This window comes from Lepus europaeus, chromosome 10, assembly GCF_033115175.1.
Source record: "Lepus europaeus isolate LE1 chromosome 10, mLepTim1.pri, whole genome shotgun sequence".
Classification (NCBI taxonomy): Eukaryota; Metazoa; Chordata; class Mammalia; order Lagomorpha; family Leporidae; genus Lepus; species Lepus europaeus.
The window spans coordinates 9031708-9168062 of NC_084836.1; the positions used below are offsets into that span (position 1 = coordinate 9031708).

Sequence of the window (136355 nt, forward strand, 5' to 3'; positions counted from 1 at the left end):
CTCGCTCTCGCTGCCCTCCTCACATGAGCGCAGGGTCCATTCCCAGTGAATGCTGAATGAGCGCCTGGAGGAAGGCCCTCACCACGGGATGGGCAGCCATGGCCGGTGACCATGGCCACTCTGACCCCACAAACAATCCCAGGTCCCTGGGGGCAGGTGCACAGCCACCAGCACACCTGCCCCCAGCCTCGGCGGCCAGCCGGCAGCCATCTAGACCAGCGCCTCGCCAGCCCACTGTGCTGAAAGGCCGATCCCTGATGGAGCAGGACTTTCTCGTAACCTATGACCGAAAGCTTGGGAAGCACAGCTGTGCCCAGCTGTGCCGCAGGTTCCCAAGCTGCACCGGCTGCTGCACACGTCTCTGACCTCACTGGCGACCAGCGCCCAATGTCCAAGGCCCCCACCAGGAAAGTGCGGATCTAGCTTCCATCATCTCAGGCAACAGCATCACCCTCCACCCCCACTCTGCCTGCCAGCCCTCACCCTGCCACCCACACAGACCAATCCACCACCAACTTCCTTCCACCGGGGTCTGGCTGACGGGACCTCTCTTATCCAGCACCTGGATCAGGACCTTGCTCTCCCGCCTCCCCTCCTCACCCCCTGCCTGGCCAAGGTGAGCTGCTTAAGGCTTATGGTGAGGCTCCAGTCAGCCCTGGGCCAAACCCTTCATGGTTCCCCATTAGGGCTCCAAACTCTGGAACCTGGCCTTGCAGTCACCCCAGCCTCCCCTCCCCCTTTAGGCTCCCTGCAAGCCTGGGGTTGGCCCCGGGGCCCCTGCATCCCCCATCCACCAGTGCACCAGATTCCAGGGCTGCTCCTGCACAGTGTTCTGACCTCACCTCCTCCTCAGCCAGCCGGGTCCCCTCCATTCTCCCTGTCTCAGCTCCAGCGGCCGCTCTGCCAGCCTGCACCACCCTCTGTTCCCCAGGTTCTCCAGTTCTCCTCAGCCTCCAACCTCGACCCAGCAAGGTGCTGTTCCAACGGCCTCCAGTTCTCCATGCCACAGGGCCCCGCCGACAGCAGGTGCACATCTAGGGTGATTTTACATTTTTATTTACTTATGTATTTATTTGAGAAGCAGAAAGAGACAGAGAGAGAGAGCAGTCAGGTTTACTCCACAAATGCCCACTACAGCTGGGGCTGGGCCAGGCCAAAGACTGGAGCCAGGAGCTCCATCCAGGTCTCCCAGGTGGGTGGAGGGGGCTCGATTCCATGGGCCTCCCAGGGTCTGCACAGCGGAAATGTGGAGCAGAGCCAAGCACTGAACTCAGCACGCTGATATGGGACATGGGTGTCACAACCCCTAGGCCAAACGCCCTCTCCCACAGAGAAATTTTCCATGTGGGACTTGTCTCCTATAACCACAACAACCCTATGAAGTTAGTATCCTCTTATAGGAAATAGAGGATTTGAAGTATGAAGGGATTTGCCCAAGGTCACACGCCCAGCGAGTGTCAACATGAGGATTCCGACTCGGTTTGGGCAGCCTCTGGGGTTCAAAGTTTTACATATGTACGTGCATATTAAATGTCTGCTGGTGGTAAAGCCACAGCCGCCAAACACAGGCAGCCAAGGGATAGAACCTGACGACCCGACCAGGATCAACCCAGGCCACAAAGCATTGAATGGGATGAACAACATGAACCTGACAAAGCTAAAAGCTAACCATAATGAAGATACAAAAATGGAAATATTGGAGGCCAGTGTTGCGGCGTAATGAGTTAAGCTGCCCCCTCGGATGCCAGCATCCCATATCGGTATGGGTTCAAGACCCGGATGCTCTACTTCTAGTCCAGCTCTCAGCTAATAACCTGGGAAAACAACAGAAGATGGCCCAAGTGCTTGGGCCCCTGCCACCTACATGGGAGACCTGGAAGAAACTCTGGGCTCCTGGCTTGTAGCCATCTGGGGAGTGAACTAGCGGATGGAAGCACTCTCTCTGTCTCTCTCTGTAACTCTGCCTTTCAAATAGATAGATCTTTAAAATGTAGATATTAGGGGCCGGCGCCGCGGCTCACTAGGCTAATCCTCCGCCTTGCGGCGCCGGCACACCGGGTTCTAGTCCCGGTCGGGGCACCGATCCTGTCCCGGTTGCCCCTCTTCCAGGCCAGCTCTCTGCCTGTGACCAGGGAGTGCAGTGGAGGATGGCCCAAGTGCTTGGGCCCTGCACCCCATGGGAGACCAGGATAAGAACCTGGCTCCTGCCATTGGATCAGCGCGGTGCGCTGGCCACAGCGCGCCTACCGCGGCGGCCATTAGAGGGTGAACCAACGGCAAAAAGGAAGACCTTTCTCTCTGTCTCTCTCTCACTGTCCACTCTGCCTGTCAAAAAAAAAAAATGTAGATATTAGGGCAGGTGTTTAGCCTACTGGTCAAGATACTGGTTAAAATGCCTCAGTCATATCCGAGTACCTGGATTTGCCTGTGTGCCCCATTCCTGCCAATGCACACCCTGGAAGGCAGTGTGATGGCTCAGGTTATGGGAACCCTGCCATGCACGTGGGAGACCTGGATCGAATTCCTAGCTCCCAGCTTCGGCCAAGTCCAGCAGCCCCAGATGGGAGCGTCTGGACTTCTCCCTCTCACTCTAATAAATAAATACGTAAACATTTATGCGCTGAATAACAAAGCATCAACACCCATAAAGCAGAGCTACAGGAGACTCAAGGAGAAATTAAAGCACATTGCAAATAGGAGACTGTACTCCACTCTCTCAGTCCCTGACAGGTCAGGTAACCAAAAGGAAGAATCTAGAAGGTTTAGGCATTTAGGTTTCGCAGTTAAGATGCCGGTTAAGGGGGCCAGTGCTGCGGTGTAGCAGGTAGAGCTGCCGCCTGCAGTGCCGGCATCCCATATGGGTGCCGGTTCGAGTCCTGGCTGCTCCATTTCCCATCCAGCTCTCTGCTGTGGCCTGGGAAAGCAGTGAAAGATGGCCCAAGTGCTTGAGCCCCTGTACCCACATGGGAGGCCCAGAAGAGGCTCCCGGCTTCAGACTGGCCTAGCTCCGGCCGTTGCAGCCGTTTAGGGAGTGAACCAGCAGATGAAGGACTTCTCTCTCTGCCTTTCAAATAAATAAATAAATCTTTAAAAAAAAAATGCCAGATAAGACACTCACATTCCAGGGCCGGCGTTATGGCACAGAAGGTTAAACTCCTGCCCATGACGCCTGCATCCCAGATCAGCAAGTCCGCCAGAGTCTCCAGCTGCCCTGGATCCCAGCTTTTGCCTGGCCCAGACCCAGCCTGGCCCGTTGCAGCCTTTTGGGGAGTGAACCAGCATAGTGGAAGATCTCTCTCTCTCTCTTCATTCTCTCTCTCTGTCTGTCTTTCAAATAAATAACTCTTTAAAAACAAAAAAGACACATCCATGTCAGAGTACCTGGGTTCAACGCCCAGCTCCACCTTCTGAGTCCAGCTTCCTGGGAGGTAATGGTGATGCTCACACAACAGGGCTCCTGTCACCCAGGCCGGAGCCCCAGGCCAGAGCCCCACGCCGGAGCCCCACGCCGGAGCCCCAGACCGACACCAGCTCCCGCTCAGCTTCAGCCCAGGTCCATGCTGCTGCAGGTGTCTTTCTCCCTCTCTCTCTCTCCCTCCATCCCTCCCTCTCTCTCTCCCTCCTTCCCTCCCTCTCTCTTTCCCTCCCTCCCCCCCCTCCATGCACCTGTGCAGATTCAGCCAGGAGATACTCTGTATCTTACAGGTCCCGCCTTGTACACAATGTCTAGGGAGAAAGTGCCAGACCTAACACTCAGGGAACAGCAGATGTGTGTAGGTTTTTATTTATTTTTTTATTTTTTATTTATTTCAAAAGCACAGTTACAGAAAGAAACAGAGGCCAGCGCCGTGGCTTAACAGGCTAATCCTCCGCCTTGCGGTGCCGGCACACCGGGTTCTAGTCCCGGTTGGGGCGCCAGATTCTATCCCGGTTGCCCCTCTTCCAGGCCAGCACTCTGCTATGGCCCGGGAGTGCAGTGGAGGATGGCCCAAGTCCTTGGGCCCTGCACCCACATGGGAGACCAGGAGAAGCACCTGGCTCCTGGCTTCGGATCAGCGAGATGCGCCGGCCGCAGCGGCCATTGGAGGGTGAACCAGCGGCAAAAAGGAAGACCTTTCTCTCCGTCTCTCTCTCTCTCACTATCCACTCTGCCTGTCAAAAAAAAAAAAAAAAACAGAAAGAAACAGAGACAGAGAGATCTTCTGTAAACTGGTTCACTCCCCAAATGGTTGCAATGGCCCAGGCTGGGCCACACCAAAGTCAGGAGTAAGGAGCTTCATCTGGGTCTCCCACATGGGTGCAGGGGCCCAAGCACTTGAGCCATCTTCCATTACTTTCCCAGGCACATTAGCAGGGAGCTGGAGTGGAAGTGGAGCAACCAGGACTTGAACTGGTGCCCAGATGGAATTACTGGCACTACAGGTGGTGGCTTTACCCTCTACGCCACAGCGCAGGCTCCGCAGTGTGGTGGTTATCACCACCTGTTCCCAACCTCTTTCACTGCGGCCATGGCCTGATTACTTCTCAGATCTGTTCTCTCTTCCCTTCCCACTCTGGCCCCAGCCCAGTACACGTCGTGGCCATGTTCCACCAGGATTCACAACCCAGGCTTCTACTCGGTCTCCTGGCGACCACTGTGCCCAGCCTCTCCTCTCCCCTCCGACCATGCAGAAGTAAAAAAAAAAAAAAGCTGACCACCTCTCCCCCTTAAAACATCTCCAAGGGGGTAAAGTTGTGTAGGGCAGGGGTTAGGTGGCTACTTGGGATGCCCTCGTCCCATATCGGAGTCCTAGTTGCTCCACTTCTGATCCAGCTCCCTGCTAATGCACTTAGGAAAGCAGCAGAGGGTGGTCCAAGTGACTGGATCCCACCACCCTAGGGACCAGGATGCAGTCCCAGCTCCTGGCTTCAGCCTGGCCCAGCGATAGCAGTTGCAGCCCTTTGAGGAGTGAACCAGCAGATGGAAGAATTCTCTCTCTCTCTCTCTCTCTCTCTCATTCTGTCTTTAAAATAAAGCAAACCTTTAAAAGAAAGAGGGGCAGGGCCAGCATTGTGGCATAGCAGGTAAAGCCACCGCTTTCAATGGGGGCATCCTATATGGGCACCGGTTCAAGTCTCGGCTGCTCCACTTCCGATCCAGCTCCCTGCTTATGGCCTGGGAAAGCAACAGAAGATGGCCCAAGTGCTTGGGCCCCTGCACCCAAGTGACAGACGTGGAAGAAGCTCCTGGCTCCTGGTTTCAGTCTGGCTGAGCCCTGGCTATTGTGGCCATTTGTGGAGTGAACCAGCAAATGGAAGATCTCCCTGTCTCCCTCTCTCTGTAACTCTGCCTTTTAAATAAATAAGTAAATCTTTAAAAAAGAGAGAGAGAGAGAGAGAGAGAAAGAGAAAGCTAGGAGCCAGGAGCTTCATCCGGACTCCCACACGGGCACAGGGGCCCAAGCACTGGGGCCATCCTCTACTGCTTTCCCAGACACATCAGCAGGGAGCTGGATTGCAAGTGGAGCAGCCGAGACTGGAACAGCATCCAATACGGGCTGCCGGTGCATAACCTGCTGCACCACAACACCCACCCAGGAGGAAGATGCCCTCTAAAGAGGGAGAAGGGAGGAGGAAGGGAGAAAGAAAGAGGAAAGAGGAAGGAAGGAAGGTTAGGTAAGGTTGTCGGCAGGTCTGGACCACCTGCTACCCCTTCCTGGGTTCTCTAGGCCACAGCATTAGCACCTCAGGAGGGGTCCCAAAGCGACCCTCCTACAACCCCCAACGCTTACACTCTGCAAAAGCCTCCACCCCCTTCCTGCATTTGCGCCTCTCCCCACCCTGCTACGGGTAAGGAATTCTCCAAGCCCACTCAGCTCCTTGCAGCCTCCCGGCCCAGCCTCAGCTGCCCCTCTGCACAATGAGTGGGCACAGCCAGACAGCCTCCAAGGTCCCTTCAGGCTTGGCCATGCCCTGAGTCTCCCATGGCAAGGGAGCCTGCCCATTGCACAGAGCAGGAAACTGAGGCCAGAGTCTCAGAGCTGCCACCGTGGCTGCACACCCTGACCCAGCAGCACGCCTCTGGGATGAGTCACCAGATCTGGAAGCAACCCCGGCGCAAGGGAGGTTGGGTGCCAGGAAACTCACCTGCACCGAAACCACAGCCGAGGAGGAGCCGTGATGGCATTCCGAGGATGTGCCAGGGGGGCACGGCTGCCAGGTGCGGATGCCGGCACCCAGTGGTGTGCGCCGTGCCTTTCAGCCAAGCGCAGTGGAAGCTGCCGGGCCCTCCAATAATAATAATCACCATACGAATAACAGCAGGCGCAGAGGTCGGCTCTTGTGCCAGGCGCTTTGCACCTGTTTCCTCTTTTGCCTCCAAGAGAGCTCCCAGGTGAGCATGATAGGCCCTGGGCCTGGAGTCTAAGCAGCCAGGTCCCAGGCCAGGGAGTGGGGCCCCTGCCATGACCGCACCAAAGCCCTTTCCCTGGTTTCCTCCGCCCCTGGGCTCCGAGCCGCTGACGAGCTTCCCCAAAGCTTCCTCATGCTGTGCCATTCTAGAAGTGTCTCGAGGGCCCAGGGGCGGACACAGGGGTCTGGGCAGCTGGAGGGGGCTGAGTGTGCTGGTGCCCCACCACTCGGGCAGTCCGAGACGCCTGGAGCCAGGCCACAGTGGAACAGAGGGCCCAGCTCAGGAAGCCGGGCTGGCACCCACAGCACCCCGAAGCAAAGATGGGAGCACGCTGGGGTGCCCAGGGACGCAGGACCAGTGGCCAGCCCTGACAGGCCCACAGCCTGGGCAGGGCTCCAGGCCTCAGGGGAGACAGCCACCTGGGGTGGAGGGCGCAGTCATCTGGGAGGGGAGAAGACAGAAGGCGAGACCCTTGGCGAGGGAGTGACAGAGCGGGTCTCCATCCCGCGTTGGGGCAGGACCCACGGCAGGTGCAGGCCATAGGCCAGGGCGGCTCCTGTTACAAGCCGGACCCTAATGCCCTGCCTCTGACATCCCCACCTCCCCCCACCACGTCCTCTCTCTCTCTCTCTCTCCCTCGCATTCCTCCGGGAGTCGATCAGAGCTTGAATGACACCCCAGATGACTCTTTGCTATTAATTCTCACACACAGAATGGGTCCCTTGTTCTCCTCTCCCGGAGGAATGGCCGTGGCCAAAGCCATCCCAAGAGTCCCTGACTTAACCCTTCTCCCGGCTGCCCGTCTTCAGGTCCTGCCCCCAGGCCGACGGGGCCCGCAGCCGGCGGGGCGCAGAGGGGGCATCTGGGAAGAACAGGGGCTCCTTGCAGCCCAGGACTCCTGGAATGAAGTCCTCAGCGTGGGAGAGCCGGCCCACCCCAGTCTGCTGGGGGAGCCCGACCCCAGCTGTTCTCAGCCAGGCCCCTGAGGCCAGGAGGGGCCTCCAACAGGGGAGCGTGGGAGGCCTGGGCCCGCAGCCTCCCCAGGGCCAGCCTGGCACCTCAGCCGGCAAGGGAGGCCCTTCGAGTGGCAGATGGGAGATACAGGCCCTCAGCCTGGCCCAGCCCTGAGGGGTTAACAGGACCAGAGGCAGGACGCACCTGTCAGGGCAGGTCGCAGAGGACAGCCTGGTGCCCTGGCCTCTTTTGATCCTGGAAGACAGAGGAGGGAGGGCTCCGTTGGGTGAACCCATCACCGCCCCCATTCTCTGCCCCGCCCCCAGGCCGCAGCGGGACAGAAAGGCCAACTCAGATAGTGAACATGGGAAGGGCTCCTGAGGCCACCTTGGCCGGCCCCTTGCTGTTCAGGTGGGGAAACTGAGGCCCAGGGAGGGGAAGAATGCGGCCCCCGAACCCTTGCAAGTCGGCGGCACAGCCCAGTACCCAGGTCCCGGCTTCTGGATGGAAAGGCTTTCCCCTTCCCCAAACCCCTCTGCTCCCACTTGCCACCCTCTCCCTGCTTCGGCCCCAGTCCTGCAGGCCTGGCTGAGCGGCCCAGAGCAGAGTGGCCCGGCCCTCAGGGCACAGGGACGCTCACAGGCCGCAAGCCCTGCTCCCCCGCTAGACCCCACGGCCCTTGCCTCCTGCCAGGAGAAGGCGCAGACCCTCCGCTCCACAGCTAGACGAGGCCCGAGTGCCAGGACGGCCCCTGCCCGCCCTCCTGCCTTATCTCCTGCCTTCAGCACCGGTTCTGTGGGACATGGGGCACTAGACCCAGAGTGAGGGAGCAACATGGGGACCCGTGGCCGCAGGTGGCCTGGGGAGGAGTGAGCTGGGTCTGTGGGCTGCAGCCAGCAGTGGGCTGGGGCCCAGGGTCAGGCCAGCAGGCGCCGGGCCCTCAGCCCCAAGAGCGGCTCAGCTTCCCTGAGCTGTCGCTTGTCCCCATGCCCAGAGCCCAGCACCACCGGAAGGAGACAGGACACATAGGGATGGCGGCTGGGTGGGGGGAGAGAGGACAGAGAAACACAGGGCAGGGAGGTAATGAGGGGGAAACGGCGGGGGTTTCGGGGGGAGATGGAGGCCTTGAGAGCAGAGCCCAGGGAGGCAAAAGGAAGGGGCACACGGACTCACAGGTGGCAGGAGCCAGGGCCAGGGAGGACGTGAAAGAGAGGGGCCTGAGAGCCTGAGCAATCAGCTGTGGGCTCAAAATCAAGAGCCCGCCCCCGCCAAGAGAGGAGGCTGGGGACAGAAAGGGGGAACAATGGGGGGAGAGAGAGAACAGGCACAGACAGAAGTGGAAAGAATAGGAGAAAGAGGCCGGCGCCGCGGCTCCATAGGCTAATCCTCCACCTGCGGCACTGGCACCCCAGGTTCTAGTCCCAGTTGGGGCGCTGGATTCTGTCCCCGTTGCCCCTCTTCCAGTCCAGCTCTCTGCTGTGGCCCGGGAGGGCAGTGGAGGATGGCCCAAGTGCTTGGGCCCTGCACCCGCATGGGAGACCAGGAGAAGGACCTGGCTCCTGGCTTCGGATCAGCGTGCTGCGCCGCCGGCCGCAGCAGCCATTGGAGGGTGAACCAATGGCAAAGGAAGACCTTTCTCTCTGTCTCTCTCTCTGTTCACTGTCCACTCTGCCTGTCAAAAATAAAAATAAAAATAAAAAGAATAGGAGAAAGAAAGGTCAGGAGGAAGAGACTTTTAAAAGATTTATTTATTTGTGAGAGAGAGAGAGAGATCGCCCATCCTCTGGTTCCCTCTCCCAAATAGCAGCAACAGTGAGGGCTGGGCCAGGTCAAAGCTAGCAGCCAGGAGCCAGGAGCTTCATCCGGGACTCCCACACGGGCACAGGGGCCCAAGCACTGGGGCCATCCTCCGCTGCTTTCCCAGATGCATCAGCAGGGAGCTGGATTGCAAGTGGAGCAGCCGAGACTGGAACAGCGTCCAATACGGGCTGCCGGTGCTGCAGGCAGCTCAACCTGCTGCGCCACGACACCCACCCAGGAGGAAGACGCCCTCTAAAGAGGGAGAAGGGAAGAGAAACCAAGACTGGAGGGGAGACCTACCGGGCTCCTCTGTGCAGCACCCTGCTCCCTGGGGCCTGCACACCCACTGTGCACCAGCACCACAGAAGGGTGGCAGTCACAGCAGCCTTGCCACCCTGAGCAGGGACATGGCAGTGAGGAAGGTGCCAGAGAAGCCAAGGAGTGGCCTGCTGAGATTGGGGGAGGGGCTTAAATAGTGCCCCTATCAGGTGCAGCACAATTACAGAAGGGCTCCCTTGGGGCTGGCACTGTGGCGTAGCGGGTACCTGCGACTCCAGCAACCCATATGGGCACTAGTTCATTTCCTAGCGGCTCCACTTCTGATCCAGCTCCCGGCTATGGCCTGGGAAAGCAGTGGAGGATGGCCCGAGTGCTTGAGTCTCTGCACCCACGTGGGAGACCTGGATAAAGCTCCTGGCTCCTGGCTTCAGGCTGGCTCAGCCTTGGCTATTGCAGCCATTTGGGGGAATGAACCAGCAGATGGAAGACCTCTCTCTCTCTCCCTCTCTCTCTCTGTAACTCTGCTTTTCAAATAAATAAATATTTAATTTAAAAAATACCGATTCCCACCCAAATCTGCAACTCCTAATGGGACCTGGGAACCAGCTCTCCAGAAGCTCAGTGCGATGCCAAAGGCCACCGTGGAGGAAGAGGAGGACGAGGAGGACGGTGGCCAGAGAGGGGCCATCCCCCCGCCCCGCCCCGCACAGGGGCACAAAGCAATTCCCAGCAGAGCTCAGCCTTCCAGCGAGGCCTCCCTGGGGCTCCTCTTTCCCTGGGGCAGGGCTGCAGAGTGGCTCTGCCCAGCACCAGGCACTCCGAAGTGGCCAGTGCCCTCTCCCCGTCCCTCTGTCGTGCCAGCCTCTCCAGCAGCTGCCAGGGCAGTCGCCATCCTGTGCCCCAGAAATCAAATGGAGGAGAGGAAGGCATTTGGCCAGAATGGGATTTCTTCCTCCGCTTCCCCACCCCCGTCCCCCGAGTGCCAAGGCCTGCGGCTGCACGTTCTCGCCAGTGATGGGGGCGGAGGGTGGGGCAGGAGGGTTGGGGGGAGGACAGGGTGCTTCCTGTCCCCTCCTGGCCCTGCCTCCCTGGGCTCAGGGCTGGGTCCCCTGGGGCGGTGGTGTCTCAAGCTGACAGATCTGCCCTGTCCCTTCCTGCCTGCTGGGGAAGGGGTGGGGCTGGCCCAGCTCCCCTGCCTCCTCTCCTCCCCTTCCCCAGGTCCTCAGGGGCCTGACCCCTCAGGGGCTCCCAGCCAGAAGGAAGAGCGCTAGATTGGGGATCAGGACCCTGCCCCGTCACACACAAGGCCTTGGACAAGCTCCTCTCTCGAACCCCCAGCCTCCTCCTGGCTCGCATCGGCGCTCCCGTGAAACTACTTTCATTCATTCGTCCATGCACTAGGCCGATGCACAAGGTCGCTGGGAGGAAGGCAGTGGCTGCTTGTACAGAACCCTGACCCCGAAGCAGTGCTGGGAAGGGAGCTGCAGGTGCACACAGGCTCCCACCACCTGGGAGGTGACCGTGGGAGGGGCTCGGTGGTGGGAAGCAGCTTCCTGACTTGGAGGAGGTAGAAGCAGCCACCCTGGCTGGAGGGTGGGGCCAGGCCATGCTGGCCCGCCCCACCCACCCCAAGATTTGGGATTTTTGTCCTAGAGCCAGCAGAGGGGAGTATTTATTTGCTCTGCCACTCAAAGTTTTATTTATTTATTTATTGTTTCCTGTGTGCATGGGTGCCTGCTGCACCTGCTGCTTTAGAAGCAATGCAGAAATGGCTGTGGGGGAGGGGAGGCTAACGCGGGGGGGCGGGGGAAGCCTGCTGGGGAGCAGGGGTTTTGAGTGAGTTGTCGCCCTGGTTGATGAGGTGCCACAAGCACTTATCGAGAACCCGCTGTGTGCTCACAAATCCAGCCCCGAGCAGAACCCTTAGAGCCCACTGCTAAACCTGAGCCAGCCCCTGGAGATGTCGGAGGGCCACTCCCAGATTGTACAGATACAGGGAGGTGACCAGAGAGGGCGGCTGGCTTCCGCAGGGTCACACAGTAAGAGCGGAGACCCTGGCAGAGTTGGGAACTGCTCCTCCCATTGCAATTGCCAAAACCAAGTCACTGACCCTTGATCCCAGCCATCTAGACCCAAACCGAAAACATTCAAGCTCCCTGCTTTCTCAACTTGACACCTGGCAGGGAGGGGGGACAATTGCAAAATACCTGTGCACAGAGGAGCAGACACAGCCGCAGGTGGCCTCAGACCCACCCCCAGGCCTGTGCCCCGGGGCCCTGTTCCTTCACCCCAGTAGGGAAGAGATTTCCCTGGGTCTTGTGATATCTAAGACATTACCAGATCCGAATCACGAGCCATCCTACCTGGAGACGCTGGACACTGACCGGAGCTGAGATGGCGGAGAGGAGGTGGCCCTGGGTGCCCTGTGCTGAGCAGCGGCCGTCCCTCGGCTCTTGTCTTTGCCACGTTCCCGTGAGGCGGGTACTGCTATCCTTGTTTTACAAATGACCAGACTAAGGTGCAGGCAGATGGTGTAACTTGGCTCCATCCTACTGCCGTAAATGGGGCAAGGGCCGGCCTTGAACTCCCGCGTCTGCTCCAGGTCTCACGGTCACTCAGCTCCCCTTTTCGTTACAACGTGACATCACCCAGGAAGGAGAGGGTATCGCCGGGAGGGCTTTGGAGCTCACAGAAAGCCTGGAATCCTACTGGGTCACCCCATTTTTCACTCCTGCAGACACAGCTAAGCCACAGGGGAGCAGGTGTCCCCGGCTCACTCTGGCTCAGCCTGGTGCTGGTGATACCACTCTCTTGGGGCCAGCATTGTGGCGCAGTGGGGTAACTCGCTGCCTGCAGCACCAGCATCCCACAGAAGGAGCCCCAGTTTGAGTCCCAGCTGCTCTGCTTCTGATCCAGCTCCCTGCTCACACACCTGGGAAAGCAGTGGAAGATGGCCCAAGCCCTGACCCTCACATGGGAGACCCGGATGGAGTTCCCGGCTTCTGGCTTGGGCCTGGCCCAGCCCCAGGTGTTGTGGCCATTTGGGGAGTGAACCAGCGAAGGGAAGAGCTCACTCTCTCCCTGTTTCTCCCCCTCTGCCTTTCAAATAACTATGTTGTTTCTTAAGGCCACCTCCCCCTTTCTTTCTTCCCTCTGCCTTCACCAGTCTCTCAGTCTGCGCCCGGGGAACATGTGGGTGGGCACACTCCTGGCTCACGCAGAAACCCCTGGAAGACAAGGCAGCGCTCGCCTGCCTTCCTCTCCCCCACCGACAGCAGAGCCTTGCCTGGGGTGTGTCCCTAGGAAGCCTGGGCCCGAAGTCCAGTGGAGATGTCCAGGCCCATGACTGGGCAGTCACGTGACCATTACTCACTTCCGCTTCTGTTTGGTTCAGCAGGACGGTGCCCGAGCCCCTGCCGGGCCAGCTTCCAGGGTCACCGGGGCAGTGGGGGGGACATCTGGCGACAGCATTCACGAGGAGGATAAGCAGAGCTCACGAGAACTTCAGTCATTGGCCAAGGACACACAGCTAATAAGCAGGGTGCTAGCACCCAAGCTCCCGCTCCACACTGAGCTGCCCCCCCACCTACATGGATCGGCTCGCTCGCTCGTTCACCTCCTGTGCACCTTGCACGCACCACATGTCCCACCGGCAGCCCAGCAGGGACAAGGTGCTGCTGGGAAGGTGGGGCAGGGCCTTTGCCAACAGGGAAGATGTCCTGGGGGCGGGGCCCGCAGGAGCGAGTGGCAGCCGGTCAGGCAGGTGCAGGGTGGGTCATGAGGGTCTCAGAGCTCCGAGCTGGCATCACAGGGGGACCGAGGAACGGAAGACGGCGCCCCACCCCCACTTTCCTCTTTGAACTTTGGGAGGGAGCCAGAAGGAAGTAGAAGGCCCAGGGGTTGGAGGTGAGAGACAGGATGGAACACCATGGGTAGGAGGTGAGGACAAGAGGGACACGGGGCCTGGCCGTGTTCTCTGTGGGCCAGGCCCCTGCCCAGGCCTGACACTGCGTACTTTCCCAGGGAAAGGCAAGCTGGGCTGAGCGGAGCTAGAATCAAGGTAGGACAACCTGGTGCTCGGGACGGGGCCACGGTGCTCTCCGGAATAGGGGAAACCAGAGTCCACCAAAAACTCTGCCAGACGTTACGAAAGGGGAGTGCTATGAAGATACATTAGGATGCCACTTTTAAAAGACTTATTTGAAATGGAGAGAGAATCTTCCATCTGCTGGTCCACTCCCCAAATGGCCGGGGCTGGGCCAAGCTGACTCCATCCAGGTCTCCCACACAGGTGCAGGGACCATCTTCCACAGCTTTCCCAGGTACATTAGCAGAGAGCTGGATCGAAAATGGAGCCGCTGGGCCTTGGACCGGCACTCTGATGTGGGACGCTGCTGTTGCAGGTGGTGGCTTAACCTGCTGTGCCACAGCGGCAGCCCCAGGGATGAGGATTTGAACAAAGTCATTTCTTAACTTAGAGCTTTCAACGAGACAACAGGCCCCATGTCTCCCAGAAGAGGAGGCGCAGGGGCAGGCGTTGGCTGCAGCAGCCGAGTTGCGGCTTGGGACGCCCACATCCTGTGTCAAGTGCACGGTTCGTGTCCCAGCTCCTCCACTTCCCATTCTAGCTTCCTGCGAATGAGCACCCCTGGGACGCAGATGATGGCTGGACACTTGAGTCCCTGCAGCCCACAGGAGAGCCGTGACTGAGCTCTGGGCTGCTGCCTTGGGTCTGACCTGCATGCTGAGCTCCAGCCATTTGGAGAGTGAACCAGCAGTAGATTTCTCTCTTGGGGCTGGCGCTGTGGTGCAGTAGGTTAAGCCTCTGAGAGGCCAGCATCCCATGTGGGCGCCGATTCGAGTCCCACTTCCAACCCAACTCCCTGCTAATGGCCTGGGAAAAGCAGTGGAAGATATCCCAAGTGCTTGGGCCCCTGCACTGACGTGGGAGGCCCAGAAGAAGCTCCTGGCATCGGGCTTTGGATTGGCCCTGTTCTGGCTGTTGTGGCCATTTGGGGAGTGACCCAGCAAATGGAAAACCTCTCTGTCTCTCCCTCTCTCTGTGACTCTGCCTCTAAAATAAATAAATCTTAAAAAAAAAAAAAAAAAAAAGATTTCTCTCCCTCCCTCTCTCTGTGCCTCCAGAAAGCAGGGTTTCCCAAATGTACTTGTCAAGGGTCTGAGGTGCCACCTTGAAGGACAGCTCAGGCACTGGCCTCCTGCTTTGCAATATAACTCACGGGCTATCAAATCGGAAATGAGCTCAGATATAATGTGGCCTGACCCCTTTTACAGATGGGGAAACCAAGGCCTGGAAAGGAAAGAAGGTTGCTAGGGCAACACCGGCTCTGCAGCCACTGGGACCGGGCCCCAGCCCTCAGGGCTTCGGGGTCCCAGCTCCAGCCGCCCACTGGGCTGTGCCAGCCTCTGGCTTTCTTTGCAGGTCTCTCCCATCAGGTCAAAGCAGGGTCTAGGGGGTCAGCGCTGTGGTGTAGCAGGTAAGACTGCCACCTGCCGGCATCCCACAGGGGCACGGGTTCAAGTCCGGGCTGCTCCACTTTCAATCCAGCTCCCTGCTAATGTACCTGGGAAAGCAGCGGAAAATGGTTCAAATGCTTGGGACCCTGCACCCACGTGGGAGACCCAGATGAAGCTCCTGGCTTCAGCCTGGCCCGGCCCCGGCCGTTGCGGCCATTTGGGGAGTGAACCAGAAAATGGAAGACCTCTCTCTCTGTGCCTTTCCCTCTCTCTAACTCTGCCTTTCAAATAAGTAAAAAATGAATCTTAAAAAAAAAAAAAGCCGGGGCCCAGCCAGGATCCCACCCACCCCCTGGCCCCGCCGGGCCAGCTCCTGTCCCGTGCCCTCCACAGAAGCCGCCTTCAGAGCAGTCCCAGCAGCCTGGGAGACACCAGGGGGCCCGGGAGACACCAGGAAGGGCTTCCAGCAGCTGCTGGGCTTGGGAGACAGGAACGAGCGGTCTCTGAAGGCCTCTAAGAAGGGGACAGAGGTCAGGCTGCCCGAGGCAACCCCGGGCACTGGCCCCAGCTTCCTTGTTCCCAGTCGGGCTGGGGTGGGGGCAGGGGGCGGGGAGGGGAGGAAGGCTCGGGCACTCGCAGCTGCCTTCCTGGCCCTGGTCTCGGACCCTCAGCTGGGACCAGAAACAGGGGAGGGTGAGCACCCCTGTTGGGACAGGCCCTGGAATGCCATCGGCCTCCAGGCTTCTGCAGGCTGCCCAGTCTTTTCCTCCGGAGAGCAAAACTCAGGGAGGGTGACCGGAGGTGGCGCCGCTCCCCGGGGGGCCGAGACCCATGAGGGAGGCACGGCCTGCCCGCGGTGGCTCTGCCGGGACCTGGACTATGCAGGGAGTGGGAGGCAGCTACAGAGATGGCCCCTCCTCGGCCTCCCCAGGAAACCAGCAGCAGAGAATTCCAGCGCAGGCGCCCAGGAGCGGGGCCCTGAAGAGGGCTCCTGAGCTGGGCGGAAGCAGTGAGCAGGCCTCCAGCAGGCCCAGGGGCAGGGAGACGCACGCTTAGAGGGACGGCAGAGCAAGAGCAAAGCCCAGAAAGCATGGGGGAACGGCCCACCGGGCTATGCCTGGGGTCCAGACCCAACCACCATTAGCTGAACGAGCTCGGGCCCCGCACGGAACCGCGTTGTGCCTGTTTCCTTCGTAGACCGGCAGCACCTCGGAGGGCTGTTGGGAGGGCCAAGTGCTCAGGGAAGCCCTGGAGGTGCCGCCTGCACAGCGAAGACGGTGGCGCCAGGAAGAGGGGGCCCAGCCAAGCACACCCCCCAGTCTGCCGAGGGTGAGCCGGCACCGGCTGCCGGGAGCACACCTGTGCAGGTGAGACCCCCGTCATGCCTTCCCCTCAGGAGCTGTAGGTGAGTATCACTGACAGCTCTCCCCCACCTGAGGATACAGCAGATGGGTAAAATCATCGACATTTACGATAGCCAAGTCCTGAGATGGTGCCGGGGTAACGGGCCCGAGGCCGCTGGGACATCACGGGTATTCCCACCACATCCCAAGCAGAGACGGCAAAGCCTTGTCCAGAGGTGGGGGCTGCACCCAGCAGACATCCAGGGGAGCGACCCCGCCCCAGGCTGACCGGAAGCCACCAGGCCCTTGGCCTGCCCAGTGCACAGCTCCTCTCCTGCCACGTCTGTGCCCTGCAGCTCTGGCCTCCAGCTCTGGGGTCCGTGGCCCCAGCTCCCTCCCTCTCCCCAGCAGAGGGGCCTTCACAGCCTCAGGGCTCTAGAGAGGACTGGCAGGCCCTGGGGCAAGGGGGTGCACCTCACCCCAAGATTCAGAGCTGACCCACTGGGCCCGGGGTCTGGGCTTCTGCGTTTTTCTAAAACTCCACAAGCAATTCTGAAGGCAGCGATGTCGCTTGAGAACCGGTTAGAAATGCAGAGTCTTAGGCCCCCGGCCCACCCTCTGAGACAGTCCTAGGCCAACCAGCTCCACCAACCAGCTCTTACGAGAGGGAGGGTACGAGGGGACAGCAGGACCCCAGGCCACAGCCACACTGAGCTGACCCCTGCTCCGTCTTCTCAGGGGCTCAGCAGGCACACCTGACGCCTACGTGGAGAAACTGAGGCTGGGACAGGGGCTCAACTCAACCAGACCCTTCCCTCGCCGCGCCCCACAGCGGTCTCCCCACCTTCCCATTGGTGTGTTCTGGGGGCCAGGCGGGGGTGATGGGGACCACCCCTGCCCCGTGTCACAGGCCTTCCACAAAGCGGGACCCTAAGGGAGAGGACTCCGGGGCTAAGGGGTTAAAGGTCCCTGCTGGCCGGAGGCAGCTCTGCCAGGCTGTGTGGGCTTCAGGGCTGTGGGTCGGGGTTTCATCTCCTTGCCCCTTCTCGGGGACTGACTCCTGGGGAGATCTGGGACTAGCCTTGAGCGAACCCAGCCTGGATCCTGGGAAGCTCCTGTTCTCCTGGGAGCACTCCCTCGTCCATGGAAGGCAGCCTGAGCCCCACCACGCGCTTGGCCCTAGTGCCCACCTGCACCCCTCCTCACCATGGGCGGATGTGGTTCGGGGTGGGATACAGGGGTCACTAGTGCCCTGAATGTGAGGTGAAGGGATCCCTCACTCCCTGCCCTGCCAGGGCTGAGGTCCCCGTGACTTCAGGCAGGACCCCTCCCTCTTCCCATCTCCCTGCGGGGCTGGGGGGATGGGAGGTGGTCTTCCTCATCCCCTGCTGGACAGAGCTGGGTTCCCAGGGCGTGGAATGGGAAGGAGGGGGAGCCCAGTCGCCAGCATGGTGGACCGGGATGTGCCCGCAGCGCCCCACACCCCCCCACCCCTGACACGCGCGTGCGGCCCTGGTCTTCCTATGGCCCTTCCCCCGCGCCACCTGCCTCACCCAGCACCTCTCAGCAAACAGCCCGGGCACGGCACTGAGGAGAACGGGTGTCTGTGTGCCCCCCCACCGCCGTCTGCTGTGGCTTCTGGGCAGACAGAGTGCGCCCACTGCCACCCCCACCCCCTTGCTGGCACAGCTGGGCCAAGGAGGGTAAGGGGGGCAGGGAGCTGGAGAAAGACCCCACACCCACTTCCTAACTGCGCCGCCGCTGGCTCCCTGCACAGCCGCCCTCCCTGCCCCAGGGGTCTCGGGCCCAGTCACAGGTGCGGCGGGGCGCAGGGAGAGGCCCTTCCCTGGAAGAGGAGGAAGGGGGGGCACGAACAGGGACCCACCGCAAGAGAGACGCCGAGCAGGCGGACAACGGGCGGGCAGCAGCGGAGTCGGAGGCTGCTGCGGGGCAGCCGGGACAGCGGCCCGGCCGGATGCTCGTCCCTCCGTCCCTCTGTCCATCCAGGGCGGCTCCTCTCCGGGCGCTTCTGAGGCCGGGCGGGCGCTGTTAAAAAGCTTTTTATGTGTGTGTGTGTTCATCACATGATTGCCGTTCACCTGTACTTCGAACAAAGACGGCTCACTGTTTCAAGGCCCCGAACAAGAGTCTGGGCACAGGGAAGAGAAGGGAGGCGGGGGGAGGAGGGTTGGCAGCGCCGGGGGTGGCGTCGAGGAAAACTGGGGGGAGATTGTCCAAGGCCAGCGAGCGAGAGAAAGAGAAAACCCTTATCAAACTCCTAATTCACTGGGCTCCGAGGCCCCGGACACACTGGCCCGATTGTCTGTCGGGTTGTGTGTGCGCAAGCATGTGTGTGTGTGTGTGTTCCAGTGTCCGCCGCCCCCACCCCCAACATGCCTCTGCCTCGTGTGACTACCTCATTGTGTCCCACTCCGCCCCCCACCCCCTTGGCCGTCCCAGACCCCCTTCCCAGCCCGGCTGCAGCCAGGAGCTCCTTGGGGTGGTCAGTGGGACCCAGGCTCCGCCTGCCCCTGCCTGCCTACCTGAGAGGGGAGGGGAGAGGAGCCATGGGGTGATGGTCCCACAGGAAGGACCACAGGGGAGCACAGGAGTACTTGGTGACTCCCCCTCTCAAGGGGAAGGAGCTGCTCCCAGGAAGTGGGGCTCAACGAAGACCCCATGCCAGGGGCCCCTCCTGTGCCTGGGTGGAGCTGGGGCGCCGGCACTGGGCAGGGAGCATCCAGCTGCCCCCACCTCGCCTGGTAGGGACCTGGCATCTCTGTCCCATTGCCGCAGTTTGGGGCAGAGAGAGCGAACTGGGGGAGTGGGAGGCCCAGTGACACAGTGACACGGGCTGGGCCACAAGGCCTGTTACCCGGACAGGACCCTCCCCGCCTCTCTACGTCTCCCACCCGTCCTTTGCCAACTGTGATCTTGCCACCTGAGGCAGAGGTTGAGGGTACCAGCTGGGCGCAACCCCCCACCCCCAGCAACAGGTTCCCGCCCTGCCAGTCTGCACCCCCCGCTCCCTGCCCCTGGCCGCTGAGCTTCCCAGACTAAGTCCGAGCTAAGCCTAGGCGAGCTGGGTCTGGGCAGCAGTGCCCGGGCAGGGTGGGGGGGCCCCTGAGTGTTGGGGACGAAGGAAAGCGCTGGAGGCTCCACCTTCTGCCCTTCCCTCCCTCCCCTCCCCCTCCCCCACTCCCCCCCTTCCTTCCCCAGCCTCTGCAGCCCGCGGCTCAGTCGCTCAGTCAGTCTCAGGCTGTCCGGCCAGGGTGGCTGGTGCTGTGGATTCAGCCTCCGTCCTAAGAGGCCGTGGCCTGAGGCTCGGGGCCCCTCAGCCCCTCCCTCCCGGTCCACCAGCGCCACCCCCCCCAGCCCCGAGCTGGACCGCACACCTTGGGACTCGGTTTTCCACTTCCTGAGGACGAGCCCCAGGCTGGAGGAGAGGTCCGAGGAGGTGAGTGCGCCTGGCGGGCCAGGCCTGGGCCCCTGCCGGGCGGTGGGGAGAGGCGCCCCACACCTGCCCCTCGGGATCCGACCGGGTCTGGTAGAAGGCAAGGTGAGAGAAAAGGTGGGAAATTCCAGGGGCCGGGATTAGAGCCGAATAAAGGGTCCGTTTTTCTTCCTTTCCATCAACAAACCTCCACCCAAAAGGAGGTTTCAAAAGAAAAACCCACCCACACCAAGAGACGGTTGGGGCCAGGTGGTGGGAAGGCGCGGAGGCGGGACGCGCCCACCTGGGGTCTGGCATGTGCGCGGGCCCCTGCGGCCGGCGCGGGCTTAGCGCACGCAGGGAGGCCCGCCACCTCGGGGCTGCGTCCGCGTCCCGGCCCGGCCGCCCTCGGGGCTGCGCGCGCCGCCGCTCCATTGCGCCCTCCTTTCTGACCAGGTGGGCGTTGGGCTCTTTGCGAGGACCCCCGCGGCGGGCCCGGGGGAGGCGGCCGAGGCGGCGGCGGCCGGGGGCGACATGGCGGAGGAGCAGGACCTGTCGGAGGTGGAGCTGAGCCCGGTGGGCTCCGAAGAGCCCCGCTGCCTGTCCCCAGGGAGCGCGCCCTCGCTGGGGCCCGACGGCGGCGGCGGCGGCGGCGGCGGCTCCGGCCTGCGAGCCAGCCCGGGGCCGGGCGAGCTGGGCAAGGTGAAGAAGGAGCAGCAGGCCGGCGAGGCGGACGACGACAAGTTCCCCGTGTGCATCCGCGAGGCCGTCAGCCAGGTGCTCAGCGGCTACGACTGGACGCTGGTGCCCATGCCGGTGCGCGTCAACGGCGCCAGCAAGAGCAAGCCACACGTCAAGCGGCCCATGAACGCCTTCATGGTGTGGGCGCAGGCGGCGCGCCGGAAGCTGGCCGACCAGTACCCGCACCTGCACAACGCCGAGCTCAGCAAGACGCTGGGCAAGCTCTGGAGGTGAGCGCTCCCCGGCCCGACCAGCCAGCTGCGATGCGTTCGCGCCAGGCGGGAGCGCCCCAGCCTCCTGTCCCCGGGGCGGGGGCTGCCGGGGGCCCTTTCCCCAGGGGCAGCCCCCTCCTGGGATGCGCTTGGAGGAGCAGGTGCAAGGACCGTGCCTGCCTGTCCTCCACAAGCGCGCCTTTGGGTTCCGCCCGCTGGCGACCCTGGCGACCCTGGAACTCGGAACTGCAGCCGCCTAGGCCGGGTCTCTTCCCACTGCGGGTGGCGGCCAGGAAAGCGCCCCCTCGCGGTTGGAATTCTGTCGGTGGCACCTAGGGCCTCCGGGGCTGCTCCTAGGGGAGCCCACAACAGCCCCTCACTAACTCCCTTCCCATGTAGGTGCACACCCAAGGGGGCCAAACTGCCACCATCTCATCACTCTGGAGGACATGAGGGGAAAGGCTTGGGCAAGCACCGGGGGTGTAGCTGCAGATTCGGGGAAACCGAGGCAGCCAGCTGAGAAGTCAGGGGAGGTCTGAGACCAAGGTGTGCGGATGAGGGGCAGGGAGTGGGGGTAGGGGTGGAGAGCTGCCAGGGGGTTCTCATCCCGGCCCACCTGTCTCCACTGGGTCCTGGCCCCGCCCTCCCTTGGGCTGGCTGCTGCTTCTCTGGGAGGAGGGGGCACCCAGGACACCTTGCTCTCTCCCACCCTGTTCCAGAGCCACCAAGCTGGCCTCTTTCCCCTCCTTGCTCTCCTGGTTGGGCGCCATCTTTCCTCCCAGGGCCCCACCCAGCATTGAGCAACCTCCTCCCCATAGCCCCAGAGCTGGAGCTGAGCACTCTGGCCTGGAGGACGCCTTGGTCCCCTTTCTGTCCAGGGTCCCTCAGAGTCCCAGGGACAAGCCCACACCTCTGGGGAAAACTTCTGCGTAGGGGGGACGTGTGAAGCAGGGGACCCCTCAGCCCCACCCTCAGAGCCCTCAGCCAGCTCCAAGAGGGAACAGAGGCTCAGGAGATGCGGGCCTTCGGAGGCCACCTGATCTCCATCAGACTGCCCAGGACACAGGCCCAGAGAGGCAGGGCCACTGCAAAGGTCACACACCAGCTGGTGGCACAGCCAGGGCCAGAGGTCTTCCCCCACATTGTGCCCGGCATGGTGGTCACAAGGAGCGAGATGGGGGGTTTCAGAGACTTTGGGCTCTGTCAGCGGAGCCTGCCGCCTGTCCCTCTCCCTTGCTAGGCCAGCAGGGTGGAGGTGAGGGCTAGAGGGCCCGAGGCTTGGACGGAGGGAGGAGCAGGAGGGTCCCCGCACCCAGTCCCCTGGCCTGTCCTTGCCATGTGCTCGCCTAGTGCCCCTTCCCCTCCCCCACCAGCCCCTGCTCATCCTGGGCAGGCCCAGGCTTGGTGACCAGCTGCTGTGTGTCCAGCTCTGCCAGGGGCAGAGGTCGCTGCTAGCTCCCCTCTGCCCAAGGTCCCTCCAGACCTGGGTGGGGCTCGGCCCAGGCTGCTGTGGAACAAAGAGCCAGTGAGAGACACAGCCAAAGGGAGGCACACGGAACAGCGCTGGGGACCTTGGGCAGACCCACGCGTGAGCCCGGCTCTCCCACCACCTCCCATGGCCACGCGTGAGCCCAGCTCTCCCACCACCTCCCATGGCCAGGGGTCTTTGGTTGCCCCTCCATTGCCCCTGTGCTGGGCTGGAGGCCCCTTCAGAGGGACTTGCTCCTGGCCAGCCCTTGAGCTGTGAGCGCAGGGGCCTACCTGGGGCAGGGCCAGCCAGCAGGAGAGCAGGTCCTGCTGGCTGAGGACCCAAGCCCAGCGATAGGAGGGCAGTGGGACAATAGCAAGATCAAAAGCTGTGCCCACAGATGGTGGCAAGGGTCCCAACAAACATCTGGATGTGAGCGGGGATGGCCAGTCACTCGGAGGCTTCTGGAACCCCCAGCTCCCCAGACCCCGCCAAGTTCAGGACTCCCAGGGTGCCGGGAAAGGGGATGGTTAGCTAGGCAGCACAGGGAAACGGGGGTCCCCAAACCAAACAGATGAGGGCTCACAGGCAGACTGTGTGGGGTCGGCCCCAGCGGAGCCCGGGCTCTGACAGTCACGCTGGCCGTGGGTGCCCATCTGGGGGCAGCTGGCGGATGTGGGTCACGAGGTGGTGGTGGTGGTTGTGTGCAGGCTGGCCTGCCTGGAATGAACATCAAAGCCGAGAGAACTGGAAAGGGGGTCGCAGTCCTGTCCCCATCCACAGCCTCTTCCCCAGGTAGTATCCCTGTGCCCTTGGCCATGCAGGACAGCTGCAGACACAGCCAGTACCCATCGGGAGCCCCTAACTGGGATTTCCTGTGTGAGTGGGAAACCGGCTGACCCTCTCCCCTCGCCAGCTCACCTTGCCCTACCATTCCAGACCCTGGACACCAGGAGGACCGTGGGCTGATGTGAAGGTGTATATGAGGACTGACCGGGTTTGCAGTTAGAGCGAGGGTTGACAAGGTGGAGAGTGGGGGCTAGTGCAGGTGTCAAAGTTAGCTCTGAGACTGGGGGGTTTACACAGTGGAGTGCAATGGACCTGGGGTTAGAGGAGAGCCTAAAGACAGTGGGGCTGGTACAGGAGGCGGCGCTACTGTCCACACACAGCTGGTGAGGATGGGGCTGAGGTTAGGGCCAGAGACAGGCGTGGCAGTGGCCCTCGGTTAGGTGACCACTGGAAACTCGCCTGGGAGGCAACAGTGGGACCCAGTGTTGGACTCTCCTGGCCTGTTCACCTGCCATTCCCTTGCTGACCACTGGTTGCCAGCTGTGCAGGGGGCACAGCAAGGATGGGGTGAGAGAGTGAACTCGGTCTCCCCAGCTGTGGGGGCCCTCTATGCTTGGGCCCCCTCTGCCTGGCCTATCTGTTCTCCCTGCCATCCGCTCCCGGGCCAGGGTGCCTGCATCCCACTCTCTGCCCCCAGGGCCCCGCGCTGGGGTGAACGGTCTCTGCCAAGGGACCCTTGGAGAAAGCTGGAGCGGGGCTGGGGCGGCGGGCAGGCTAAGCTGCAGAGGAATGCCGCTGCCGGCTAGCAGGTGCCTGGTGTGACCACCCCCTCCCGGCCCAGCGCTGCTGCTGTCTGGGGGACAGGGCACCCACTGGCGGGGAGGGGTCCTCTGGTCGGAGGGAGGGGCATTCCCACCACCGCTGGCAGGCATACAATACCCTGTCGCCTCCCCATCCTGCCCCCCTTACCCTGGGGCAGCCCCTGTACCCTCCAACCCTGGCCTGAAGGTGGAGTCGGGCGGGCAGGGAAACTACCCCCAGGGCTTGCTCCCTCCGTGAGAGGATCTTAGGGACCGTCCCAGGGTCTGGGAAGAGATCTCTCTGGCCCCCTAGACAAAGATGCAACGTCTCCCGCAGATGCTGGTGCCTGCTCATGGACGGGGGCTCCCACTGGGCCCCTTCACTTCCACCACACTGGAATTCACAAACCCCACTTTGCAGAGGTGGGGGCACACCGGGCCCCCCTGTCCAGTTACCCCCGAGCAGCCCTGGGATACCACTTTCTCAATTGGCCTCTCTGCTCTTCCCAGGCTCCCGTGCATGGCCCTTCACATCTGTGATCTTGGCTGATCCCACATCCCAAACAGAGAGCATCATCCCCGGGTTATAGGTGAAGAAAGTCAGGCCCAGAGAGGTAACTGGCCCAAGGCCACACACACAGCTGGGAAGCAGGAGACACGGGGCTCTTCTCTGCACACCTCAGCCCCAGGGAGCTCAGCACTAAGCAGGCAGCCAACGGCACCTGTGGATAGCTTTGATGCGAAGCCTTTTCCTTCCCTTGACTGGTATCTGCCCCCTTGTAACCTCCATCCCTACTTCTAATTCCTCCTCAGGGGCACACACCCCAGCCCTGAGGCTGCTGCTCCTTGGGCCTTGCATCTTCCAGTCCATATATCACCAGGTAGCCCCCACCTGGGCCCTGCCCTGTGGGCTCCCCAAGGCGGCTCATGCTTTCCGGGGCAGACGTTCAGGGGGAAGCCAGACTGGGGGCCCTGGTACTCACAAGGACCTCTCTGCTGTCCCCCGCCTCAGGCTGCTGAATGAGAGTGACAAGCGCCCCTTCATTGAGGAGGCAGAGAGGCTCCGGATGCAGCACAAGAAAGACCACCCGGACTACAAGTACCAGCCCCGGAGGCGGAAGAACGGGAAGGCAGCACAAGGGGAGGCCGAGTGCCCGGGCGGGGAGGCCGAGCAGGGTGGAGCTGCTGCCATCCAGGCCCATTATAAGAGCGCCCACCTAGACCACCGGCACCCGGGAGAGGGCTCCCCAATGTCGGATGGGAACCCTGAGCACCCTTCAGGTGAGTGCTGGGCTGGGAGCTGCCACGGTGCTGATGCCAGGGCTGAGGTGGGGGGGCCCAGGCAGTGGAGAGAGAATGCTGGATGGCACAAGGCCCTGACACGCCCCAGCAGTCCTGGGCTCCTGGAAGGGGTTGTCAGGCAGTACAGCTGCGCCAGTTGGGCAGCAGGGGCCCAGAGGGGGGCTCAGTGCAGACCCCCGTGCTGAGGGAAGTGGCTGGCCAGGCTGACGAAAGGGACCCAGTTATGGAGGCCGTGGGTGGAGCAACCCCAACAAGGACAGAGGCGAGGAGATGGCTGCCTCTCACGTACCTCTTGCTGAGGGGCGACGTGGCTTGTGACGGCAGCTGCGCCACATGTCGGGGTAGACCAGCCGAGCGGCCTTGTTTTCATTCTCAGTAAAGGGAGCTGCAGCTGACGGTGAGCCGGCGCCTACCGGGTGCCAGCACTGTGCCATCACTTGGTGTGGAATCACTCGTTCAGTCGGCCAAAGTGACTCACCTTATGGGTGGGAAGGGAACACGAGGTGTGTTCCTGACGGACAGAAGGGCTGTGCGGCAATGCTCACTGGGCAGAGCTCTGCCTTCAGAGGCCACGCTCTGAGCCTGCGTTGTGGAGTGGGGCCTGGGAGCGCCAAGGGCAGCCCCCGGTCCCAAACCCCAAGAGCCCACGGTCTAGGAAGAGGAGGGGCGGAGACGGGTGGACTTAACAGAGGAAGAAATCAGGGCACGAGAAACCCCGGACGCTCAGAGACGGCAGGGTCTCTGGGGAGGAGTTGCCCAGCCCTCCAGGCGTCCATGTCTCCAAGTTACCTGACTACCCACAGACTCTGGCCCCGGAGGCCTACCCAAGGATGCGGAATCTGAGCTGCCGCATGTCGTCTGCTTTTGTAGATAAGCAAAGTGGTTAAGACTCGGGATTGGCCAGGGTCACACAGTAAGTGACCAGGATGTCAACCCAGGCAGGTCTCTCCAAGTCCAGAGCTCTTGGCCGACTTGGCCGGGCTCTGCCTCTGGGTCTGCTGGGGGAGGCACGGGCTCCTGACCGCAAAGCCAGGGACATGGCTGTGGCGCGTCTGGTCCAGCCGTTCCTCCCACACACGCATACTCCTCATTCTAGGAGAGTCAGATGCACACACACCCCAGAAGTCTGCGGGACTTGTACAGAACCACCACTTCCGAGTGAACCGTGGACGTAGCTCTCTCACCATTCAAAACCCTGCCTAGGCACACTTCCTCCGTGAGGCTCCCCCGTCCCCGGGGCAGTGCGCGGCTCCACCACTTGCTCAGTCCCCAGCTCCAGGCTTGTGCAGTCCCGGATCCGGCCCAGACTGAGCTTCTGGAGGCAGGGACTTAGCCTGCTTCTGTGTGTCTCCCAGGCACCTGGCACAGTTCCTGGCCCTTAGCAGTGCCCCTAATGTTTGCTGCAGAGTGTGTGGCAGGGAATGTGAACAGGCCAAGGAACAAGGGCCAGTGGTCTAAGTGTCCTCCTGGAGAAGGAGGGAGAGCCCCTCGAGGGACAATGGGCAGCACAGCCCCCAGGGCTGGGCAACAGGCAGACGTGGGAGGAGGAGTGGGTTTTGAGGGGACCCAGCACTGTTTGGGGTGAAGGCAGGGAGCAGGCACAGGCAGGCCAGCAGCAGTGAGAGTAGTCAAGAGTGCGGAGGGTGTGCGAGTCAGGAGAGTGGCCAGAAGGGGCCCCGGCACAGGCACCCCCAGGCCGGACCACACAGGGGTCAGCAGCTGGGGCAGGAGGGCATGCAGCGGAGAAGAACTTGCCAACAGGAAAGGGTCCCAGGCGGAAGCAGGCCTCCCCAGGAGGCACATAACGGAGGCCGGGAGGCAGGACCCATCCCAAGATTGGAGGCTTTTCTAAGCAACTGGAGACTAACCAGAGATCAGTAGATAAATAAATGCCAACTTGCCGCCAAAACACGTCAAACCCGCAAGGCGGGCGCAGGGGTCAGAGCCGGGAGGTATCTGTTGCCTGAGGGGGAGCCTCAGAGCCCACTGTCCCCACCTTGCCTCTGACCTCGCTTTCTCTGTCTCCTTCCCCCCAGGCCAGAGCCATGGCCCACCCACCCCTCCAACCACCCCAAAGACAGAGCTGCAGTCGGGCAAGGCAGACCCCAAGCGGGATGGGCGCTCCATGGGGGAGGGCGGGAAGCCTCACATCGACTTTGGCAACGTGGACATCGGTGAGATCAGCCACGAGGTAATGTCCAACATGGAGACCTTTGACGTGGCTGAGTTGGACCAGTACCTGCCGCCCAATGGGCACCCAGGCCACGTGGGTAGCTACTCAGCAGCTGGCTATGGGCTGGGCAGCGCCCTGGCCGTAGCCAGTGGACACTCCGCCTGGATCTCCAAGCCACCAGGTGTGGCTCTGCCCGCAGTCTCGCCTCCTGGTGTGGATGCCAAAGCCCAGGTGAAGACAGAGACCGCAGGGCCCCCAGGGCCCCCGCACTACAGCGACCAGCCGTCCACCTCGCAGATCGCCTACACCTCCCTCAGCCTGCCCCACTACGGCTCCGCCTTCCCCTCCATCTCCCGCCCCCAGTTTGACTACTCTGACCATCAGCCCTCAGGACCCTACTATGGCCATTCCAGCCAGGCCTCTGGTCTCTACTCGGCCTTCTCCTACATGGGGCCCTCGCAGCGGCCTCTCTACACGGCCATCTCTGACCCCAGCCCCTCAGGGCCCCAGTCCCACAGCCCCACACACTGGGAGCAGCCAGTATATACGACGCTGTCCCGGCCTTAAAGGGGGCTGTCACCACCGGCCCCCGCCCGGCCCTTCCTGGGGCCCACGCCTCCTTCCCTCAGCCCATGCGCCCTGCTCCTTGCCCGGCTCAGGCCTGGTGGCGGCGGTGGAGGAGGGAAGCCTTTCTGTCTGGCTCACTGCCCTGATGACCCACCTGCCCCAGCCAGGCTCCAGCTAACAGGCCCTAGACTGAAAGATGAAGGGCTGTGCCCTGCCCTCAGGAATGACCCTCTATCCAGGACCTGAGAAGGACCCCCTCCCCCTCGCGGGTTGGACGGGCATCGGAGGCCGTGCCTCTCTTGTGCACTCCTGCCTCTCCTGGAGTGAGGGTGGGACAGGCCCCTGTGCCACCTGTGCGTGGCGCCTCATGGCTAAGGCACCCAGGGACCTGCATCAGAGCCTGGAGCTGGCTCTGTCTGCCACTTGGGGCTGAGGACAGCTTTGAGCTCGTGGGGAGTTGGGGTGCAGGGGCTCAGTGGGGGTTCTCATCCCTTCACTGGCCCCTCTCCTCCTGAACGCAGGAAGGAATTGGCACAGAGGCGCCCAGTCCCAATTCTGTGCCAACAACCTCATGCCTTGTCTACTGGTGAGAGCGCCCCCAGTCTTCCGCCACTCGGCCTCCCAGGCCTTGTGCCACACCCCACAGGCGAGGAGGCTGGGGCTCCAGGAACGGACTCGGAGACAATTCACGGAGCCTTCCTCCCTGGGCTCCTTGCCACTGCCCCCTTCCCTCACTAGATTCCGTGACCCCTGTCCTGCCAGTCCCACCTCCCTGGGCTTCCCAGAGAACTCAGAGCTGCTCGGCCCAGCCCTCAACTCCAGGAGGAGGGGCCCAGCACTCAGGCTGCCGGCACAGGCTGAAGACACTAAGATCCTGACTGTACATTCCCCTCTTGCCCTGCCCCCCCCCCCCGCCTCCCAGCCGTATCTGAAGAAAGTGTGTAGCTCTCTCTGCCCCTGTCTTCCACTCCGCAGCCCTCCCAATCCACGTGTAACTCATGACTGTCCCCTTATTTATCTCGGTAGTCCCCTCTCCTAGCTACTCCAGTCCCTATTAACTCTGCATTAAGCATTCCACATAATAAAATTAAAGGTTCCGGTTACCTGCTTGGTGGGCCTGACCTGGACTGTCTTTTTTTTTTTTTTTTTTTTTTTTTTTTTGACAGGCAGAGTGGACAGTGAGAGAGAGACAGAGAGAAAGGTCTTCCTTTTGCCGTTGGTTCACCCTCCAATGGCCGCCGCGGTAGCGCGCTGCGGCCGGCGCACCGCGCTGTTCCGATGGCAGGAGCCAGGTGCTTCTCCTGGTCTCCCATGGGGTGCAGGGCCCAAGCACTTGGGTCATCCTCCACTGCACTCCCTGGCCACAGCAGAGAGCTGGCCTGGAAGAGGGGCAACCGGGACAGGATCGGTGCCCCGACCGGGACTAGAACCCGGTGTGCCGGCGCCGCAAGGCGGAGGATTAGCCTGTTGAGCCACGGTGCCGGCCTGGACTGTCTCTTGATCTCTCACCCCATACCTGTGCTCCCACAGCCTCAGTCTGGCAATAGTTAGGAGCAGAATGCAAAGGACAGACCGTCCACAGGGCTCTGTCCCCTGAGGAAGTGGAGACACGGCGGAGGCCAGGACAGCTGGCCTCTCAGTGGGGTCACTCTGCAGGGGGACAGGGGACTGTAACCTCAGAGGGATCAGCTGGAGCTCACAGCCTTCCCAGTGGTCCCTCTACATCCAGGGGAGGGAGGAGGGAGTGGGGTCTGACATCTTGCTGTCTCGCAGTCAGGGGCTAGGTCCCCCAGGATGTATGGTTGGGCCTTCTGTGGGCACACACACCCCCCCCCCCCCCCCAGCACACAGAGGGCCACCCGAGCCTGCCTACACCAGGGTGTGGCCCAGCTCTCACTCCCCAAGAGCGCCTCAGCAAGCCCCTGGCACACAACCCCAGGGCCGATGGTTGCAAAGTCTTCCTGAGTACTCTCTGGTCAAGGGTTTTCTGTCATTCAGGTCCAATCCTATCCCCATTTCCAGATGGGGACACTGGAGCTTCGGGAGGTGGGCGCCAGACTTGCCCTCTTCCTCACTGCTCGCTCTACCTGCCCATGGCTTGCAGGCCTTACTTCATCCCAATTCTGGAGTGCTCCAGAGCAGACATCTCAAGTCCCTTCCATCCATGGTCTCCAGCCCCCTATCCCAGTCAGGGGTCCTGGGCCTGGGCGCTAGCCCAGCCCACCCGGGGTGGCCAGGCACCTTCCCTGGTAAGCTGCATCACACACGCTCTTCAGACACCCAGCTGAACTGCCAGCCCCCGAGGCCTGGAGGCAGCGGAAGCCCCTGCTCTTCTAGACGGTATCTTTGCAATGTCAGTCATCCAAACTGTGTATGAGCTGTTTTGGTATTTTGGATAAATTTTGGATAAATGCAAGACTTTATACTGATCATTAACAGATTTCATCTTGTTGGGTTACATCTGTTTGCCCACCTGTAATTAAATCTCTCGGAACTTAGCACTCCTTCAGAGCTTTTATTATCTGCAAACTTGAATTATTTTCACTCAGGCCACCAATAAAGGTGGAAATGAAGAGGGACAGGGCCTTGCGTACACATTAAATTCCTCTCTCCATCAGTACCACTGTCTAAACTCTCGGGGTGGGACAGTCTGGTCAGTTCTGAAATGGTCTCACTACATCACTGAAGAACATGACCTCACGGCCGTCCAGGACTGTCCAAGGCCTTGTTAAATCGAGACTTGGGACATTCTTTGGGTCTGCCAGAAGAGGCACCACTAAAGAGATCAGTTCACTTGGCAATATTCTTAGGAACCCCATCCCACTACTGGATCTCTATTAACTAAGTGGTTTCAAGTATGAAAAGCCCCATTCTAGAATTCTGTCAAGGATCAGTCCGTACATACCTTATGCAGTCACATTTCTACAACCCACCCTTCCCCTTATTCAAAGGCAGGACATTTGTCCATTTCCGGCCTGTTCGCTGCTCCCACACTAGTGGGCTGATGGACACAGAGCCGGCAGGGCCGAGGCGAGAGGCCACATTCAGATAAAACCACCACCTCCGGGGCCTGTGTCTCGCGAGGCCGGCTGGGAAGTCACTGGGCGTGAGAGAGGAAGGACGTGGCCCCAGGAAAGGACAGATGACCTCAGAGAAATCAGAAGACCAGAGGTTCCGGGCACGCTTGGGCCTCAGCAGGGTAGCAGCGCCACTAGGAGACGGAGCATGCCCACCTTAGGAAACACCAGCCACCAGCGCTGGCAGGTGGCCTTCCATTCAAGAGAGGTCAGAAAGCAGGCCTGAGTAGCCAGGGACTCCCTGCAAGAAGAGCAGAATGTTCGGGGGAGGGGGACACCCCTTCTTCCACTTCCCTTGCACCCTTATCCCCTAAGGGTTAAGCCCACCCCCTCTCCTCCCGCCCAAACCCATCTCTCTTTAATCACATCTGATACTGAGTGGCCCAGCAGGAAACAAAGAGACCATTTAGAGAAACGGGGCCGAGAAAGTGACCCCCGCACTCCGGGGCCGCTGCCTGGATGCCAGCACAAAGGCGGCATTTCAGAGCTGAAATTTCAGCACCCAACTTGATTAAAGGATTCCACAGGCTCGGAGGAGGGTGGCAGGGGTGCGAAGTCCACTGCTCCCGGAATTAACCCTTCTTCTGAGCAGCACACTGCCCTCCCACTCCTGCGACACTCATCCTCTCCCCACTGAGCAGGGTGCGCCGTCCCAGGGGCCCTGCCTCTTGCTGGGGTCAGCCGGGCCCGGCTCCTCCTCTTCCTGGAAGGAGAGCTGCAGCGGGATGGAGGCCGGGCGGAATACTCAGGGTGTCAATCTTCCCTTCCGTCTCTGCTGGTGTCAGACACACCCTCTCATCCCCCGGGGAGGGAAGAGCCAGTGTGACTGGGCTCACCTGGAGCAGAGGGGACCCATTAGCACCTAAGGCAGAGGAAGGGGAGCTCCAGCGCTGGCCAAGCCCAGGAGCACATTATCCCAGGACCCATCCTGCCCAGGCCCCACACAAGAGGGGCTGGGAAGGAGGGCATGAGGATGGCAGCCCAGAGGTGGCCGGAGGAGGAAGGGGATAGGGTGGGGGCAGGGGTGGGCAGGTGTGCTGTCCTTGCTCCAGCTGCGGACTGCTCAGCAGGGCTCTGCCTGGGGAGGGTGGGGGATCACCACACCCCCACGCTTCCTGCTGGGGCCCTGCTCCTGAAAGGGGATCCGAGCCCACGATAAGAGGCTTGAGGCAGGTCCTCAGGAAACAATGGGTGGCTTGATGAGACCTGCTCTGTGATACTCCTGAGAAGGGAGAAGCCCCTGCAGCCAGTCCCCACTGGAAAGGAAATTGGGGGTTTCCGTGGCAACCAGCTCCCTGGGCACAAAGACATGTCTGTCTACTGGGAAGGCAGCTGAGGTGTCTCCCTGCAGCAGCCTCTGCTCTGGTGAGCGGGAAGATGAGGGAGGGATGCGGGGGACCCGCGGGGTGAAGGGCCCCTGGTGCTTATACAGAGCTGATGGTCATGGACCACTGTGACAGGTGCCTGCTCCAGGCAGCAGGCAGAAACAGGGCTGGCATCACAGACAGCTGGAGGTGGAGGGGCTGAAAGACTAAATCGTTTATTATTTACACGTAGAAAATGGGAACCAAGTGGGCAGGGGCCAGGGCAGCAGACAGCTCGGCTCAGTCGGTGATGATGAGCTCGTCGACCCCCCAGTCCTCATAGCTCCCATCGGGCAGGTAGCGGCGGATGATGATGGGGATCTTCCGGGCCCTGCGGCAGGGGGGTCACAGGTTCATAAGGGCTGCAGACGGCGTGGAGACCCTGCCCCTCCATGCCCCTTCCCTCTCCCCGCTCCCTCCTCCCTCCTGGTGGCTGACTCCTGAATGCAATAAGGATTTAGAGGAACAAGCAGCAACTCTGCCAGCCAAGAAAGTAGGGGCCGGGGGGTACAGCAGAGAGCCCTGAGGGTGCCCCCCAGACTTTGCTGGATGGAGCCAGAATCAGGGTGACTTACTTGAGTTCCTTCATGGCAATGAGCAAAGGATCTGTCTCTCCCTCCAGCTCCACCATCACAGGGGCACACATCCTGTAGGTACAGGACAGGTGATGGACAGACTGCAACACGGGCAGAAGAGCCTGGTCCTCATCTAGAAAGGTCACCTCCTAGGCAGGCAGGTATGGTGCAGAGCGCAATACAGGGGCCTTGCCGGAGACCCGGCTCAGGAAGCATCACAGACAAGTGACTGAATCTCTCCCCAGATCTCAGTAGCCTCATTTGAAACAACAAAAATATCCCCTGCCTTGCCTGACAGTGCTAAATACTAATGGCTAACAAGGAAGGCCTCACCAAGTGACATCACTCTACATGTCACCTCATTTGAGGTGAGTATTACTTTTTTAATTAATTTATTTTTATTTGAGAGTCCGAGTGTTTCCATCTGCAATCAGAGCTAGGCTGGGTCAAAGCCAGGAGCCAGGAACTTAATCCAGGTCTCCACATGGGTGGTAGGAACCTAAGTACTTGAGCCGCCACCCCTGCCACTCAGGGTCTACATCAGCAGGAGCTGGGCTCCGGAGCCAGGTCTTCTGGTAACAGATACAGGCGTCTTACCCAGCATTCTGACTGCTGAGCGGCACAGCCACTCCAGCAGACCAGTCTACATTCTTACTTTTGTGCGCTCGAGAAAACTGAATTAGTCTCCTGTTCCCAATGTATTTTCACTTTTCCTCAAAGATCCTGCAGTTTCTGCCTTATGGATGCTGATGCTGCATTGTTTGGTGCACAGATATTTACAGAGAGCACACGAGAGCGAGCACACACTCCCATCCCAGAGTCTGCATTAGCAGGAGCCAGAGGCAAGCAGTGAACCCAGGGACTCCTCGGTGGGACGCAGGCACCGTAACCACTGGGCTAAACGCCTGCTGCTGAGTAACTATTTTATTTCTATTCGACTGATGAAGAAAACTGGCACAGAGAAGTACCTTGCCCAAGGCCACATAACAGCAAGCACCAGAGCCATGATCTGAGCTCTGCCTGCTCCTAATCTAACTTCCTGTGAAATAAGCTGAAGATCTGCTAACTTAAGAAAAGTATACAGGGGGCTGGTGCTGTGGCAGAGTGGGCTAAGCCTCCACCTGCGGCGCTGGCATCCCATATGGGCACTGGCTCTAGTCCCGGCTGCTCCTCTTCCGATCCAGCTCTCTGCTGTGGCCTGGAAAGGCAGTGGAAGATGGACTAAGTGCTTGGGCCCCTGCACCCACATGGGAGACCTGGAAGAATCCCCTGGCTCCTAGCTTTGGATGGTCTCAGCTCCGGCCATTGTGTCTACCTGGGGAGTGAACCAGTGGATGGAAGACCTCTCTCTCTCTCTCTGTAATTCTACAAATAATTTCAAATAAATAAATAATTGAATCTTTAAAAAAAAAAGTACATGACCATGGCAGTTGAAGTGCGCATCACTAGGCTACCCACACTGGTCATGTCAGCTCCCCTTCCAAGGACCCTCCCAGGAGGCTGAGCCCAGTGGCTGTGGCAGTGTCCCAGCAGAAGGGGCAGCAAGAACAAAGGCCCATCTCCCTGACCACCTCAACCCAACCCCACGAGCCCTGCTCCCCTCATTTTCCTTCTCTGCGGCAGCTCACTTCCAGCCCGGCCCCTCCTGGGCTCCACAAAGGTCATGGCATTCATCTGCTTACAGCCCTTCTACGACTGCCCATAGCCACCAGGCCAGAACCCTGGCCTCACCCCCATTTACCTTTCTAGCACCTTCTGAGGCTACTTCCCTATATGTACCCCCACACTCTAGCCCTGACAAACTACTTATGGTCTCCTGGTGCTACGATTTCAATATATCCCCAAAATTCACGATAGTGGTGTTGGAGGTGGAGCCTTTGGGAGGAAACCAGGATTCGGGAAGGTCATGAGGGAGGCCCTATAACCACGTCAGTGGCTCTGTAAGGGAGCCAACAGCTTGCTGTCTGGTCATGTAGCGCCCTCTGCCATGCTGTGATGCAACACAAGGCCCTCACCAGAAATGGAGCAGCTGCAGCACCATGCTCGTGGACTTGCCACCCTCCAGGACCAGAAGCCAAACAAACTTCTTGTGAAAGACCCGGTCTCAAGTATGTTGTTACAGCAACAGAAGTGGACAAGACACCCGCACACACCGTGCCATTTCCCTCGCAGGCCTCCTAACACGCTCTTTTCTCCCTAGGAGCCTGGGATAGGCTCAAGTGTCTCCCCGCTGAATCTTCAGTACCCAGCTCATTTACATGTTTCTCTTGGCAACGACCTCACTGGGCGGTAACTGCCTGTTTGGAAGTTCTCCACACCAGACCATGAGTTCCTGGTGGCCCAGGACTGCACAGGATTCACCACCTCCTCTAGGAAGCCACCCCGATCATTCCAACTTGAGTTTACACTAACAGATCCAGTTCCCCTCTGATGCTCAGAGCACACTCCAGCGAAGGGGCCTGAGAATCTGCATTCCAAAGCTGCCCAGGTGATTCTGACCTTCTAATTTGTGACTCTCAAAAGCCCAAGAATTTCCCAAGGGCAGAGACCAAGTATTTACTTTTCTCTACACTCTCCCTTAGTAAATATTTATGTTGTCCCCAAATAGGAAGCTTTAAAGAATGTAACAAAGATGCTTTCCTGTTCGTTCAAGATATGACTGCCAGGGCATGCATTCCTCCAGCCTCTCTCAGATACAGGCTCTGTCCTGCACCACGGACTCCACAAACATGTCAACCACCCAGTGAGGAAGCAGGTGTGACACGCAGCAGCAGCCACCAGGTGGTGCCAACGAACCAGACTGACATTTCACCAGAAACAAATCCAAGAAATGTGTTCAGCGCCTAAGTGCAAGGCTGCAAGTCCAGGGCTGGGCAGAACCAGGTAAGGTAACAGCACGGCTGTCTGAGGGCTCACAATGGACAAGGACCTTAAAGCAAAAAGAGTACTACAGACTAGACCAAGGTGGACCACACCTGTTTCCAAGAAAAACAGGACTCCTGGACTTAGTAAGTGAGCTGAACTTGGCCCCAGAACCTTGAAGTGTTCCATGCTATCAAGCAACTAGTCTCCAGTCCTCTGAACTTGTCACTCAAGGCACAAGTGACATCATTCAAACCTGTGACCCAAGCTTCTTGCTGTTTCTGGCACCTGAGATACCCAAAGAGCTATTTCCCTTGACCCATTCCCCATCAGAATTCTAATTCCTTCATGAAGTTTTCCCAGTGGCCCTGCGAATATTCCTATCTCTCACTTTTTCTACCTTTTGTAGAGCATCACTCCTGTTGCACTGAATTCTGGGTACCTGTGCAAGGGCCACCTCCCTGCCAGGGACACCTGAAGACTGCATGGTGTCCTCCCTTAGCACCACAGTGACAGCGCTGACATACGGCTCCACAAGGAGGCTGTGGTTGAAAAGAATTAGTGAATTACTCTTCCTGCTGAGAATGCTCTACAGTGACAGAAATGTCCTGTATCTGTGCTATCCCCGTGGTCACACTAACCACATATGGCTACTGAGTGCTTAGAATGTGGCAAGACAGAACCTGAATTTCCCAGTACACCGCAATGGCCACACGGAACTCACGAGCGCTGTGACTGCTGGTGCAGAAGGCCTGAGTGCGGTGCTACACTCACCCAGGAGAGCAAGCAGCACCCCCAGGCCAAGAGGCCACTGCTGAAGAACAGCTGAGGGCGGGGCTGCCTCCTGGTGAAACCCTTTACTGAGATCTCCACCCGCCAGGGCGAACTGCGGAGACCAGAGGGCATCGCCGCCCCTCCAGCACCCAGGGCTCTCCCTTGCAGCTGAATCCGCACGGTCCCTCCCTGAAGCACCCCCTCCTCCACCTCCCACCAGCTTGTTCGCCATCTCTAGGGGCTCCTTTCCTCAGCCCCGGCTCCCAGCTCCCGGCAGAGGACCTAATGTTAGAGCCCCATCAATGCCGGGCGTCCCCAGGAATGCAGAGCTGACAGGCGAGCCTGGGGGGAGATGGGCCTCTTCAAGAGCCCTGCTTTCTCAAAGCACCTGCTGGCACAGCGGTGCTTTCTGGCTGGCTCCCCATGGCGCCCATGACCTCAGCAGGCGTCTCAGGTCCTCACTGCCTGTGGCTCCCAGGTTTTTCTGCAGTCAGCAGACATTCTGAGCTCCAGCCACCCACTGTCTGTCTCCCAGACCCAGCGATCCTTCCAAACTTGAAGAATAGGAGGGCCACAAATTCCTACTCTTGATCTTAGCAAAAGGCCGAGAAGCGACTAGGCCACAGATTCCTGAGTCCCCCGCACCCACCACCGCTCTGCTCTCCAGTCTTCAGCACACCGTCCTGATGGCCGTTCCCACTCCCCTGGGCCCAATGGGTGCTGCTGCAGCCACCCCTCCCGCCCCATCAACGACTCATCAGCTCGGACGGGCTAGGGGTCCCTGAGCTCGCTTCCTGCTTCACTGACCCTCAGGTGACCGCCCAGTTCTGTACTGCGCTGTCAGTCTCTCCTGTACTGCCATTTGGCGGCAGCTACTTCTCACGTCCTTTTTCTCCGTTAGACCACAGGCTCCCTGAGGGCCAAGGGCAGCACAGTGCCCGGCACACGGGGCCAGCACCACCAGTGTTCTCAGCGGCTCTGGCCGACAGAGGAGACAGTGCAGGGGCCCATTACTCACGCGATCTGGAGGGCGCGGGTGCCCAGCACGCGGGCTCGCTCATACTTGGTCATGTACGGGGTGGTGATTCGTTTCTGGTTGGCCTGTGGTCGCTCCCCAGAGGGCAGGATCTCAACATTCTCCTGGCCCTCCTGGACAGAGAGAGAGAAAAGTACGGGGAAATGTGAGTGAATTTTTCAGATGGGGGAGAGGGAGAGGTCTTCTTCTTCTTCTTTTTTTTTTTTTTTTTGACAGGCAGAGTGGACAGTGCACCGCGCTGATCTGAAGCCAGGAGCCAGGTGCTTCTCCCAGTCTCCCATGCGGGTGCAGGGCCCAAGGACTTGGGCCATCCTCCACTGCACTCCCGGGCCACACCAGAGAGCTGGCCTGGAAGAGGAGCAACCGGGACAGAATCCGGCGCCCTGACCGGGACTAGAACCCGGTGTGCCGGTGCCGCAGGCGGAGGATTAGCCTATGGAGCCGCGGCGCCGGCCGAGAGGTCTTCTATCCACTGGTTTACTCCCCAAATGGCCAGAACAGATGGAGCTGGGCTGATCCGAAGTCAGGCACCAGGAGCTTCTTCTGGGTCTCCCACATGGGGTGCAGGGGCCCAAGCACTTGGGCCATCTTCCACTGCTTTTCCCAGGCCATTAGCAGGGAGCTGGATGGGATGTGGAGCAGCCGGGACTCCAACCAGCTCCCATAGGAGATGCCAGTGCCACAGGTAGAGGCTTACCCTACTACGCCACAGCACTGGCCCCGAAAGACACAATTTAAGATTTTAAAGCCTTATTCTGAATGCTCTGTGGCTGTTGAGGGCAGGGGCAGAAGCAGATATCACTGAAGAAGATCAGAAATCAATCATCCAGGCAGGTAAGAGAGATGACTGGCAGGCTGGCACATAGAGCCACTGCCTGCAACGCTGGCATGCCATATGGGCTCTTGTTCAATTCTCAGCTGTTCCACTTCCACTCTACCTCTCTGCTGTGACCTTGCAAAAGCAATGGAAGGGGGCCAGATCTGTGGCACAGCAGGTTAAGCCACAGCCTGCAGTACTGGCATCCCACATGGGCGCTAGTTCAAGTGCCAGCTACTCCACTTCGGAATCAGCTCCCTGCTAATGTGCCTGAGAAAGCAGCAGAAGATGGCCCCAAGTCCTTAGGCCCCTGCATCCATGTGGGAGACCCAGAAGAAGCTCCTGGCTCCTCGCTTCTGTCTGACCGAGCCTGGGTCATTGCAGTTGTTTGGGGAGTGAGCCAGCAGATGTAAGATCTCTGCCTGTCTTTCTTTCTCTGTGTAACTCTTTCAAATAAGTAAATTAATAAAAAAAAAAAAAAAACAAAAACCATAGCAGTGTAAGATACACAGTGGTTGGACCCCTGCCCTCACCCATGCAGGTAACCTGGAAGAAGCTCCTGGCTTCAGTTTGGCCCAACTCTGGCCATTGCAGCCATCTGGGGAGTGAACCAGCAGATACAAGATATCTCTGTTGCTCTGTCTCTCTCCCTTTCTCTCAGTAACTCTGATTTTCAGATAATAAAATATTAAAAAAATTTTAAAAAAAGATGACTGGCAACAGAAGAGAGAGCAGAATGGGGTGAAACTGACGGCATCCTAGCTCAGGTAATTAGGTCCCTGTCACTCGCACGGACACCTGGATGGAGTTCCCAGTCCCTGGCTCTGGTCCCAGGGCCACTGTAGGCATATGGGGAGTGAACCAGTGAACGGGAGCTTGTGCTCTCTCAGCCTCTCAAATAAATAAATAAATACAATAAAATATAAACTGGATCAGGCCACTGCCTGGCTCAAAACTTGTCAGTAGCTTCCCATTGCCTTTAGGCGACAAAATCCTGCTTGGACTGGGTCCTGCTTACCTCCTGGGCTTTATCCCAGGCCACCACTCCCCCCTGGCTCCCCACAGAACATGTCAGGAGCCATCCTGACGTAGGGCCACCCTTAGCATGCATACTAAACATTCGCCACCATCTGCTGAATGAAACCAAGTCATGGGGCTGGTGCTGTGGCACAGCGATTAGGCTGCCATCAGTGACGCTGGTGCCCCATATGAGCGTCAGTTCAAATCTCGGCCGCTCCACTTCCAACCCAGCTCCCTGCAACGCACCTGGGAAAGCAGAAGGAGATGGCCCAAGTGCTCAGGCCCTTGCCACCTATGTGGGAGACCTGGATAGAGTTCCTGGCTCCTAGCTTCAGTGTGGCCCAGCCCCAGGCATTTGGGGTGTGAACTGATAGATGGAAGATCGCTCTGTCTCTCCCTCTCTCTCTGTAACTCTGCCTTCCAAGTGAATAAACAAAGAAAAGAAGAAAAGCACAAGAAAGAACTAACTGCCCCAGAAGTCATGGGTTATGGATCAGGAGGGCAACAGGCTTCAGATCTACCCAGCAAGGCACAAACAGGAGGAAGACAGTGTCAGGGGCCGGTGTTATGGTGTAGCAGGTAAAGCCACCGCCTGCAGTGCCAGCATCCTGTATGGGCAATGGTTTGAGTCCCGGCTGCTCCAATTCTGATCCAGCTCTCTGCTATGGCTTTGGAAAGCAGTAGAAGATGGCCCAAGTCCTTGGGCCCCTGCACCCACGTAGGAGACCTGGAAGAAGCTCCTGGCTCCTGGCTTTGGATCGGCGCAGCTCCAGCTATTGCAACCATTGGAGGAGTGAACCAGCAGATGGAAGAGCTCTCTCTGTGTCTCTACCTCTCTCTCTCTGCCTCTCTGTAACTCTGTCTTTCAAATAAATAAATCTTTGGGGAAAAAAACCATCCCCTGCCAGGCAGTCCAGCAGCGAGGACTGAAGAGGCGAGACCCGAGGATGAATACTGACCTCCTCGGCATTCTCCAGGTCGTCCAGCCCTTCGTCCTCCTCCACATCGTCGAAGTCATCCCCGTCAAAACTGCACAGGAAGAGACCAGCAGTCAGAGGTCACTCTCCGGAAGCCAGGGGTCATCTCACCCAGGGTGCAGCAGACACGTAATAAATACCCACTTGATGAGCGAACCTAACTGCCCCGCTTCCTCTCAGTCCTACCCCGTCTGCTCCCAGATCCCCCTGCTTCCCTCTCCAATGGGCCACACCCACCAGCATTTAAACACGTGGCTCTTTCTCCAACTTAAAAACTTAACTTCTGGGGCCTGCAGTGCCCACATCCCACATGGGCGCCGGTTCAAGTCCCGGCTGCTCCCTGCTAATGTGCCTGGGAAAGCAGCAGAGAATGGCCAAGTGCTTGGGCCGCTGCACCCACACGGGAGACCCGGAGGAAGCTCCTGCTCCTGGCTTCAGATGGGATCAGCTCCAGCCATTGCGGCCATCTGGGGAGTGAACCAGTGGACGGAAGACCTCTCTCTCTCTAATTCTTTCAAATAAATAAAAAAATAAATTTTTAAAAACAAATTTTTTAAAAAAGTTAATAGAAAAACAAAAAAACTTAACTTCTCCCCGCCCCCCAAGTCCTAATTCCTTGTTTCCCCTTGGAGCAAAATGTGTGAAATGGTCTTCCATACTCGCTGTCTCCCCACTCTGTCATCTTCAACGACCCGCACACACACGGAGCATTCGCGCCCGCGGCTCCATCAAAATCACCCCCTCCAAGTTCCCTAGTGACCTCCAGGCTGCTGCCCCCGTGCAGCTCTCCGGCCGGCCGCGCGTCTGCCCCCGCGGTCCGGCCTCTCTGTCTCGGGGCCCCCAGCACTGCTCGGTCACCGCTCACCGCCGGCCTTCTCAGTTTGGACTACGGCCCCATCCCGAGGGCTCTGTCTTCTCGCTCCCAAGCCTTAAGAAACAGAACAGAGCACCGCTCCTCCCGCGCCCCCAGCTCTCCCTTCCCGCCCCTGGCCGCGCGGCGAGCACCCACCTGGGCTACGCCCAGAACGCCCGCCGCCGCCTAAGCTCACACGACCCCGCGGGAGCAGGGGGTGTGCGGCTCTACCCCTCCTCTATAAGGCGAGCGTCCGGGGGCAGGGGTACGCTTACGTCCCAGCACCCCCGAGTCCAGCCTGCGCGCCCAGCCCCCCGCTCCCCGCGCCCTCCCGCTCCGCCGGCCCCGCAGGACCCCCGCCCCCTCAGACGCCAGCCCCTCAGGACCCCCGGCCCCCCCGCAGGACCCCCGGCCCCTCAGACGCCGGCCCCGCAGGACCCCCGGCCCCGCAGGACCCCCGCCCCCTCAGACGCCGGCCCCGCAGGACCCCCGCCCCGCAGGACCCCCGCCCCCTCAGACGCCGGCCCCTCAGGACCCCCGGCCCCCTCAGGACCCCCGGCCCCCCCGCAGGACCCCCGCCCCCTCAGACGCCGGCCCCGCAGGACCCCCGGCCCCCTCAGACGCCGGCCCCTCAGGACCCCCGGCCCCGCAGGACCCCCGGCCCCCCCGCAGGACCCCCGGCCCCGCAGGACCCCCGCCCCCTCAGACGCCGGCCCCTCAGGACCCCCGGCCCCCTCAGGACCCCCGGCCCCCCCGCAGGACCCCCGCCCCCTCAGACGCCGGCCCCGCAGGACCCCCGGCCCCCTCAGACGCCGGCCCCTCAGGACCCCCGGCCCCGCAGGACCCCCGGCCCCCTCAGACGCCGGCCCCGCAGGACCCCCGCCCCCTCAGACGCCGGCCCCGCAGGACCCCCGCCCCCTCAGACGCCGGCCCCCTCAGGACCCCCGGCCCCCTCAGACGCCGGCCCCGCAGGACCCCCGCCCCCTCAGACGCCGGCCCCGCAGGACCCCCGGCCCCCCCGCAGGACCCCCGCCCCCTCAGACGCCGGCCCCTCAGGACCCCCGGCCCCCTCAGACGCCGGCCCCTCAGGACCCCCGGCCCCCTCAGACGCCGGCCCCGCAGGACCCCCGGCCCCCCCGCAGGACCCCCGCCCCCTCAGACGCCGGCCCCGCAGGACCCCCGGCCCCCCCGCAGGACCCCCGGCCCCCTCAGACGCCGGCCCCGCAGGACCCCCGGCCCCCCCGCAGGACCCCCGGCCCCCCCGCAGGACCCCCGCCCCCTCAGACGCCGGCCCCGCAGGACCCCCGGCCCCCCCGCAGGACCCCCGCCCCCTCAGACGCCGGCCCCGCAGGACCCCCGGCCCCGCAGGACCCCCGCCCCCTCAGACGCCGGCCCCGCAGGACCCCCGGCCCCGCAGGACCCCCGCCCCCTCAGACGCCGGCCCCTCAGGACCCCCGGCCCCCTCAGGACCCCCGGCCCCGCAGGACCCCCGGCCCCCTCAGACGCCGGCCCCGCAGGACCCCCGGCCCCTCAGACGCCGGCCCCCTCAGGACCCCCGGCCCCCTCAGACGCCGGCCCCTCAGGACCCCCGGCCCCTCAGGACCCCCGGCCCCTCAGACGCCGGCCCCTCAGGACCCCCGGCCCCCTCAGGACCCCCGGGCCCCTCAGACGCCGGCCCCTCAGGACCCCCGGGCCCCTCAGACGCCGCCCCCCGAAGCCGGCCCCTCAGCCTCCTCGCTTCACCCAGCCCCTTCCGAGGCTCCCGCACTCACTTGTCCTCGTTGTCTGACATGTCGACTCAACCACCGGTTCCGAAACCCAGACCCACAAGAACACACGCGAACCCCGCGCCTCCGCCTCGCGCGGCGCTACTCCGTATTCCGCGCCTGCGCCGTGACCCAGAGACAAGCCCCTTCCGGCAGGCGGGCCGGAAGGGGAAATATGCGCGAGTGACGTGCGGCGTTGCCATGGTAGCGAGGGCCGCGTTGCCAGAGCGCGTCTCCCGGACCGCGCGGTTTCTGCTGGGCGCTGGCGCGGGTGCCGTCGCGGAGCGTGGTCTCCGTCGCCAGGAGCCCCCTGCCGCTCTCAGCGGGCAGCGGGGCACCGCCCGAGCGGGTCAGGATGAAGCATGAGGATTCGATGTGTACCAGCCCGGGTGTCGGGGTGAGAGGATCGGGCCCCGGTAGGCGCCGGTGACGTCACGATTCCGGGCTGCCCGACCCCTGCTCCCAGGTTTCCGGGGCCTGGGGGCTTGCGGGAGCAGAGGTTGCGGGTCAGGGCCGGGGTGCGACGTGGCGTCTCTCCTTCCCTTAGGGTCCTCCCGTGGCTTCGCGGGAGACGGCGGAGGCAGTGACCAAAGGAGCGGAGCCCTGGCGCTGCCCCAAGCCGGCCACGTACACCCCGGGGACCTGCGAGCTGCTCCGAGGTCAGCGTTAAAGGCAGCGAGAAGGGCGATGGTGACCGCGTTGCTCCCTGACTCAGCTCTCGCAGCCCCTGCTCTCCTTTGCAAACAGGGAGCCCGGGATGCGGCTAGGCGCAGGGCGCTGGGGCCTGCACGGGGCCAAAAGGCAGAGCTGAGGCTGTAGAGTAAGCCCGGGTGCCTCCCACCCGCCCTTTCCCAGGGAGGCCGAAGCTCCCCCCACCGCGGCCAGGCCGGACCCGAGTGGCCCTCCCACTCGAGATAACGTCTTCCTCCGCTGGACTTAGCACAACCTGTGGTCGGGTCGTCAGGGTTCTGCCTGCTCCCCCAGATCCTAAATCCCACCAGGCAGGAGTCTGCCTCAGACCTGTGGCTCCAGCACCTGGCACCTGAATGAGCAAGTATTGACAGCAATGAGGTCGGCGCCGCGGCTCACTAGGCTAATCCTCCGCCTGCAGCGCCGGCACACCGGGTTCTAGTCCCGGTCGGGGCGCCGGATTGTGTCCCGGTTGCCCCTCTTCCAGTCCAGCTCTCTGCTGTGGCCCAGGAAGGCAGTGGAGGATGGCCCAGGTCCTTGGGCCCTGCACCTGCATGGGAGACCAGGAGAAGCACCTGGCTCCTGGCTTCAGATCAGCGGTGCGCGGGCCGCAGCGGCCATTGGAGGGTGAACCAACGGCAAAAAGGAAGACCTTTCTCTCTGTCTCTCTCTCTCACTGTCCACTCTGCCTGTCAATAATAATAATAATAAAATAAAAAAAGTATTGACAGCAACAAAAATGTAAAGCTTTCAACACTGCTAGGTGCTGGGGCTATCACAGCAAAGAAACGGAGAAACCCTTGCTGGGTAAAGCTCATGTCACAGCGAAGTGCGCTACATCATAAGTAGATTAATTAAACAGCGTTAGGTGGTGATGAGTGCTGTGAGAGCATGAACCAGGAGACGGAGAGGGAGCGCCTGGAGGCAGGGAACTCAGTGTCGCCTATCAGGTGCCTGGGTTCGATTCCTGGCTCCTGGCTCCTGGCTCCGGCTTCCTGCTACCAGGGGCTCTGGGAGGGAATGGGTGGCTCAAGTAACTGGGCTCCTGCCACCCACGTGGGCACCTGGGCAGAGTTCCCAGCTTCCAGCTTCAGCCTGGCTCCGGTCTCTCTCTCTCTCTCTCTCCTCTCTCCTCTCTCCTCTCTCCTCTCTCCTCTCTCCTCTCTCCTCTCTCCTCTCTCCTCTCTCCTCTCTCTTCTCTCCCTCTCCCTCTCAAACTTTCTGTAAAGAGAGCGGAGGTAAGGATGATAGAATCTGACATTCCAGCGCACTATGATGGGTTTACCTGACTGGCTAGGAGGCCTCACGGAAGCGTCTTTATCTTGCAGTGATGATGAAAGAATCCAAGCTGACCAACTTCCAGCAGCGCCACCTCAGGGACACCATGAAAAGTAAGGGGCAGTCCACAGTCTTCCTGGGTGGAGGGGTGTGCTTAAGAGGGAAGGGACCCCATTGGGAAAGACCGAAAAAAATGGAAAGTACTTCTGATCCTTGCTCCTGGGGAACTGAGCTTGCGAGGCCTTTGTCTTCCTGGGACGTGGCTCCTGACACAATAAGCCACTTGCAGTGCAGCCTCAGTGACCTTCCCAAGGGAGCGTGGCCCCACTGAGACTCCCTGCACAGTCAGAGGGGCCTCACCACGGCTGCGCCCCTCCCACGCCGCGGGAGCCCTCCCCAGGAAATGTGCCTGTGTCTTCCTCCTGTGTCTCCCACTCCGGGAGCCAGCAGACACAAAGCGATGTCTGAATCCCACACCCGGGAAGGACAGGCAGGGCCTTGCCACAGCGGCAGTGGGTAGCAGGGCGCCCCCCCGGGATCTTGGAAACAACTCTGACGTCCTGTGACCTCACTGAGTGGACCTGAACAGAGCCGTCGACTTCCACCTGAGAGGGAGAGGCCAGACTCGTATTCACTCCATCAAAAGCTGCTGCCTTCTCCAGGGAAGGACTCGAGCCGGTCGGGAGGGCATCGGAGAGGCAGAGGCAGGTCCTGGAGCACCTGTCCAGCACTGGCCGCCGGGGGGAGGCGTGTCAGGCTAGTTCAGAGTCGGAGGACAACTCAGTGGCCAAAGGCCAGTGCCGTGCCCCATGTGACCTGTAGAACTCAGTCCCCACGCTCAGCAGGCTCCTCGTCTGGTGCCCCCACAGCAGAACTGCAAGCAGCATGTCCTGGGGATTCTCAGAATCCCCGCCCCTCCCTGCTTCTCTCCTCGGAACAGAATCCTGCTCATCGTTTGGAAGCGTAACCTACATTCCACTGCAAGCCACAACTCCCCTTCCTTAACCTGATGCCCAGAGTTACCTAGGCCAGAATTATTTGCTGGGAGTGGGCCAAAGGGAGGGGCAAAAGCAGGAGTGGGACGGGGGCGGAGGAAGGCAGACCTGACCCAGCTCCGGTGCCACCTCCGGTTCCTCAGTGCCCTGGAGCCGCCCCGACCCCACCTCCAGCGCACTGGCCTGTCTGCTGACCCTGTGCCTCCTCTGGCTGCCCGGGTCCCCATGGGCCCTCCACAGTACCTGAGTGGCCTTGACCCTGGCACAGCCCAAGGATCACTCCTCCCCTTAAACCTCATCCTGGCATCCCAGCTCACACAAGGTAGAAGCGTCTCTCCCGAGACTGCCGTGACCTCTGACCTCTGCTGCCGTTGGCTTTCTGGCAGCTCCTGTGCGGGCTCTGGGCTTGGCTGCCGCCGTCCCCTCGGCCTAGAGCGCCTTCCCCAGATGCCTACAAAGCTTGGGTCTGCCCTCAAGTGTTGCCTCCCTGAGGCCTCCCCTGACCACCTCCAACACTGAAATCGAGGAGGCACTGGTGCTGAGGACACCACCTGTCGTCACCTGACCCCAGCGTGAGCCCCGGAGGGCGGGACTTGTCTTCCCCCTTGGTGTCCAGGCTGGGCACACAGATGCCCGGTACCTCTGTGCTGACCGGAACCGGAAGTACAAAGGATCGACCGTGAGTGGGGCCTGCCTTTGTGCAGCCAACTGACCAGACAGGAAGTGGCAGGCTTGGCTGGCCTGGGGGAAGGGGCCAGTGGGGAGGGAGCAGACAGCAGGAGGGGCAGGTGTCTATCACCGTCCACGTTGTCCCTCTCTGCCTGTGGCAAGTTTAAGAAGTTATCTACAGAATTAAAAGCGCCAACACAGACTTTGACATACAAAGATGTTTATTGCAGCATCGTTTGAAGTAGTAAAAAAGAAACAAAACAAAACACACACACACCTGGGAAGAACAACCTGAAGTTTCTGAAACTCAAAGGCCAGCGGAATAAATAAGGTGCACACTGAGGACTGGTAAATAGCTATAAAAATAAGTTACACTTGGGATTTCTCTGGAAAGTGTCTGTGATGCGCTGTTAAGTGGGAAGAGCCTGTTACTGAATTGAATAGAGCATAACCCAGTGTTTGGAAACAGACTCCCCCTGCACGGGACCTCTGCACAGTGACACGGCCCGCAGAGGGTGGGCCTGACACAGGACAGGGAGGCCTCCTCTGAGCTGTCGCCACTTTTGTTAAGGAAACACAGACCAGCCAGGGGGCTCCTCCCACCGGACCCTCCCTCCCCCAGGAGGGGACGCTTTGCCTCTGCAGTGTAGCCCGACGTCCAGCCAGAGGGGCTCACCTTGCAGGCAGCCGGCCCCGGCCATCTACCTGCCCCCCATCCTGGCGGCCCGGCCCCACCTGCGGCCCGCCGGCCTCTGCCAAGCCAACGGGGCCTACAGCCGGGAGCAGTTCAAGCCTCGGGCCACGAGTGAGTGCCAGGGCCCCCAGCGAGGGCCTGCCGGGTGTGTGTGTGTGTGCAAGCGGGCGTGGGGGCGGGGGGGGGGCAGACACGGGGCAGGGGAGGCCACATGGAACCAGGTCGCCTTTGTACTAACGCTCTCGTGCCCGCTGCGTGGTGTTCAGAGGTAGTCAGACACAGGGAGCTGGCTGCGGGGGACGGAGGGCCCGTTCCTCTTTTTTTCCCCAAGAACTTTTCAGTTAGCTGGGCCCTGCCGGTCTCTGCCGAGCAGCGCCCTGCTCCAGCCTTGTCCCTTGGTTTCTGTCGCTGCTGGCCCCGCCCCTGCGCTCAGGCTGCCCCTCTGCAGGGCTCAGGCCTCAGTTTCCACAGCCTGGTCTGCGCCAGAGCAGCTGTGGGTTTGTCTCTTCCTGCCCCTCTCACAAGCTCAGGTGCCCCCAGGGGAGAAGGGGCGGGGCCTGAGTGGAAAAGACTGTGAAGGGGGCGCCCCTCGCACCCTCCCTGGCCACTTCTGGGCCCCCCAGGAGACCTGGAGAAGGAGAAGCGGAGACTCCAAGACCTCTTTGCCAAGGGGAAGGACACAGAGGGACGGAGGAGAAAGGCACCTCCGGCGCGGCGGGACCCGAGCCCCAAGCTGGACCGCTTTGAAGAATGTGAGCCCCTGGGGGGCTGCGGGCCGGCCCCACAGGCCCCCCAGCCCGGGCACTGAGGGCCCCCTCCCCTGTGCAGTGGTGAAGGAAATCCAGGAGAGGAAAGAATTCCTGGCCGCCATGGAGGCCCTGGGACAGGGCAAGCAGTACCGAGCCATCATCCTCACCGAGATCTCCCAGGTAGGAGGAAGCATCGGAGGGCTGCGCGGTCGGGCCCAGCCCAAGTGCGGGGCCAGAGACGTGAGGACGGGTGGGCTGGCTGCAGCTGCGGCTCTCGGGGCCACGCTCTGGCTCCCCGAGCTCCAGCCCCGAACACCAGCTCTCCCTGTTGCTCTTTGCAGAAACTGCGGGAGATGGAAGACATTGACCGCAAGCGGAGCGAGGAGCTTCGGAGGGCTCTTGCCATCGCTTAATCAGCCCTGGAGCCCGGCCTTGGCCACTGGGGCCCACCCCTCACCGCGCAGGGTCATCACCCAGTCAGCCCAGCCACTCTGGCCTCCAGCCGTGTTGCCTGGCCACACAGCACTGCCCTGCCTTGGGGAGCCCAGGGCACCCACAGCACCCTGGACGCTGCCCAGGGACACCACGGCCCTGCTCTTGGAGCCGCTGAGACCTGCAGCCTCAGACAGACTGAACGGTTTCTCGGGAAAAGGGCCCCAGTCACAGCAAAAGCCACGCCCACGTCCTGCGACCTTGTCCAAGGTCACCCAGTGGGCTCTCCTCCCTTCCCGCCCCCTCCAGCCTGTGTACCCTGGGAATGAACACAATTTCTTTCATCACACCCATCTTAGGACCAGCAAATTTGACTTCGTACAGCCTTGGGCAAATGTTTGACAACGAACTGGCCAATAGAATACATTTAACTTGGGTCACCGCACACACTGCCTTGTTTTCGGAGGGCTAAGGCTTATTCAGTGAGTGACGCCCCTGATAACCTACTGGGACCTCTGCACAGGTGCGTGTCCAGCGACCTACTGGGATGTTTCAAGTGCCAATGAAGCAACACTCACGAGCACTTGAATTTCTGTAAACTTGAGATAATGGTGGTAGAAAATAAAGCTCTCAAGATCTTACAACCAAGGGCACTGACCTAGCGAGTGGCCACTCAGGGCTAAGTTAGCTTTACAGCCTAGGGAGCCTGCTGGAAGAGCCAGGCTCGGGAGTTCCACTCCCAGCATGCACTCGTGACCTTGAGCAACACCCAGGGCCCCAGCCCCGTCTGCATCTGCGAGCCCCCTCCCCCAGTGCTGCTGGGGGGACTCGGCTGACAAGGAAGGAGCCCCCACCTGGCCTGGGCCCCAGGCTGCCGACACCCACAAGCCCTGGCTGCTGCAGCACCCTCTTCTTTTCCTGTCCCCACAAGTCCCCAAACTACTGTGGGTTTGTCAGCCACCGCTTCCTGGCTGTCCAGGCCACGTGACCTGCACTGCAGCTTGCACAACCAACAGGTTAGTGCTGGCTCAGGGGAAGCCTCTGTCCACACACCCAGAGGAACCTGCAGGCAGGGGTGCAGCGTGACGGGTCAGCCGCCGTCCACCCTGACAGCCCTGCCCCCGGACAACAGCCCGGCCCGACAACCCCCACTTCACAGGCACGTGAGCTGTCAGCACTCGTGCACGCGCACACACACACACACATGCATGTGTGCACACACACATACCGTCTGCGGAGAAAGGCCCGGCCTCCCTGGGCCCACTCCTACCCGCCAGCTCCAGCTCCAGCCGCCAACACGGGGCTCGGCCGCTCCACCACTCACCTCCTGATTCTGAGCCAACCCTCAGGTTACACGCAGCCGGCTTCACCTCTGTTGCCTGCTGTCCCCACAGGCCTTGGAGACGGTTGTCACCCAGCACGTTTGGAAGGAGACGGCTCCCTTCGAGGGCCCTCTTCAGGGGCAGGGGCCCATCGGGGCCGGGGGCTGTAGAAGGCCCACAGAATCATCTGGTCTGGCCCTGCCGAGGCAACCGCGGGTGGGACTGGAAATTCAACACATCCATAGCAGGCTCGGTTTTCAGTTGATCATTTTGTAGGCTCGCGAACGACGGCTCGATATCCAGGTGGCCCTCGGCGCACACAGGTCCCCCGCCCTGCTCTAGGTAAACCGCCCCAGCGTGGCCCAGGTCCTTCAGGGCAGCCCGGGATGCCTGGCCCCGAGGTGCGGCAGGGGCAGGCAGGAAGGCAGGCGTGGCCGTGGCCCGAGTGGTCTCCGGGGATTCCTGGTGAGGGCCAGTGAGAGTTCATCCAGCGTGGTGTCCTCGCAAAAGAGAGGGCAGCTAGGGGCCCTGGGGCATCCCGGCGACAGCGTAGGGCACAGTGCTCAGATCCACAGCTGCGGCTCATGTCCCAGGAAGGCCACGATCCCTCCCCTCCCACGGCCCTCCAGGTGGCTGAGTGGCCTGCAGTCCCTCACCGGGGGAGACAGGCTAGCAATGACCCCACAGGTGCCTCTTGCTGGGCCGGGGGCACGAGAGGAAGCCGAAGTGAGGGCCAGCCGACAGGACAGAACCAGGGTTAGCACCTATGTCAGCACAGTAGCGGCCAGGGCCCACCTCTCCCCGCGGGGTTGTTAACGGGGCAGCCCCTGCCCCAGCACGGCCCTGCAGCCCTGCGCTGCGGGGAGCGGGTTTCCCTGCAGCTGGGGAGAGAAGGGACGTGCGGGCCAGGCTCACTGCTGTCTGCCACAGCGCGGCCCACCCAGCAGCTAACTCAGACCGAACCAGAGCCTTCACAAACCGCTCCCGAGCGAGGGGGTGCGGGGGGCCTGCGCTGGCCAGGGAGACAGGGCCCCGGCGCCCGCCCTGCCTCTGCTCCTGACCAGAGTGGGTGGAGTTCTCAGAATCCAGTGAGGCGGGGCTGAGTCCCGGCTGCCCGCAGCAGAGAAGGGGGACCAGCCGGCGGACCCTGAGGAGGGAGAGGCCGCCCCTGCGGGGCTGCCCACCCTAAGCCATCTCTCCTGCGGCTGACCCGGGAGCGGCTCCCACGCCGCTAGCTCTTGTCGCCGGGGGCCTTGCTCTTGGCGTCACGCTTGTTCCCTAGCAGCTTCAGCACCTTCATGGTCTTGAACTTGCCCTTCTTCTTGCTCTCGGGTTCCGCCTCCCTCTGGAACTCTGAGGAAGAGGAAGGGGGGCAGGCGATGAAGTAAGGAAGGGGAGGGGCTCTTTCTGGGGTAGGCCCCGGATGCCAGCCAGCAGGGCTCGGTGGGTCCCTTCACACCTTTCCCGGCCTCCCATCACTCTGGAGCCTGGGAAACTTCTTCCCTGGCACAGTAGGGACCAGGAGACACACACCAGGCCAGCCTGATTCTCCCGGCCTGGGCTCACAGCTCCTGCGTTCCAACACAAATGCCAACTGCCACGCTAGGGGGAACCTCAGAAAGCACCTCCCCGAGACCGAGCGTCGGCGGAGAACGTCGGTCTCTGGAACAGGCTCGCACCACCTGTGCCGTCTGTGGGCGCCAGGCCCTGGACTGAGACAGTGTGGAGTGCACGGCGGGAGGGGTGGCCGCCACCACCCCGGCGCCTCGGATGTGGAGAGGTTGGCCCCGGCGCCCAGCTCATCCGTGCCAAGAGCTGTGGCTGGAAGCCGCGTGGTCAGACTCCGGCCTGAGTCACAACTTACCCACAAGGCCACAAAGTGAGTCACTGTTGGAACTAAGGAAAACCCCAGGAGCCCTGACTGGCAGCCCAGGACTCCTGTGTCCGATCCAGGCACACTGTCAACCCGCAGCCCCTACTCCAACTCCCCAACGGACCAGTCCTCCCTGTGGCCATCAGGGCACCCCACAGTTATCCTCCAAGCCGGCCACGGCCTTCCCGGCCGAGAGCTGGCCTCCCTTACCATGCACAGCCTTCACAGCAAAATCCAGGCTAAGGCGACGGCGCACAGCCATGCAGCGGTGCCCTGTCCACTCCCCACCCCCCCAGCTGAAAACACACAGGAGTTCTTATGGCCGGAACCAGCCTCCTCCCCCAGGAGGGCCTCACCTTTCTTCCTGATCATGGCTTCCAACATCTTGTCTTCCTCTTCCTCCCTGGAGTGAGAACGGGAAGCTCGAGTGCCCCGAGGAGCAAGGGCCAGACCATCCCCGTGTCCCTTCCAGCTGCCAGGGCCACCAAGGGCTGGGGCGGGCTGTGCTGGCCGGGCCTACAGCTGTGGGACTGGGTCTCAGACTAGGCCCTGCCCATGGGCCCCTCCCCCCGCCAGAGCACCTCTGCCGGTCCTCGTCCAGGCAGTTGACAATGGCGTTGCGCTGCTCGATGAGGGTGACAAGCTCCTGCATCAGCACCTTGTCCCGCACCCGGTCCTCCTCCGTCCAGTCCTTCTCTGCCCAGGGAGGAAAGTCAGGGGCGTGAGCAGTGGGAAAACCCTCTTCCGCCCCAGGATGCCGGAGGCCAGTGCCTGAGTGCGGGGGGCCCAGCTCCGAGCTAGGTACCGGGTGCAGAGAGGCGGGTGGGGCTGCAAGTTCTCCAGGAAACAAAGATCCAAGGACGGGCTGGGCGCCGTGGCTCTGGGTTAAGCCTCTGCCTGTGGCACTGGCATCCCATTTGGGTGCCAGTTCTAGTCCTGACTGCTCTACTTCCGAATGGCCCCTGTGCCCATGTGGGAGAACTGGAAGACACTCCTGGCTCCTGTCTTCAGGTTGGCTCAGCTCTGGCTGTTGTGGCCATTTGGGGAGTGAACCAGTGGATAGAACCTAATATCTCTCTGTCTCTCCCTCTCTCTGTGAATCTACCTCTCTAGTAAATAAATTTTTAAAAAAGAGACAAAGCTACGAGGCTGCTACCCACAAAGCCCCTCAGGGGGCCCAGCACGTGTTTCCAGGGGTCCCGCGAGGCTTCACGGGGCCAGGATGGGGAGACAGCCAGAACCCCAGGTGTCCTCAGCCTTGCGGACAGGCCCACAAGCTTAGGATGTGCGGCTACCACAGGGGGCTGGACAAGCCCAGCTACACCCACTCTGGCCACAGGGTGTCACTGTGGCTCCCTCTGAGCTGCGGCCACGCCCAGCCTCCTGGAGATCAGGGAGGCCTGGGAAGTCCTGGGGCATCCCCCAGCGGGCGCAGGGGCCCGACCGCTGTCCCAGCCGGCCGGCACGGCTTGCCTGTGCTGTCAGAGACGTGGCGGGGCGTGCTGGGCCACAGGAGTGGAAAAAGCCCTGGCCCCCGCTCTGCCCTCTGCAGGGCCCGCGGGTCTCTGCCTGCGTCCCCAGCCCCGGCCCCGTCGCCGGGGCGGCCGTGGCTGCACTCACCCGGCTTGTTGAGGAGGCAGCGGAGCTCATACTCCACGTCGGCCTGGCGCTGCTCTAGGTGCTGCTGCTTGAAGCTGCAGGGGGCGCAGAGGGCGGCCGTTAGCCAGGCTGCGCGGCCCGGTGCCGAGCCAGGAGGACCCTGGGCCGGGGGAGGGGGCACTCACACGTAGATGAGCTCCGACTCTCGCCGCACCAGCAGGTGCTTCTCGTGGATGAGCCTGAACCAGTCCACCAGCATGTCGTCCTCACGGCCCTCTGGAACCAGACACCAGCAAGGCCGGGGCTGCCAGGGGTCCCAGCTCGGCTCCCCGCCACCCCAGCCCACCACAGGCCCTCCCCGGGCCCCTCACCGCTCACGCCACCACGCAGCCTCTCCTCCAGCAGGACCCCACGGTGCTCCAGGGCATCCAGCTGGCGCTCGATGGTGTCCATCTCTCCGTGGATGTCCTCCTCGGGGATGTGCTGGTCAGCCTGCACCTGCGCCAGGGCACACTGTGGTGGTCACGGCAGGCTCCGCGGGCCTGGACCCCAGGCTGGGCAGGCGTGGGCAGGCAGGCAGCCCCGCCCCTCCATGCTCAGCCCCCTGCCCTCCCTGGAAACCCCTCCCCTTCTCTGGTGCTCTGGAACACTCTAACCAGCCATGGGAGCGCCTGACATTTGGGCTATTGTGAGTGACAAGGTGACAGCACCACGCCTGCCCTGCCCTCAGTCCCCGGGCTGGACACTCCGCCTCCCAGGTGGGCCCCCCCAGGGCCCCTCCTGGACATCAGAGGGCAGCGGCCAAGATGGCCCAGCCTCAAGGGAGTCCCACGGGAAGCCTGTAGCTGGGAAGGGAGGGTGTGGGACCCAGGCCGGCTGGCGACCGGGCGCTCCCCACTGGCACCTTGCGTTTGATGAGTGGGAAGCCGTGGCCTGGGGCAGGTGGCCTCACTGGCTTGGATCCTTTGGTGGCCTTCTTGGTGGCTGGGGACGCGGCAGGGGATGGCTTCCGGTTAAAAGGATTCTCCTTGCAGGAAGACTGGAGGCAGGGAGATAAGGCAGGGTGAGTCAGGGGAGCCCCCCACACGCCGCTGATGGCGTGGACCTGCGGAGAGCAGGGAGGGCCGCAGGCCTGGGACGGGGTGGGGGGCAGACAGTGTCCCCGAATGCCGGCTCTGAGGCCCTGAAGAAACGTTTCCACTTCCCGAGCTCTCCCAGGAGCCAGGGCTACACTGATGCCTGTACCCACTGTGTTCCGTCCTGCGTCTCCGGGGGCTCCCGCCGGGCTTTGCACTTGATGAGCCCAGGCTCTGCATCCTTCCAGGCAGACCCCTCCCCTCTCTGAGGCCAGCCCAGCCGGGCGGCACCGCCTCTGGGGCACACGAGGCCCTGACACCACACAGCAGCCATAGCTATCTATGCTCCCCGCTCGTCGGCACCACGGCTGGGAGTGCCCAAGCAACCCAGCCTTCTCCCCGCAGCCGGAGTGGGGGAGACTCTTGCAGGCCGGGGTGGGGGAGACTCTTGCAGGCCGGGGGTGGGCTCCGGGTCTCTGAGGCAGGGACAGTGCTAGGGTAGAGCAGGGCAGGCAGTGTGCTTGCTTCCCAGAGGGCAGCCCCGCCAGATGGCTGGGGCTGGGGCTGGAACCAGGGCCTTTGAGATTCTCTCTGACCCCTGGGGTGCGGGCGGGATGGAGCCCCCCCCCCTCGCCAAGGAAGCTCTGCTGGGGATCTGCCCCTCCCACCACAAACCCCTGGGAGCCCAGCTGGGCCACAAAGCCCAAAGCCTCCCCCTCCAGGGTTTGCAGGCTTTCCTGGCCACAGCTCCTGCAAATCAATGTTGACAACAGCCCCAGGGCCCCGGCCCCACCCTCCCACCACCTAGGAGCCCAGGGGGTCCTCTCAATAGCGAGGGGAAGCTGGGGGTGGGGGGGTCAGGTGCAGGCAGAGCAGGAGTCCGCGCACAGGGGCTGCTGCCCAGGCCAGGGCCGGCTGAGTGATGTTTGCAAGGCGCAGGGTTAGGGCCAGACCATGACGACCAGTGCCCCCCGAGGGCCACCCTGCGCCCTGCACGGCTGGCATCTGCAGATGCCTGTGTGCTACGGGCCTTGGGCACAGGGGAACCTGCGGAGGGTGGGGCAGGAGCGGCCCCTTCACCAAGGGGAGCCCAGGGGGACTCCTGACCCCAGCAACCCCAGGCTGTTGGCATGCAGCAGAGAAAGAAGACAGCCCACCGCGCACAGCCCACGTCCCACCGCCCACAGCGCACAGCCCACCACCCACAGCGCACAGCCCACCGCCCACAGCCCACAGCCCACTGTGCACAGCCCACGTCCCACCACCCACCGCGCACAGCCCACTACCCACAGCGCACAGGCAGCTGCAGAAGGAGCCATCTGAGGCTGGGTGTTAGGCACACACGTAAGCCACAGCTCACGACATCCGCGTCCCGTATGAGAGTGCCTGGTCTGTGTCCCAGCTGCTCTGCTCTGATCTGTGGACGCACATGCTGGGAGGCAGCAGACCCTGGCTCAACTGCCTGGGCCCCGGGCCTGTGTGGGACACCCAGCCTGGCTTCCAGGCTCCTAGCCTGGGCCTGGTGAGGGCTGACCCCTGCCCACACTAACTCCAGCACCTCCCCCTGACCTGGCTGTGAGCACCATGTGGACAGGGACCACCACGTCCCACCACCTCTGGAGTCCAGGCAGCCCACACGGGAGGTGCCCAGTGAGCCCCAGCCGCTGCCCTCCACTCTGTGCGTCACTGACCGCCTTCTAGAACAGTCATGCTGCCTGTCTCCCTGAGCAGACTGAGCAGGAGGGCGAAGACACGGTCTTAGTATAACTCTGGCCAGGGCCTGGCACCAATAGAGCTGGGGTGAATGGGGGTCCGGATGGTGGACCCAGCGGGTGGGGCTGCAGGGGCGGGCTGATGGATCCCCGGTGGGCCAGTGTGCAGGCAAACCATGCCTGGAGGTACAACAGCTGGAGGGCCCGGCCGGGGGACAGGTGAACCGACAGGCGGGAGGCCTGGTAGACAGGTGAAGAGACGGATAGGCAGACCTATGCCTCCCTCAGCAGGGTGCTGAATGAGGGCCATGGCCAAGGCCACTGCAGAAGTCAGAGGCCAGCAGCGGTGGGAAGGCCCGGACGTCCCTGCCCTTGAGAGCAGACCCGGCACTCACCTTGAGCTGCAGCTGGGGGGACGAGGTTCCAGGCGAAGGCGCAGGGCTCCTGTCTCCTGCCACCGAGAGGGGGGTGGGGGTGGCACCACTGCTTGGCTTGGCTGGCTGGGGCCCTGGGCCGCCCCGCGTCCTGGGGGCGAGGCTGGGGCCAGCCTGTGGCGTCTGCTCCATGCTGGGCTGTGCCAGCTCCCCAGAGGAAGACAGGGAGGAGTTGGTGGAGAGGTTGGCGGAGTTGCCAGGGGCGCCGGGGGCATGCACGGCAGGCTCCGAGGAGCTCTTGGGCACAGCCGGAGGCTCTAGCAGCTGGGCCCCGGCACTCTGGCCGCAGCTCTCGGACGACAGGCTCTCCACGCTGAGCGCGGGCGACGGCGTGGCCGACGGGGGCTCCGAGTGCGAGAGGCGGGAGGCATGCAGAGCTGTGAAGGATCAAGTGCGCGTTGCGTGAGGGGCCCAGGCAGGGCTCTCAGCCTCGCCTGACCTGTCCTCTGTCCCCTGTGCCGCACAGGGGCCTGGGGCAAGGGCCCGGGAACAGCAAGGGCGTGGCAGGTGCCTAGCCGCACGGGGCATCCACTCCTCGCCGTCCACCCAGCACCGCCTGTGCTCTGGAGTGCTCTGCCCCTCCACGCCCTCCCTCGCCCAAGTGAGCCCAGAGGCAAAGCTGGTGCAAGGGAGGCCGGGGGATGGGGGGGAGCGAGAGCAGGAGCAGTCTTGCTGTGGCCAGATCTGGGCCATGGATCCTCCTGCAGGGGTCGGAGTCCACGCCCCCAAGCCTGTCACCGGCCTGAGATCTGTTGCTTCAGACGGGAGAAGCCACCTCCCCCAGCCAGGGCTGGGCTGGCAGCCAGATGCGCCCGGCTCCAGAGCTCAGGCCTTCTGCCACGTCCCAAACCTGCCTACACTTCTACCTCTACTCACGCAGACCACGCACGGCTCAGGGGCCCAAGGCTCCAGGGAGACCACCTAAACCCCGACTGCAGCCGTGTCTAACATGCTCTCGGCCCTGGCGAGCTCAGAGGCAGCCAGACCCCAGCCGTGCTGGAAGCTGACCAAGCCCAGGGCATACAGACTGGGAGAGCGGGCATCTGGCACGGTGGCTAAGGCACCACCTGAGATGCCTGCATCCCATGCTGCAGGGCCTGGGTTTGAGTCCGGGCTCCACTTCTGTTTCCGGCTCTCCGCTAATGTGCACCCTGGAGGGAGGCAGCAGGTAATGGCACAAGTACTTGGGTCCCCGCCACCCACAGAAGAGGTTCGGATTGATTTTCCGCCTTTCCAATGTAAGCGAGAGGGCACAGGGAAGCCCAGTGGTTTCCAGTCTGCGGAGGGGCCCCCTACCCCACCCGGCACCAGCAGGGACAGAGCAAGGGCTGCAGGTGTCCGGCCACCAGGGAGCTCCAGCGCACGCACTCACCGAGCGGGGATGCGCTGGGCGCTCGCGGGGCGGGGCGCTTCTTAGTCTTGGGGCTGCTGGTGGGGGTGATGCCATACCAGGGATGCAGGGACTTGGGTGTGGCCTCCGGGTGGGCGGGGCCAGGGCTGGGGGCCACTGGGGACTCCTCCCCCTGCTCCTGCTCCTGCTCTTGCTCCTCGTCCTCCTCAAAGGGGTTGTAGGGCTTGGGCTCCTGGGCGGCCGCAGGGCTCTGCTGGGCCACCTCCTCCACACCTCTGCTCTCCCCCTGTCGGCCGCCGCGCCTTGGTGGTGCAGGGCTGCCGCTTGGGGGCAGGGGTGCTGGCTTCTTCTTGGGCTCCGCCTGTACCAGTGTGATCCAGGGTGGGTCCTTCCTGGGGGCCGGCGTCCTGCAGGGAGGCGGGAGGAGAGGAAACCATTCCCAGAGGCTGAACAGCGGCCTCCTGCTCTCTCCCAAAGGCTCTGAGCCCGTTTCACAGGGGGCAGGTGAGAAACCACCCCTTCCCTTCTCCCACCCCCAGGCCTGTGGGGCAATCCTGGCCAAGGCGGAAAGGGACCGTTACAGTCACATCCCCGCTGGACCCGGGAGGCCCCGAGTCACGGCTGCTGGGGAAAGGAGCCTCCCTGGGCCTGTGTGGCCCCGCGGCATCACCCGGCCTGTCAGTTTCTCCATGTGCCCAATGGGACTAAGAACCCCGGGTGCACAGGGCCACTGAGGGCCCAGGGAGCCACAGTGTCCAGCACCCGAGGGCCTGCCGCAGGCCAGGCCCACTGCAAATGGTACCTGCGGTGCAGCCCTGGCCCACCCACCTCCCCCCAGACAAGCAGGCAGCACAGCGCCCCCTGCAGGGCTGCAAGCACCCGGGCTCAGCTGTGAAGCAGGGTCCTGGGACTGGGGAACGGGGAGCCAGGCGCGCTTTTCCAGGACTTTCCAGTGGGGCCCGCGGAGGGGAAGTGGTTCCAGGGTGGCTGTCCCCCCAGGAGCTGCTGACCACTGCAGCGGCGACGGGAATCCAAGGGAGTGCAGGGGAGGGGATGCACGCACAGCTCTCCCTCCCCGTCCCGAGCCCATGCGAGGCCTCTGTCCCAGAGCAGGAAAGCCCCCCAGGCCCAGCCTACCTCTCCGACAGCTTGGGTGTCCCCCTCGGCCTGGGGACAGGGGGCTCGTGCAGTCTTCCTGGATGGGAAAGGAGAGTGAGCCAGGCCTGTGGGGGCAGCAGGGGGGTGCCTGCCCCGCCCAGGAGTGCCCCCTCTAGATGGTCATGACAGCCTCCCGCACCCTCGCACTCCGGCCCAGGTCAGCAGGAGAGTGGTCAGAGGGCCAAGGCCAGGCCACCTGAGACCCCGCTTGCATGTGCAGTCAGGAAACAGCATCTCAACTCAACCCAGGTGCCACCTCCTCCAGGAAGCTCCCCTGGCTTCCAGGTGTCCCCTAGGAATCCCACGCAGTGCCTGCGCCTGCCCTCCACTGGAACATGGCTTCCACATCCACCTGAGACCCCTGAGACCCCTGCCTCTCTGCCCCACTGGTAGCACCTTGAAGGCACTACCAGGTCTGAACAGTAACTGGGTCCCAGGGTCCAGCTCAGGGCTGGGCCCACTGCCAGCCCCCATGAGTACTGAGCAGCACCGGACACGGGAGGTCCTGGTGCAAGCCCCAGGGAGGCCCAGGGAGGCTCTCCCCCGACTCAGACTCCAGCGTCTTCCCTGACAAGGTAAGGGCTGGCTGCGCAGCGCACGTCGTACAAGCCGCTGCGTGTCCCCCGAGCTCAGGTAAACCCAGGCAGAGCGGGGCCAGGGAGAGTGGGCAGGGTCCCCATGCAGCCCAGGCAAGGCCACCCGCCCTGCCAGTCCCTTGCCCCTCCCCCAGCCCAAGCTCTCGCCAGCCACCAGCTAGGGCACAAGAGGTCGCCTAGGGCGTGCCCGGGACTGCTCAGGACACCAGTATGCACACAGTCCCCAGATGTCCACTCACTACCCACGCTGGACCTGGGGCACACAAGATGGACACCAAAGATCACAAATGTCCCAACCCACGCTGGAGTGGGCGGCGCACGGCGCCGGGAACAGAGCCCGGCACACAGAGGCGCTGGAGAACGCTTTGCCACAGGCAGCTCCAGCTTCAGAAACACAGGACGCCCCAGCACACGCACAGCACACAGCACACAGCACACAGCACATGCCACACGGCACACAGCACACGCCACACAGCACAACAGTGCACCCGACACACACGGATGCAGACCGGCACCCGCTGCCCGCCCCAGCCGGGCCCTCGCTCACCGTTCACAAGGCCACTGCTGCCAGCCTGCTCCGCCGAGCCGTCCTGCTGCAGGCTGGACCGGGGCCGGGGTGTCGGGGGCGTCGGGGCTGGGCTCTCAGGCGCCTTCCTAGGGGCGGGCGTGGGCCGGCCGGCTGGGGGGCTGGTCAGCTCCTGGGATTTGCTGGGAACCCGGGGCTTGGCGGCGATCTGGGGCCGGGCCTCGGGGCTGGCTTTGGAGTCATCTGCTTCAGGCCCTGCACCCACACGAGGGCCGGGGCTGCCTGCCTCCCCGTCCTGGGTCTCTTCGGTGGTCTGCGGCGGCCTTGGGTGTGTGGGTGGCCCGGACCTGGGTCCCGATCGTCCTCCTGGGCCCAGCCTGGCACAGTGTTCTGCGCACACGAAGGTGCCCTCCTCGGGCCCGCTCCTGTAAGCCCCGGGGAGCAGGGTGCTGGAGCACTGCCGACACCTGTGGGGTGACAAGACAGGGCTTCGCTGGGCTGTCCCTCTGCCCCTCCTCCCAACTGCTGGCCAGAGGGGCCCCAGCACAGCGCCCTGCACCTCCCAGAGGAAAAACAGCACCCTCGGGAGCAGAGTGGAACAGTTAAAGTCACATGTAATCGGCCATAGAGATTGTGAAACCTGCCGCTGGCGTGCGTTGCAAGAGGAAGAAGCCGGGGTCCCCGGCAGAGGTGACACACAGTGCGCATGTGGCCACATGGCCGTGGCAGGAAATCCAATCGATGGCGTTCACCCAACCGAGTCTAGAACGCGGCAAAGCCCGGCCGTTCTCCCAGCCCCTGGCTCCAGGCGTGCATCCGCGGACTCGAGCTCCTGTCACGGCTGTGTGTGCCGGGAGCGCCTCTGGGTTCCTTTGCGAGTGCGTTTACTGCAACCCGCGGCTCCTCCCCAGGACACCCCAGTTCTGCGCTGGGTCCCCTCGCGGGCACCGCACTAACCCACGGCTCCTCCCCAGGACACCCCAGTTCTGCGGCTGGGTCCCCTCGCGGGCGCCGCACTAACCCGCGGCTCCTCCCCAGGACACCCCAGTTCTGCGCTGGGTCCCCTCGCGGGCGCCGCACTAACCCGCGGCTCCTCCCCAGGACACCCCAGTTCTGCGCTGGGTCCCCTCGCGGGCGCCGCACTAACCTGCGGCTCCTCCCCAGGACACCCCAGTTCTGCGGCTGGGTCCCCTCGCGGGCACCGCACTAACCCGTGGCTCCTCCCCAGGACACCCCAGTTCTGCGGCTGGGTCCCCTCGCGGGCACCGCACTAACCCGCGGCAGGTGCAGGCTGGAAGCCAGTCATCGGCCTCTCCTGGCCGTTCCGTTTCCTTCTCTGCTGGTTTTGATTGGGTTGTTTTGGTGACGCATTCGATGTTTTCATCGATTTACTAAGTTTCTTATTCTCTTTGCCTCCTGGTGCTTTTTATTAAAGTCTGGCTTCCCCTGGGAGTCACACACTTACAGTTCTCCCTCACTTTTTTTTTTAAGATTTACTTATTTATCTGAAAGGCAGAGTTACAGAGACAGAGGGATCTTCCATCTACAGGTTCACTCCCCTTAAAGCAAGTTCTTATCATGGTTTTAAAAAATTCTTCCCTTTTCTCAGTGGCATTTAAAGTACACACTGCTCCCGTGGCTGGCTCTGTGGCACAGCTAGTTAAGTGGCACCTGCAGTGCCAGCAACCCCTATGAGCACAGGTTCAAGTCCCGGCCGCTCCACTTCCAATCTAGCTCCCTGCTAATGCACCTGGGAAGGCAGCAGAAGACGGCCCGGGTGGTCGGAGACCTAGGTGGAGTTCTGGGCTCCTGGCTTTGGCCTGACCTAGCCCCAGCCTTTGTCCCACTTAGGAGTGAACCAGAAATACTCTGTCGCTCTGCCTTTCAAACAAAGAAAAAAAGAAAAGATTTTTTTAATAAAGTATTTGATGTTCCATCAACAGGTAGCCACCCTCGAAGAGCCTGGGCTGCTGGGAGCTCATGGATGAAGTGGGAATGAGCCACGCGTGGGTGCAGAGTCCCTGGCTCGGGGGCTGGTAGGAGTAGGCTCCTGCCCCCAGCTCTCCCGGCCACTCACCGGAAGCAGTGCCGATGGTAGAGCCTGCCCTCCACCAGGTACCGCTGTACCAGGTGCACGTGCTGCCGGCAGGCCGCGCAGGTGCTGCTGGGAGTCCGGTGGGTGCCCTGCTCCAACAGGCTGCCCGAGGAGAGCTCCTCGACCTGCAGGGGACAGGACAGGCGGAGAGGGGGTGGGGGCCCGGTCACCAGCCACCCTATTCCAGAACATTCCCCCGTCCCCCTTCCTCCCCCGAGCGCCAAGCTTCCTGGTGGTAATGCAGAGGGCAGAGGACAGCAGGCTGCCTCCTGCCCCGACCTGAGGGAGCCAAAGGCAGAAAGGGGGGAGACTCACTCAAGGACTCAAGGTCCGGGGCCAGGATGGAAACCTGTGGTTCCTGGTTCCTGGGGCCCTCCCCTTTGGGGTGGCCCTGCCTGACAGACCACTGGCCTCCTGGGCCCACCTCATCTGTCTTCTCTCCTTCCCAGCTCTGGGACCTTGAGCCAGCTGCCCGAGTCTCTGGGCCTTGGGATCCCCCCTGGGACACTGGACTGGTACAGCCCTGCCAGCCTCCGTCCCAGCCTCCCCGGAGCCCCTCAGGTACAAAGCGCTGCTCTCACTTCCTCTAAGCTTTCTGGAACAGGCAGCGCGGCCCCCGCTTCCCTGCTGAGTGACCTTGGGCAAATGACTAAACCTCCCTGAGCCTAGGTTCTGGGCCTGCAGCACCTACCTCCCCGAGCTGCCTGCAGAACTGAACCGTCACGCTGGAACAGCAGTCGGGAGGGCACCCTGACCCACGGGGACGAGGGCAGAGAACATCCTCTGAGCCAGCAGGACCAGCGTCCCCGCGTGACAGTTGCCGCCATGACAGCTGCCCCCCACCCCCTTCCCACCCCAGTGTCTGCCTACCTGAGTCTCCTCTCCCGGTTCCTCTGTAGGGGGCGCTAGAGCCGGCGGAGAGGAGGCTGCTGGGTCCCTTCTGGGGGGTGACACACCAGCTGCCAAGAGACAGGAGAGGGGCCCTGAGGCACGTGGAGACCGTGGAGGCCCAGGTCTGGCGGAGGACCGCCGAGCACAGGGGTGTGCTGGGAGCTGCATGCCCAGCCCCGCTGAGCCTCAGCAAAGTGGGGCAGGGGAGGGGGAACTCCCACTGCGGGGAGCCGAGGGGAACAAGAAGGCACCAGCACAGGGCACCGCCTCCCACCTTCCTTCCCAGTGGGGGGGGGGGGCAAAGGGAGGGGAAAGAAAGAAAGGGACCGTGTGGGTGCTGCCCGTGTGGGTGCTGCCCGAAGGCTCGGGAAAGGCAGCGCCCGGGGTGACAGGGAGGGCGGGGGCAGGGCCCTCACCCCCCCCACCTCGCCCCAGGCTCCTGTGACTCCCTGGGGTCTGCTGTGCACCGTCCATCACGGTACAACCCCAGGGGTGGACACCCTGCAGGAAGACCCACATCCCACGGGCAGCGCTACTCTGCCTTGCCAATCCAGCTCCCGGCTGAAGTCCACTGGAAGGCCGCAGATGATGGCCCAGGTATCTGGGTCCCTGCCCCCCACGTGGGAGACCAGGATGGAGCTCCTGGCTCCTGGCTTCAGCCTGGCCCAGCCCTGATAGTTGCAGGCAGCTGGGGAGTGAATCAGCAGATGGAAGCTCTCGATCGCTCTCTCCCTCCCTCCCTCCCTCCCTCGCTCCCTCCCTCTGCCTTTCAAATAAAGAAGTTGGGGAACTACCTATGGGAGCGTGGGGGAGTTGGTTTCACTGTGATAACTTTAAAAACCAAACCCGGCCTCACTGTAGTCTAAACTGGCACTGACCAAACTTCGGTGGCAACCCACCAGCGGGCCCTGAAATCGGGCGGTGACGACACACGGCACGTTCAGAAGCCAGAGCGGGAGAGCAAGCATCTGCACGCATCACGTGTTCCCAGGGGAAGCACTGCTTCCTGAAACGCCTTCAGTTATACACGTGTGCGTGAGTGTGGGACCGGGACGCCCAGCCGTCGGCCCAGGTCCCTCAGGACCTGCCCCTGCACCGTCTCCTCCTAACCCTCACTCCCCAACAACACACAGCTTCTGCTGCCCCTGGCCTGGAATGTTCCTCCCCCTACCTGCACAGGGCCTCCTCCTCTGAGGCTGTACTCTAACGTCACCTCCTCAGGGAGGCCCTCCCGGGTCACCCATCTCTCTCCCTTACTGCCTTTTTTTTTTTTTTTTGGAAAGTCAGAGTTACAGGAGACAGAGAGAAGAGACAGACATCTTCTAACAACTGGCTCACTCCCCCAAATGGCTGCCACAGCTGTGGCTGTGCCAGGCCGAAGCCAGGAGCCAGGAGCTTCTTATGGGTCTCCTATGTGGGTGCAGAGCCCCAAGCACTTGGCCCATCCTCTGCTGCTTTTCCCAGACCATTAGCAGGGAGCTGGGTCAGAAGTGGAGCAGCTGAGACACGAACCGGCGCCCATATGAGATGCCGGCGTCACAGGCAGCAGTCTCCCAACTTTGTCTTGATGCCCCGTGGGGCAGGCTCCCCTCCTGATCTCCTACAGCCACAGGGCCTCTCCAGCCAGGCGGGGGCTCCTCACAGGCAGGGTCCCTTGGCAGGGTGCCAAGCCCTTAGCCGGGAGCAGACCCAAGGTTACCAGGGCAGGTCACCGTGGAGTCTGATCAGTCACACCCCACAGCCCCCACGTTCCCAGGACAGCTGGTGGAGCGGCACAGCCAGCGTCACCTCTGGGGCAGGGGCACCGCCCTGCCCCCTGCGCCTCAGCAGCAGGTGCATGTAGGGACCAAGTGCTAGCCAGACAAGCGCCGGGCATCGGCGTGCGGCCCATGCGGCCCTGTCCCAGTGCCTGGGTTTCAGCTCCGGCTCCACTGCCGATCCCAGGCTCCTCCTAACGCTCACCCTGGGAGGCAGCAGTGCTGGCTCCAATACTGGGGCCCTGGATTTAATTCCCGCTTCTAACTCCGGCCTGGCCCAGCCCTGGCTGCGGCGGGCATTTGGGAGCGTATCAGCAGGTGGGAGAGCTATTTCTCTGCCTTTCACATAAATTGTTTACAAAGAAGAAAGAAAAGCACAAGCTACAGTTATCAACAAGAGTCCCCCCAGGGTGGGGGGTGCTCCCACCAGGCACAGCACGGGAGTGGGGCCTACCCTGAGGGTCCCAGGAGGAGACTCCTGCAGGGTTTCCTAGAGAGGTTTGGGTTTGGCCCCAAGGAAGCCCCGGGGAGAAGGCTGAGGGTAACCCTCAGTGCACGCGCCAAATGGGTCCACGCAGAAAAGGAGCGCGGGTGTGCCTCGACTTCCCAGGTGGAGAAGGCACCTGCCGCCCGGAGCCTCCCAGCCTCGCAGCTCCGCAGCCCAGCTCCCTGCAGAGCGCCTGCTGCTTCCCCTCAGGCCCGGGGAACGGTGCTCACTGCCCAGCACCGTGAGGGAGGCTCGGACCAGACCACAGCCAGCCCGTGGCAAATATGATCAGACTCAGGCCCAGCACTGTGGCGTAGCAGGTAAAGCCGCCGCCTGCAGTGCTGGCATCCATATAGGCATCAGTTCGAGTCCCAGCTGCCCCACTTCCCATCCAGCTCTCTGCTGTGGCCTGGGAAAGCAGAAGATGGCCCGAGTCCTTGGGCCCCTGCACCCACGTGGGAGACCCAGAGGGAGCTCCTGGCTCCCGGCTTCGGATCGGCTCAGCTCTGGCTGTTGCGGCCATTTGGGGAGTGAAGCAGCGGATGTTGAGTCCTTTCTGTCTGTAACTCTACCTCTCAAATAAATGAATATAATCTTTATTAAAAAAAAAAAAAAAGAGAGAGAAAGGAAGAAAATATCAGACTCTGAAACCTCAGGTAGGTTCTACTAAATGGGTGCAGCTTTTGCACTGTCACGCGTGGCTGTGCCATTTGTCCGGGACATCTGTCGTAGGAAGGGTGACCGTGGGTCCTAAATAAGGGCCAGACACGGCTCCTCATCGACGCCTCACATCAATCCTGTGAGACAGGCGCTATTTAAAAGAGATTGATTGATTGATCGAGTTGGAAGGCAGAGTTACGAGACAGAGAAGGAGGTACAGAGATCTCCCATTGGCTGGTTCACTCCCCAAGTGGCCAAAACAGCTGGGGCTGGGTCAGGAGCCAGGAACTCCATCCAGGCCTCCCACAGGGGTGCAGGGGCCCAAGCACGTGGGCCATCCTTCTCCGTCTTCCCAGGCGCATTAGCTGGGAGCTGGATTGGAAGTGGAGCAGCCGAGACTCGAACCAGCAACCACGTGGGTTGCCGGCATCTCAGGTGGCAACAATGCCAGCCCTTGATAGGCGCTATTCTAATCCCCGCCACAGAGGGGAAACTGAGGCAGAAAGGCACAGCAACTGGCCCACATGGAATAAATGGCAGAACACCCTGGGAGGCAGCAGGTGGTGGCCCAAGTCCCTGGGTCCCTGCCACCCACGTGGGAGACCCGGATGGAGTTTCCCCAGCAGTTGCAGGCATTCGGGGAGTGAACAGAGGATAGAAGATCTGTCTCTCTGCCTTTCAAAGAAAGAAAGAGAAAAAGAGCAAAACTGGAGTCCCAGCTCTTCTCCCCAAACACCTGTCCAACTAGCATGTTAATTCCACATTCTTTTCATTCTTGTGCTTCTTCTGTATGATATAGTTTCTATAGCAAACGTGTTAGCAAGGAAAGAAACCGTGACTTCATGAAACACTTTTTAAAGGAGAGGGGCTGGGCTGGGACGCGCCAGGGGGAGAGCAGAGGCAGACACAGGGCCCCGGGACAGCGGCGACCTGCGCGGGATTCCCTTGGGACACCCTCCGTCTGCTGTGTGACCTTGAGCCCCTGCTTCCCTGCTGGGCCCAATTCCTCCCTGCAGGAGGCCCCAGAGCTCCAGAGGGGCTCCAGCCTGTGGGTGCTCAGCGCACAGCAGTCCCCTTGGAGTCCGCGCCCAGGCCACCCAGGCCATCTCCCAGCCTCCAGGGCAGGCCTTGGGGGTCACTCCGCACACAGGACAGAGCTGCCGCAGACAGGAACGGTGCAGGCCACAAGCCTGCAGGCAGCGAGCACCCTCAGGGGCCCCAGGGCCTAGCACCAGGCTGAATGAGCACAAGGACTGAATGAGGGATCCAGGGAAGGAGCCTCCTGCTGTCCACCCCCCACGCCCAGGGAGAAAACAAGTAACAGGACCAGGACCAGCCTCTGCCCCCCACCCCCACCCCCCGGGGAAGGGCTGGGCCCCCTCACCTTGGCCAGGGGCAGCAAAGTGGTTGTAATACTGGGACACGTAGGTCATGATGCTAAGGCTGTCGGGGACGCGCATGGAGACCATGTCATTAGGGTCCAGGAGAGCGGGGATCCCCAGCTCCCTCTCAGCCACGTCAAAGGCCTGGCACGGGGCAGAAGGGTGAGAGGGCGGTGTCAGGGGGCCCTTGGCAGGGTGGGGGGACTGTGGGCTCCCCACCCCCACCAGGCCCACAGGATGTGGGGGAGGGGGCAGCCTGAGGCTGCAGGCACAGGGGGTCCACAGAAGAGGGGCTGGGGTCTTCTCTGGGAGCTGCGGCCCACAGACGAGGGCAGCTGAACAGCAAGATCCTTGTCACACATGCGTGCACACTCAGACACACACGTGTGAGCACACACACTCAGCCTCTTGGGCTTCCAGCTGTCTGGGGACTCACCAGACGGTTATTCTCGAAGATGTTGTCTTTGGAAAGTGAGTCGAAATCTCTGCAAAAGGTAAAAAGGGAAGGGTTGATCAAGAGAGGGGTGACAGGGGCCGGCGCGGTGGCGCAGGGGAGCTGTCGCACGCGTCACCGGCATCTCACAGCTGGAGCCCCAGCTACTCCACTTCTGACCCAGCTCCCTGCTAACGCACCTGGGAAAGCAGCTGAACCTTAGGCCCCTGCCACCCGTGTGGGAGACCCGGATAGACTCACAGCTCCTGGCTTCAGCCTGGCCCAGCCCTGGCTATTGCAGCTATTTGGGGAATGAACCAGCGGACGGAAGATCTGTCTGTCTGTCCTACCTTCTCTCTCTCTGGCTCTTCTTTTTAAATTTTATTTAAAAGGCAGAGTGACAGAGAGAGGTATAGAGAAAGAGAGAGAATCCTCTATCTGCTGGTCGGGGGTTGGGCCAGGTCAAAGCCAGGAGCCAGGAACTTCTTCCGGGTCTCCCACGTAGGTGCTGCGGTCCAAGGACTCGGGCCATCTTCTACTGCTTTCCCAGGTGCGTTAGCAGAGAGCTGGATCAGAAGTGGAGCAGCCGGGACTTGAACCAGCGCCCATATGGGATGCTGGTGCTGCAGGACAGGGTTTTAACCCGCCGCGCCACAGCGCCAGCCCCATGGCTCTGTCTTTCAAGTAAATAAAAATCTTATAAAAACAGAGAGAAGATGTGACGGGGGCAGGGGGCAGGGTGTGGAGTGAGCAGTGGTGACGTCACGGTGGCCAGGGTCAGCCTTAGCAGGGTTGGGGGAAGGTATGTGGGTTGCTGAGGAGCAAAGCAAGGCAGCAGGAACTTGCTAACGTGTGGGCTCTTCAAAAATTTCATGGACAATGAATACTATGAAAAAATGTCGCACCAAAACAAACTTATCTCTAAATTCCATTTTGCATGAACTTTTTGAAGGCCCCTAGCAGAGCTGGGGCTGCCAGGTTGCACGGGATGAGCTCACGGTCCCTGGAGGCATCCAAGCAGACAGCGGCCGGGAAGCCAGGCATTGCCGTCTGAGATTCCCCACTTCCCCAGGAAGCTGCCTGCCCGCTGGGTGGCAAAGACACAGCCCAGAGCAGGGCAAATGCTCATAACAGGGCCCAGTGGACCATTTTACAGATGAAAACACTGAGGCCTGGACAGGGGAAGTCACACTGCCAGCCCTCGCCCTGCGCCCCAGGCTCAGAGCGGCTTCTCCGACGTGCTGACTCCGAGCCCAGGCTCAGGACAAATGTTTTTCTTCATGGAGCCAGAACAAGTTGGAACCAGAGAGGAAATGGTATACACTCAGAGCCGCAGCTGAATGGCTGGGGCACCGGGGACTAAGCTGCGACAGGTGAGAGGCTGCCCAGGGACCCTGGCATGGGACAGCTGACCGTCTGCTGGCTTTATTTATCCCTCATCCCCCTCCTGACCCCAGGGCCCTGGAGGCGTTGAAACCAGCCTGAGGCAGCTCAGCTCCCTGCCCCACAGCCTCCTGGGGCCCCGACCCCACAGCCTGCACTTCCTTCTAGGATTGCAAACTGCAGGTGCGAGGGCCTGAGATAGGGGAGGGCTGGAGGCCCAGGCCCTGTTCTCCCAGGCCGGGCTCTGTGACCTCAGGCAGGTCAGCAGCCTTCCGGCCTCCGCCTGCGTCCCTACCTGCAGGCTGGGGAAAGCACGGGTGCCACCTCCCAAGCTGGCGCGGGCACTGGCAGGTGGGGCTCGGTGAAGCGCAGGCCTCCCTGACACGAGGGAGCCGGGCAGGCGCACCCCCCTCCTCCTGCCCCTAACTAACCCCTGTCCAGGGGCGGGCAGGGACCACGCACCCTGGACGGCAGCAGAAGTGGGCAGCTGCAGGACCCTGGGCTCCCGCTGCACCCCTGCATCACCCCCGGCCACGTGCCCGTGTCCCATCGGCTGCTTCACTAACTCCACGGTCTTCCCACACCGGAGAGTGCGGCCCTAAGCAAGCTATCCGCCCCTCTCCATCCAGGCCCCTGCTCCGACGCTGGAGACACGAGTGACCAGGCTCGCCGTGTATCCCCGGCTTCCCAGCAGCGCTCCTGCAAAGGGTCAGGTCGCTATTTCGTCCACCTGGAGCCCCCACCGCTCTCCACTGAGTGGCCGGTGGCTGAATAACCGGTGAAAACCCGAGGGGCAGCCTCCCACAGGCACCTCCTCCACCACCTGCTCCCGCCTCCATCTCTGTCCCTACCCGACATCAGGTCTTGGTGACAGATTTTCTCAGAGTTTTCAGAGGCCTGGGAAGTTCTGTTTGACTCTGGGGAAAACGCAGGACTCACCAATGAAACCCACGTGGTCCCTGGCCTCAGGAACCAGTCCAGGAATGGACCAGCTCCCTGCCACCACAGCCGTACCCAGCAGAGGCACTGCGGAAACCAGAACCACTCTACAGCAGGGCTCTGGCCCTCCCCACCCCCACCCTCAGGGCTCACAGGGATCCGGGCCCCACCACCACCTGTGGCCAAGGCCTCCCCATGCCCTGCAGGGGAGCTGGGCCTCAGTAGGCCGCACAATGGCACGGAATCTCAGCTCCCTCTCCAACCACATCCCTCCCCTGCCTAAAACCCTGTGGTCCATCTCCTTAGTGCCGGTGCTCGCCCAGGAGGTCTTCCCAGCCCAGGCCCTTGCTGGAGCACCTGCGGTTCCCACGGGAGCCCGGTGGCCAGGCAGTGCCAGCACGGAGTAGTAACTGTAAATACGCGCTGGGTAAACGTGGGCATGGAACAGTGCCAGCAGCCCCTGCCGCCCAGTGCCAGAGCTTAGGACGAGGACGGCCACCTGCCCACGCCTGACCGCACGGAGCCCCCCCCGACAGTGCTGCGAGCATGGGAGCTCGGGCCTTGGGCCTCACCATGCAGCCCCCGTTACACACGCCCGCAGAACCCACACCTAGCCGGGCAGCCTGCCCTGAAACAGCTCAGCTCCACCTTCGAGTGCTTTCCCGCGCCAGGCCACCCCTGCCCCTGCCCACAGAAGACCCCCCAGTCCCCAGCTCCAACACGGACCCAGCCACAGCACCTTCCTCTTCTACCTTCCCAGCCCACCCCAGCACCTCCATCAGCAGTGACACAGACCTCTCATCTCCTCCTCTCTCCTCCAAGCCCCCCTCCCCCCAGACATGGGACGGCCTGGTGCAGGGTGAAGCAGGTGTGTGTGTCCCACAAGCCCTGAGGCACTCCTTCCAGGTGGCAGGTGCACGGACACAAACCCTGCCAGGCTGAGGTGCCTGGCTTTGGGCCGGGGGAGGGCGCTGGGGGCGAGGAGGCGGGGTCCAGGGCTCCTGTCCCGGATTTGCAGGTGTGACCTGAGGCCAGAGGTGAGGTGGGCACGGTGAACTCTCATTGTTTCACAATGAATGAACTAACAGAAGGAGGTTGGGGGGGGGACCTGAACTCACTCTCCCCTGAGACCCTCATGGGGCAGCTCCAGGCAGGAAGCGGCCATTTCTCAGCCTAAGCAGCCGGCTGGCGCCTGTCCCTGGGGCCCTGGGTCTCTCCCAGTGCCCCCTCTGCCTCCTCTGAGCTCCAGAGCACAGCAGGGTGCACTCCCACTCATCCAGAAACTTAACGTGGGGTCCCCTCTAACCCTCCGGGTTAGAACTGGGCTGGTGCCTGGAGACAAGATCCCCCCCCCACCATGAGTCAGAGAAGCACTCACAGAGCAAGGAGCCCCCCACCCCAGCCCCACCCTGTGGGGTGTAGGGGGTGAACATGACTACCCTTTGCCCCCCCCAGATCCCCCGCGGGGGGCCCTGAATTACAGTGACATAAAACGGATTAACAGGAGAAAAACCACATTTAATTCCCTTTGTCTGCATGGAAGTCCCACAAATGGGACTGGAAGCCGTGTCTGCCACACGAAGGGGACGAGGGCTGGGGGCTCCCGGGCGGGGAGGAAACGCGGTCCTGCCGCGCCGCGAGCCCCCCGGTCACCCAAGCGCTTTCCTGTCCATGGAAATTTCTGCTACAACAGCACCGCCCCTCGGGAACCGTCCGCAGGTCTCAGACCGACTCCACAGAGCCTAGAGGAGGGCACTTGGGGGTGGGGCAGCCTGACCTCTACAGCCGTATCTGGGGCACTGGGGCGTCCGGCGCAGGAGGGGCGCGGGGTCCCCAAGCAGAGGGCCCAGCGTCCCGGGGCGGGGTCACGGCCCCCGCGAGGGGTAGGACCCCCTGCCCGGCGGGCGGGGTCCCAGCGGCCGAGGGGGGAGGGGTGCCGCCGGGGCCGGGGTCTCCGCGCTCGGGGCCGTCCCCGGGGGCGGCGCCTGCCACCGGCCGGGCTCCGCGTCACCGAGGGGGGCGGTGGCCCCCAGCGCCCGCCGCCGCCGCCCGCCCGCCCGCCCGCCGCGCCCCGGCACTCACAGCAGGTCGGGCCGGTGGCGGTGCAGGATGGCGCAGAAGGCCAGGCCGTCCCGGAAGGAGCTGCTCAGGTCGCGGATCTCCACGCCGCGGTAGCCCTCGCACTGGCGGCGGCACCAGGCCAGGAGCGCGCCCCGCGGCCCCGCCATGGCCGCGCGGGCCCGGCCCGGCCCGGCCCGGCTCGGCTCCGGCTCGGGGGCCGCCGCGCGAGACCGATTTCCGGCTGCGGCTGCGGCGCTCGGAGCTCGGGGCGCCCACCGGCCGGCGCTGGGCGAAGGGCGCGGGGCGGGCGGGCCTCGCTGTCCCCGTCCGACTCCGGCGCGGCCCGGGCTCGGCTCCCGCCGCCCCCGCCCGGCCGGCCGGCCCTGCCCCGACCTGCCCGAGCAGCCGCCGCCCCGCGTGGCCCGGCCGGCCGCCCTTACTCACGGCGGCCCGCTCGCCTCCTAGTGGGCCGGCCGCGGGCGCGGGCCTCCCGCCGCCCCGGTCCCCGCCCGAGGCCCGCCCGCCGCCGCGGGGGAGCGGGGAGGGGGCGGCCTGGCGCCCCACCCATCTGCGGCTCCGCCCCTAGGCGCGGACCCCCAGCCCCCGCCCAGAGGGTCGGACACCCGGTGGCCCGTCTGCCGTAGGCTGCCTATCACTCCTTCCCGGACGTGCGCCTCGGCCAGCCCTTGCCACAGTGACTTCCCACCACCACCACCACGCTGCCCACCGGGACTCCCCCTCCAGAGGCGGGACACCTCTCGCTTGCTCCCCACTCCTGAGGATCGGCAGATTTCCCCACACTAACCTCAACCCGCTCAGTCCTGGCCTGAAACCTTGGGGACATAGTTCCCATGCTGGGCCGCCAAGTTCCCTCCCCGCTGGCGCCCCCTCGGCCGGCTCTGACTCCCGCCATCCCCTCCCCGTGCAGTGCAGGGGGAGGGGCGACTCATGCCCCAGGGTCCACCCGCTGACAGACTGAGTGCCCCAGCCAAACAGCAAGCAGGACCTCTGTCCCCAGGGAAGCTCAGGGAGCTGCCCCGCCCCCGGGCCTGGGTCCCCTGCAGGTCGGGTTAGAGTGACAGGGCCTCAGGCCTATAAGGGACCCAGGGGTAGCAGCCCCCTCCGGGGACCGCGGCCGTTCTGGGCTGGCCTCATTCTCCATCTACTGGCCCTGCCCCAGAGGCCTCCCCTGAACCTCCCGCTGATGAATCAGCCTCCCTCTGCCGCGGCAGTGAGGTCACCCTGACCGAGGCCGGGCTGGGCTGGAGCGGGTCTGCGGGCTCCCGGTGGGCAGGCACAGGGGTCTTAGTCATCCAGAACAGAACGGGCGCGGAGTCACATCCACCAGCCTCGTGACCTGTGCCGCCCTCACCTGCAGTCTACACCTGGGAACTGGGGACGATCCCACTTTAGCTGGTGGCTGAGAGGGTTGGGGTGTAAAGTGGGGACAGCGTTGTGGCTCCAAGGACAGCCGCCGCCTGTGACCCCGGCATCCTGTGTGGGCAACCAGTGCAGCTCCCTGCTAATGCTGCTGGGAAGGCAGGTGACAACGGCCCGAGTGCCTGGGTCCCAAGTGCAGGCCCCCATTAGCCTGCAGTGTGGGAGACCCGGGTGAGTTTCAGGCTCCTGGCTTTGGCCTGGTCCAGCCCTGGCTGTTGCAACAATTTGGGGGAATGAAGCAGCAGACGGAAGATCTCTTGGTGTGTGTGTGTAACTCTGTCTTTCAAACGAATAAATAGGTCTTTTTAAAAAGTGCCTCTGTGACATAGCAGGTGGAGCCACTGCCTGCAGTGCCGGCATCCCACATGGGCGCAGGTTCAAGTCCCAGCTGCTCCACTTCCCATCCAGCTCTCTACTGTGGCCTGGGAAAGCAGTAGAAGATGGTCCAAGTGCTTGGGCCCCTGCACCTGCGTGGAAGACCTGGAGGAAGCTCCTGGCTCCTGGCTTTGGATCGACGCAGCTCCAGCGGTTGCAGCCATCTGGAGAGTGAACCAGCGGATGGAAAACCTCTCCCCCCTCTGCCTCTTTCAAATAAATCAATAAATCTTAAAAAAAAAAAAATAGTGCCTGACATGTGGGTCATCAGTCACAGGTTTTAACTGATATTTGCTATCTGGGAAACTTGTGACCTAGCAATGTCCACTTGTCACATGGGCCTTTTTGGATACATGATCAAGGAGAGAAGCCAGTTTAGGGACTTCCACCTCCTCAATACTTCGAGTCCCAATTCAGAATATAGTTATGGCCCAGGGCCCGGGGACCAAGGTAGGCCAACCTGGGTCAGCCTCATACCCCTGGGTGTGCCCAAAACTGGAAGGCCACCATGTTGGCCCAGAATGTGGCCTCCTAGACCCCCTGGGAAGGCCTTGCCATGGCCTCACTGCCTGGCCTGCCCCTCTTGGCCCTGCACTGCCCCCTCCTTTATGCCCTGTCCCTTAGGGGAAGTGACTCAGGAAGGCAGGGTTCCAGGCGCTTCCTTTAATTAAATCCGAGATTTGGGCTCAGGATCTGAGGCCAGCACCTGCCTTGACAGTCACAGACCATGCAGGACCTGCATTAAAGCCCCGGAGCAGGGCCCGGCGTGGTGGTGCACCGGGTTAAGCTGCAGCTTGCTAGGTACTCGAGTGCCAGTTGGAATCCCAGCTACTCCACTTCAGAGCCAGCCCAGAAGGCTGCAGGAGCCCAGGTACTTAAGTCCCTGACATCCATGTGGGAGACATGGATGGAGTTCCTGGCTCCTAGCTTTGGCCATTTGGGCAGTGAGCCAGCAGATGGAAGGTCTCTATCAGTCTGCCTTCCAAGTAAATCTTTAAAAACAAAAACCTCATGAGCAATTCTATTCCTGTCCACGAGCAGCCTTCAAGGCTCCCCTTGGGTCCCTGAGGACAGCTCCGGATCCAACCCTAACTCCTCCCGATGCCATAATAGTTTACACAGCCCAGCGCTTGGCCCCCATTAGCCATCTATCTGCGGGCCTGTTAAGCCCATTCTCTGAGTCAGCTCACCTCGTCATGATCAGCACCTGCCTGATCATAGCTATGTGACCACAGGCCGGCCAGCTCACCCTTGGGAACCCCAATTTCCTACCCTGTAAACTGGGGATAATCTTTGCCTGGCCCTCGTCTCAGGGTGATGGGTAATCAGGGGAGACAATGGGCGAGATTGTGCTGAGCACACTGTAAACGCAGGACCGGGTGGAAGGTGTGTGTGTGTGCACAGGTGAGGTCAGAAGCCACAGACGGGCAAGTCAGCCACCTGCTGTCGAGCCAGGATTTCAGGATGGGGGCTGAGCGACGTGAACACTTAGTTCGGTGCTTTTCTGTTTGATTTCTAAAGACGGAAGTAGCCTTTCCATGCCAACAATTTAAAGAGGGGCTGGCGTTGTGGCACAGGGGGTTAATTGCTGCTTGCATGCCAGCATCCCTTATCCAAGTACCAGTGTGAGTCCCGGCTGCTCCAGTTTCCACTCAGCTCCCTGCTAACGCACCTAGGAAAGCTGCAGATGATGGCCCAATACTCGGGGGGCCCAGAGGGAGTTCCTGGCTCCTGGCTTCCTCTTGGTCCAGCCCTGACTGTTGCAGCCGTTTGGGGAGTGAACCAGCAGATGGAAGATCTGTCCCCTCCACACAATGCTTTACCCTTCAACTAAACAGATCTTTTACAAAGGTTTTACAAAGAAAATAAAGCTAAAGTTGTGGTTAACCTCACCCTCAGTCGCAGGCACCTCCGAAGCAGCAGGAGCGACCGTGGTCCATTTGGAACAGTCTTCCAGACCCTGCCCCAGCAGGGACACTCACCAAATGCCCACTGAGCACCCGTGAGGGGAGTCAGTGGGGAGCCAGTGCCTGGACACCAGGGCCCACGGCGGCAGGGAGCGAGACAAGGTTCCGGGTCTCATGCTCTGGTGGGCGAGGCAGGCACCCGACCAGGACATGAACCAACTAAGGTCATTTCAGACGGTGACAGGTGGAGGGAAAAAAGCAAAACAAGGGGCTGTTAAGAAGGAATGATGGGGCCACCTGGGTGACACCTGAGCTGGTGACGCCGGAGCTGGAAGACGCCCATCCCACTCTCCAACAGGAGTGCCGTGGAAACTGCAACCAAAGGAAGCCTTCTGCTTCCAGAAAAATTACAAGGCACAGGGCTGCCAGCAACAGTCAAGGCCGTGGGAACAGGCTCTAAGGACGGTGCAGACTCAGCCAGGCAGCGTGGAAGCCGGGGAGCACGGAGGCGCCGGGATCATTCCAGATGTTTATTTCGAGCCGGGGGCGTCCACGGAACATCTGGAGACCGAATGGATGGCCATGGCGTCCCACGAGGCTCTGCAATCCTTCATCATGTGAACAACTCCCGAGTCTCCTCTGTAATAAACTAATGCTGGCTAAGCTGATGCCACCCCTGGTCTGTAAAACTTAGTTTGCCTGCTCAGGTATGAACACATCCAAATAAAAACACATACACAAATGGTTGTTTAGTTAAAAAAAAAAGGAGTGGGGCCACGCACTGTGGCTCGGCTGGTTAAGCCCCTGCCTGCGACGCCAGTGTCCCATGTGAGCCCAGTTCAAGGCCCAGCTGCCCCCTGCTGTAGACTGGGAAGGCAGCGGAAGACGGCCCAGGTGCTTGGGCCCCTGCACCCGCATGGGAGACCTGGAGGAGGCTCCTGGCTTTTGGCTTCAGCCTGGCCCAGCCCAAGCTGTTGAGGCCATCTGGGGAATGGAACAGCAGATGGTAGATCTGTCTCTGTAACTAGCGTTCAAAAGGAGTGAAAAAAGCAAACTGCAGAATAACGGGTACAGTAGGGCCCCATTTTTACAGAATATACACAAAAATAAGTATCTATACTAATACATTTACTATATTATACAAATATTTATGTAACAAAGCTTTTCATTCTATAAGTTATTTGTATCTTCTCTATTTATATGATATATTTACCTACACTTAGATACAGTAGATGAAGAATTTGAAAAATTTAAACATTAAGAAAGGAAGCATGTTCAAATGCGCTCAGTAGTTAACTTTAGGGGTGAGACAAGGGCCAACGCTGTGGCGCAGTGGGTTAATACTCTGCTTGCGGTGCTGGCATCCCATATGGACACCGTCTGTAACTCTACATCTCAATTAAATAAATACAAATCTTTGGGGGAAAAAAAAAAGGAGTGGAGCCGGCGCTGTGGCACAGCGGGTTAACGGCCTGGCCTGAAGTGCCAGCATCCCATATGGGCTCTGGTTCGAGTCCAGCTGCTCCTCTTCTGATCTAGCTCTCTGCTATAGCCTGGGAAAGCAGTAGAAGATGGCCCAAGTTCTTGGGCCCCTGCACCCACATGGGAGACCCGGAAGAAGCTCCTGGCTTTGGATCAGGGCAGCTCTGGCTGTTGTGGCCATCTGCGGAGTGAACCAGCTGATGGAAGACCTCTCTCTATCTCTACCTCTCTCTGTAACTCTTTCAAATAAATCTTAAAAAAAAAAAAAAAAAAGGAGTAAGACAAGGGGGCTGACAGAATGTGTTTTTTTGTTTTTTTTTTTTTTTTTAAGATTTATTTTAGGGGCCGGCGCTGTGGCGTAGCAGGTAAAGCTGCCACTTCAGTGCCAGTATCCCATATGGGCACCGGTTCCAGTCCCAGCTGCTCCTCTTCCGATCCAGCTCTCTGCTATAGCCTGGGAAAGCAGTAGAAGATGGCCCAAGTTCTTGGGCCCCTGCACCTGCATGGGAGACCGGGAAGAAGCTCTTGGCTCCTGGCTTCGGATCAGCTAAGCTCCAGCCGTTGCGGCCATTTGGGGAGTGAACCAGCAAATGGAATACCTCTCTCTCTCTGCCTCTCCTCTCTGTGTGTAACTCTTTCAAATAAAACAAATCTTTAAAAATATTTTATTTTTGGCCAGCGCCGTGGCTCAACAGACTAATCCTCCGCCTAGCGGCGCCGGCACACCGGGTTCTAGTCCCGGTCGGGGCGCCAGATTGTCCCAGTTGCCCCTCTTCCAGGCCAGCTCTCTGCTATGGCCCGGGAGTGCAGTGGAGGATGGCCCAAGTGCTTGGGCCCTGCACCCCATGGGAGACCAGGATAAGCACCTGGCTCCTGCCTTCGGATCTGCGGCGGCCATTGGAGGGTGAACCAATGGCAAAGGAAGACCTTTCTCTCTGTCTCTCTCTCACTATCCACTCTGTCAAATATATATATATATATATAATAAACAAAAAAAAAATTTTATTTTATTTATTTGAAAGGCAGACTTAAGAGGAGAGAGAATTCTTTCCACTGGTTCATTCCTTGAATGGCGTGATGGTCAGGGCTGAGCCAGGCAGAAGCCAGGAACCTGGAGCTCCATCTGGGTCTCCCAGGTGGGTGCAGGGGCCCAAACACCTGGACTGTCTTCCACTACTTTCCAAGGCACATTAGGAGGAAGCTGGATCAGAAATGGAGTGGCTGGGACTTGAACCAGTGCCCATAGAGGATGCTGGCACCACAGGTGGTGTGGCCCCCTGTGCCACAATGCTTGCCCCAGAATGGCTTTCTACAAGTCGCTCTAGCTCAGATTTGTAAGAACTAGTAGTTGTAACTTTGAAAACTATCAGCCTTATTGAGATATAATTCACATACAATAAAACTCCCATTTTAAAAGTGTTCAGTTTGGCCGGTGCCGTGGCTCAACAGGCTAATCCTCCGCCTTGCGGCGCCGGCACACCAGGTTCTAGTCCCGGTCGGGGTACTGGATTCTGTCTCGGCTGCCCCTCTTCCAGGCCAGCTCTCTGCTGTGGCCCGGGAAGGCAGTGGAGGATGGCCCAAGTGCTTGGGCCCTGCACCCCATGGGAGACCAGGAGAAGCACCTGGCTCCTGCCTTCGGATCAGCGCGGTGCTCCAGCCACGGCGGCCACTGGAGGGTGAACCAATGGCAAAGGAAGACCTTTCTCTCTGTCTCTCTCTCTCACTGTCCACTCTGCCTGTCAAAAAAAAAAAAGTGTTCAGTTCAGCGGCTTTCCACAAATTCACCGAGCTGTGCGATAACTACCCCTGTTTAATTTCAGGACATTTTCATCACCCCTAAAGGTACCCGCCAGCGATCACTCCCAGCTCCCCCCACCCCCAGGAAACCCCCAAGCTGCTTCCTGTCTTTGTGGATGCACCTGCTCTGAGCACTTCCCAGAAGTGAAGTCACACACGCGCGTACACACACGCGCACACAGACACACACACAGACACACATGCACACATAGACACACACACAGACCATGGCCTCAGTCTGGCTTTGCCACTTAGCACAGTCAGCTCAGAGCATCTTTGCTAGTGATTGTGCTTTTTTTGATTATGAGAAAGCACACACATCAAACTCGCCACCTCAGGCTTTCGAGCGTGGCAGTGCGTGCAGCCATCACCACCATCTGTCTCCAGAACGTTATCTTCCCAACTGAAACTCCCCAAACACAAACCCCCATTCCCCAGTCACCCCGCTCCCCCGCCAAGCCCTGGCGTCTACCTGCTGCCATGTCTGTGTACCTCCAGGTGCTCTGCCTCGTGCAGACAACATCACACAGTACCTGTCACTGATTTGGGTTTTTAAAAAGATGTATTTATTGGGGCCAGTGCTGTGGCGTAGTAGGCTGATATGGGCACTGATTCATGTCCCAGCGGCTCCTCTTCCCATCCAGCTCCCTGATAATGGCCTGGGAAAGCTGTGGAAGATGGCACAAGTGCTTGGGCCCCTGCATCCACATGGCAGACTTGGATGAAGTTCCTGGCTTTGGTCTGGCCCAGCTCTGACCATTGCAGCCAGTTGGGGAGTGAATCAGTGGATGGAAGAGCTCTCTCTCTGTCTCTGCCTCTCTGTCTATAAATAAATAAAATCTTTTGAAAAATGCATTTAGTTTTATTTGAAAGGCAGAGTGAGAGAGGGAGACACATGCACACACACACACAATCTTCCATCTACCAGTTCACTCTACAAATACCTGCAACAGCCAGGGCAGGGCCAGGCTGAAGCCAGGAGCCTGGAACTCCATCCTGCTCTCCCACCTGGGTGGCAGGGGCCCAGCACTCGGGCCATCTCCACCCCGTTCTCTGGCAGCAGTAGCAGGGAGCTGCATCGGACACAGAGCGGCCAGGACTTGAAGCAAAGCTTGGATACGGGATGCCAACAAGGCCAGCAGCAGCTTCACACGCTACACAACACGGGGCTGGAAGCATTCACTTAAAACGTTTCACTTTCTTACCAACACAACATTGTTTGTAGCTTAATTAAGATCACAAGAAGGAAATCCAGTGCTAATTTTAAAATAAAATCAGCCCCAAGGAAGGAGTGTGCCACAGCCCCAGGGCGACAGATGGCTGGAAGTGAAGTGAGGGCGATGTGGGATAGAGCAACTGCAACTTGTACTACGGAGAGAAAACACGGTGAGCACGCGGCCTGTGTTCCCGAGCGTCTCCACGGTCGGATCCTAGGATTCCTGGGCTAGGGCTCTCCAGCTCCCCGAGCTGTGACCTGTGGGTCTGACCGCTCTGCTTTTCCACGCAGACTACAGCCCGGGACTCGGGCCCTGGCACGCCCTTGACTCTGAGCTGCTCTCTTGGGGGGCAGCCTGGCAGAGCAGTGGACAATGGGAGCATTGTGGGGCCTTAGGAGCTGGGGCCCAGGGGCAGTGGGAGGCGTGTGGGAAGCTGTGGCAGGAGTGGCAGCTGCTCCCCGCGCTCTTCCATCCCTGCTGGGCCAGAGGCACGCCCTGAGCATGCCAGGACAGCTCCGCGAGCCTGGGCCCCTGCGGCTGCCGGGATGCGGCCTGGGTTCCCCGGAACCGCGCCGGAGCACGGAAGGCTGTTCCAAGTCTCTCTGCCCCTACGTGCACACATGCAGAATTCTAATATTTTCTGCCCCTAAATAAACACCTTCCAATTCTGTTTCCAAGAACGTTTTGAAGTGCCCTCATACACCCACGCTGGAGAATCCTCCTAGGAGTGGCAGGTGGGTTTCCTGCTTACCCCAAACCAACCAGCAGCCAGCGCCGCTCTGCGGGACCTACAGAGCTCTGGGCCTGCCACCAGGACGGCGCTGAGCCTGGGAATGCCAGGCTGGGTCACTGGGGAGGCCTCAGGTCAAGGCAGCCACCCTGGAAGCCACCCTCCCATGGCACAGCCCCTGCAGCGCTGACAGCAAAGACAGAGCCAGAGGGGAGGCGTGTGCCCAGCCCCCACCCACCTGGCCCACAGGCTGCTTGTCGGGGTCCCCGCCAGCCAGACCCTCGCCCCACTTCCGGCCGCCTCTGAAATGACCTCTAACTGCTCTTCCACGTCACACCCAGGCTTCCGATGTCACCTCTTCCCTGAAGCCTGCCCTGACTGGCCCCACAGAATCCCACCCTTAGAGTGAGACAGGACTTCAGAGAGGAATTCCCTGGTGCTACCTGAGGGAGGGACCGGCAGCCTTGTGGAGAACAGACACATAAACAATCACAACAAAGAGATGGAGAGATGGGCAAAGGGCTACAGAGCTCCCAGGAGGAGGGGACGGACAGATGACCATCCCTGAAGACTGCCTGGAGGCTGGGGGGTTCTTGAACAGTTGGCAAACATGCCCCTCCCCACTGGGGAGACCCTAAATAACACAGCTGCCTGAACTTCACTGAGCCGCCACCACACTCCTGTGGTCAGTGCCCTTATTACTAACGGCCACTACCTCCTGGACTCGTCACGGCCACTCGATGAGACAGACACAGTCACATTACCCCCATTTACCAATGGGGCTCGGAGAGGTTACGCAGCCAGCTGAGTGACACAGCTGCCAACCAGTGGTCAGGACACAGCCTGGCTCTTTTATTTAAAAAATAAACAAATAAATTTAATTGAAAGGCAGAATTAGAGAGGGTGAGATAGAGACCTTCTACCTGCTGGTTCACTCCCCAAACAGCTGAAACCAGGAGCCTGCAACTCCATCTGGGTCTCCCCCATGAGAGGCAGGGATCCAAGCACTCGGCCATCTGCTGCTGCTCTCCCACGCGCACTGGCAGGGAGCGGGATCAGAAGCAGAGGAGCTGGGAGTGGAACCGGCACTCCGGTATGGGCTATGTCACCTGTGTCACAAGCAGCCAGTTAATCCACTGTGCCACAACACTGGCCCCAGCCTGGCTCTTTCTGACTTCACAAAGAACCTTGTTCACCATAACAGTGCGGGTATATAGAGGAAGGCATCATGCCCCTCACCGCTGCACACCTGGAGCTCACTGAACTCCACTCCGTTATCTTTTTTTTTTTATTTTTTTATTTATTTATTTTTTTGACAGGCAGAGTGGACAGTGAGAGAGAGACAGAGAGAAAGGTCTTCCTTTTGCCGTTGGTTCACCCTCCAATGGCCGCCGCGGTTGGCGCGCTGCGGCCGGCACACCGCGCTGATCCGATGGCAGGAGCCAGGTGCTTCTCCTGGTCTCCCGTGGGGTGCAGGACCCAAGCACTTGGGCCATCCTCCACTGCACTCCCTGGCCACAGCAGAGAGCTGGCCTGGAAGAGGGGTAACCGGGACAGGATCGGTGCCCCGACCGGGACTAGAACCCGGTGTGCCGGCGCTGCAAGGCGGAGGATTAGCCTAGTGAGCCACAGCGCCGGCCATCCACTCCGTTATCTTCCTAGGAATCGGCTGAGCCAAGAGCCCTCCTGGGATCCCCAGTGTCGGGGCCTGGAGGCCAGGATGGCAGTGAGGCCCTGACCCAGCATGGCGAGGCCCACCCTGGCCAGGGAGCCCCAGAGGCTTCCAGCCAGGGCCTTCCCAGAGCTTCCCAGTTTCAACTGCAACAAACATGGCTGGTCCAGGGAGTGCTCCAGCAGGCCTGAGGCCGCCATCCACGGTCTTCTCTGTATGGGGAGGGAGCTCGGAGGCGGGAACGTGGCAGAAGAGGGGGAGAGCATGAGATCTGACTTCAGGTCTGTACCCTTGCCCGTGGAGCACAGAGGCCTCCTCACTCCCCCAGGCGGGCAGAGCGGGAGTTTCCCAAGGGCCAGAGAGAGGAAGGGGCTGTCAAGACACCGGAAAAGGCCGTCTGTCTCTTTACCTGCCCCTGCGTGCTGCCGCCCTTCCTGGCAGAAACAGAAAGTGAGAGCTTGGCCTTTCGGGGAACAGGCAGGGGGCGGCACCACACACAGCAAGCGGGGGCGGGCGCACCTGTCTCATCCGCTCTTCCGTGCTGGGGTTTAGGGGCCTCCCCCGGGTGGGGTGGGGGTGGGGAGGGAGGAAAGGCTGTCTGCATTTGACAGGCAGGAAGCAGAGGCCCAGGGGCAGCCCCAGGATTTGAACCAGAGAGCAGCAGAGGCTGCCCTGAGGGCAGGGGGGAGGCACCTGGAGCTCAGTCCAGAGGCTGGGCAGGGGCAGGGCGAGGCCAGGAAGAAGGAAGTCAGGCTGGACAGGATGTGGAGCCACAGGAACCAGGACTGGAGCTTCCCCGGCCCCTCCTTCCGGAAAAACCTCAGGAAACTGCCTGTCAGGCCTTGGCCTTCCCACTGTCCCATGTCCCCCACCCTCCTCAGTCTCCTCCCAATGCCCTCCCCAAGCCTGGAGGCCACTTCTAACCCCAGGAGGCAGTGCGCGGGTCCTGAGCCCCACCCAGCAGGCTGGGGCAGGCTGGGCGGCCTGTGAGGAAGGGCCAGGCAGGCCCCGCTGGACGCTGAGGCCGGACTGAGAGGACGCCCACGCCTCACCTGCCCGCCTTGTTCCGGAAAGCATTCTCACTCATGAGTTCATCCAGTCCTCCCCCCTCACCCTTCACTCGGTCAACCAGGTCCCTCCACGGCAAGGGCCACTGCGCCGCAGCACCTCTCTCCTCAGCTCCAGGGCTCCTGGCTCATTTTTAAATCATTAAAAAAAAAAAATCATCTACTTGAAAGACAGAACACGGAGACAGCCTGCCCTTCCATCCACTGATTCACTCAGCAAATGGCCCCGACACACAGGGCTGGGCCTGGCTGAACAGAAGACAGGAACCCCACCCGGGTCTCCCGAGCGGGTGGCAGGCCCTCACCCACTTCTCCAGGTGCACTGACAGGCAGCTGGACCGGAAGCAGAGCTCTGGGACCCAGACCAGCGCTCTGATACTCAGAGCCAGCAGCAGTGCAGGCAGTCGCTGCGGGAATAATCAATAATCCTTGATTGATCCTTCTGCTGTGGCATTTCCCCCTTATTTTGTTCATTTCAATCACCTGTGAGGGAGAATCCTGGGCAACTGAGATCTGGGGCTGCAGCCCTAGGACTACGGCTGGGAACACTGCCCCAGGCAGTCAGGAGCCACCAGGCCACAGGAGGTGGCAAGGAGACAGGTGAGGGCCTGCTGCGTGGAACCGCATTGGGCCAAGCCCACAAAGGCTGGTCAGTGTCCACTGAGGAAGTGGCCATCGTCTGGAGCAGGGCTCCGGCTCCAGCCGCTCACAGCCTGTCCAAATTGTCACAGCCGGGCTGGCGCTATGGTGTAGTAGGCTTGGGCCCCTGCACCCTCGTGGGAGACCAGGAAGAAGCTCCTGGCTCCTGGCTTCAGATCAGCCCAGCTCTGGCCACTGTGGCTATGTGGGAAATGAACCAGCAGATGAAGATCTCTGTAACTGCCTCTCAAATAAAAACAAATTGTTACAGCCTGGGCACTTGCACTTGAATGTCCCTCCTACTGGCTCCTAAAACACATACTGGAACCCACCCGCTCCAGACTGTTCCAGCCGCTGGCCCCGTCTCAGCCACAGAAAGCAGACTGGGCGTCTCTCACCTCTGCAGCCTCCACGCGCTCAAAGCCAAGTCCTCTCCTCTGTAAGCCCCGAATCGCTCTTGAACTCCGTTTCCCCCCACACCTGCTGCGGCCACTACTCAAGGCCTACAGCCTGCGTGGCCGCTCCAGCCCAGTGCCCAGCCTCTCGTCGCACACTGCTGCTTCCTGTGGCTCTGAACAACCAGCGGGGCAGAGCCCCTGGGTGGAGTCTGCAGACTGAGCCCAGCTCCACCACCAAGTAGCCGGGGTGTTCCACGCGTGGCCTCTGGCCTCTGTAATCCGACTGCCAGTGTCACAGCTAATAATGGCCTTCATTCCTTAATCACACAGCGCGGCCACTAAGAACCTAGCATGACTCAATCGACAGAACAATCCCAAGGCAGACACAACCCTGACTTCACAGATGGACAAGGTGAGGAGCTGGGAAACAGTAATCGACCACAGCTGCACAGCTGGCAGTGGCAGTCAGGCCCCCAGCCCGGTCCGGACGATCAAGTCCACGTCCATTCTCTGTCTTCTCTTGCAGGTGTAGAAGCTTCTGGCAGCTGCCACCACCCAGACAGCTCCATTCCTGGATGACAAAACCCTTGCACTTGTCTGCGTGGGAAGATTATGAACCTACTTGTTCTGCTCCGGGCAAGATGGACTAAAAATCCTGCAAGCTGGCCACAGCTGCTGACCGCTCCGCATTCCTCGAGCCGTGCCAGGCGCAGTTCAGCGGTGCCTGCCCCCCTCCCCAGGGCTGCTGGCTCCCAGCACTGCCACTGCACTGGGGGATGGCCCCGAGCCAGGCGTTCACACTGGTCTGTGTGGCCCTGGCTCCTGAAATGTCCTATCCACCAGCAAGGAGAAAGGAGACCTTGACATGAACTCTGCTGTTGAATTCAAAGTTACATCGGGTGGCTGCTCAGGTGGGGTCTGAATTCGAGTTTGAGCCCTTGTTGCCAAACACCAGGATCAGGGTAGGTAAACACATGTTCTTTACAGGAATCAACCCACGGCCCCTGCCCCCCAGCCAGGAAACCAGGTGATGGACAGGCTGTGGGGGAGGGGAGCCTGGCTGGCACTGCCTGGCAATCAGATCCTGACCCTGCCACTCCTGGCTCCAAGCAGCTGACTGGGGAAGGAGTGCCTGCAAGCTGCCGGGAACTTGCCCAATGTCTGCACTTGTTACACATTAATGCACGAGCTGCTTTTGCTTTTCTCCCCTGGGACGTGGGGCTGAGCCGTGTGATGGTGTCCCTGAGACAGGACAGGCTCGGGGTTCAAATGCTGCCTCCACCTCCCGCTGTGGGAACTCGGACAACTTCTCTCATCGTCTCCCCACCTCACTCAGACTCAAGGCAGTACTCTCAGTGCCGGACAAGGCCCTGCCTGCAGCCTGCTCTGCCTCCCCCCCCCCCCCCCAGCTGCAGGGGCATTCCTGCTACATTCCCTCAGCACCCTCAGAGCCTGTGCTTGGTCTCCCGGGCCTGGAAGCTCCAGCCCCAGAATCTGCCTTCCTGCCCCTCCACGTCTCTGCCCGTCAGTGCCTCACCTCTCACAACTCTGTTCAGACGCCGACTCCTAGCCTCGGTCTCCTCCATGGCACACGCAGCCTGCAGCACGGTAGGTACCGTTCACACCCGCTGGATTAGAGGTTTATCTGGAAGGCGGTCACCCAGGAGAGGGGCCACTCATCAGAACCCAAGTCCCATGAGGACAGGGAAGTTTCTTTCCACTTCCACTTCCTCCTTGCCTAGCAGTGCCTGGCTGGTTCACGTAAGGGCCCAGCCTCCAGTGCCTTAAGTCCTACAACACGCCTGACACAGAGGGCATGGAGTTAAATTCCCAGGGCTCCCAAAACAAAGGATCACCAACCTGGAGGACTAGAACACAAGAGCTTTATTCTGAAAGCCAAGTCCAAAGCCAAGGTGCCAGCACGTGGGGAGGGGCCTCATTCGCCTTGTCCAGCTTCCAGTGCCCCATGAATCCCCTAGCTCAGGGCCACGTGATGCACACGTCTGCCCGTGTTCCCAGGGCCTGTCCCCTGCCCACAGCAATCAGCACACTGGTCCCTGGGTCTGCTGTCACCTGGAGGCCTGCGGCCTGCATCCACAGAGAGCTCTACTCAAGTCAGCTCACGCTGGCGACTTCCAGGCATCATGAGTGAACTGTCTTCTGGGAACCAGTACTCAGCCGCGACAGCACAGGAAACCAGCGGGACATAAAAAGTTCACGAGCCCTAAGTGCCAGGGAAGGGTAAACGAGCTCTGTCACGGGCAGGCCCCACCCTGGGCACGGGGCTCACCAGTGAGCACAGCAGGTCACACGGTGACTGACTGGCAAGCAGGGGTCTCCACTCGGGGTGAGAGGTGCAGCACTGACGCCCAGGGCAGCAGGGAAGCCGATCAGCCCAGCTCCAGCCAGCGTCCACCACGGCAGGCCCCACGGCAGGCCCCACGGCAGGCCCCACGGCAGGCCCCCGGTGCTAACCTGGGCAGGGCAGTGATACAGAGCGAACGACTCTTGTCCTGTAACTATTACCCAGGGTCTGCCTCATCAACGAAATGGAGAATCTCCACGACAGCCGCGCTGTAAGGCTCACGCCAGGCACACGGATGCCTCTTCAGACAGCCCCCGGCAGCAGGACAAGCTGAGAGTTCTTCCCAGCGCTGCCCTAACCTGGGTAACCACGCACACCAAACAGGGCTCACAGCGTCCTGTGAGGCCTGAAGACGACACCCGGAATGCAGACTGCACAGTCTCCATCAACACCGGGGTTAGGGAATCTGATTTAAACACTGATACTGGGGGTGGGGGGGCAGCGCTATGGCTCAGCTTGTTAATGCCTCAGCCTGCAGCTGGTGCCAGTTCGAGTCCCAGCTCCTCCATTTCCAATCCAGCTCCCTGCTAATGCACCTGGGAAAGCAGTGGAGAATGACCCAAGTGCTTGGGCCCCTGCACCCACATGGGACCTCACTCCCAGCTCAGATCGGCATTGTGGCCTTTTGGGGAGTGAACCAGTGGATGGAAGACCACCCCTCTGGTTTTTTTTAGTGAGAGAGACAGAGAGAAAGGTCTTCCTTTTGCCGTTGGTTCACCCTCCAATGGCCACTGCGGCCGGCGCATCGTGCTGATCCAAAGCCAGGAGCCAGGTGCTTCTCCTGGTCTCCCATGCAGGTACAGGGCCCAAGCACTTGGGCCATCCTCCACTGCACTCCCGGGCCATAGCAGAGAGCTGGCCTGGAAGAGGGGCAACCGGGATAGAATCCGGCACCCCAACCGGGACTAAAACCCGGTGTGCCGGCGCCGCAAGGCGGAGGATTAGCCTGTTAAGCCACGGCGCCAGCCCTACCCCTCTGTTTCTACCTCTCTGTGTAACACTGTCTTTCAAATAAATAAAATAAATCTTAAAAAACAGCATTGTGGTATAGTGGGCTAAGTTGCCACCTGCGATGCTGGCATCCCATGTGGGTGCCAATTCTTGTCCCGGCTGCCCCACTTCCGATCCGGCTCCCTGTTACTAAACCTGGGAAGGCAGTGGAGGATGGCCTGAATGACTGGGCCCTGCACCCGCACTGAGACTCGGGTGGAGCTCCTGGCTTCGGCCTGGCCCAGCCCTGGCTACTGCGGCCATTTGGGGAGGGAATCAGTGGACGGATGGAAGATCTCCATCTATGCCTTTCAAATAAATAAAAAACAAACACTGAGAACGGATGCATCAAGACAGAGGGCAATGATGAGCTGCAGCCCCAACCGGAACCCGCCCCCAGTGACGAGCTGACAACGTGGCTCCAGAGATCCTTTACTGAGATACTTAGAACATCCCAGTCCTGAATTCAAACACCTCACCCAGCCGACGGGCTGAGGGCTGTCCAGGTAAAGGCTTCGTGGTGGCAATAGCACTTCCTGTCCAGAAGGACATCCAAACAGGCCCCTGACTCATGTGACTGCATGTCCTCAGGGTCTCTGCCCCATCTTCTTCAAGGTTCGATTAAGCTGGAAGAGAAAGGAGACACAGCTGGATACATGGTTTTTCCCAACCTCCCCCTACAGAGTGCATCACCAGGAGGGGCTCAAGCGGCCCCCGGAGGCCAGGGAAGGGAGTGCAGTCTTCGTTCTGCCCTCTACACGAGGATCCCACACACTACACTGCGCTTCCATCCCACAGACAGGAAAGGGCTGCAGAGCGGCTGGGCTTGCCAAGGCTGGCAGTCCACTCAGGGAACAAGCAGCAGCCCCAGCCCTGGGCGGGTGGACACTGGGACTGTGCGGCTGCTGCAGGCGGAGCCTGACCCCTGCTGGAAGATCCACAGCGGCTCCCACAATGACCACAGAAGGAGACCCACAAGGCTGCAGCCAGGGCACAACATGCACTTCGCCAAGTCTGTCTAAACAGCCTGCAGGAACCGGCCAGACCTGTCTAAGCTGCAGAACAACGCCAAAAGGGGAGCGATGGAAGAGCAGGCAGAGAACCCACCCATATTAGGAAAGGGCAGAGAAGGAAAGGCGAGCTGGCCGCCCGCAGGAGAGCTTGGAAGGAAGACGCTCGAGAAGGCTGACGCAGCAACCCGCTCCAGCCCCACCCGCTCCAGCCCCAGCAGTCAGCCACTCGAGCCCAGGAGCTGAAAGGGCCAATTTCAGGCTTTTTTGCAAACAGAAATGGGATACAAAAAATTTAAAAACTCCTCCTTCTGTCCCTAGTAACAAAACAGCCCCTAAAACCTCTTACCTCTTCGAATTTATGGATCTGACGGATGAAGAAATCTCCATAGCGCCTGGCGACCTTGGTGTCTGCGATGTGGATCATGTCCTGCGAGGGAAAGCGCAGTCAGGGGACCAGGAAGGGGAGGCCACCAACAAAGATGCTCAGTGCTGGGCAAACCCCTCACTGCCTCTCAGGGGCAAAGGTGGAGGCGCAGGTGGGGAGCCGCCCACAAGAGCATCACCAGCCAGTGAGGAGCAAGAAAAACGTGCAGCTAAGCTTTGACGTAGTATCTTAAGTAAGGACATATTACTAACGTAACCTGAATATAACCTCAGAACAGAACCACATACTTACAATAACCACACAGCTAATTCTCAGAAGTGTTTCATCAAACCAGTTAGTTGGGACTAGTTAGGCTAGGCCACTAAGAGGTGACAGGTCATTGATACTGACAAAGCCGGAAATGATGGCGGGGCTGACTCTGCAGGGGAGGGTAGCTCTCTTGGACTTCTAAATGCAGGATTTAAAACGCTGAAAAATGTCCACTAGTGGCATGTGTTTACTTTTGCCAAGTCTGTTCATGTCAGGCATAGCTAAATTCTGCCAAACACACCATTTTCCAAAAGTTTAAAACACCTTAAGTAGAGTGTTTAAAGATGAGCTTTCAAAAACAAACCATCCAGCAAACCCACAAGATCTACACCAAAGACAACTACAAACACGGCTCCCACCAAACCTGCACTGGAACACTCACAGCAGCCTTACTCCTCACAGCCAAAGAGCGGAAACAACTCGAGTCCAGCAGCTAAGGAGGCATGGACAGACACGGGCTGCTCAGCCACACGAGGCACGTCGCTGAGCCGTAACAAGGAACGCATGCTGGTACACGCGACAGCACGCACACACCTGCGAACATGCCTGCGAGAGGCCCAGCACAAAGGGCCGCGTGCTGTGCGGCCACTCTCAAGGGCAGAGCCAGAGGCAGGGAGGTCAGCGGTCTGCTGGGGGCGGGGGGGCAATCAGGAGGGACTGCAGGAAGGGAGTTTCTTTTTATGGGATGCAAATGTCCTGGAATCAGAGAGTGGGATGGTGACAACACTATGTACTAATCAGTCAACTGTCAAGTTTAAAATGGTGCCACAGGGGCCTGAGTTGTGGCAAAGCAGTTTAAGCCATCTCCTTGGCTGCTCCCCGCTAATGTGCCAGGGAAAGCAGTAGATGGCCCAAGTCCTTAGGCACCTGCCACCCACATGGGAGACCTAGACGGAATTCCTGGCTCCCAGCATTTATAGCATTAATATGTATGTGTGAATTACATTATTTTTGAAAAAGATTTATTTGAGAGACTGATATTATGGACTGGAGGATTAAGCCACACCTGTTCCACTTCCAAGCCAGGTCCCTGCTAATGCACCTGGAAAAGCAGCGTAAGACGGCTCAAGTGCTTGGGCCCCTGCACCCCCATGGGAGACTGGGATGAAGCTCCCAGCTCCTGCCTGGACTGGGTAGTGAACCAGTGGATGAGGGATCTCTCCCCCAACTCCCTGACTTTCAAATAAAGAAATTTTTTTAAAAAAAGATTTTTTTATTTGAAAGGCAGACTTACAGAGAGGCAGAGGCAGAAAGAGAGAGAGAGGTCTTCCATCCACTGGTTCACTCCTCAAATGGCTGCAATGGCCAGAGCTGGGACAATCCGAAGCCAGGAGCCCAAAGTTTCTTCTGGGTCTCCCATGTAGGTTCAGGGGCCCAAGCACTTGGGCCATCTTCTGCTACTTTTCCAGGTCATACCAGAGAGCTGGATCTGAAGTGGAGCAGCCAGGATTCAAACTGGTGCCCATTTGGGATGCTGGCACCAAAGGCTTTACCTGCTATGCCACAACATGGGCCCAAATTAATTCTTTATTACTATTTTTTTTAAAGAATCATTCATTTGAAACACACAGCAATAGAGAGGGAATGACAGATCTTCTCTCTGTTGATCCATTCCCCAAATGCTAACAGCAACCAAGGCTGCGCCAGGTCTCCCACACGGTTGTCAGGGCCCAAGCATTTGGGTTATTATCCAGTGCCTTACCAGCAACATTAACAGGAAGCTGGATAGGAAGTGGAGCAATTGGCACTTGAACTGGCATTAGAACATGGAATGCTAGCATCACAGGTGGTGACGGACTCACCCACTGGACCACAATGCTGGCTTCTACAAACTGCTTTTTTTTTTTGACAGGCAGAGTTAGACAGTGAGAGAGTTACAGACAGTGAGAGAGAGACAGAGAGAAACGTCTTCCTTCCATTGGTTCACTCCCCAAATGGCCGCTACGGCCGGCGCTGTGCCGATCCAAAGCCAGGAGCCAGGTGCTTCCTCCTGGTCTCCCATGCAGGTGCAGGGCCCAAGCACTTGGGCCATCCTCCACTGCCCTCCTGGGCCACAGCAGAGAGCTGGACTGGAAGAGGAGCAACCGGGCCAGAAGCCAGTGCCTCAACCAGGACTAGAACCTGGGGTACCGGCGCCGCAGGCAGAGGATTAGCCAAGTGAGCCATGGCGCCAGCCTACAAACTACTTTTTAAACTGCATTTTTAAAACAACTGCCCAAAAAGTGCTATTTTCCATTCTTGTAGCATGTTTAGACTAGCAAGCATTCTGAAAACGGATGCAATTTTTTTTAAAGATTTATTCAGTTATTTGAAAATGAGAGAGAGAGAGAGCGAGATCTTCCATTCACTGGTTCACTCCACAGATGGTCCCAACAGTTACAGCTGGGCTGGTCTGAAGTCAGAGCTTCTTCTGGGTCTCCCACATGGGTGCAGAGGCCCAAGAACCTGGGCCATCTTTCGCTGCTTTCCCAGGTACTCTAGCAGAGCTGGATCAGAAGTGAAGCAGCTGGGACTCAAACCAGTGCTCATTTGGGATGACAGTGCTGCAGATAATGGCTTAACCCACTGTGCCACAGCACTGGCCCCAGGATACCAATATATGTATATTTTAAAATTTATTTGAAAGACAGAGAAGGTGGAAGAGAGACATAGAGATCTTCTATTCAGTGGCTCACTTCCCCAAAGCCTGAAATGGGCAAGCCAAATCCAGAAGCCAGGAACCCTATCTGGGTGTCCCACATAGTGGCAGGGAACCAAACACCTGAGTTATCAAACACCCCCCCACCCCGGCACCTGAGCAAGGAATTGGATGGGAAGTGGAGATGCCGATCTTCAACTGGAACTCTGATTTGAGATGTGGGTATCCCAAGCAATGGCTTAACCCACTGAGCCACAATGCCCACACCAGGATACATGAATTTTTAAAATCTCCTCATAGTTGGGGAGGGCATTGGGGTTCCAGTTCAAGTTGTGACTGCTCCACTTCTGATCCAGCTCTCTGCTATGGCCTGGGAAAGCAGTGGAGATGGCCCAAGTCCTTGGGCCCCTGCACCCGTGTGGGAGAACTGGAAGAGGCTCCAGGCTCCTGGCTTCGGATTGGCACAGCTCTGGCCGTTGCAGCCAACTGAGGGGTGAACCAGCGGATGGGAGACCTCTCTCTCTGCCTCTCTTCTCTGACTTTCAAATAAAAAAAATCTTATAGCATTAAAGAAGACCAAATAGTTATTGAAGGGAAAACAAATCACTCTAAGAAAGCACATTTGGGGAGTGAACCACTGAATGAAAGATATCACCCTCCACCTTTCTTTTATTTATTTATTTATTTATTTATTTTTTTGACAGGCAGAGTGGACAGTGAGAGAGAGACAGAGAGAAAGGTCTTCCTTTTGCCGTTGGTTCACCCTCCAATGGCCGCCGCGGTAGCGCGCTGCGGCCGGCGCACCACGCTGATCCGTTGGCAGGAGCCAGGTGCTTCTCCTGGTCTCCCATGGGGTGCAGGACCCAAGCACTTGGGCCATCCTCCACTGCACTCCCTGGCCACAGCAGAGAGCTGGCCTGGAAGAGGGGCAACCGGGACAGGATCGGTGCCCCGACCGGGACTAGAACCCGGTGTGCCGGCGCCGCAAGGCGGAGGATTAGCCTAGTGAGCCGCGGCGCCGGCCAACCCTCCACCTTTCAAATCCATAATAAAACAATGGACCACTGATAGCACCGCCACTGATTCTTGAAGATTTACTGCTGAGCTAACTGCAGTCAGACACAAAATGAGAGCAAACAATTCCAACATATGAAGTTCAAACACAGGGGGCTAACAGGTTAAGCCACCACCTACAGTGCTGGCATCCCATATGGGTGCAGTTAGAGTCCCGGCTACTGCTATTCTCCTGCCAATGCACCTGGGAAAGCAGTGGAAGATGGCCCAAGTGCTTGGACCCCTGCACCCACGTGGGAGACCCAGATGAAGTTGCTAGCTCCTGGCTTCAGCCTGGCCCGGCCCTGGCTGCTGTGGTCACTCGAGGAGTGAACCAGCGGACAGATGATCTCTCTTCCTCTCCCTCTCTCTCCTGCTCTCTGTAACTCTGCGTTTCAAATAATAAATGTTTTTTAAAAACAGGAGCAGGCACTCAGTAAGTGGTTAGAAACGCTTGGGGTGCTCACATCCCGTACTGGATGGAGTGCCTGGGGTTGAGTCCTAGCCCCTCTTCTGATTACAGCTTTCTGCTAACGCACACCCTGAGAGACGACAGGTGACGGCTCACATGTCAGGAGACCCGGATGGAGTTCCTGACTCCCAGCTTCAGCCTGGCCCAGCCCCGGCTGTTGTGGGCATCTGGGGAGTCAGCAGATGGGAGAAACTCTCTCTGCCTTTCAAAAAAAAAAAAAAACTACAAAAATGAGTAATTTTTTTAAATTACAAAATGGGCATGCTCCTCTACAGTGTGGAAAGTCAGGGTAGCGGCTGCTAAAGGACGTCTCACACATCTAAAGGCAGAACTGCTCCTTTCTCATCCAGCCTCACCCACCACAGCTCCTCCTGAGGCCACGCAGACACATGGCTGTCCCTCAACCAGCTCACTCCTGCCCGGGGGCCTTCACTCTCCTGTTTCCTCTTCCCGGAATGGAGGAAGGGTCAACCCCCAGATGTCTGCTGGGCTAACTCCAAACCTCACTGCCTTGGGGCTGGCAATGTGGTGCAGCACGCATCCCTTATCTGAGGGCCAGCTGCTTCCCAGCTACCCTATCTCCAACCCAGCTCCCAGGAAAACGCAGCCTGGGAGAGTAGCCAGAGATGGCCCAGAGATAGCCCAGAGATGGCCCAAGCACTTAGGCCTCTGCCACCCATGTTGGGGACCTGAATGGAGTTCCTGGCTTCAGCCTGGCCCAGCCCCTGCCACTGTGGCCATTTGGGGAAGTGAACCTAAGGATGGAAGATTGACCTCTCTGTGTCACTCTGCCTTTCAAACACATAACTTCTTAGAGGAGCAACTGGGACTAGAGCTGCCCATATGGGATGGCAGCACCACAGGTGGAGGATTAACCTACTGCGCCTCGGCACCGGCCCCAACATGTGTACTTTTGTTAACTCTAGAATGGAAGCAGACATTGCTGACTGATGTATCCTAAATGCCCAGGACGACGACGGGAAGGTCGTGTGTCGTAGCTATCAAATAAATAACTGATGGGTTAATCATCATGCGCGGAGGACAGCCCTACCTTATCTATGTAGAAGTCAACCTCGGAAGCAGACTGGAACTCTCCGTCCAGGGCGGAGATGCCGCTGGTCCACACGAGGTTTTTCATCTTGTGTTTGAAGACAAGCAGCTGGATGCGGAACTCCTGCTCGGTGAGGTCCAGGAAGCCGGCCAGCTTGGCCACGGGCATGGTGGTGTAGAGCTTCAGGAAGCTGCGGATGGTCGAGAGCTGAGCCTGCTGCTGCACTTCGTCCGAAAACACCTTGAGCTGCTGCAGGAAGGGCTCCTTGTGGTAGTTGGGGTGCACGTTGTCGTAGTTGGGCACCACGGGCGACAGGAACTTGGGGCACGAGTAGCTGAAGAGCTCCTCGTAGACCTGGGGGTCGCCCTTCTGCATGCGCAGCATCTTGTCGCCGTACTTCTCCCGCAGCTGCAGGTGGATGCTCTCGTCGATCCGCATGGGGTACATGGTGAGGGCGATGGCCAGCAGGGCGTGCATCTGCTCGTTCTGCTTGTTAATCTGCGGGCAGCGGTCAAACAGACGGACCTGCTGAGTCCCCATGACCAACCTGGCCCACCATCCTCACAGGTACACTTTTCCCTCGCACACCAGGCACTTACTGTCTCCTGAAGCCCTCCCGTGAGTCCTACTGAGCTTCTGGCCTAGGGACACTTGCTCCTGGGACATCTCCTGGCTTCCTCGCGGGGCCCTGTCTTACTCTCTCCAATCCGTCTCATATACTGAAAGGTCAACCCTTTCCTATCAGTTAGGATCAGGTTACTCAAGCCTCTGATGGTATCTCAATACCAGACGAAGATGCTTACCCCAGAATCTAACACCCTAACCCCACAACTCTCTCAGCCTCCAGCTGAAATGGCTTGGTGTGTGTGCCACTACCATCCTTTCAAATCTTAACTCCTGGGGTGGGCACTGTGGTGCAGTGGGTTCAGCTGCTGCTTGGGAAACCTCCACCAATTATCACATGCCAGTTCAAGCCCCAGCTTCTCCACTTTCAATCCAGTTTCCTGCTACTGTATCCTGGGAAGCAACAGACAATGGTCCAAGTACTTGAGTTCTTGCAACTCACATGGAGTCCAGGCTCCTGGGTTCAGCCTGGCCCAGACCTGGCTGTTCTAGGTATTTGGGAAGTGAACTAGCACTAACAGATGGAAGATCTTTTTTCCCCCACTTTCTCTGTAGCTCTCCCTTTAAAGTAAGTGGAACAAAAAATAAAGAAAATAGACATCATGTTGGAAAAAAGCATCTAAGATAGCAAAACGTTCGGTGAGGTTTACTGATGTCACAGAACCACCACGTAGACAGGCCCTTACCATCTCGTACTTGTACGTGGTCCTCTGGAACATGCTCTTGGTCCTCTGGATGTAGAGGAGGATGTTGGCAAAGACCCGGATGGCATCCTGGTAACGACGCATCATCAAGTACGCAAAACCAACGTAATAGTAGGTGGTGACCTGGCACTCCGGCACGCGGGAGTACATGCTCTGTGGGAGGAGGTGGAGACACACCTGAGCCCAGTTCATTCCAGGGGAGGAGCAGGAGGTGGGCCTCAACTCCGCTAAGGGGGGAACACCAAAAGCTGCCCCTATGAAGTAGGACCTGAATTTCCCAGAGAAGTTTGGCATCAGAGAGTCACCACGGAGTGATATTTTTAAGGCCTCCATTTTCTTAGCTGCTAACCAGGTTAACTACAGGGCACCAGTCCAAAGCTTGCTTTCAGGAATGAGGGTGCAGGAAGGATCCTGGCCATGGATGCTGGATTTCATTTGGTCGCAGCCAATCTCCAAGTTCCCCCACCCTTCACACTCATCAATAAAGTACTGTGACCTCAGGGGAAAAAAAAAATCTAAAACTCAATACTTTATTTTTCCTTGTTTTTTCAAATAAGCACTAAAACTGAATGGGCAACTAAGATGGAACCAGATACACATGCCCCAAATGCCAAATAAAAATGCCTGTCTTCCTGCATGGGAGAAATGCCCCAGCTGACTACGCGTCTACAGAACTCAATCTCCTGTTAAGCCATAGAAGAGTGAAACACAAACAGTAAAAAGCTGCCACTGGCCAGCGCCGTGGCTCAACAGGCTAATCCTCCACCTTATGGCGCCGGCACACCGGGTTCTAGTCCTGGTCAGGGCGCCGGATTCTGTCCCGGTTGCTCCTCTTCCAGTCCAGCTCTCTGCTGTGGCCCGGGAGTGCAGTGGAGGATGGCCCAAGTGCTTAGGCCCTGCACCCCATGGGAGACCAGGGTGGCGCCCTGCACCCCATGGGAGACCAGTGCCAGCCGCAGCGGCCACTGGAGGGTGAACCAACGGCAAAGGAAGACCTTTCTCTCTGTCTCTCTCTCTCTCACTGTCCACTCTGCCTGTTCAAAAAAAAAAAAAAAAAACTGCCACTGGATTATTTTTGAAAAGCTCATCAAGGCTGCTGAACAGCCACCAACATCGTCAGGTGCAGGCCCCCACCCCAGCCGCAATCTTCAAACGGCCCAAGGGCAGAGCCCCCCTTATCTCCTGAAAGTTCACCCCGAGACCAGTTTATCTGGCAGCAGATATCCTTTCGGCCCTGGAAAGATGGGCCCAGGCAATAGGCAGTTACCTTCTTGTTTAGTTCGATGTTCTCCAGCACCTTGATGGCCTGGTAGTAATCCCCCAACAGGGAGTGCAGACGCAGGAGCCCCACCAGGCTGAAGTAGCCAAGCATCTTATAGAGGGAGTGACGCCCATACTCCCCAGCCACACTCTCGGGGTCACCTGGAGAGACAGACACGGCATGTGTCAGCAGAGGGGAGGCAAAGCGGGCACCTGCTGCCAGCCTTCGGCGCTTCCTTCCAGACAACTCTGCTGTCAAAGGAACACCCAGGAACAGTAAGCCTAGCCTGACGCGGATCTGAAATCCAGCAGCAGCCGCTGGCTCATTTTGCTGTTCTGTTTCTGGGGGAAGGAGGGGTGGGAGAGGGGTGGGCGTAAGAACATGAGCAGGGCCTCTCAGCAGTCAAGGTTATTTAACAAGGCCCTTCCCACCAGCAAGTCTGGAGGTCACAGCCGTGTTCCTGCCCTGCACTTGCACTAAAGAACAATTCCTCTTCACAGGAACACCAGGATCACGTGCAAGGACAGGCGAGCTGCCCAGGTCTGACCACCTGGCACACATTTTCTCAAAAACAAGTGACGTGAGCCATCACACTTCAATGGAAACAGCTGACAAGGTTTGCTGCCAACCTCACATGCAATTTTGAAAAACTTCTCTATGAACTCACAGAGCTTCCAAAGACCTGATAAAGTCAGTGCCAAAAGTAACAATGTGATTTTAAAAAAACATGTAATAAAATGTGTCAACATTTGAAAGGTCTTTATAACTCAGCAAACCAATGTTTCACAAAACCAATATTTTACAAAACTATGTGTACATGAAGATCAAATTGAGGGGCTGGCTCTGGTGCAGCAGGTTAAAGCCCCAGGGGCATCCCATATGGGCGCTGGTTTGAGTCCCAGCTGCTCCACTTCTGATCCAGCTCCCTGCTAATGTGCCTGGGAAAGCAGTGAAGGGTGGCTCAAGTGCTTGGAACCCTGCACCCACATAGGCTGACTTGGATCAGCTCAGCTCTGGCTGTTGTAGCCATTTGGAAAGTGGATGGAAGACCTCTCTCTCTCTGTCTACTTCTCTTTGTGACTCTTTCAAATAAATTTAAAAAAAAAAAAAAGCCAAATTGAAGACAGGGCAACAACTTTAATTTCACAAGGCCGGCCTGGTGTGCACTACATTTCAGATTCCTCATCGATCACATGTCAAGTTTCAGCGAAGTCCACTCTACCACGTGTGCAGTCTCACAGAACCTCTGCAGACCTGGGAAAGCTAGTTAAAACCCCTTCCCTCACCTAAATACACGTGTGAGGTCAGATTCCCCTCACCTACTCAAATAAGACCAGCAGTGCCAGACTCAATGCAGAGGAACAACAGGAACCTGGCTGTCGTCCATGAAGCCAGACAGTGCAGACTGCCTGCGAAAGCCACCATTCTTCACTGAAGAAAACTTCTCAACAGATCAACTTTGCAGTTCTTATCATCTTATTATCTTATTATTTTAAACAGTGTATGGGTCAGCGTGATGGCACAGCAGGTCAAACTGCCATCTGCAAGGCCGGCATCCCATATAGGTACGGGTTTGAGGCCCAGCTGCTCCACTTCTGATCCAGCTCTCTGCTAACGTGCCTGGGGAAGCAGCAGAAGATGGCCCACGTGGGAGAGCTACATCCTGTCCTGGCCATTACAGCCACTGGGGGCATGAACCAGCAGACAGAAGAGCTCTGTCTCTCCTCTCTCTCTCCCTCCCCGTAACTCTGCCTTTCAAAAAAAAAAAAAAAAGCATGCAGCGTTCCCAACACCAAAAAGTTTGAGAAGTGATTTTCACTTGCAGCACCCGGCTCGCCAGCAGCGAAGGGCAAGATCAAGATCCCGATGGGGACGCGGCTGCTCCGGAGCAGAGGCGGGCAGCAGGAGTCACGGCTGGGCCTCACCTCCGCTGGTGTACACCTCCAGCTGCCGGTTGATGTTGGATTTATCCACCAGCGAGTGCAGCACGTTGAGGACGCTGTGCACGTTCCAGATTTTGGGATTGGAACGAAGGAAGTCGATCTCCTCCTCCGACTTCTTGGCGGTCTTACAGCGGTACTGACTGAATGACTGGAACTGTTGAGAGAGAAGGGAAAGCTACAGCGGAACAGACACAGGTGCCCGCCCACGCGTGTGACACTGAACATGAGGCGACGAGGGCTCTGGTCTGCGGAAAGGCGATGGCGAGACGACCACTGCCCACCCTCCACTGCTTCAAGCCTGAGCTGTGATTCCGTGCACTACTGACTATGCTTCTTACTCCAGTTAGGTGACAATCTAGGACTAGCAGTTTACAAGAAAAAAACTCCGTTTGGAGTCAAATACAATTTAAAGTCACTGACTGTCTCTGGCTGCGAGAAGCTCGAGGTCCTCCTATCTGTAAGCGACTGCTCACCGAGGCCTGACCGTGCCAGGCTCAGGGCAGTAGTGGCAACGTGGTGTCGTATGCATGTGCCTCCCCAACCACAGCTAACGGTCAGTTCTCAGTCTGTGTCACCTCGCCACCAACTGGGGCCTGACCAAGTAGGAGGCACACCCAGGGGCCGCTCCACAGGGATGGGTTCAGAGCAGTGGTCCCAGCTGGAACCAACACTAGGCCAGCTCTGCCATCATGCTGAGAACAGCCCAACTCAGAGCTCAGCAGCCCGGGCAGCAGGTTTGGACTCCGGTAGCCCAGAACCGAGGTCGAGGAGAAGAGACGGTTCTTCAAGTCTAAAGCGTGACCTTCTTCTAACAATGGGACCTCCCAGTTTCACAATGAACAAAGAATAACACCAGAAGGCATAAGGAATTCTCACAAAAAGACAATGACAATTCAAGGGAAAAAATTGGCAATAATAGTGATGATTACTTCAAGAAAAAGCAAGATTGTCAACATGAAAAATGCCCCATCTCTTTACCACAGGAATATGAATTCAGAGTGCCATTTCTTTCCCATCAAAAATTAAGCGAACATCCAGAATAAAAAACAAATGTTTGCAAATGCTGCTGGTAGTAGTACAACCTGATAAACTGCTTTAGAAGAGCAATTACTGTTAATTAAAAACTCAGGGGCGGCCATCTGATACCACAGTAAAAATGTCATTCTGCGTGCTCACAACCCATACTGGAGGGCCTGGGTTCAAGTCCCAGCTCCACTTAGGATTTCAGCTTCCTGGGACACACACCTTGGAAAACGGAGGTGGTGGCTTAAGTAGTTGCGTCCCTGCTACCTATGTGGGAAATCAAGACCAGCTTCCCACTCTTCCTGGCGCCTGACTTTGGTCTAGCCCCGCCCTGGCAGTTGTGGGCATCTGGCAACTGGAGAGTGAGCCAGCAGAGGGGAGATTTATCTAATCCCTCTTTCAAAAAAAAAAGGCAGTAACAATGCTCTCATCTTCACTGTGGTGGTGTCACCTTAGCCAACCTCAGCAGCTATGATGTGCGCATTTCACTGTATATACCTATACAGAGTTTATCTTAAAGCAAACATCCTGGGGCACAGCAGGTCAAGTCATCACCTGCGACAGTGGCATTCCATGAGTGCTGGATTAAGTCCTAGATACTCCACTTCCATCCAGCTCCCTGCTAAGTGTCTGGGAAAGCAGCAGCAGATGGCCCAACTCCTTGGGCCCCTGAACCCAACGGGGAGACCAGGATGGAGTTCCAGGCTCCTGGCTTCTTCCTGGCCGCTTCAACCATTTGGGGAGTGAAACAACACTTGGAAGATGCCTCTCTATATATAACTCTGCCAAATAAACAAATCTTTAAAAATAAACATCCCTAGGTGCTGGCGCTGTGGCACAGCAGGTAAAGCTGCTATCTACAGGACCGTATCCTATATGGGCACCAATTCAAGTCGTGGCTGCTCCACTTCCGATCCAACTCCCTGCTAATGCGCCTGCGAAAGCAATGGAAGATGGCCCAAAGCCTTGGGCCCCTGCACCCACGTGGGAGACCTGGATGAAGCTTCTGGCTTTGGCCCAGCCTGGCCCGGCCCGGCCCCAGCCATTGTGACCATCTGGGAAGTAACCAAGTGGATGGAAGATCTCACTCTGCCTCTGCTTCTCTACAGCTCTTTCAAATAAATAAATTTCAAACAAGCAAACCAAGCATCCCTCAACCAACAGTTGATCAGTGAACCCTAGAAATACACTCCTCCCTAAGTAGAACACAAGGGTATCCACTGATTCACTGCTAAGTGGAGACTGAAGACCCCACGTTCATCAGCAGGAGAGGTGTGTCTATACAACATCAGCAAAATGACACAGAACAAAACCAAGGCAGAGGCACGTGTTGTGGCACGGGTTGAGCCACTACTTAAGATGCCCACACCCCTTTCAGAGTGCCAGTTCCAGTTCCACGTATTCTGTTTCAGATCCAGCTTCCTGCTAATGTGCCTTGGAAGCAGATGATGGCTCAAGGACAGGGGAGGCCTGGACCAACTGCGGCAGGCATTTAAGGAATCAAACAGCAGAAGGGAGTTATCTATCTTTCTTCCTCCTCCTCTGTCACTGTGGTTTTCAAATAAATAAACCCTTAAGAAAAAAAAAAAAAAAAGGCAGGTCTCTATAAAGATATGATGCTAAGTCACTGCAGAGGGTAGAGAACACCATCTTTTTAAAGATTTTTTTACTTTGAAAGGCAGAGTCAGAGAAAGCACACGCACTTCCATCTACTGGTTCACTCCCCAACTGGCCACACAGCCGTGGCCGGGCCAAATCAAATCCCAGAGATTGGAATTCCATCCAAGTCTCCTACATGCATGGCAGGAGCCCAAGTATTGGGTCATCTTCCCTTGCCTCCCCAGGCATATTAGTGGGGAGCTAAATCAGAAGTGGAGCAGCCAAGACACAAACCAACACCCACATGGGATGCTGGTGCTGCCTCACCCACCGGGCCACAACGCCGGTGACTAGAATGCTACCGTTGTCTAACCGGTGTCTTTATGTGTCCATGTTCATTTACAATTCTAAGAAACAGTGGTGTGAGAAAAAAAAAAAAAAAAAAACAGTGCTGTGGTGCTTTCCTTCCAGACAGTAACTGACACCCCTGCAAAAGCGAGGAGGGGGGTTCCCACTCTACCCACAGTTTCAGGAAAAAAACCTTTAGCAGGAAAGCGCATCCACGCAGTCAGCACGCAGCAGCCAAATGACGCTGTGTGTGACACTCATCTGGCCGAGGGGAATCACGCCAGACACCCTGACCCTCCCTGGACTCTGTTAGGAAGGGAAAGCATGGTAAGCTCCTTAGCAAGAGAACACCAGCTAAGCCCAGGAGACGATTATCTTAAGAGGGATGAAGCTCCCCAGCCAGGTGATCCCTTTGCTTGCTGAGTCAGCAGCACGCCATCTGAGCCTGCACCAGTGAGAGGCCCACACAAGCCAGTGAGCCAGGGCCAGCAGCAAGGCCAGGGAGAGGGCAGCCATCACTGTTAAAAGCACGAGAGCCGGCCGGCGCCGTGGCTTAACAGGCTAATCCTCCGCCTTGCGGCGCCGGCACACCAGATTCTAGTCCCGGTTGCCCCTCTTCCAGTCCAGCTCTCTGCTGTGGCCCGGGAGTGCAGTGGAGGATGGTCCAAGTCCTTGGGCCCTGCACCCGCATGGGTGACCAGGAAAAGCACCTGGCTCCTGGCTTTGGATCAGCGCGATGCGCCGGCTGCAGCGGCCATTGGAGGGTGAACCAACGGCAAAAAGGAAGACCTTTCTCTCTGTCTCACTCTCTCTCTCACTATCCACTCTGCCTGCAAAAAAATAATAATAATAATAATAATAATCCCCGTTTCAGAGACGAAGAACGCAGCACGGTATGCTTAAGTGATGCGCCAACATCCAGGGCCAAGAGAGAACGGAAGCGCAGCACAGACGCCACACTTCACATCGCGCGCGGCTCTTGGCAGAATCTCACCAAAAGCAGCCCACGGCAGGTGACCTGACGCATCCGCACGTGAGCCCCGTCACAATCAACAAGTGGGACATTTCCGTTCTACAAGAGCTTAAATGACATGCCCCTGCGACCAGGAGGCAGCCCAGACACCAGACCCCGTGTGCTCCCTTCCCGGCCACTGAGAGCTGGGTGGAAATCCACGCACCTCTCCTCACTTCCAAGCTCGCGTCTGGAGCACAGGCCCGTCTCTCTAGAAACCAACCTGACCTGGAGCCCACTGCCATGGGCTATTTTATGCTACACTGAGAACAGTTTCACAAAATGCAAAGGTAGCCACGGCTCCTTGCTTGGATCGGTTGTCTCCAATTAGGCTCACAAGATACCTGGTAGATGAACTCATCGATGATATCCCAAAGCCACTGGTTGGGAAGTTCAAGGGGAGCAGGACCATCAGCATCTGTTCAGGAGATCACAGAGAAATCAGACACAAAGCGATGGCGTGGCCCACACAGACTGCAGAACAGCCCATGTAATTTCTCTTTTTTAAATGTTCATTTTTATTTATCTGGAAGGGGGAACAACAGTGAGAGAGATTCCACCTACTGGCTCGTTTCCCAAATACTTGCAATGGTCAGGGGTGGGGCAGGCTGCAGTCAGAAGCCAGGCCCTCCAGGGGTGTCTCCCGCATGGGTGGCAGGGACTCCAGTACTTGGGCCATTATTGCTGCCTCCCAGGGTGTGCATCAGCAAGAAGCTGGGTCAGAAGCAGGCAGTCTGATACGTGACACAAGTGTCACTTAACTCACGGTACCACAATACTTGCCCCTGTAATTTCCCTCTTAAAAGGACGATAAATCACAAGACCTCCCCTCTTCCCACGTGCACATCAAAACCCTGCTAAAAACAGATCAGTGCCAGCCCTCGTGACCTGACCTCTTGGCCAAAGCCCAGACTCACTAAGAATGTAGTTGAAGAGATTGCAGTAGTTGTAGTAGGATTCAAACCTCTGTGCCAAGGAGGGTCCCCCCTGTGAAGAGAACACAGACATCAGGACACAGATACGGAACTCAAATGTGTCTTCCCCATGGTCTACCACCACAGCTGAGGACAAATGGAGCAACAGGTGTCTGTCCTCTCTACCTCGACCTGCCAAGACTCAAGCAAGAGGGAAGACGGTTAGTTCTCCAGTCGAAGTGGTGCTGGTCACTGGGCCACACGGCTACATGTCATGGCATGGAACTGACCCTAAGAGAACAGGTGCGGTCTGGCAGAGAAGGTAAAGTGTTTCAGAATAACAATGCCAACAAAGGCAGAGGTAAAACCACGGTGCTTGAAGGGTACGGAGTCCAGGAGATAACACTTCACTGAGCTACCCTGGGTGCAAAAGACCAGCAGGGAAGAGGTCTTTCCACTTCCAACACAAGACTGCGGCCCGGGGTCGGCAGGGGCCCCTCTGTCTGTTTTGTTGGGACACAGCCATGTCCACTGCTCACGGCTACTGCAACGGCGTTGCTAACAGATTCAACAAAGACCGCCAGGGCCTGAAAGCCTAAATACTTACTACCTGCTCCCTCAGGGCACCGCTGACCCCCGAGACTTCATGCTGCTGGCAACTGACCCACCAGACCATTTCTGAGCTCAGCATGATACACTGAGTGGGGAGCTCTGTGACTGAGTGAGAACGAGGCACATCCTAGGAGTCTCGGCCCTGCCACTTCCTAACCAGGGGTCCTAAGGAGGAACTTCACAAGACATCACAAGTAAGGCACTGTGGCTCCAAGTGCTGCACACAACAAAGCTCACTCGGTGAAAGTCCTGCCCGCAGTGGTTTAAAGCTGGTCACAGATGGGAAAGTGGGCACCCATCTGGCACCTAGCAAAGAAATCGGCGCCAAACACTGCTGAGCCTTTAGCTACAGGTCAGACAGCTGCATTATGGGTTCGGAAGTCAGGTCTTCCCAAAGCAATGCGTACACAATGGCTAGATTCTGACTTCCCACGAGGTCCTTAAACTTGAGCAACAATAGAGAAGGTGGTCAGGGATCCCACGGGGACGCCGGCCTTACTCGGGCAGCTGGAGTACCTCCAGCCACCAGCACTGATGGGGACAGCTCCTGTGGCCGAGGCAGGAGCCTCAGTCAGACCAAGTGGTCCTAGGTGAGTGGGAGGTGAGTGGACTGTGGGAAGCGAGGACATCCTTAGGTAGAAAACAATCTGAAGAGCGATCATGGGTCCAGTTTCCTTTGTTCCCTCAGCATACACGTGTTCATGTCACCACAGCACATCGGACATCATGCTAGGGACTGGATTATAGCAGTAGAGACAAAGTCCACATTCTGATGGAGCGAACCTCTAGTGGAAGAAGCAAAAAAACCCAATAAACACAGAATAGAATGTGCCAGTGATAAGTGCTCTCAAGTGCCAAAGCACAACTAGGGACCCAGGAAGAGGGGAAAAGTTGTAATGAAACTGGCCAGCTCAAACCGAGCCAAGGCTAACACCGGGGATGTGAGTGTGAGGGTGGCCATGATAGGACTGAGAGTGGCGTGGTGACACCATGTCTCGAAATGTGGAGGCTGGCTACTGTGTGAAGGAACAAGCAGACAAGGTGGACATTGCCACGAGGCGAGCAGCAAGTGCAGTCAACCAGGCAAACAGGATAATGGCGGAATGCAGGGAGCAGCAGCAGTGGTGAGAAGTACTTGGTTCAAGAACTATGGTGGGGGCTGGCGCCGTGGCTCACTTGGTTAATCCTCCGCCTGGAGCACCACATCCCATATGGGCGCCGGATTCTGTCCCGGTTGCCCCTCTTCCAGGCCAGCTCTCTGCTGTGGCCTGGGAGTGCAGTGGAGGATGGCCCAAGTGCTTGGGCCCTGCACCCCATGGGAGACCAGGAAGAAGCACCTGGCTCCTGGCTTCGGATTGGCGTAGCTAGCTCCGGCCATAGCGGCCATTTGGGGAGTGAACCAACGGAAGGAAGACCTCTGTCTCTGTCTCTCTCACTGTCTATAACTGTCATAATAAAAAAAGAAAAAACCTATGGTGAAGACAGAGCTGAACTGGACTTGCGGCAAGGCTGGATGTGAAGTCAGAGAGTCAAGGATAGCGGCAGGGTTTGCGGTCTGCTGAGTGTGGCTGGAGGTGTCACTCACTGATGTGACAAACGTGGAAGATACGGGCTAAGGGGAAGTAAGGTTGCGTTTCCAGCACGTGAAGTCTGAGATGACACCAGACAGCCGGCCGGAGACGCCGAGTGGTACTGCATGGACAAGTCCAACTTAGGGGAGCACTGGGTTTCAGACAAGGTTCAGAAGTCATGAGTGTGCGGTATTTAAGAGACTTGGGGTACAAGAACAGGTCAGCGAGCGCCCCACGTTGGAGTAGTGTGTGGAACACTGGTGCTACAGGACGGGTCTCAGGTCACGGAGCTTTACCACCGGCTAGTTCCATAAACGTGAGAACTAGGAACCTCTGGCACCTCTGTTGTCAATGCTGCAGGACGGCTGTAAGGGTCCCAGCCGGTCCCAGCACCGGGCCCGGCACAGCGAGTGTGTGTGCTCGTCACAAGGAAGGGAGCCCAGCAGCAACGCCCCGCAGGGAGGAGGCAAGGGTGCCCCACAGAGCTTGTGACGGAGCACACGGCGATGAGCGCCCAGTCAAGGAGACGTGTGGAGACAGAGAATCCACAGGACAGGCTGTGCGGGCTCGGCGTGGGTTACGTAAGTCCCTCCCTATTTCCTAGCAGAAAGCTCTGGACACACGCCCGTGTGCTGGGTGCTGACACAGTATACACCAGTGACTGTGTTCCCGGAATGAACGGGCAGGTGCATCGCTGGCAGCACTGGGATACTCACACTGACTTTGGCGTATATGTGCCGGTAGTACAACTCCTTGTACAGAATCAGGAAGACAGCGTCTGAAAAAGACGGCAGAGTGTCGCTTGAGTTTTGGCAGGGGAGGGATACAGGCGATTTCAGAAACGAAGCAATACCTAAACTTCATGCTCACGCTTAAAATATACACCAGGAAATCCGCTTCTCATTCCATTCTACTGTCAACCTCTCATTCAGGCCTGTTTTTCTTCGCTATTTAGAGACACCAGCACGTAGATGGCAGAGCTCCACACAGAGTAACAGACACTATCAAAACTAAAACACATGCACCTTCCACACAGAAACCCTATTTAAAAGAACCTAACGTGACACAATGCAGCCTTAGGTATCGGTGCTAGGCAGAAACAATTAACACAGCAGGCTCAAGACTGCGGCCCTTTGAAATGCCCACTTGCGAGACTGGCTGGCCCCTAGGAACCTGGGCTTCAGGAGGGTTCCCACCGTTCCCTCCCTGACGAGGGGCCGGCTGCAACCCCCGTGCTGGATGCCTGCTTTCCTTCCGGGAGTCGGAAATGCTCGATCGTTAGGCGGGGGAACCTCTGTGACCAGGCTCCAACTCCCCGACATGAAGTCTCTGGTGAGCTTCTGTGGAAGACACACTTCCACATGTTCTCACAAGGCACTGCCAGCTGGACTGAGTCCCACACGACCTCACGGGAGGGGACACACGAGCCTGGTTTCCTCTGGACGGACCCCCAGTGCTTTCTCCCTCTGTGGGTTCGGCTTTGTATCCGGTTGCTGTAAACCCTCACGGCTGTGGGTTCAGCTACACACGGAGTCCCCAACTCCTCCCAGCAGCCAGCAACCCTGGGGATGTCTTGGGGATTCCCGGAGATGCAGAATGCTCCCCAAAAATAAAAGTAGGAAAAAACAAGGGAGAGAAAAGGGAGCCTAGTCTGTGTAAAAACCAAGAGTTACTCACATCTGCTTATATAGGCACAGGCTATCACAGAAGGGATAAACAAGAGAATGGCACACTAGCTGTCTTAAGAGACTGACGACTTGGAGACAGGAGGAGGTTTTCATTAAAAATAAAAATCTCCTTTACACTATGAGCTCTGTGACTCTCTATCCATTCCAACATTTACGTATTTTACAAGACTCCCGTGGTTCTCAATATGTACAATGTGACATTCTATGTGAATAGGCAAATACTGAACACAGCGTGAGTCTGAGCCACACTGGAAATAGCACTTATTTCAGGGTAACTTATAAATCTGCCTAACGATGACAACGTGAGCATCAGGTTTAACAAAAAACGTGGAAGATTCGTATATTAAGTACCATTAAAAAAAAAACCGCTCGGAGAAACCGAGACCCAAACGAATCCACATCCACGGATCAGAGGGTGTGATACTGCCAGGAGGCCAACAGTCCCCAAACCCTGCTTAGACTCAACACGATTCCTTTGCACACACTGATGAGCTGACCCCAAAATCCACATGGAAACCACAGGACCCAGAATGGCCAAAACAGTCCTGAGAGGGAACAAAGTTGGAGGACTGACACTTAACTGATTTTGAATGCACTATAAAGCCAGTTAGCTAGGCAGTTTGGTACCAGCACAGGACAAGCTCAACGAACAGAACTGAGTCCAGAAATCAACCTTTACATTAAGACCAACAGACACCAACAAAGGTGCCCAACAACTCCAGGTGGGAGAGAATGATCTATTCAAAAAGTGGCGCTGAAATAGCCACACAGCCGCATGTGAATGAAGATTAAGGATGTCATCTAAGACAGTGCTGGGTGGGAGGCTAGAGCGCCCACTCCAGTGACTGGAGTGACCCCCAAACTGCAAATGGACAGGGAAACGGGTCAGGACAAAGACCTCCCTTCAGGCTTTCGCTACACAGAAGAGCTCTGTCCCCTCTTAAGAACACTCGACCCTCCTCCAACCTCATCACGGGCCTGCTACGCACCAGGTCTTGAAGAAAAAGGTGGGCACAACAGACACAGGCCTCGTGAGGCTTCCGTCTGGGGACACCCAACCGTAGGAGCCCACGCAGCACACACACGGTAGGAGGGATGGGGGGGGGGGATGTCACACCTACCGTTGCCAACCTGTGGAGCAATGGTTTCAGCCTCCGGCCACGGTGTGTTCTTGAAGAATCTCTCTGTCAGTTTGGTCCAGCTGCAAACCAAGCAGAGAAGCGCCACAACTTCAAAGCAGGAAGGACCACGAGAGCCAACCCCACGCTGCAGAGGACCCGGGCCCCGGGAGGGGAGGGCGTCACAGAACGGGCCAGGCCCCCACACCGCAGCAGTGAAGTGCTGCTGTCCTCACTGCCTCTGCGGCACAGCCAGGAACCCAGCCGGCTTTTCAGGATCACCTGACTGTCACGAGCTGTGACCACACTGAACTCCTTGGCAGAACAGGAACTTCAGACAGCCCGAAGCACACGCCGCAACCAGCGCCGTGCCTCTCCCCAGCCTGTCGGCTGTGCCACACACACACAGGCCGCGGCTGTTCGGTTTCTTCCTGTGCCCTTAGCAGCCACTTCAACTCGGCCCCAGCCCAGCCAGCCCAGCCCTACCTCTTCCTCCTCTTTCTGCCCAGGACGTGAAACAGAATAACACTGCAAGTTTCTCAAGCCTCCGACAGTGCTCTACACACACCAATGCCTCGTTCTCATCCCATTGCCAACGACCGCCGCCGGCACTGTCCGAAGCAGCCTTGTTAGGGGTACAAGGACCCTCTGAGGAGCCGACTCAGCTGGCTCGGCTCCCACCCTGAGCTCACCACAGCACTTGGCATCTCTTGATCATTCCCTTCTTCAACTTTCTTTGGGAGATTTTTTGGTTGCCCTGACACCTATCTCTGCTCATTCTCTACTTTTCTGCCTTTTTTTTAAAATTAAAAATCTGTTGTATTTGAAATGCAGAGATGCAGAAAGACAGGGACAGACACCGACAGATCTTCCATCTCACCCCCCAAATGCCCACAACGGCCAGGGCTGAGCCAGGCTAACTCAGGAGCCCAAACTTCAATCCTCCCAAGTCCTTGGGCCATCACCTGCTGCCCCCAGAGCGAGCACCTCAGGAAGCTGCAATCAGAAGCAGAGCCGGACTAGAACCCGGGTCCCCCAACACGGACTGCGGGCATCCCAAGCAGCATCTCTACCACGGTGCCAAAAACCAGCCCTTTTTCTGCCTTTTAAAAATGCCTACTCAGGGCTGTCACCATGCCATAGGCTAAGCTTCCGCCTGCAGCGCCAGCATCCCATATGGGTACCAGTTCAAGTCCCGGCTACTCCATTTCCAGCCCAGCTCCCTGCTAAGACCTGGGAAAGCAGTGGAAGATGACCCACTGCAGCAGGCCCCTGCACCTACTTGGGAGACACAGAAGGAACTCCTGGCTCCTGATCGGCCCAGCTCCAGCCACTGTGGCCATTTGGGCAGTGAACCAGTGAAAGGAAGACCTCTCTACATTTCCCTCACTCTCTCTGTAACTGTGCCTCTCAAATAAGTAAGTAAATCTTCAAAAAAAAAAAAAAAAAGTCTATTCATTTTTTTATTTGAAAGGCAAAGTAACAGAAACAAAGACATAGAAAAAGAGATAACCTATTGTCTGGCTCACTCCCCAAATGCTCACAACAGACAAAGCGAGGTCAGGCCAAAGCCAGGAGCTAGGAACTCCATCGGGGTCTCCCAGGTGGGTGGCAGGGGCTCAGCCTGGGAGTGATGCCCTGCTGTCTCCCAGGCGCATTAGCAGCCGGGAAGCAGAGGCAGAGGCCAGCCTCGAGCTTAGGCACTCCAATACAGGACACGGGATGTCCCCAAATGGGGGCTCAGCCCGCTGTGCCACACTCCCTACCCCTTTTTCTGTCCTAGCTCCTGTACTGGTTCCTCTTTCTTTGCCTGCCCACCCACCCACCACTAAAAAAGCACACTTGCCAAGGAGCCAGCCATTGCTGTCACCACATACTCCCAGGGAAAGATCTGTCACATGCTTGGGCTCCACCACGTCCCGGCCTATCCTCTCTAGCTACCGGAGGCTCCTGGGACGGGAACACAGGGAGCCGCATCTCAACCCAGGTCTCCCCGTCAGTGGCACAGACCCACCTTGCTGAGCCGTCACCGCTGCCTCCCTGGGTGTACGTGAGCGGGAAGCTGCGTCACAGGTGCAGCCAGGACTGAAGCCCAGGACTGTGGTTTGGGACCCCGGCATCAAGAGGGGCACCAAATGGCTGGCCCGATTCATTTTAAACCCTAACTATAAATGGAAATAACACTTTAGATACACTTTCACTATTTCCATTTTTTAGTTACTGAAGCTCCTGAATGAGTTACAGTCCCATGTGTGGCCGCTGCTGTATCTGTATTGAGCTGGTCTCTATTTCTAACCAGGAACTGAGGAGACACAGGTGAGATCAACTCCCATTCCCTGCCCCAGCAGCCGCTCCCTCCCCTCGGCTCCAGGCATCACTCACTCCATTCCCCGGTGGTGTCTTTCCTAACCACCCCAGCCTCTGCCCAGTTTCCTCTCTGATACCGCTACACAAGGCCGCCCCACAAACTGCTCCAGAGGGGCGGGTACCCGCACAGTGGTTAAGACACCACGAGAGATCCCAGCATTCCGGATCAGGCTGCCTGGGGTCACGTCTGAGAGATCCCAGCATTCCGGATCAGGGTGCCTGGGGTCAAGTCTGAGAGATCCCAGCATTCCGGATCAGGGAGCCTGGGGTCAAGTCTGGGAGATCCCAGCATTCCGGATCAGGGTGCCTGGGGTCAAGTCTGGGAGATCCCAGTATTACGGATCAGGGTGCCTGGGGTCAAGTCTGGGAGATCCCAGCATTCCGGATCAGGGTGCCTGGGGTCAAGTCTGAGAGATCCCAGCATTCCGGATCAGGGTGCCTGGGGTCACGTCTGGGAGATCCCAGCATTCCGGATCAGGGTGCCTGGGGTCAAGTCTGAGAGATCCCAGCATTCCGGATCAGGGTGCCTGGGGTCAGGTCCCAGCTCTGCTCCCAGTTCCAGCCTCCTGTTGATGCTCTGGTAGGCAGTGGGTGATGACAACTGGCTGGGTTTCTGTCACCCACCTGGGAGATGTGGACTCAGCTCCTGGTTCCCGATTCTAGTACACCCCAGGGCCTGGCTGCTGTGGGCATTTTGGGAGTGAATTGTCGTGCCTTTAAAATAAATAGGGAGCCCGAGCTGTAGCGCAGCAGGTTAAATCCCCAGCCTCCAGCACCAGCACCCCATATGGATGCCGGTTTGAGTCCTGGCTGCTCCACTTCCAATCCAGCTCTCTGCTATGGCCTGGGAAAGCAGCAGAAGATGGCCCAAATCCTTGGGTCCCTGCACCCACCTGAGAGACCTAGAAGAAGCTCCTGGGTCCTGGCTTCAGATCAGCTCAGCTCAGCTCTAGGCATGCGATCATTTGGGGAGTGAACCAGTGGATGGAAGACCCCTCTCTCTCTGGAACTCTGTAACCTCTCTACCTCTCCCTGTAACTCTTTTAAATAAATAAAACAAATCTTTAAAAAAATTAATAAATATGGGGTCAGCGCTGTGGCATAGCAGGTAAAGCTGCTACAAGTTTCTGGGGATAGAGTCCAACAAAGCAGTATGTCTGTAGCCCCATCAGTCATCAAAGATCCCCCGAGCACTGGGAAAAACCATTCAGCATCAGCCTCTCCAGAGGAGCCGCACCACCAGGCCAGTCCCACCCAGAGAGCGGGCACTTTAGCCAGCGGCGCACACCTGTTCTCATAGATGTCCTGGATCTCGTACACCTTCTGGTCGATGACATCGCTGGAGACGCGGCTGGCCTGAAGCTCGTACACCTTCTGGTCTATCAGGTCCGAGACGGTTTTGTGGAAGTACTGGATGAAGTTCTTGATCACTTCAGGGATCACCTGATAGGTCTGCTGTTCGTACTGGCGCTCGTAAGCCAGGTCCTGCTTGGGGTCTCCTGGAGGGTAGAGACAAGGAGTACTTAGAGAGCTTTCAGATCCTCACAGACGGCGGGGCAAAGGCCAAGACCACCCACACGCTGGCAAAACTCCCCGAGGGACAGAACAAGCATCAGAACTCTGCCTCCCAAGTCACGCTGATTCCCCTGCCCTTGCTCCCTGGGAACAGTGGGCGCTCCCTAAGCCACTTTTCACTCCTCATCCATTCTGCCCCTTAGGATCAAAGTCCGAGGTCGAGACCCTTGTCTTGCGCCCAGAGGTGTCCCTAGGGCCCCCAACAGTCATGTCTACTGGGGGTGGGGGTTCAGTGTCACTTTTCCAGTTCTAAATCTCACCGGCTTTAAGCTGTGATTCGCCAATGGAGCCAACAGAATGAGAGCTCCCCTACTTGTCCATTAAACACCTGCCACCTTGTAACTATACGGCTGGAGCTGCTGCCTGGAAGAGGCCACCTCAACTGCTACCAGGATTACAAGCAGCGCCTCACAGGGCACACCTGGAACGCCCCAAGGTGCTTACTGAGTCCGGCCGAGTCTCTGGCCCCGAGCAGGTGCCCAGCAGTCCCAGCCCGGCCTCACCTGTGTGCATATCATAGTCGCTCGGGTACGCGTAAGGATCGTAGACGGCCTACGAGGAAAGAGACAGTTCATCAACCCAAGATGCTCGCCCCGGCGAGCACGCGACACGGCCCCTGCCCCAGAGGCCCGGGAGGACAACCGGACAGTGAGACCCGGCATCAGGCGTGCAATGAGGCAGGTCGCACCCGGCGGACCCCAGACCACAGAAAAGAACGGAGCTACACCAACACGCGGCCGTCTCATCGGCCTGGGCGCCCCTGGTGCCGGAGACGGGGACGACGAGCGGACGGGACGCCCGAGGAGCACTGGCAGAACCGGGGCTGCGAGGAGCCGGGAGCCGGGGCGGCGGCCCGGGGACAGCCCAGGGAGGCAGGCCGGGGCTGATGGCGGCCGCGGCGGGCCCCGGGCCGGCCCCAACACCGCCCCCCGCGCCGGGCCGCGCCACTCCAGGGAGCCCGGCACGCGGAGGCAGCCACGCGGTGAGCGCCACGTTACCTCGGACTCGTAGTCGTCGGCGGGGTAAGACATGGCTGCGGCGCTCGCGAAGACCGCGGGAGAGAGCGAAAAGAGCGGCCCGCGCCTGCGTCGCGAGGCCGGAAGTTCGGCTCGCCCAGGGCCTGCCGGGAAAGCGGAAGCCTGTCCGCAGCCGCCGGCAAGGCGAAGGAGCCATGTTAGGAAGGGCGAAGGCCGCGCCGCCTGAAGTGTTCTTCCTTCTTCAAGCACAGGCTTAGCAGAAAGTGTGAGTGTACAGCCGCGATGAAAATTCAGAGCTCAGAACCTGAAGCGTTCGTCGTAAGGGATGGGAAAATCACGAGCATCCCGGCAGTGCCACACCAAAGATGGCTGCCAGCTTCCTCCGGCCGGCGTCTCGCGCGAAGGCCAACGAGGGGCCCGGCCCTGGATTCAGCGGTTTGCCCGCGGCGAAAAAAAAGTTCTGGCCTCGAAAGCCTAAGCTCGGTGGGTGTGGAAGCACGCGGTAACCCGGCGTCGGGAAGAGACGCCCTGTGACTCTGGGGCCTGCGGTCGGAGCAGGCCGAGACGAGGCCGGACACCGGGCCGCTGCTGAGAGCCCAGGCTGGCGGGGTCCGCTGCCAGTTCAGGCCCGGGGAAGCCCTCCAGGGAGCTGTCGGCCTGCGCCCCAGGCCGGCAGAAGGCGGTCCGCGCTGCACCTGCCCGTGGGCGACCTGCGGCGGAGAGCGGGGGCCCCGTGCCTCTGCCGCTGATTGGCCGTGTGGCCGGGAGCTGGCCTCCACCCCAGATCTCACACAGCTCCCCTGCTGCACCCTGCGGGGCGCAGGTACCTGGAATACACCCCCTGCCCCGCCCCGGGGTCCTCGCGGCTGGCTCTGCCGCCCGCGGCCGTGGTCCTCCCGTGGGGACCGACCACCGGGGGAAATGGCCATGGGGTTGACGGACTTAAGCTGAAGTAGCGCCTTGACAGTAGGGACTCCATTTTGGAGCACTGAAGACTCCATTCTGGGAAAGCACCCCCCCACACACACCGTGAGACTCTGGTCTGAAACTACGATCTAAAACAGTAGAACAAAGCAGTCCACTACATCACACTTGGCAGAGCATAGGAACCCCCAGCATGATCGCTCAAGCTTGGAAGTAGAAAGGTTGCACCTGGGTTAATGATAAAAATGTAATTTGTCTCTGTCCTACATATAATTAAAACCAATACCTGGATTAATGTCAGGATTATAAGACTGTAACTGGTATTGTCAAGATTATAATTGATACTAGTTTCCCATAGGTTTTAGGTCGGCTTGACCCCGGTAACCATGTATTCCCCCCTGTTCCTAGCAACCATGTATTCCCCTCCCAATTTTGTGGGTTTTGCCTTTATAAACCCTGTTGCTTTGGGCTTCAGGGTCGAGAGTTCTTTAGGGCATGAGCCCACTCTCCACCGCCGGCAAATAAAGGACCATCAAATTTTATCAATGTGTGGAGCTCCTTTGTTCATACTCGCTCAGGTACAACAAAGCTTCCGGCCCTGAAGTCCCCAGGCCCCTTCGTTGCTCAGGGACAGTCCCCAGCAACGTCTGTTGAGCCAACATCTGTTGCTTCCCGGGCCCTTGGCAGGGAGCTCGATCCGAAATGGAGTAGCCAACTCAGACCTGGAGTAGCCAACTCAGACCGGCGGGGAAACCCGAGCAGCGGCTCACCTGCTGTGCCAGGCGCCTGGCCCGGTTTGTTTTCAAAGAAACACTTTAAAATGAGGTTATCTTTCTTTTGAAAGTTTTTTCAGTTTATTTCATTTTATTTGACACAGAGACGAGGAATTTTCAGTTTATTTCATTTTATTTGACACAGAGACGAGGAAAGACCTCTGCATCCATTGGTTCACTCCCCCAGTGCCCACAACCGCTGGGACTGGGCCAGCCCAAACCAGGAGCAGGGAACTCGGTCTCAATCCATCTCCCCACATGAGTGGCAAAGGCCCAAGTGCTTGAGCCATCACCCACGACCTCTCAGGGTGCACAGTAGCAGGAGGCTTAAAACAAAGCAGAGCTGGAACTTGGACTTGGGCCAGAGCTGGGACTTGAACTTGGGATATGGGCATCCCAAGCAGGTCCTTAACTGCTGTGCCAAATTCTTGCCCCTATCTTTCCATTCTTTCAAGAGAGAACAATGATGCAGGGGCCAGCACTGTGGCATGCTGGGTAAAGCAGCCACCTGCAGCCCCAGTATCCCATATGGATACCAGTTCGAGTCCTGGCTGCTCCACTTCCCATCCAGCTCCCAGGGAAAACAGCAGAAGATGGCCCAGTACTTGGGCTCCTGCACCCATGTGAGAGACCCAGATAAAGCTCCTGGCTTCTGGCTTTGGCCTGGCCCAGCCCTGGCCATGGTGGCCATTATAAGAGTGAACCAGTGGATGGAAGATCTCTCTCTCTCTTTCTCTCTGCCTCTGTCTCTCTGTAACTCCACCTTTTAAATAAATAAACAAATTTTAAAACAAATGAAGATACAAAGTTGTTATATTTAGAGCGTATCAGAGAATAGAAAAAGATTAAATGCAGCAATACTTATAAAAGGTCATGCACAGTGGGTGTTTGGCACATTGGTTAAGACACCACTCGGGGTCCTAGTATCCTAGTATCCCGTATCAGGGTTCGAGTTCTGCTTCCTGCTCCTGCTCACCGTGGAGGGGTCAGCAGGTGGTAGCTTGAATCCTTGGGTCCCTGCCCCAGGTTGAGTTCCCGGCTCCTGGCGGCAGCCGGTCCTGGCTCAGCCCTGGCTGTTGTGGCATCTGGAGAGTGAACCAGCTGAGGGAAGAGCTCTGACTCTGTCTCTGCCTTTCAGATAAATAAAAGATGAATTTAAATTTTCTTAAAGAAAAGAGAATGGCTGGTGCCGCAGCTCACTGGACTAATCCTCCACCTGCAGTGCCAGCATCCTGGGTTCTGGTCCCGGTCGGGGCGCTGGATTCTGTCCCGGTTGCTCCTCTTCCAGGCCAACTCTGCTGTGGCCCAGGAAGGCAGTGGAGGATGGCCCAAGTCCTTGGGCCCTGCACCCGCATGGGAGACCAGGAGAAGCACCTGGCTCCTGGCTTCAGATTGGCACAGTGCGCCGGCTGCAACGCGCTGGCTGTAGCGGCCATTGGAGGGTGAACTAACAGTAAAGGAAGATCTTTCTCTCTGTCTCTTTCTCTCACTGTCTAACTCTGCCTGTCCAAAAAAAAAAAAAGTTAAAAGTTGTTTATTTTGCTTTTTTTTTTTTTTTTGGACAGACAGAGTGGATAGTGAGAGAGAGAGAGACAGAGAGAAAGGTCTTCCTTTTTGCCGTTGGTTCACCCTCCAATGGCCACTGCGGCCGGCTCATCGCGCTGATCCGAAGCCAGGAGCCAGGTGCTTCTCCTGGTCTCCCATGCGGGTGCAGGGCCCAAGGACTTGGGCCATCCTCCACTGCCTTCCCGGGCCATAGCAGAGAGCTGGCCTGGAAGAGGGGCAACCGGGATAGACTCCGGCGCCCCGACCGGGACTAGCCTGTTAAGCCACGGCGCCAGCCAAAAGTTGTTTATTTTAATCACAAAAATTTTTGAAATCCATGCAAACACACATATTACTTTTCAGGACTTTGTGATTTTTGTGTTGTCAGCTTTTTTAAATTACAAATTGTAATTTGTGAATGTGTGATGTCTCATACAATTTCTATTGTGATTTCTCATCCCCAATAAATGTTTGCTTTCATACTTACTTTTAACAATAATCTTATTCTTTATTCTTCACTTGGATCCTCTGTTTATAACCATCAAATATATTTTATTCATTTATTTACATAGGACTTCTGCCTCTTCCAGAACACTTCAATCTGGGGAATCACAAGACAAAGGAGAGCGATAAGGGTGCTGAGAGAGACCCTGCTTCGCCGGGCAGTGGGGCTGCGCTGGGCCAGTGCGCTCTGCCGGGTCCGAGGCTGTCGCCCACCAGGGGCCCAGCTCTGAGCCTGCCCGTGTTGGGGTTCCTGCTGGACTTTGATGGAGTGCTGGTGCGGGGCCACAGCGTGACCCCTGCCTCTCTGGAAGCCTTCCACAAACTGCACCACCCCAGGGACTGTGGTTTTTGTCACAACATCCTACGACATGGCTAAGCCCAGGGGCTGCCAGCCCTGCTGGGATGCAAGGGGAATCCAGACCAAGTCATTCTCTCCCACAGCCGCATGAAGCTCTTCTCCCACAAGAGAGGCAGCTGCTGGTGTCTGGGCGGGGACCCCTGGTGGACAATGCCCAGGCGTGGCACTTTAGCAGGGAGTTGGACAGGAAGTGGAGCAGCCAGGACTCAAACGGGTGCTCTGAGAATGGGATTCCAGTGTCACAAGGGTGCTTCTCCCTGGGGAGCCGGTCCGCTGGGAGAGGAGCCTGCAGCTAATTGTAGATGGTCTCCTTAGCAACAGAAACCCCGGGACTGGCCTGGCCATGGCCTCATACCCCCATCTCCCCGCCCTGGCCAGCAACGTGGACCTCCTCTGGATGGTGGAAGCCAAGATGCCTAGGTTTGGCCACGGCACCTTCCCGTTGTGCTTGGAAACCATTCACCGGAAGGTGACTGGCAGGGAGCTGAGATACGAGGGCCCTTTGGGCAAACCAGCATCCTCACCTCCCGGTACGCAGAGGAGCTGCTCAGGCAGTGGGCGGAGTGGCGGGGCTGGGCTGCCCCCATCCGGACCTCTGTGCTGTGGGTGACAATCCTGTGTCTGATGTCTACGGGGCCAGCCTGTTTCACCGGTACCTGCAGAGGGCCCAGTGTGCTGAGGGCCTGGGGCTTGTGGAAGCAGCAGCCCTCGGCCAACCAGAGCTGCACCTCCGTCCTGGTGGGCACGCGTGTGTACAGTCCCAGGGATGTGGCGTCCACCGGGCCGGGCCCAGCAGGTGGTGAGTCCCCCTTCCACGGGCACTGGGTCCCGGCACCATGGAGGCCTCCCACACTGTGAAGGGTGTGGTCCAGGCTGTGCAGCTGGGCTGCGTGGTGAGGGCAGCACGTAGGGCGTGGGGGGCATGGGGGTGGGGGCTGCAGGTGAGTCCTGACTGCTGGGCACCCGATCCGGCCTGGTTCCTGCCCTCTGCCTGCTGTCCCACAAGCATGGTCTCAGCGGGCACCTGAAGTAGATGATGGCAGCTGAAGAAACGAGCCGGGGGCCTCTCGTGGGAGCCCCAGCACTCTGTGCCCGTCCCCTGGCAGGCTCTCAGGCCAGTCCTCGGGCTTCTGGGCCTCAGTGTCCTCCTCGTTTCAGTCGGGACTTTGGAGGAAGGGGGAGCAGTGTGGGGTGGGGTGGACGTCCCCGCGGCGCCTCGGCCCTCCTCGAGGGAACCGCGCAGGGCGGCACGGTGTGCGGCTCGCCCTCACACGGCCTTCCACTCCGTTTCAGTTCATCATGCATAGACCGGCACTGGCTTTTTTTGAATTAAAATAATCACAGTAAGTGTTCGGTGTGCTGTCTCTTGGGAAGCTGTCCGGCTGGACTGAGGGTCCTGGTCTTGTGTGCTGTGACAGAGAAGCGGCTGGGGGTCCCGGGGCCTCCGGGAGCGCCTCCAGGCCGCATCAGCCCACGGCAGGAGGGCCAGAGAGAGGGCCAGGCTCTCGTGCTGACCAACCCCCTCTGCAGCCTTCCTTCTGTGTCCGGACCGAAGCCTTGGAGCCCTGCTTCCTTCTCACTCCATTCCCACACCAGCTTTGCCCTCACGACGCACCCAGCCCAAGGCGCTTCCCCACCTGCCAGGCCCCATGCGTCTCACACCCTCGTTCTCGCATCACCCTCCTAGCCCGCTCCTTCCTCCCACTGGCCCATAAAATCACCCCGATTATAAATCTGATCTATTCTAGAGAGAGAGCGAGCGAGCGAGCGAGCGAGCTTCACTGCTGCTTCTCACTTTCCCTTCGTGGGGCTCCCGTCTCTCCATTCACCAGACAATAAGCCTCCTCCTCCCCGGGCGCCATCGTTGGGTCCCTTCTCTGTTCACCTTCCTTCACTCCCTGGGTGGCTTATCCAGCCCAGTAGGTTTAAATATCATTTCTTTTAAAAAGAAAAAGATTTATTTATTTGCAAGGCTGGGCTGCACAACAGAGAGAGAGAGAGAGAGAGAGAGAGAGAGATCTTCCATCCACTGGTTCACTCCCCATATAACCAGACAGCAGGGGCAGGAGCCAGGATTTCCATCCTGGTTCCTACATGGGTGGCAAAGGCCCAGATCCTTGGGTCATCTTCTGCTGCCTTCCCCGACACCTAGCAGGGAGCTGGGTCAGAACCAGAGAAGCCAAGACTTGAACCAGCACTCAGATATGGAATGCAGGGATCATAAGCAGCGGTTTGGTCTGCTGTGCCACAGTGCCAACCCCCCAAACATTTTCTTTCTTTCTTTTTTTTTTTTTTTTAATGAGTTCACTTGGCTCTCACTATTGATTTATCAGACTCTTAGAAGAAGAGTTTTGGTGTGTTTTTTTTAAATATTTATTTATTTATTTATTTGAGGCAGAGTTATAGACAGAGAGAGGTCTTCCATCGGCTGGTTCACTCCCCAAATGGCTGCGACGGCCAAAGCTGGGCTGATCCGAAGCCAGGAGCCAGAAGCCTCCTCCAGGTCTCTCACGTGGGTGCGGCAGTGCAAAGACTTGGGCCATCTTCCACTGCTTTTCCAGGCCACAGCAGAGAGCTGGATTGGAAAAGGAGCAGCTGGGACATGAACTGGTGCCCCTGTGGAATACCAGTGCCACAGGCCGAGGCTTAACCTACTACACCTCAGCGCCGCCCCTGGAAAAAGACATTTTTTGAAAAATTATTTATTTAAGGCCAGCGCTGCAGGAGGTTAATTCCCCGCCTGTGGCGCCAGCATCCCATATGGGCACCTGTTCTAGTCCCAGCTGCTCCTCTTCCAGTCCAGCTCTCTGCTATGGCCTGGGAAAGCAGTAGAAGATGGCCCAAGTGCTTGGGCCCCTGCTCCCACATGGGAGACCAGGAAGAAGCCCCTGGCTCCTGGCTTCAGGTCGGCGCGGTTCTGGCTGTTGCAGCCATCTGGGGAGTGAACCAACAGATGGAAGACCTTTCTCTCTGTCTCTCCCTCTCACTGTCTGTAATTCTCTCTCTCAAATAAATAAATAAAATCTTAAAAAAAAAAAGAAAAATTATTTGAGAGGCAGAGTAAGAGAGAGAGAGAGATTGATTGATTGATTTTCCATCTACTGGTTCACTCCCCAACTGAATACAACATGCTGGGCCAGGCTGAAGCCGGGAGTCAGGAACTCCACCTGGGCCGTCTTCCGCTGCCTTCCCAGGCGCATTAGAAGGGAGCCGGGGAGGGGGTCCTGTGGTAACACTGACACCCCATAGGGGTCGAGTCCCAGCTGGCCCACTTCCAATCCAGAACACGCCTGGGAAAGCAGCAGAAGGCCGAGTGGGAGACCTGAATGGAGCTCCCGGCTGCCAGCCTCACTCTGGCCCAGCCCTGGCCATTGCAGCCATCCACTTGGGGAACGCACAGGGAATGGAAGCTCTCTCTCTGTGAACCTGCCTTACAAATAAATAAATATTTTTGGCCGGTGCCGCGGCTCAATAGGCTAATCCTCCGCCTTGCGGCGCCGGCACACCGGATTCTAGTCCCGGTCGGGGCACCGGATTCTGTCCCGGTTGCCCCTCTTCCAGGCCAGCTCTCTGCTGTGGCCAGGGAGTGCAGTGGAGGATGGCCCAAGTGCTTGGGCCCTGCATCCCATGGGAGACCAGGAGAAGCACCTGGCTCCTGCCATCGGATCAGCGCGGTGCGCCGGCCGCAGCGCACCAACCGCGGCGGCCATTGGAGGGTGAACCAACGGCAAAAGGAAGACCTTTCTCTCTGTCTCTCTCTCACTGTCCACTCTGCCTGTCAAAAATAAATAAATAAATAAATCTTAAAAAAAAAAAAAAGTGTGGGGGGGGTGGTTGCTGGATCGGAGGCAGAGCAGCCGGGAGTTGACGGCACCTGCTTATTGTGATGAAGGCGTCCCGGGCAGTGGGTTCACCGGCTCCACCGTAACTGTGCTATCCCCGCCCCATTTCTGTCTCCACGCCAGACCCCGCCACTAAAGGAGCTCGTGGCACATGTGTGTACTTGATGTCTCCTAGGCCCCTCAGACTTAACACTTCCTCTCCCTCACAACCCTCGTTCAAAGCATCTGCCCCCAGGGTCCTCGCCGGCGCCACCTCGCCCGTGCTGCTGGAACAGCGACCCACGCTCCGCTCCCACCTCCATCCGTATTTACAGGACCGCATTCGAAGGGAGGCTCAGGCTATCACCGCGGAGCACGCTGCTCGCTGCTCGTTAATCTGCTTAGAAACGCGTCGCTGCCCGCGAGCAGATGGAACCAGGGCACAGCAGGAAAAGTCTGCCAGGCTCCCTTGCTCACGGTCGTTGTATTTTGCAGCCGGCCCGGGCTCTTAGACTGGCTTCGTCTCAAACCCCAGCTCCCGTGACCCCGGCATTTGTTCACGGTCCCCGCGCTGTCCTGTCCCCCTCTCCTGAGCACAGGCTCGCAGACCCTGCCGTCCCCCTGCGTGGCGGTCACATGAGGGCCCTGAAGAAGGCGGATTCTTAGCAGTCAGGACCAGACGCATCCTTGGGGATCATCTGGTGTAGGAGAAACAAAGCAAAACCCAAACCGAGGCCCGTTAGATTCTCTCAAGTCATTGGGGGAGGGTGGCTGGCACGGCGGCTGAGCCGACGCCTGGGAAGCCTGCAGCCTCTGTGGGAGTCCCTGGGTTCGAGTCCTGGCTCCGCTTCTGATTCTGGTTTCCTGCCGCACACAAGGGAGACCTGGATTGAGCTCTGTCTGGGTTCTGGCTCTAACCTGCCCCAGCCCCAGATGTAGTGGGCGTTCAGAGTGAACCAGCAGATGGAAGCTCTCTCTCTCTCTCTCTCTCTCTGATTCTCTGCATTTCAAGTAAGACGACGATAAATAAATACAACTTTAACAATAAAGATAATTCCCAGGGCAGGCTTTTGGCCGAGTGGTTAAGGGTTGTGACAGGTGTCCCACAGCCGATCTGTCTCTCTGGCTCCTGAGCCCGGGTTCCTGCTAACGTAGACCCTGGCAGACAGCAATGACAGCTCCGTTAGGTTCCTGCCACCTACCTGGGAGCAGAGGATGGAGTTCCTGCCTCTAGGTGTTGGCCTGGGGCCCAGGCCTGTCTGCTGGGGACAGCAGAAGAGACCCCCCCCCCCTTAAATAATTTAAAAATACATATGTAGGGGCAGGTGTTGTGGCACATGGGTTAAGGTGATGGCTCAACTACAACCTACGTGGGAGACCCAGATGGAGTTTTGGGTTCCTGGCTTCATGGGTGCCACCAAGACTGGAGCCAGGCTTCCCACAGCTTTCAGCTAACAAAGCAATGGAAGAGAGGACTTTTTTTTTTTTTTTCCCAGAGAGAGAGAGATATCTTCCATCAGCTGGTTTATTCCCCAAATAGCCACAACACCTGGGACCAGGCCTGGCAGAAGCCAGGAGCTTCTTCTGGGTCTCCCACGGGGGTGCAGGGGCCCATCTTCCGCTGCTTTCCCAGGCGCATCAGCTGGGAGCTCGATCGGAAGTGGAGCAGCCGGGACTCAAACCAGCACCCGTATGGCACTACAGCCATAGGCTTAATCTTCTATGCCACCTACCCCGAGAGGACTTTTCTAATTTGTGTGTCCACTCTATTTGAAAGACAGAAAGAGACAGAGACAGAGAGATCTCCCATTCACTGGTTCATTCCCCCAAATCCCACAACAGTCAGGGTTGGGTCGAGCCAAGGAAAGGAGCCAGAACGTCCACCTGGCTCTCCCACACGGCGGCAGGGACCCCGGTCTTCAGTCATCACCGGCTGCCTGCAGGGCACACATCAGCCGGAAGCTGGACGGGAAGCAGAGGAGCTGAGACTTGAACCAAGCACTGCCGAGTGGGAGGCGAGAGCCCAGGCAGCCCAGGCAGAGTTTCACCGTGGTGCCAATGCCTGCCCCGGGGGAAGACCAGTTTGGCCTCAGACAGGTCTGGGATCAAATACCAATTCCTCAGCTTTGCAGCCCTGGCCCCTTGGGACAATTCACATACCCGCTCAGCGCCTCAGTGTTCCCATCCACAAAATGGGCACGGTAACAGTCTACCCGCTCAGGCTCTTGTGGGGGAGCAGCGAGTGATGGACAGAGTGGCACGCGGCCCACTATGCTTGTTGCTAGCCACTGCCTGCAGCACCAGCATCCCGTGAGGCCGCTGGTTCGAGTCCCGGCCGCTCCACTTCCAGTCCCGCTCCCGTCTAATGCCCTGGGAAAACAGCAGAGGATGGGCCGAGTCCTTGGGCCCCTGCGCCCACGCGGGAGACCCAGGAAATCTGGTTAGGGCTCCGGCCGTTGTGGCCGTTCGGGGAGTGAACCAGCGGGTGGAAGCGCGCTCTGACCTGTAAGTCTGCCTTTGAAATAAATCTTTAAATAGAGAAAACCTATTCCCGCACAGCTCGTGGACAAACCTCTACGTCTTAACATAGCTCCCCTTCCCTACCTTTTCATTCATTGATTTTAAATAAAACCCATCTATACTGAGCGTGGCTGCTTCATTTTCTTCCTTTGTGATTGGCTGAGGCGCCTGCCCGTTATCTTTGTTGGGAGGGGAATGCTTCTTAAATTCAGCTGTTTTATTTGCTCCGGTAGCGACGTACGGCCGGGACTGCGGGCACCTCAAATCTGTGATTGGTCGCTACGTCCGCCATTCACGCCGCCAGAAACCCCCGTCCAATTCTTTTGCTTGTACTATGCGCTGCCTTCCCGATTGGCTGTTGGGGTTTAAGCGAGAGGCGTCGTCATTGGCTCCGGCGGCCAGAGCCCGCCCACGCTCCGTTGCCGTGGTTGCAGGCCCGGCCCGCCCGCCCGCTCGCTGACAGCGAGGCTTGGGGCGGAGGGAAGTGGGTCCGTTGGTCGGTCGGGAACGAGGCTGTGGCGGCCAGGCCCGCGCCGAGGGTTGCCATGGCAGCCGCCGCCGGGGGCGCGGACGACGAGCCGCGCTCGGGCCGCTCGAGCTCGGAGGGCGAGTGCGCCGTGGCGCCGGAGCCGCTGACGGGCGCCGAGGGCCTCTTCTCCTTCGCCGACCTCGGCGCTGCGCTGGGCGGCGGCGGCGGCGCGGGCCTGGCGGCGCGGGCGTCCGGCGGGGCGCAGTCCCCGCTGCGCTACCTGCACGTCCTGTGGCAGCAGGACGCGGAGCCGCGCGAGGAGCTGCGCTGCAAGATCCCCGCCGGCCGGCTGCGGCGAGCCGCCAGGCCGCACCGCCGCCTCGGGCCCACGGGCAAGGAGGTGCACGGTGAGGCGCGGGCCGCCTGGGGCGGGGGATCGGCCCGGGCCGGAGCCCCCGGCGGGGCCTTGAGTGAGGGTCGCAGTGAGGGCTGCTGTGGATCGGGGCGCTCGGGCCTCCCGCGACGGGCCCTGGGGGTTGTTCGTAGGCCAGGAAGTGGGGTGCTCCAGGCCCGTCGTCTTGTTCAGGTGCACGGCTCTGCCACGCTGCTCAGCCTCGGTTTTCCCATCTGTGACATGGATGTAGTAGCCGCCTTCCGGGGTGTTGCAGGGCTGAGCCGTTGCCTGCCCCACGCCCGCCCCGGGCGATGCGCGGCCATCTGTGATCCCACAAGAACTTGAAGTCCTTCCCATTGCACGGGTGACGGGGAAGCTGACGCTCCGGGAAAATTGTCTTTTTTTTTTTTTTTTTTAAGATTTATTTTATTTATTTGAAAGAGTTACAGCAGAGAGAGGTAGAGACAGAGAGAGAGAGAGAGAGAGAGAGGTCTTCCATCTGCTGGTTCACTCCCCAGATGGCCGCAACGGCCGAGCTGCACCGATCCAAAGCCAGGAGCTTATTCTGGGTCTCCTATGCGGGTGCAGGGGCCCAAGGACTTGGGCCATCTTCCACTGCTATCCCAGGCGATAGCAGAGAGCCGAATCAGAAGTGGAGCAGCCAGGACTAGAACCGGTGTCCATATGGGATGCCAGTGCTTCAGGCCAGGGCTTTAACCCGCTGCGCCACAGCGCTGGCTGAGAAATTGTCTCATGGTAGGGTCTTAGGGAGCTGTTCTGGTAAAGCTGTTCCGGTGTTGGGGCGCCAGATTAGCCAGGCCGAGCCCCTTGCTCGGGCTTGTCCAGCGTATTGTCGTCTCCGTAGAAACCGAGGCTCTGAAGACCCAAGGACGAGGGCTTTTAGGGCCCCTTCCAGGACTCCCGGACTCGGCCGTGTCCGGTGGTAGCTAAAGACTGAGCACTTGCAGTGCCGTCCGAGCCGCGTAGGGAGGCGGGTGCCGTCTGGCAGTTAGGGTGCCGTCCTGGCCGCCTGCAGCCCACAGCGGGGCGCCTGGCTCTGTGCCCAGCTCTGGCTCCTGCACCACCAAGGGTGGGCCTTGGGGGGCGGCGGCGATGGCTCACGCACGGGGCTACCTGCTGCCGTGTGGGAGACCTGGATTGAGCTCCCAGGCCCCTCTGAGGCCAGGCCCCACCCTGGCCCTCGCAGGCATCCGGGGAGTGACCCCACACACAGACGCTTGCTTTCGGTGTGGCTGTCCCTCTCTCAAAAGCCGCCAAGTACTCTATGCATGTACGGAATCGTTGTGTGTGGAAGTGTAATTTTTGGCCATTTCTCTGATGACAAAGGCCATGCTGTATGGTGTTCTCCAACACAGAGGTCGTGTCATGGACGGGCAGTAAACTTCTGCTTAGGAATCACCAGGCTTAGGTGATCAGCCTCATACCTAATTAGGAAAACAGTCTCCTTTGAGACTGACCTGTTTGGGAGGAGAAAACAAGCATGAGATTGCCCACGTAACGGGCGCAGAGCCCCCACCAAGAGCCCCCAGTGTCTGCAGCCACGGCTGGCGACCGCTCCGCCTTGTTTTGCCAGTGGAGACCCCGAGGTCAGCCGGCCTGCCCTGTCCCACCAGCCACGGCAAGGGCCGGAGACGAGATCTGGGCCCCAGGGTCGGGGAGGGTTTGCTGCAGAACGCGGGTTTCAGCCGGCATACCCGTTTCTGCGCGCCCCAGGGCAGTGTCGCTCGTGTGCGGCACCTTTCCGGCCCCTTGGATCCTTCCGTGGCGGAAGGGTGGGCTCACCAGGGAGCCGCCCTCCGTCTGTGTTATCACAGCGATTGTCTTTATCTCTTCACAGCGCTGAAAAGGCTGAGGGACTCGGCCAACGCCAATGACGTGGAAACAGGTGAGTGTGTGCAGTGGGCCCAGCGCTGGGGACCCGTGGGCTGGCTGGGGAAGAGAGAGAGCCTGGTCGCCAACGCCCGGGAGGACCGTCTGCCTGCTGCCCCGACACTGGCTCACCGTGCTTCCGGTCAAACTGCAGACGCCTTGCAGGCAGGGGGTGAGCCTGGCTGGCGCAGGCCCTCAGCCGCCTGTGCTGGCCTGTCCCCTGCACCTGCTGATGTCATAGCATTTACGACCCTGCGGGCCTCCTGGTGTGCAACTGGATCTACTTCTCTATCCGTGGCACCGAGCACGGTCTTTGGTAAAGGGTGGATGTTCATTTCGGAGCCTCTGGGCTGATGGTAGTGAGCACTGACCTTGACGGCCAGCGGTCGTCTGCACGGGCCGCCCAGTGAGAGCCCGGTGAGGGCAAGTGGTTTTCCATGCCGAGCTGACGGCCGTGAATGGCACGGGTGGGCCCCTGGCAGGCCCATGCCCTGCCTGGTTTTCCTCTTGCTCTCCAGCCCTCCCTAGTGGGCAGGGCAGTGGCAGGACAAGCCAGAGGACAAATGTTTCATGTGTCCAGGGACTTAGATCTTCCTGGGAGGCGCTGGCAGTTTTCTGGCGGCTTTAATCCCCACGCGTGCAGTGGCTTCAACAACACAGATTTGTTGCTGTACAGCTACCCAGGGGAGGCGTGCAGTGCAGGCGGGCAGGGGCGCATGTCTTCGGGAGGCTCCTTTCCCAGCCCCTGCGTTCCTGGGCTTGGGCCCCCCTCCATCTGCACAGCCAGCACCAAGGGCTGAGGCTGCCCTGGTCCTTCTTGGTTCTTAGAGCAGGGAAATTCTCTGACTTGCGAGGACCCGCGAGGTCACACGGAGCCGGGAGGGTCTCCGCGGCTCACAGCTCTTCCCTCCACAAGTCTGCGGAATCCTGCTGCCGTGGGGGCCGCACAGCCACTCGTTCCGGGGAGAGCACGTGGCCTTCTCTGGGGCCGTCGCTCTGCCTGTCTCCAACGACGTGTTGTGTTTGGTGGTGGCCTGCTGGCACCCACAGCTAAAACGGGAGCGTCAGTTGAGGGCCACGGGGTGTAGGAGCCCAGTTACTGCGGGCAGGGGGCGCGGTGGTTAACGCGGACAGCCGGGGCATCGCACCGTGGGCCCTGAGCTCCCGTCCCTGGGGCAGCAGCAGGCCAGAGCCTGGCCTGCTGTTCCACTTTCCATCGTGGCCTCTTTCTCGTGAGCTTCAGTGTCTGGAGTATTTGAGCAGAAACTTAGGTAGCTTTTCTTTTTCTTTTTAAGATTTATTTATTTATTTATTTGAAAGAGTTACAGAGAGGAGAGACAGAGGGAGAAGGAGAGAGAGAGAGAGAGAGAGATCTTCCATCCAAATGGCCAGCACTGGGCTAGCCGAAGCCAGGAGCCAGGAGCTTCTTCCAGGTCTCCCACGCAGGTGCAGGGGCCCAACCACTTGGGAATCCTCCACTGCTTCTCCAGGCCATTAGCAGGGAGCTGGATCAGAAGTGGAAGAGCCCAGACACACACCGGCGCCCATATGAGATGCTGGCATCACAGGTGGTGGCTTTGCCTGCTACACCATAGCCTTGGCCTCCTAGAAAGTTTTTTAGGGAAAAATACTAAGCATTGTTTTAAATATCTCTAGTGTGTGGCCAGAGGGTATAGGTTATACTCACCTTCCACAGAAAGTGTGGTTCAAGTTAAACTTGGGGTTTTTTGTCCTGGCAGAAGTGCTGTAACTTTCCCTTCAGAGCCCCTTGGTTTTCCAGGCGCCTGCAGGGCTCCGAGGGGAAGCAGCCTGTGGGTTTAGCCTCCTCACCCCTGTGCTTCTGTGGTTCACATTCTGTGTTCTTTGCAGGTTTATATTTTAAATATGAAAATAATAATGCACTTAAAGTATCTCAAGGGGGAGGCATTGCAACCCCATGGTTAAGCCAGGGCTTTGCCCGTCACACACGGCAGCGCTGGTTTGAGTTCAGCTGCTGCTGCTCTGGTCTGGCTTCCTCCTGGTGTATGTGGAGGCGGCAGATGGTGGCCCAGAGACCTGTGTCCTTGCCACCCACAGGGGGACCCAGGTGGAGCTCCTGGCTCCTGGCTTTGGCCTGGCCCAGCCGTGGTTCTTGTGGGCATTTGGGGAGTAAAGCAGGGGTGTTGGAAGATCTCTCTTCACTCTGCCTTTCAAATAAATTTTTTAAAGTTTTTATATTAGAGAAATATACAAGAAAAACATCCATAATGCCAGCAAAGGACATAATTTGTTATTATTCCGGTGAACATCTTCCAGTCCTTATTCCTAGGCATAGGAATTTTCCTTATGGGCTTGCAAACTGCTGTACATGTATTTTGTAGCATTTATAATTTTTTGTGTATCATAAACGTTTTTCATAGAATTTGTAACCATATATTTTTTCAAAATGGAAGCATATTTTTCGTACATACAAAATTAATACATTACTGTATGGCTCTTTTTTTAAGGTTTATTTATTTATTTGAAAGTGTTACACAGAGAGAAGAGAGGCAGAAAGAGAGAGAGAGAGGTCTTCCATCCGGTGGTTCATTCACCAACTGGCCACAATGGCCGGAGCTGAGCCAATCCGAAGCCAGAAGCCAGGAGATTCTTCCAGGTCTCCCATGTGGGTGCAGGGGCCCAAGGACTTGGGCCATCTTCTACTGGTTTCACAGGCCATAGTAGAGAGCTGGATCAGAAGAGGAGCAGCCGGGACTAGAACTGGCGCCCATATGGGATGCCAGCGCTTCAGGCCAGGGCGTCAACCCGCTGCGCCACAGCGCCAGCCCCTGTATGGCTTTTTTAAAGCTTGTGAGATAGAAAACAAAGCATCACTTTATAACTTCATTCTCCACTTGGAACCACATGTTTTTAAAACAGATTTATTTATTTACTTGTAAGGCAGAGTTATAAAAAGAGAGGAAGAGAGCTCTTTCATCAGCTGGTTCACTCTTCAAATGGCCACACTGCTGATGCTGGGCTGGGCTGGAGCCAGGAGCCTGGAACTGCGTCCAGGCCTCCCCATGGGTGTCAGGGGCCCCAGCATGTGGGGCGTCTTCTGCTGCGTTCCCAGGCGCGTTGGCAGGAGCTGGATGGGAAGTGGAGCGGCCGGGTGGAGTCTGCGCTCACGCGGGATGCTGTTGTTGCAGACGGTGGCTTGTTCGCTGCACTACAACACCGGCTCCACAAGGCTTTTTTTTTTTTTTTCGAGATTTATGTATTTGAAAGACAGTTACAGAGAGGCAGAGAGGGAGAGGGAGAGAGAGAGAGAGAAAGGTCTTCCATCTGCTGGTTCACTTCCCAATTGGTCGCAACAGCCAGAGCTGAGCTGATCCGAAGCCAGGAGCCAGGGGCTTCTTCTGGGTCTCCCATGTGGGTGCAGGGGCCCAAGCACTTGGGCCATCTTCTACTGCTTTCCCAGGCCACAGCAGAGAGCTGGACTGGAAGAGGAGCAACCAGGACTAGAACCTGGGGTGCCGGCGCCGCAGGCGGAGGATTAGCCTAGTGCACCATGGCGCCGGCCCCAGAACCATGATTTTTAAAAATGAATTGTAGCCGCTATTTGTAACAAAAGCATGCTATTACTACAAAGGGACAAAGTAAGAATTAGTTATATATTTGCACATTGGCTTTTCAGTTTTAAAATTACTTTCTGGGGATTATTACATTAAAAAGTATGCATGTTATGGAGCCAGCGCTATGGCACAGTAGATTAAAGCCCCAGCCTGCAGCGCTGGCATCCCACACGGGTGCCGGTTCGAGTCCTGGCTGCTCCTCTTCCAATCCAGCTCTCTGCTATGGCCTAGGAAAGCAGTAGAAGATGGCGCAAGTCCTTGGACCCCTGCACCCATGTGGGAGACCCGGAAGAAGCTCCTGGCTCCTGGTTTTGGATCAGCTCAGCTCTGGCTGTTGCAGCCATTTGGAGAGTGAACCAGCAGGTGGAAGACCTCTCTCTCTCCCTCTCTCTCTCTCTCTCTGGCTCTCTGGCTCTGCCTCTCTCTGTAACTCTGTCTTTCAAAGAAATAAAATAATTATAAAAAAATAAAAAGTATGCATGTTTTGATGGTTCCTGATAGAGGTTGCTAAAGAACTTTGTTTCTCTCTCTTTTTTAAAGATTTATTTATTTGAAAGGCAGAGTTTCAGAGAGGCAGAGGCAGGGAGAGAGCTATCTTCCATCTGCTGGTTCACTACTCAAATGGCCACAATAGCCAGAGCAGGGCTGATCCGAAGCCAGGAGCCTGGAGCTTCTTCCAGGTCTCCCACGTGGGTGCAGGAGCCCAAGGATGTGGGCCATCTTCTACTGCACCAGCACCCATATGGGATGCCAGCACTGCAGGTGGCAGCTTTATCCTCTATGACCGAGCGCTGGCCCCACTAAAGTGCTTTCTAAAAATATTGTAAAAATCATAGAAATGGAACTGGGCATTTTCAGTTCCTTTCTTTTCTTTTCTTTTCTTTTCTTTTCTTTTTTTTTTTTAAGATTTACTTATTTATTTGAAAGGCAGAGTTAGAAAGAGAGTTACACAGAGAGAGCGAGATCTTCCAACTGCTGGTTTACTCCCCAGATAGCTGCAACAGCAAGAGATAGGAATAGGCCAGGCCAAAGCCAGGAGCCAGGAGCTTCTTCTGGGTCTCCCACTTGGATGCAGGGGCCCAGGATCTTGGGCTGTCCCCTGCTGCTTTCCCAGCAGCACTAGCAGGAAGCTGGATTGGAAGTGGAGCAGCCAGGACTGGGACCGGCACTCATGTGGGATGCTGGCGCTGCAGGCGGCAACCTAACATGCTATGCCGCAGCGCAGCCCCACCTTCCTTTCCTCACTCAGCCCATCAGTAGCACTCATTAGGCAAATACTGATGGCGAGGCACAGTGAGACCCAAATTATAAACAGAGAAAACTCTAGGAGCATTTGGGGCTGGCACTGTGGTGCAGCGGCTAAGCTGCCACCTACAACGCCAGGATCCCGCTCCAGAGCACCAGTTCGAGTCCCGGCTGCTCTGCTTCCCTTGCGGCTCCCTGCTAATGCACTTAGGAAGGCAGCGGAAGATGGCCTGGGCCCTGCACCCACGTGGGAGACCCAGACGGAGTTCTAGGCTCTCAGCTTCAGCCTGGCCACTGCTGCCATCTGGGAGTGAGCCAGAGGTAGATCTCTGTCTGTCTCTCCCTCTCTTTGTCACTGCCTTTCAAATAAGTAAAAGTAGATCTTTAACGTGTGTGTGTGTGTGACTATAAAGTGGCACTGTTGTGAAAGCCCGCAGAAAGCTGAGTGATGTGTGTGTTTGGAGAGGTGTGAGGTCTGGAGCCGTGACACAGGGTTTACACCCCAGCTTTGCCTCCTGTTCCCTGGGGAATGCAGCCTGGGCCCTTGATGCTCTCTCTGGGCCGAGCCTGAGCCTTCGGATCAGAAAGGACCTGTAAAAGGGCCGTGGCCCTTGCTAGGCCCTGGAGGGCTCCGCCGCGGGTTCCTGCCTGGCTGGTGCCCGCGTCCCGGGCTCTGGCTCGGGGTGGGGTGAGCAGGGCTCTGAGGGGCGCTAAAGAGGGAGCTGCGGGCGAGACTGAAGCGGCCTCGCGTAAATGGTGCTGGGCAGCAATTTTCCCGTTTCCACTGGGCGTGGACATTAGCACGTAATGCCTCGCATCTTCTAGCGCCTCTGCCTCTCGGCACAGGAACTTCGCGTCCATTATCTCAGCAGAGTGGCTCTCGGTCGGCAGGGCTCGGCTCACTCCATTTGCAGGGGGCTGGGGCCCCCATCCAGGCCTTGCTCTCCCGCCGGCTCTGTGTGCTGCCCCGTGCTGTGGGTGGCGCAGTCCTCTCTTTCCCCCACGGCTTGGTCTGTGTGGCTGCAGAGCCTGCGCTGTCCACTGCAGGCTGCCCCCGGCCGAGTCCAGCTGGCACGGATGGTCCCCAGGCTGAGGATGGGGTCGCGGTCTGTGCGGGGGGTCTCTGTCACTCTAGACCCTCTTTCCAGAGGCCCGGGAGCCTCTGGCGACATTCTGTCCCTCTGCACAGTCTGGGCCCCCACATCGGCGCCCTCAGGAGACCAGCCCCTACCGTGATAGCCCCTGTGGAGCCGGCACCTTCCTGGGGGCCGGCCTTCCCACCTGCTGTCCAGGCCTGGTCTGCAGGGACCCTAGCATCCCGCCCCGCCCGCTGGGGACTGCAGCTGAGCTAACGCTGCCGCTGTCTCGCCCGTCCCCTCCCTCTGTCTTGGTGACGTCAGTGCAGCAGCTGCTGGAAGACGGCGCGGATCCCTGTGCAGCTGACGACAAGGGCCGCACGGCTCTCCACTTCGCCTCCTGCAATGGCAATGACCGCATCGGTGAGTCCTGGGGGAGGGAGGGGCAGGCGTGGCAAGCAGTGTCTCGGGGGGGGGGGGGGGGGCGCGGCTGGCTGCACAGCCTCGGGATGCCCACGTGTGCTGGGGACTGGCAGCCTGGCACCTGAGTGCCCTGGCCCTCGCCCTCCCCAGGGTGAAGACCGGGCAGGGGCAGGCCTAGGCCTCAGAGGTCTGCATTCAGGCACCGTTGACTCAGGCAGCCACAGCAGTGGCTCCTTTTATTAAAGGAAAAAGTGATGGTGTGACTTGTGGGGTGTGTATGTGTGTGTGTGCGCTCACGCTGGGGGAACCACCACCAGACAAGATGGAGAATATCTCCCGGTCCTCTCCCCCGGGGGGACCTTGTCTACCACGACTGGGGTTCCCTGTTTGTGGAGTTCACGTCCGTGGAAGCCCCCGGCGTGCTCTTTCGGTCACCGCTATGTCCGCGCGGCCATCCGTGCTTGCGTGTGTGCCGGGAGTTTGCCTCCCCACGGCCCGGTATGACACAGCCCTGGCCCCATCATGCCCCATTGGCATTGGCGTGGCTTCCAGGTGACCGTTCTTGTACGTACACGCCCTCACCTGTAGGGGGCAAAGTCCGGAGTGGAAGCCTGGCGGCTGTCTCCCCAGGTGGGTGCTGATGGGCCGAGAGCACCACACCTTCCCACACCCCTGCGGGAACCCTCTCTGTCTTTGCACTCAGCGTTCTGGCTGGGCTCTAATTTGCATTTCTCCGCCAGCACTTATTAGCCGTTTGAACATCCTCCTTTGTGCGTGTCTGTTCAAGTCCTTGGGCCATTTTCCCACACAGCGTTTTGTGTTCTGCACACAAGTCCCTGACGTAAAGGGTGACGTGCTTCTCGGCCTGCCTTTTGTTCCCTGAATGACGTCTTTTGAGTTACACAGATTTCTAGCACGGACAGTTTATCAGTGTCCTCTTACGGCTAGTGTTTCTGCACTTGTCACCGGGATGCTGGGTGTTCTCCCGGAGCCTGGCTGTTGTGGCTTTCACACTTACACCCGTGACGCCTCTCATTGCTTGCTGGATATCACCTGAGGCTCAGCCTGGTCGCCCTGTCCCCTGTCCTAGACTCAGCCCGTCCATCAGGAAGTAGGCAAACCCGGCCGATGGCACAGCCCTGGCGCTCAGGGGGCCCAGAGACCTCCCAGGAGGGCAGGGTGACATTGTCCACAGGCCTCGCTGTGGAGGACGAAACACGCCCTGCAGAGCCCGTGCCTGCAGCCACTGCTGCTGGGAGAATGCTCAGCTGTGAGGTCTCGGACCCCAACACCTGCCAAGGCCAGGAGGCCCCGGAGCCCCCAGGTCCTGCCCTGGAGTCCTGCCCGTGAATCTGTTGAGCCAGTTGTGACTAGTTGGGGGACAACAGGGAGGCGCAGTGCCGTCCGGGTCCCACACTCTGTGCACTGCGCAAGGCCCTGCTAGCACAGGAAGGCGCCCCACTGCCTCACCGTGGCGGGAAGCGGGGGTGATGGCCGCCTCCCACAGGCCTCCTGGGCTTCCCTCTTTTCAGTGCAGCTCCTCCTGGACCATGGGGCCGATCCCAACCAGCGCGACGGGCTGGGGAACACACCGCTCCACCTGGGTAAGTGCCTCCTGAGTTGTCCAGACAGCTGCTGGGCCGCATAGACGGGCTCCCAGCAGGTTCTCCCAGCATGGGGTGGGGGGAGAGCCCGACCCACCGGCTGCTGTCCCACCGGCCTGGGTCCACGGCTTTCCAGGCTCTCGGGAGTCAGCTCTGCCCTTAGCACAGCTGCTCTGGCAGCCCCACTGGGCAGGTGCAGTGCGAGGCCTTGGCTGGATGCAGCCCTCACCGGCTTGCGCTGTCACTTGTGCCGGGCAGGTCCCTTCTGCAGGCCTCAGTTTCCTCGGCCATGCAGGGAGGGACTTGGACTTGATGGCTGGTGACCCCTCCCCAAGGGGCATCACTTGGCACAGGCTTGCCCCCTCTTGCAGGCACACAGGGCCAGACTGTGGGTCCTGAACTCTTTTTTTATGTATATAGATTTATTATTTGAAAGAGTTGCAGAGAGATAGGGAGAGACAGAGATCGAGCTTCCATCCACTGGTTCACTCCCCAGAGTTGGGCCAGGCTGAAGCCAGGAGCCAGGAGCTTCTTCAGGTCCCCATATCGGTGGTAGGGGCCCAAGCAATTGGGCTGTCTTCCTCTGCTCTTCCCAGGCCATTAGCAGGGAGCTGGATCAAAAGTGAAGCAGCCAGGGCCAGGGCTGTGGCGTAGCAAGTAAAGCTCCCGCCTGCAGCTCTGGCATTCCATATGGGCGCCAGTTGGAGTCCTGGTTGCTCCACTTCCAATCCAGCAGGAAAAGCAGCAGAGGAGGGCCCAAGTGCTTGGGCCCCTGCACCCACGTGAG

At 59.1% G+C, this 136355-nt stretch overlaps 6 protein-coding genes and 1 pseudogene across 9 annotated transcripts in view; 4 read left to right on the top strand and 3 right to left on the bottom strand.

Annotated features, from left to right (window-relative positions):
* Nucleotides 1–19473: 19473 nt before the first annotated feature.
* On the top strand, nucleotides 19474–27730 carry SOX10 (SRY-box transcription factor 10). The gene is made up of 4 exons (XM_062201961.1): nucleotides 19474–19702; nucleotides 20135–20649; nucleotides 24701–24969; nucleotides 27027–27730. Exons 2-4 carry the CDS (start codon nucleotides 20213–20215, stop codon nucleotides 27728–27730), a joined length of 1410 nt encoding a protein of 469 aa, XP_062057945.1. The 5' UTR covers nucleotides 19474–19702; nucleotides 20135–20212.
* Nucleotides 27731–32331: 4601 nt separating this feature from the next.
* Nucleotides 32332–42986, bottom strand: POLR2F (RNA polymerase II, I and III subunit F). Its single transcript, XM_062202859.1, has 5 exons — nucleotides 42858–42986; nucleotides 40215–40284; nucleotides 37401–37531; nucleotides 32747–32818; nucleotides 32332–32502 (listed from the first exon to the last, which is right to left on the bottom strand). Exons 1-5 carry the CDS (start codon nucleotides 42875–42877, stop codon nucleotides 32412–32414), a joined length of 384 nt encoding a protein of 127 aa, XP_062058843.1. The 5' UTR covers nucleotides 42878–42986; the 3' UTR covers nucleotides 32332–32411.
* A 129-nt stretch (nucleotides 42987–43115) lies between these two features.
* On the top strand, nucleotides 43116–48355 carry C10H22orf23 (chromosome 10 C22orf23 homolog). Its single transcript, XM_062202862.1, has 7 exons — nucleotides 43116–43248; nucleotides 43399–43510; nucleotides 44870–44932; nucleotides 47106–47288; nucleotides 47801–47929; nucleotides 48006–48106; nucleotides 48268–48355. The coding sequence occupies exons 1-7, from the start codon at nucleotides 43207–43209 to the stop codon at nucleotides 48337–48339; spliced, it is 702 nt and encodes a 233-aa protein (XP_062058846.1). The 5' UTR covers nucleotides 43116–43206; the 3' UTR covers nucleotides 48340–48355.
* On the bottom strand, nucleotides 47283–73238 carry MICALL1 (MICAL like 1). 2 transcript variants are annotated; one of them, XM_062202861.1, is made up of 16 exons: nucleotides 72899–73238; nucleotides 67714–67762; nucleotides 67280–67421; nucleotides 62971–63059; nucleotides 62083–62225; nucleotides 60027–60472; nucleotides 58863–58920; nucleotides 57747–58132; nucleotides 56336–56751; nucleotides 54057–54191; nucleotides 53524–53650; nucleotides 53338–53428; nucleotides 53174–53247; nucleotides 52135–52249; nucleotides 51910–51956; nucleotides 47283–51033 (listed from the first exon to the last, which is right to left on the bottom strand). In XM_062202861.1, the coding sequence occupies exons 3-16, from the start codon at nucleotides 67362–67364 to the stop codon at nucleotides 50912–50914; spliced, it is 2334 nt and encodes a 777-aa protein (XP_062058845.1). In that variant the 5' UTR covers nucleotides 67365–67421; nucleotides 67714–67762; nucleotides 72899–73238; the 3' UTR covers nucleotides 47283–50911. The 2 variants fall into 2 exon arrangements, with proteins under 2 accessions (XP_062058845.1, XP_062058844.1); XM_062202860.1 differs by lacking the exon at nucleotides 72899–73238 and adding an exon at nucleotides 72115–72260.
* Nucleotides 73239–88587: 15349 nt separating this feature from the next.
* EIF3L (eukaryotic translation initiation factor 3 subunit L) lies at nucleotides 88588–114559 on the bottom strand. The gene is made up of 13 exons (XM_062202863.1): nucleotides 114451–114559; nucleotides 113956–114004; nucleotides 113166–113376; nucleotides 109514–109593; nucleotides 107421–107482; nucleotides 104525–104594; nucleotides 103952–104025; nucleotides 99608–99779; nucleotides 97689–97843; nucleotides 96404–96574; nucleotides 95094–95591; nucleotides 89532–89612; nucleotides 88588–88798 (listed from the first exon to the last, which is right to left on the bottom strand). The coding sequence occupies exons 1-13, from the start codon at nucleotides 114481–114483 to the stop codon at nucleotides 88760–88762; spliced, it is 1695 nt and encodes a 564-aa protein (XP_062058847.1). The 5' UTR covers nucleotides 114484–114559; the 3' UTR covers nucleotides 88588–88759.
* A 152-nt stretch (nucleotides 114560–114711) lies between these two features.
* On the top strand, nucleotides 114712–119840 carry LOC133767478 (haloacid dehalogenase-like hydrolase domain-containing 5; annotated as a pseudogene).
* A 5501-nt stretch (nucleotides 119841–125341) lies between these two features.
* The window catches only part of ANKRD54 (ankyrin repeat domain 54), a 13162-nt gene continuing 2148 nt past the window's right edge, over nucleotides 125342–136355 (top strand). Inside the window, exons 1-4 of one of the 3 annotated variants that reach the window (XM_062202864.1) lie at nucleotides 125342–125750; nucleotides 127596–127643; nucleotides 133866–133964; nucleotides 135497–135568. In XM_062202864.1, the coding sequence (XP_062058848.1) occupies nucleotides 125420–125750; nucleotides 127596–127643; nucleotides 133866–133964; nucleotides 135497–135568 (550 nt within the window). In that variant the 5' untranslated portion in view covers nucleotides 125342–125419. The remainder of the gene's footprint in view (nucleotides 125751–127595; nucleotides 127644–133865; nucleotides 133965–135496; nucleotides 135569–136355) is intronic. The other 2 variants (XM_062202865.1, XM_062202866.1) reach the window with 2 other exon arrangements.

What these genes read in the sequence shown, in the direction of transcription:
- SOX10 (XM_062201961.1), top strand. Translation starts at nt 20,213, where the DNA reads ATGGCGGAGGAGCAGGACCTGTCGGAGGTGGAGCTGAGCCCGGTGGGC. An exon ending in ACGCTGGGCAAGCTCTGGAG is followed by an intron (nt 20,650 to 24,700) that starts GTGAGCGCTCCC and finishes CCCCCGCCTCAG; the next exon opens with GCTGCTGAATGAGAGTGACA. An exon ending in GAACCCTGAGCACCCTTCAG is followed by an intron (nt 24,970 to 27,026) that starts GTGAGTGCTGGG and finishes CCTTCCCCCCAG; the next exon opens with GCCAGAGCCATGGCCCACCC.
- POLR2F (XM_062202859.1), bottom strand. Translation starts at nt 42,877, where the DNA reads ATGTCAGACAACGAGGACAA. An exon ending in ATGTCAGACAACGAGGACAA is followed by an intron (nt 40,285 to 42,857) that starts GTGAGTGCGGGA and finishes CTTCCTGTGCAG; the next exon opens with TTTTGACGGGGATGACTTCG. An exon ending in ACCTGGAGAATGCCGAGGAG is followed by an intron (nt 37,532 to 40,214) that starts GTCAGTATTCAT and finishes CTCTCTGTCCAG; the next exon opens with GAGGGCCAGGAGAATGTTGA.
- C10H22orf23 (XM_062202862.1), top strand. Translation starts at nt 43,207, where the DNA reads ATGAAGCATGAGGATTCGATGTGTACCAGCCCGGGTGTCGGG. An exon ending in GCTGGACCGCTTTGAAGAAT is followed by an intron (nt 47,930 to 48,005) that starts GTGAGCCCCTGG and finishes TCCCCTGTGCAG; the next exon opens with TGGTGAAGGAAATCCAGGAG. An exon ending in TCCTCACCGAGATCTCCCAG is followed by an intron (nt 48,107 to 48,267) that starts GTAGGAGGAAGC and finishes TGCTCTTTGCAG; the next exon opens with AAACTGCGGGAGATGGAAGA.
- MICALL1 (XM_062202860.1), bottom strand. Translation starts at nt 72,260, where the DNA reads ATGGCGGGGCCGCGGGGCGCGCTCCTGGCCTGGTGCCGCCGCCAGTGC. An exon ending in TCTTCGAGAATAACCGTCTG is followed by an intron (nt 67,422 to 67,713) that starts GTGAGTCCCCAG and finishes GCCCCGTGCCAG; the next exon opens with GCCTTTGACGTGGCTGAGAG. An exon ending in CTGGACGAGGACCGGCAGAG is followed by an intron (nt 51,957 to 52,134) that starts GTGCTCTGGCGG and finishes TTCTCACTCCAG; the next exon opens with GGAGGAAGAGGAAGACAAGA.
- EIF3L (XM_062202863.1), bottom strand. Translation starts at nt 114,483, where the DNA reads ATGTCTTACCCCGCCGACGACTACGAGTCCGAG. An exon ending in ACATATACGCCAAAGTCAGT is followed by an intron (nt 104,595 to 107,420) that starts GTGAGTATCCCA and finishes TTCTCTTCACAG; the next exon opens with GGGGGACCCTCCTTGGCACA. An exon ending in TCGATGAGTTCATCTACCAG is followed by an intron (nt 99,780 to 103,951) that starts GTATCTTGTGAG and finishes CTCTCTCAACAG; the next exon opens with TTCCAGTCATTCAGTCAGTA.